This window comes from Thermobia domestica, chromosome 17, assembly GCF_964235325.1.
Source record: "Thermobia domestica chromosome 17, izTheDome1.hap1.1, whole genome shotgun sequence".
NCBI lineage: Eukaryota > Metazoa > Arthropoda > Insecta > Zygentoma > Lepismatidae > Thermobia > Thermobia domestica.
In genome coordinates this window covers 12827279-12971457 of record NC_137470.1, presented here as the reverse complement: position 1 = coordinate 12971457, position 144179 = coordinate 12827279, and the positions used below count along the sequence as shown (strand labels likewise).

At 37.5% G+C, this 144179-nt stretch overlaps 1 protein-coding gene across 1 annotated transcript; it reads right to left on the bottom strand.

The window, feature by feature from the left end:
- Positions 1-50201: 50201 nt before the first annotated feature.
- On the bottom strand, positions 50202-133003 carry sgl (UDP-glucose 6-dehydrogenase sgl). Its single transcript, XM_081744739.1, has 10 exons — positions 132856-133003; positions 121312-121475; positions 114318-114455; positions 107813-107977; positions 101941-102138; positions 100686-100833; positions 81091-81185; positions 78853-79056; positions 67402-67557; positions 50202-53927 (listed from the first exon to the last, which is right to left on the bottom strand). Exons 2-10 carry the CDS (start codon positions 121468-121470, stop codon positions 53751-53753), a joined length of 1440 nt encoding a protein of 479 aa, XP_081600865.1. The 5' UTR covers positions 121471-121475; positions 132856-133003; the 3' UTR covers positions 50202-53750.
- Between the last annotated feature and the right edge of the window lie 11176 nt (positions 133004-144179).

Below are 144179 nucleotides of genomic sequence, written 5' to 3'. Positions count from 1 at the left end.
TAATGAAATAATGTATAAAATAGACCGAAAAATGTGATGGACATATTGCAAGACGAAATTATGATCGATAGACGAAAACAATTTTAGATTGGATACCACGTAACAATCTAAATCAGGAACCACTTGGGAGTAACCTGAAAAAAAATAACCAAGATAGATAGTTGTAGAGAAAACTTGGGAAGACTTCATCCAACAGTGGATTGATAATGCTTGATTATGATGATGGTGATGATTTTATATCGAGATCTCAGAGGTAAACTAAACCAAGTCATAATTTCGTAATTTTACAGGAGAAGCGAAAAACCGGTTCCTTAACTAAGATCTATAATACTGTTTTTCAAACTATACTAAGTAGTTACAAAGTAGTAAGATGGCTTTAGACTTACATTATTACAGCACTAGAAAGAACATAGTCAATTAAAAAACGTATTCTAACTCAATTTGACCAAAAAGTGACTTAACATAGTCTACCACTAATGTTCAGATATATATATATATATATATATATATATATATATATATATATATATATATATATATATATATATATACTGTATAAATTTACTAGGTAAGTTAGGGTAAAATTGGATCCAAAATTTAACGAAAGTCATACAGCGAAAAAACATATTTTTGACTATTTAATACTTCATGTTGCTGCAAAACTACGAAAATGAATACAAAAGAAAACTAGAATATTAAGAATCACTTGTTTTGGCGAGAGAGAGAAAATAGATACAGCTAGCTCGAATTACCTATATACTTATATAATATGTATGTTCATGTTTCGCAAGTAATTTTCAATCAATATAAAATTTCAACGTAATGAACGCACGATTGGTTTTCTCGAATAAAGATCACATGCACCGCTAAGAGCTCCGGAATAAGCTTAATCTATGTTACGGTAGTGGATATACGTATGCGTATGTAATGCATTACAACTTTAGGAACTTGTATAAGAAACAGAATGTACTTAAATTTAGACGCGAACTATGCGAAACATCTGACTTTGAATCTAACTTGTTTCGTGATGCAACCCGAGGCCACACAAAGCAAAGATGAGTGCCGTAGCTCCCACCACAAAGTTCAGGAATTTCGTGTTATAAGGTGTCAATTAAACACGTAGATGTGAAACGGTAATAAAGCATTTGATCAATTTTAAAGAAAATATATTGTAGTAATAATTTACCCTATTTGTTCAGATAATGAACGTTATATTATGTTTTTAAAATGACAGTCAAAACAGAATGTATTGGATGAGAATGAGAAATTGTAAAATTTCAATTTCGGTACGATTAAATACATTCATGCTGCTATGTGTTGCGTTATCCGTTAGAATGTATTGAACAATTCTTATTCTAAGGAAGAAAATAAACTACTGTATAGTACTGAAGTTAATTTAATAGAGTTTAATTGTATAGGCAGTACTGAGGCCATACACTGAGAAAAATAATTGTAGGTGGCGTACTTAAAAAGATAGGTTACATACGTAATTCCTGTAGTTTTTGGACTTAACGTACAGCAGACGTATAACTGAAAACGCATGTTTTATAATACTTTCTGTATAAGTGTTCCATCTATACATATTTTCCGTATGAAACAATGTAGGCAGTCAGGATCTCACATACAAATGGACGTATATAACATATAGCTGACGAAGGTAACATAAGTATATGCATGTGATATACGGAAAACTGTTACATGTTATACATCCTGCAACGGCATGATGTAACATCTAAAGGCAGTGCCTATATAACATACGGATAACGTATGTTCCGTACTGATTTCTATAGTAAGCAAGAGGATACCGTATATTTGTACAATATATCGCTGTCCGGAGAACGGATTTTTCTCTGTGTATAAGAAAGTCTTTTGCTGAAAGTGAAATATGGGTTACTATTAGAATTTTATCCCAGATATGATATACCCATTGATGATTGAAACTAGAACACACGCATGGGAGGCATCAGCACTAGCAAATTAGCTCTGAAGAAGTACAACATACTATAACTCTAAGTCAAGAATAAGGCCAAAAATAAGAAGCAGAAACGACAGACTTTACAATAATAATACTTTTACAATTTTAATTTCACCTATTTATTTCGAGACTTTCGAGACGAGACCGAGACGAGACCGAGATTTGGCCCTCGAGACCGAGACCGAGATCGAGACAAGCATTTGTTGACCGAGACGAGACCGAGACCGAGACGGCGATTTTTGACTCGAGACGAGACCGAGACCGAGACAGCTATTTTTAAACCGAGACGAGACCGAGACTGTACAAAGTCTCGTCTTGTCTCGTCTCGATACCATCCCTAGAACTGGGCCGCCCGGATACCCGGAAATTTCCGGGTGGGCCTTGCCCTCTGCAAAATCACTGAAGATATTGCGCGATTAGTTATAACTAATTCAAAGCTCCGTTCTCATTCATAGTAACCAGTGGCGTAACTAACGGGCCCACAGTGCTAGCGAAGGGGGGAAGTAGGGAAAGGGGGCCCTATCTAACTTGTTGAAAAATCAATAAGTCAATTTTAAAAGTCTCAAAAATGCATGTAAGTTATTAACTCGAAAATGTAATTTCATCCATAATTTATGTATTAAGAATGTGATGCGCAATCGATAGCATAAAAAGAGCATATGGAACTGATTCTTCTACGGTAAGGAAACCATGTTAGACATGGAGTTGTTGGACGCGAGTGGTGGCGACAAATAATGGTCCTCTGAGCACAGCGGCGATGTGAGAAAACGGGACCCGAAGTTACGAGATGGGGTCCCTTCTATCTACCAATTAAATGTGTGGTTCTTGGAGGTGAGAGATGGGAATGGAAAGGTCGTGGTCACTGAGCAAAGCGGTGATGTCACAAATTGAGCCCAGGGCCTGATGCAGGCCCGTATCCAGGGGGTCTAGCCCCCCCCCTAAAATTTTCATGGCAGGCTTGCAAATGAACTATAATATGGTGATGAACTATAATAAGGTTGGACCGGCCCCCCTAACTTCAGACCCCCCCCCTACATTTTTGGATTGGCTACCAGCCTGGCTTGATGTCACCAGACATCGGACATAGAAAGCAGCGAGCCCCTTCTACTCACCAATGAAGCATGGAGTTTTTGGATGTCGGTTGTTGCATTGGAAAGCGTTGGTTTCCCCTGTGCACACCGATGTCGTAAATCTGGCCCGGGGCTCGAAGCCCAAGATAGAGCCCCAAAGGATGTTCATGCCATATTCTCCATGCTTTTGCTCACAAAAGAAAGTTTTCTTATTATCCTACCTGAATGTTATTCACTACAAGACTACAAGACAATACTGTGATGCTGCATATCAGTGAGGAACAGCGCAATATATCTGATATCGAATAGAAGGGACCTGAGCCCAAATCTGTGGGGCCAGGTTCTTTCCAACGCCACAACTGACGTTTCCAACTTCATGTCTAACATGGTTTCCTTACGGTAGGAGGATTTCCATGGAATATTCTCCATGTTTTTATCCAAGAGTAACAAAGACATTACAAAGCTGTGGGAATTAACAAGGCATTACATTGGGACAATTTTTTTTATCGTATATATAAAATACATGGGAAATACTGAACCCCAATAGAAACGCATCACTCCTTTCTTGCAATTTTTTATTTTTAAATTATGATTTCTCTTTATTTTTTTACTTGTTTTCAAAACTCGGATAGGTCTCCATTCCTGAAGCAAACTTTTTTTTTTTTTTTTTTTTTTTTTTTTTTACAATCGAGTCGTTAAAGAGGAAGAGGGATAGCAAGATGGGGTTTCTAATTCAGTATACCTAACAATAGTGCACTGACGGGGGTCCATTTGCGAATATAGGGAAAAAGGAAACTTTATAGGCATTCATGGCATTTTTGACCCAAGCCCGTCTCAAGACCCAGGGATGACGTCCCCGACGCACGCCTCCAAGCAAAGGGATTGGGAAGGAAGCGCCCAGGGCCTTATTCAAGGTGTCATCCCGGCATTCGTCTGGTGTGACTGAGGAAAATACTGGAAAACCTCAGTCAGGATGGCCGGCAGCAGGGTTCGAACCCGCTCGGCTCCCTAATTGCTGCTCCAAGAGCAGACGTAGGACGCTGTGTGAACACCGAAAAGTTGCACCCCCACCGAAGATCGAACCCGGGATAGGGTAAACAGAAGCCTGACGTTTTAGCTACTAGACGAAACCGGGGCTCTCTGTATAATTTGTCTTTCTTTGAGTCAAAATTGAAAAAAAAAAATGCAGTAGGAGTATCCTCACGACATCGTGTTGGTTCTATGGCCTTCTGTTTCTGATCTTCTGTTTCATGATTCAATTTAACTTTCGGAAACAATTTTAAAAAGCTTTATTGTAATCATAGTCGGATCCATGGCGGGAAGTGGGGGAGGTGAAGGGTCATCAACCCTTCCGAGCGGAATTTCTCCTAGTATTTGCATTGGCATATCCAGGTAGGGGCGGCAAAGGGAGCTCTTATGAAGCCCCCTTCATCAAGGCCATTAAGCATCATTCTCAGGGTGGGCCCCTGTACTCCCAGTCCGCCTCTGGCTAATGAAAACGTACAAACATACCGAATTGCAAGTTTTGATTCCAATTCTAAGTACCTGAAACATGAGATAATAACTAACTAAACTAACTCTATGGCCTATGGAACCCGGAGGTTCAATGCCGCGTTCACAAAAGCTCTCCAATGATTTATATCCTTAGCTAATTGGATCCAGTTTCTACTTTGTATTCCTATCTCTGCGAGATCCATCTTAATATTGTCCTCCCATCTGTGCCTAGGTCTTCCTAATGGTCGTTTTTCGATTGGTCTTCCAGTCAAGACTTTGAAAGCGTTTCTACTTTCTTCAATTCTAGCTACATGACCTGCCCACCTCAGCCTCCTAGACTTGACGACCCTAACAATGTTGGGTAAACCGTATAAATTATGTAGTTCCTCGTTATGAACTTTCCGCCATTCCCCATTCCCATTCATCTTGGTTCCGATTATTCGTCTCAGGATCTTGTTCTCAAATGCTTTCAGTCTATGTTCTTCCCTCAGAGTAAGCGACCATGTTTCGCAACCATACAGAACAACAGGCATGATTAACGTTTTATATATTTTAAGCTTCAAATTCCTCGACAGAATTCGCGACAACAAGAGATTTTGAACCGAATAGTAACACGAATTCCCTGCTTTTAGTCGACATTTAATTTCTTCGTGAATATGATTTTCGTCTGCTAATATTGATCCTAAATACTTGAAAGTATCCACTTTATCAAAAGTATTATTTAATATTTTAACGCATCCATAATTTGCCGTATTACGGTCCCGACGCACTTCCATGTATTTAGTTTCTTCTGCATTTACTTCTAAACCTATGTCCCTGCAAGCGTTTAATAAGATCTCTGGATTTCTTTCTATTTTTCTCCTATCATCCCATGAGATAATAGGTCCAAAAAAAGGGCATTTAAATAATATGAGGAATTTCTTCATACCAACTTTAGACCCCTAGGACTTATAAATATTCACTTTTGGCAATTTTCTTGTGGGTTAGTTCCGGAAAGCTACAATCATGCCAAATTTCAACTTTCTACGTCAACCGAAAATACTCCTTTAATTTGTGTCAGTTCATGTAGTTTTATATATAGTTAAGATTTAAATGTATTAATATGTTAGAATAACATACAATGAAAAAAGAAAGATCCAATCATAAGAAAACATTACCCCTGACAAAACCGGCGCCGGTGATATCGCTGTGAATGTCAGGGGCTTCTCCGTCTGTATTGCCGTTTCCTGCGGTTCCGCCGCCAATGCCGGTGTGTGTGAAGTTCAGATTTGATTAACCCTTATCCGGGCAACCGGGGCCTCCCAGGCCCAGTAGCTTCATATTTATTTTCGAATTTCTCAATAACCATACATATTTCGATGACATAAAATTCTGAATTCTTCTATCTTTAGTCGAAGTTAAAGTCATGAACATATCGAGTTGGTAAGGCTAATAGAGTTGGTAAGGCCTCAGTTGCCGTCTACGTTACAAAAATAGCTTGCCCGGATAAGGGTTAAATTGAAACCAAGACCGTCGCCGACATTGCCGGTATCGTCACCGGCGTGTGCAAATGCACTTAAATCTTAAAGTTCGACGAAAAAATTGGTTATGTTTTGAGAGAAACTATAAGAATTGCACCACTTTTTGGGCATCTACATCCTTTAACTGTCAGTTGTAACTTGACGTTAGGCTTTACCCGCTGCGACTCACATATATTGGGATTCGTGATACTAACTCTGTCTCGTGTGTAAAAGGTACAATATTTTTTAGACTCCGTGGGCTTTATCCAGAGTCGAACTGACGCGTGATTAGTGACATACTAAAGAGTTTGACTAGGCCAAACATGTTTCCTGCAGTAGTCAGGCTTTTAGTATGACGCTAGTCATACGTCAAAACGTCTCTGCATAAGGCCTCCTGATATTAACCTTAGTATTAATCTTTATTTTGTTTTTTGTATCTATAAATGACACATCCAGTTCAGATGTAATGCAACAATGTACAAAATTATGAAAATAAACAAAATAGTGAACGTATTGTTTCCGCCTGAAATATTCTGTTTTTGACATTAACCCTCTTTTCCCTTTATTATGTATATTTTAATCAAAGTCACATGATAAGGAGATTTTAAACTGCATTAAAAAATTCTTGTTAACCTGTTCAGCTGTTCGGTCGGCCGCTATGCAATCACAATAATAATCATAATGCATTCATATTACATAGTACAAAAGTTAATCATAGATGGCATCATTGTAGTAGTTGTTCATGTCAGGAAGAAACATGATACAAACAGTTATTTGAAAGTTAATCTTTCTGTCGGATTATAGCCCAAATTACATATTTTCCTAGAAGTTGTTAAGATATATATATCTATAGTTAAAAATAACTATGTATGATGAAACGAAATCATACATGTTCCGGTAATTTCTACAAAAGGAAAACACTATAAATTTAAAATCCGTCTCATTTTAACGATGATTGTAAAATTTCTGCACAGATAATAGATACTTTTTAGAGAAGCAAATGGGTAATTTAAATCCTCGCTTCAGATTAGGCCTATATTATACAGGGTATTCCAAAACACGTATGCTAGGAATTTTTTTTTCTGCGACAAGATAAAAGAAGAAATATAGACCAATCCTGGTAAGCAAATGCTTCCTTTCGGAGCTATAGACTGCCGAAAACATGGAAAAAACTCCGAAGCTATGGAGCCTACGACGGTAGTCGGGTCAAGACTTCACTTAGGAACTAGAATGTGCCCTATCCAAATGTCCATGTTTCAAAATCTTGTGGTACTTCCGCAACAATTTTTATAGAGGGAGTTGTGAGTACTTCAAATTATATGCCCGTAGCCAGATTCCCTCTACAAAAATTGTTGAGTGAGTACCTTAGGATTCTGAAACATAAATTTTTGGGTAAGGCGTATACAGGGTGGCCCAAAAGTAGGTATACATCCCTGATTGATCAAGTATAACGTTCTAGCTTATGGATTTATTTACTTCGGCTGTTCAGGGCTTAAGATATAAATAAAAAGACATTTAGAACAAATAATAAAGAAGCCTGTTTGATCATCTACCTGTTTGATAACAATAAGAAATGATATGAAATACATTGAGCCTAATAGTACGGGAGTGTATACTTACTTTTGGGCCACCCTGTATCAGTTCCTAGGCGATGTCTTAACCGTAGTACGATAGGTTCCATAGTTTTGGTCTATGGACCTTTAAAGTTCATTTTTTTCATGTTTTGGACAGCCTATAATTCTGAAATGAAGCATTTGTGCACCCATGTTGGTCTATACTTTTTTGTCTTATCTTCAGTGGCGAAGGGTGGTAAGAGGCCCGGCCTACCCATTTCCTTTCAGAAATTTTAATTTATAATTAATTCATTCTTCTTGCACAGAATGTGTGATAATTTCCTAAGTTGAAAAAGTATTTTATTGTTCGATAAAGAAAGCATGGTTAGCACCACTGCTGGGAGGCTCACCGAGCAGTGTCTCAGGCGGCAGTAGAACTACCGCCAAGCTACTTAGAAAATCCCGCAAGAGAACGCGTTGGTAATAACCTTCGAAAGAGACCGGCCTCAGTGCTTATCGAGTTTCGTTTCTACATAAAGCGTTTCTTTCAAGACGTTCGATTTCGATTGGATAAGGCTAGTTTTAGACGAAAGCATTTATCGTAGCAAATATCTTGCATAATATTCTATGGCATCAAATGTATATTGTGCTTTTACATGGTAGCATTGTGATGAGCATTTTGTCGTGACGTAGCAAACAAATCACTGGAGAAGAGCGCAATTATGACTCCAAAACTAAAAACAGATATTTCAGTCACTATTTCTTCTAAAGCCCTTTTTCGCATGTGCTTATTATGATACAAAGGACTTTTAACGGTGCAGTTATACTATACAGAGCCATAGCTTTTAAAATTTACAGAAGACATTTCTAATATTTTAATAGAATAGTGTATAAGTAATGGAAATATGGTGTGCACTTACATATGAAATGCGTATTACGTGGAAATATAGAAATTAAAGTCGAACCCAACCAATCCCTTCGGGGCTTCTAACCCGTTCCCACTACTGCTACTACTACTACTACTACTACTACTACTACCACTACTACTCCTACTCCTATTCCAACTACTACTATTACCCGTTCCTACTCCTATTCCTACTACTACTACTACTACTGCTACTACTACTACTACTACTCCTACTGCTACTGTTACTATTTACTTCTACTCTTACTACTACTTACTCCTCCTCCTACTACTACTACTTACTTCTACTACTATTACTCTTACTACTACTTCTACTACTATAACTCTTACTACTACTACTACTATTACTACTACTACTACTACTTCTACTACTACTTCTCCTCCTCCTTCTACTACTACTACTACTTATACTATGGATCCGTATAGTAAAACTACACGTTGCCACCTAGTGAACCTGAAGTGAGAATGCAAGAGCACACCTCAGAAATGATTGCTGAAGGTACAATAAATGAACGAGAAAGTTTTTTTTAATGAATTTCTGTGTGGATCCGTATAGTGAAACTGCACGCTTTTAACTTTGAACAAACAAGGATGTTCCTCATATTTTTTAGTCAACATAGTAATAGTATCTCTACTCTAATTCATTTGTCTTTACTACAATTCAATTTCCCACACAAAACAAAGAGCATGGATATTTGACATAAAATCTTTCGCTTCCTTTTAACACACCACGGCGCTGCAATCGGACCAGAAATGCTGGGGAAAATGCTACGAAATAGAACATGTTCTATCGACAAGAAATGCCACAGGATATGCCATGGCATGGGAAATGCTATGGCATTTGCTACTTTACACGGTAGGATATCGATGATACGATTTTTGCTACGAGAAATGCTACGATAAATGCTTCCGTCTAAAACTAGCCTAAGCCAAACAAAGAGCAAGAGAACATGGGCCACATTCCGGGCCATCTTTGTTTAATTTTGCAGACTCTAACGCAACGCAAAAGCTAGAACAAGCAATTCAAAATGTGCTACTCCTATTAGGGCATTTCTAGACAAATGTCAACCTGTTTGGGAAAAAGTGAAACTGGTGGCATGCACATGCGCAATACTCATTTGAAAGCTAATTAAATGTAGAATCCAGATGAAAGCAGATTAAATACAAGTTGTATTTCACTGTGAAATAATGCTAACTAAATAATAGATTATCTAAGTAATTAAAACAGGTAAATTGTATGTAGAGTTATAAACTGATATACAGAGGGATCGACAGCAAGATTTTGACCATTTTTTTTCACTGACGCACTGTCATCAGTGTTTCATAAATCAAGTAGTAAAATGAATATAGTGAATGTAAATATAATTATCTTACATATTAAATAAGCACTATTTACATTCGTGTCAGCCCGGAACATTTTCCATGTTGAACTTTATGTAGGTTGCCTATATGTTTGTGAATTTGAAAAATATTTCTTATTTTCTGTCTCCTTTAAACAGCCTTTCAAATGAGCCATAGGATTTCACTGTAGCTTCTCCTATAACCGCGTAAACTGTGTTCCGGACTGACATTAAACTGTGTCCCGGACTGACCAAGTGCGTGTTCTGGACTGACAGATGTATTTTTTCCTGTCTGAGGCAGGGGCGGATCCACGGGGAGGGGGCGATTGCCCCCTCTGGAAGGGGAAACTTTCTTATTTTATATATAAATAAAACCCATCCGAGAGTTCTTAAAAGTAGCTCTAAGTAGCAGTATTACGACCTACCGCCCCCCCCCCAGAAGTCTATCCTGGATTCGCCCCTGGTCTAAAGTTGTTTTTCCTCTCTAGTCTCATCAGCAATTCTACCGAGTAAACATCCACTTGTATTTCAGAGCTTCTTATTTATATTTTGAGTTTTGTTTCATTATTATTATTTGCTATTATTAGTGTTTTAATGTTATGGGCTTCCTTTGTATACTTTCAGGCCTATCACTATCGAACCATGCCAAATCCAACAAATGCTGAAAGGAAAAGAAGAGGGAAAGGTTAAAGAAGAGTAGCAAGTATGGCGAATATCTTGAAGAGGATAGACTAAGAAAAGTGAAGGAAAGATCAAAAGTTTCTAAAACTGTTATACGTGAACACAATCGGCGGTATAAAGCAGAACAAAGTAAACGTGATCATATGCGTAAAAATGCTGAAGCTAATAATGAAGATCAAACCATCAACACCCTCTACTAGTACAGAAAACAAGACACCAGTGTTAACCACACTTTCCAACAGCAGTGTGAAGCCCTATTCACCTAGCAGAGTTTTCTCAAGCTGTCAATCACTAGGTAAGGCGAAGAAAAAGGCATTTGAGGCCCTTCCAAAGAACCCTTTAAAAAGAAAAGCCCTGCTATCAATTTTTGCACGAAAAGAGGAGATAATGAAATCATCAGACATTCATTCTCATGTGCATAAGCAGTTATCTCCCGAAGTCAAAAGAAATGTGAAGTTCTTCAATGTAGTTTTCGTTACCTGGCAATCTCCAAATTTTAGAGATTGTGTCACCGTCATTGACGAAACTAGTACAAAAACCAGTGTCAAAAAGGTTCTTACTTATGACCTTGTTAGAAACGTATGCACTGTTCAAGGAAAAGTTTATGTCAGATGTCATATCTGCTTCAAAATTCATCGAACTTAGGCCAAAACATGTGTTTCTTCAAAGGGACATTCCTCATAACGTTTATGTTTGTCGTATCCATGAGAACATTCGCCTACATGTTCTTGCAAGAGAAAAAACGATTCCATCGTCTCACTTTGGTGAATTCATTGACAGCATTGCATGCTCCGAGAACAGTGAAACATGTATGCTTGGAAACTGTCCAGATTGTCCTAAAAACCTCTCTGAACTTGTCGAAGAAGGTAGTGATGAAGCAGGGCAGCTTTGTGAGTAGGATCTGTGGAAAAAGCACCAGCAACAATGAAGGAAAGGGGCAATGGTACAATTCAAGACCTGTTGGATGAACTGACTGGTAATGTTCCTGAGTTGTTGAGTCATACTTTCATAAAACGTCAACAAGCAACATATTTTGCCAACAGCAAAGCTGACATTCCTTGTGGAACCATTGTTTTACAGATGGATTTTGCTTAAAATTTCACCTGTAAAGAGCAGAATGAAATTGAGTCAGCTCATTGGGTTAACAAAAAAATGTCAGTCTTTACAGCTGTGTCGTGGTTCCTGGATGATGATGGTCATAACTGCAAATTAATTATGCTTTTGTTTCGGATTCTTTGGAACACGAAAAATATGCAGCGCATGTTTACCTAAAAAAAATATATATATCTCTGCTCTTGAGAATCTGGATGTATTCCGTGAAAGAGTGGCATCAACTTTGAAAATCTTCTCTGACGGCGCATCTAGCCAGTTTAAACAGAAGTTCATGTTAGCAGATATAACAAGACTGGCTGAAACATTTGATGTCGTGGAATGGAACTTTTTTGCAAACTCCCACGGAAAAGGAACTGTAGATGGTATAGGAGGTAATGTAAAGGGGATTGCAAAAAGAGCCATGTTAAGTGGAAACACTATTAGAAATGCACATGATTTTGTGAAACAAGTTGAAAACAGGGTGAAGCATATTAATGTTTTTGAAGTGCTAGCGGATGAAATTGATGCTGAGAAAGATGATCTTGATGAATTTTGGAAAGATGTGGTGGCCATTCCAAGACTGCGTGAGAACCACTCCTTCAAGGTAATAGGATATTGCCAGTTGAATACGCCAGGTATCATGCATGAGTAAAGTGGAAGAGACACAAGTTTTTACGACACATGCCGCCACAAGACACTTCAGCAACATCTGAGTAAGTATCCCTTCAAGAAATCTTTATTACGCCATGTCTTACGATCAGAAGTTCTTCGTTGGCAGAGTTCTCCATTGCAGTAAAGATGGCAGTGCTGTTATAATTAAATTCTTGAAGCAGATAGGACAGAATTTTCGTTGGCCAAAAAAAAAAAAAAAGAAAAAGAAAAGAAAAGAAAAAGTTGAAACTGTAGCTCGGCAGTTTGTGTTTTGAGGTCCATTACAATTATCTGGTCCTGACCCATTTAAAGTGGAAGAACTAGAAACAGTACAGAAGTACAACCTGTTGAAAAAAGTATTGTAAGAATTACAATATTATACATTTGTGGTCAATATAGTCCTAAAGTGTAAATTTTGTTTAAAGCTTTTGTGGCTAGTTTTGTAAGATTAGTTTATGCACACAGGTTTTAAGTGTTGATATATGTTACTTTGTGCACAATACTATTGTTCATTACACTCGTATCCCCAGTGTCCTAGTTTTATTTCATAAGAGTCAGTCCGAAACATAGAAACGTCAGTCCGGAACATGGCTTTTAAATTTAATATTTCTATTATTATAAATTACCTTTATACAAGAAAATTATGGTGTAATACTGTACTTGTCTACTGTAATTTGTAATATAAGACACTGTCTGATTACACACGCCGACAGTTTTAAACTTTTGAAAAGTTACAGAAACAAAACTCACTGATTCTGACTAATTTTAGGTCCCTGAATATGAATATGATATCCATTTTACTACACTAGCTTGCATTTTTGTGTAACGCATAGTTGCCACATTTACCATAATAGGGAAAATGAGCTATCATGAAGTGTACCGGCCAATGAGCTGTTTGCGTGCCGAAAGGGAATCAACTTCATTTCGACAGTTGGTTAAGAACGACGTTCAGTTTTAAAAATTCTTAAAATTAATTTATTGAATCAAACCAGTTCAAAAACTATATATTCTGTTTGTGTACTAGCACTAAAAACTATATATATTCTGTTAGTGTAGGCCTATTAGCATTTACATACACAGAGTAATTTATAAAGTCTAATGTTTAGAGCTGCAAATAACACCATCTACTTTACTTTTTTAATTTTATGAAATGTTGGGTCCTCTTTCTTCACCGACCAGCAATAGTACCCAATTATTGCAGGGTCCCAACTTCCTTGATATCGAGTTTCCATCGTTCTTATATCCTGGTGAAACAGTTCTCCTATTTCGTCGCTTACATCTGCAAGGTTTTCTGGAAAGAAGTTGAGGTGGGAGTGCAGAAAGTGGATTTTCGAATACATTCGACATCCCAAAGCTTCATATGCGACCAGAAGTTTCTGCACCAGAGCCTCGTAATTTTGAGCTTTAGTTTTGCCCAAAAACCTTTTACAACTTGAACAAAAGCACACCAAGCATTTAACTCTTTGTCGTTTAAACTCTGTTCAAATAATTCGTTATGGATAAGTTTGCGAATATCAGGCCCTGTGAAAACTCCTTCTTTTAATTTACCATCACTTAGTTTTGGAAAACACTGTCTAAGATACTTAAATCCTTCACCTTCTTTGTCCATAGCTTTTACGAAATTCTTCATGAGGCCCAACTTAATATGAAGAGGTGGAAGCAGCACCCTGGCTGGATCGATCAGAGGCTCATACTTGACACTGTTGGTACTGGGCTTAAATGTCTCTCGGGGGGGAAAGGGCACTCTTTTTGTGAATTTTTTTTTCCTGTGGCTCTTGAGTCAGAAAGACAAAAAAAAATAACAGTACTTTGTAAATTCATCTTGGAGACCAAGTAATAGTGCAATAACTTTCAAATCTCCGCAAATTTGCCAACCATATTCTTTGTAGTTAATACGATTTAAAAGGAGTGCGAGATTCTCGTAAGTCTCTTTCATCGAAACAGAATGTGCCACAGGAAAAGACGGTAACTTATTTCCATTATGAAGTAAAACTGCTTTCAGACTGTACTTAAACGAATCTATGAAAATACGCCAATCGGATGGACCATGTTGAATTTCTAATTCATTCATCAGACCATTGATGTCGGTGCATACGCAAATCTTTGCATACGCTTCCATTCTGTAGTATTCTGAAAAGGGCTCGTTCCTTTTCCTGTAGTGAGTGTAAGTAGTTCCAGGAGCCAGTAAATTCCACTCTTTGAGTCTAGTACCCAAAAGTTGAGCTTTCTCTTTCGAAAGTTGTAACTCTCTCACTAAATCATTCAACTCATGTTATAGGATGAAGTGAGGTTCATCTTTTACGTGGAAGGAACTGTCTCTCGGATCTTCATCTACAGATATTGAGTTGGTGTCCTCATCGCTTCCTGTAGGCGCTATAATATCGATAGTTTCCCAATCTTTCGAAGGAGTTGGTACAGGTAATTTTTTTCCATGGGGCACTGGTCTGATCGCGGATTGCAAGTTTGGATATTCGATGGCACACTGTTTCTTCTTGTTGCTTCCTGCTGTATTCCTCATACAGAAATAGCAATCATCATAATGATTCCGGGGTTCTCTCCATATCATCGGAACAGCAAAAGGCATCCTTCGTTTAGTTCCTTTAAGCCAGGGAGTCAGAGTCGCATAACACATCAAACAACACACAAAAGGGGCCCAGCTTTTATCTTCATCACCGATCTTCCAGCCAAAATAAAAATAATATGCTTTCCTAACCTCATCATTTATCGATCTAATCTGCGACTTAATCATAAATACGCCATAGATATAACAAAATCTGTCCGGTGAGTTTTTACATCCTCTGTGGGAAGAACTTGACATTTTGCACAGGAAAGCGAAACTTAGAGTAACAGCACAACCACTTATTCCATAAAATAACTAAAAGATACTGAAAACACAGGCAAACAGTTCTAAAAATTCGGTGAAATAAAACTGAAGTTACTGACGTAAAAATTCCAAGTCAATTCTCCCGACAAAATACTTATACACTTGAGAGATTACTTATTGCAATGCATATGAGCAAGGCTGAGCCACGCAATAAAGGCGCAGTCGGCGATTTTTTCGCCCGCGTCATCGTGCCGCTCATTGTTGCCACATAGACCCTATTTTTTTAAACCGGTTTCAGTGGTCTAAAAACAAACAAACAAAGGAGGGGGAGGAACACAAGGGTCAAGTATTTTAATCATCCCCGTTCTCCCGGTATTCGTTGTTTTATATATATATATATATATATATATATATATATATATATATATATATATATATATATATATATATATATATATATATATATGCCAACAACAAGGGGGTTCCTATCTGTAGCAAACTGAGTGAAATCTAATTTATTTCTTACTCAAATAGCATTGTCAGACCGGTTACTTCGATGCCAACTGAAGCCGTCCCAACAAAATGGTAAAATTGGCAACAATGCATAACGCCAAAATACGAGCTAATGTAGTAAAACAGCTATCAATTTCGAATTCATCCTGAAATTAGTCACAATCAAAGGTTTTCCTTTCTGTAACTAAACTGACGTCGGCCACTGTTATTAGTACTTTCAAAGAATTAAAATGATGAGTTGTTTCAGATTGAAACTAGGGTTGCAAAACTGTCAGTCCGGAACTGTAACTTTAATACTTAATTTCTATTTAAGTACTGTCGTAGTAGTACTCTTATTCTAGTCAAAATGCAGGTCTTGAAATACCTGATAGACAAACAAAGTTACAGCAGCCTGAAGCTTTTATTTCAGCGAAGATATTAATTAGAAGTGCAAAATGTGTTCCGAACTGTCAGTCCGGAACACCTGGAAATGTCCATTATCGGAATCTAATTCCCTTTTATTCCGTTCCGTTGACGCAAACATGTACGAAATCATACTCATTGTGTTCACTAGAATTGACTAGAGAGTGCGTGTTTTTGAGATGTTGTGAGTGACATTTTTTCTTACATTTGCAAAAGTGAATGAGAGAAAATGCCAGTAAGTGGAGGATATGAACACAATATAATACCTGTTAAGGAATCCTCTATGTCAGTGGTCTTTTGAAAATTAATATGTTATTACGAAACAAAGACCAACGCCTGTGTTGAAAACAGAACAAACAGAGAGCAAGAGAGTTCTGAATGCATTGGTACAAAAATTATTTGGAGTTGTTGACAAAGAGCAGCGTATGAAAAATATATTTAAGTCTGATTCTGTTTTTAAAGGGGAATCAATTGACATACAAAATAACTTGATTGAATGCTTGTCATGTGTTTTAAACAATATAATTGAAGACGAAATTTTACAAGCAGAGTTTGTTTCAGTACAAGTAGACAAAACAGCATATGTTTCTTGTGAAGCGCAGATAATGTGATAGTCCACCTTCTCCACCCAATCACACCAATCGAACAATCAAATTGAATTACGACCAATTAAGATTAACTATGAGTCACATACGTGAATTTCATTATGAAAATTGAGATCCGGGTCGAATAAGTGCTGTCAATGGTCTACAATTAGAGGAAGTGGGGGCATAGTAACACCCCGGAGCAAGATGGTCTCTCCGGTATATAGCGGTGTTTCTCTGGTGACAGAGAATTGGTACTACTGCACAAGCCGTAGTTAGTGTGGCACGAAGTGTTTAAAAAGGGAGACGTCGCTACCTTCAATAGCGCGTGAAATAAGCGGAGAAAACCATTTTCGTGGTAGGTCGATTATGAAAATTGAGATCCGGTGTGTAGTGAATATTCTACCTGTTGCTGAAAAAAAGTAGTTACTTGAATAAAACGTGGGTACACACATTGATAGTAAAAAAGGTTTGACCATCAAACAATCATGCATGATTTCGTTGTGGAAGATGGTGGATAGCAGATAAAGGGTTTTTGAAAGTTATGTCGGGATTGGGGCAAAATGGCCCCTTAAAATTGTACAGGGGACCAAAGTATCCCGTGTCGAATTGAGCAGGGTAATACATTACCCTGTGAATAGTATGAAGCCAGTGCTCCCTGTGATCGAGCGTGTTAGAGACCTAGTCTCGAAATTTTTTGATAGCCCCTCTATTCCACTTCGTATTTTCTTTTTCATTTAGTTTTATTTTAGTTCTTTTCGTTTTTATAGTTTTCCGCTCATTGTTTTATAATTGTACAACTAATTGTTTCATTAACATTTTCAATGAATAAGGAAACTAGCATTTTCTTATCGAAACAAAACATAATTTTGGCTAATATGTATATGTCCCTAGGAGGGTCCATTTTACCCAGGGGGTTGGGATAAAACGGTCATTCACAATAGGTCCATTTATTTTAAGAAAGAAAATATACTTCCGATTTATCACGCTTAGCTACACAGGAGTCATGAAATATTGACTGCGTTCAGAATAAACTGTGCATGATTTGTTAAAATATTAGTTCGTTGCAGTTGGGTGATAAGGAAAACCAAAGCTCAAAAGCCACTCTCTACGAAATTTTGGATATATTTGAAGTTCAGATGGAAACGAGTTTTCATTATTTATTCTTTTCGGAATTTTTAGAACTACTTGCTTGTTCCAGGATTACAATAGTGATTTTCTTAGAAAGAAACCAGAAAATCTTCTTAAACTGTATCTCACTTTCAACTTTAATCAGCTGCAGAATGAACTCAGAATTATATTTTACGATGAAAATCAGCATCGTAGACATCTTATCAAACGCTCTGCAAGAAGTGTACCTAGAAAGTCTTCGCTTGTTACATATGTGCCTAAGTATTCCAGTTACTACAACACTATGTGAAACAAGCGTATGGGTACCCTGAAGAAAATTAAAACATTCCGGAGGAATATAATGAGTAACAACAGACTTAGTGTGTTAGCTTCAATCACTACAGAAATGAACTTCGAAGGATATTAGCCAAGGATAAAGCTTTCAAGAAGAAACTAATAGATATATTTGATAAGAAAATCTGGCACTTGGAATTAATTTACAAGATGATATAAGTAATGGAGGTATTATTTTTATTATTATTACATTGGGCCTACCCTCTTGAAACTATCAACCTTCGCCACTGCTTACCTTGGTGTCAGGAATCACCTCCCAAACGTTGTCGGTGTTGTTTTGAAACACCCTGTATATATGCCTATGGAGAAAAATGATAATGCACATGGTCTGTGCTTTGTTGCATAAAAATGGCGAATACCGAAAATGAGGAATACTAAAAACCGAAGGTGGAAAAGTGAGCATTTGCCTTGTTATTGCATAATCTAAACTAATGGCGAAAACAAAAATGGACAGTAGAAACACATAATGACGTGTGTGACAACGCTTATGTATTGCAACACACGAGGATACAAAATATCAATAATCTGAGCGTTGTATTCAACAAAATCCGGAAATTGCACTGTCCTAAGCCTTGTTTAAAACTCCAAATCTGATACGTCCAATTCAGATTCAGAATCCGGGAGCACAGATTAAGAAAATAAGAATCAGCACGTTCTTGTAAAACTGTTGCTTGGCAAAAGTAACAAATCGTAGCAGAGTTTCCACACCCTTCTTTGAATTCTTGATTTCCAGTTTGGTTGGTTTCTTGAGGAAGAACAGAATGGTGTCCAGTGGTGGTGTCTGCACAGAATAAGCTTGCTCTCCTACACCACTATACGTTTACGAAACTGACACAGTTTCATGTGGAGGTTTTCAACCCTTCCCCTTGCCCGATTTACAAGTAAATATGAAAACCGGATTCAGATTAGACATCCGAACTACAAATCATGAATTTTGATTTTCAAATAAAACATCCGAAATCCGGATTTAAATCTGAATCCGGATATCCGGAATTCGAATTTTTCATAATCCGAATATTCCAATATCCAGACTTTTGAGAGCACTGTTTGAATTTTCATATTAATATCAAGGAAAGAGACAAATTACTGCATTTCGCCCTGATTTTGTTATATATATCTTTGCCAGAGTTCATGATCTATCTTTCTCTTTCATCCCTTCCGCTTCTGTCATTCTGATTCGACAGCTTCAATTTTGTCCATTTCGAAACAAAATAGTCAAGAGTGTCTCCGTACCAGTGCTTTCACTTGAACGGACCCTTAAGGAGAAAGTTACAGACATGTCGCGTCACCTCCTCGCATCTACCAGTGTTTGCTTTACTAGCCCCGGACATCGGCGCCGTCTATTATCCGCACCGGGAAACGGCGACTCCATGCAGATTGTTTTTTTTTTTTCTCACAACAGATGCATTTTAGTGCCATTTTAGTGGCTGAAAATTCGAAAAACCAACCAACACCTATGCCTAAAATGACAATCCTAATGAATCAGAGATAGTGAGTCCACGCAATGTCATTAAAAACAATGTGATAAGAGAGCTAATGAGGAGTGTACGAGTAATTAAATGTTGACCATATTTACATTTTCTGTTTGTTTCCGAACGAACCTATAAGCTTCTGTGCTTGCGAAAACATCTCTTCGCCAGTTCTGTTGAGATTTTGAATATTTGAGGGATGTATCAAGCACTTGGTACTTAAGTAGTTCTTTGCATATTGGTAGCCGTATCATTTTATAATTATGGCTGCTTGAATTACGTCTTTAACTAAATAAAGCTCAAGAAATGTGTTTTTGTTTTTGTACATAATGTGTAGAAACGTTTAGTAACTGATGTAGGGAGATGGCGTCTACATTTCTATTTTGTTTTGATTTACATATTATAAAGAGTTAATAGTGAGAAAACTAGCTGCCAAGATCTGCTTATGAATTTTACATTAATTTTTGCAGCGAATATGGCGATCAAACGTCGTCGGGAGCTATTTCAACTATAGGGAATTTCACACCCGCAAAATGTCCCGTGAACACACTTAAAGGGACCTGCTGCATATATTGTTATATTTTTCGGATCCCGTAATTTCTTCAATGTCACAAACTACTGTTGTCTATCGCAATCATACAGAGCCTCTTTCATCAGATTAAAAAATATTGTTAGATCCTTTTCTATCAGCCTGATGCAGTAACTCAGGATTGAAACTCCGAGAGGGAATAGGTACGAGTGGTAATAAGTACTATCTATACGTATGTAATGCATAGATACGTATGACATGGCTGTAACATATTGGATAAAATTCTTGTGTATATAAAGGTGTAGTTCGTGTTAAGTGTCAGTCTATCTACATGCCACACTACATGTTTATTCGTTAATTTCATAAAAGGATTCATACTACTAGAAAAACTACATACACATATCACACTGTTACGTTACTTCCTTCTATGAACAAAGTGGCTATGCATGGATTGCAAAAGTAACGTTTTCCTCGTTAACTTTATGCAAGGTTTATTATACTACAAAAGCCAAACAGTCTGTTTTCTGTTTTTCTGAAGTAAATGGCTATACATATATAAAAAATCTTCGTTAATTTCATAAAAAGGTCCATACTACTATAAGAGAATATGTATACCAAATTACTATGTTACGTCCTTCTCTAAAACAACTTGAATATGCGTGTATGATAACAACATCTGTGATTTCTTCGTAAAATTCATTAAAGGTTCACACTACTACCTTACGTTTGTCTAAGTATATGTGCTTCCTTTTGTCTCTAGCATACGTGGATATACGAGCAGGTGTTTTATTTAGTAGTTTCATAACAAATGTTCATGCTACTACAAAGAGGTACATCCGTATACACAACTATATTAACTCTTTCTATGAAAGAAACAGATATACACGTAATAATTTGTTTTCTTCGTTAATTTCATATCATGTTCATATTACTACTTTATATGTGTATCATCACCTTTTGTTAATTTTTGCTGTACAGAAAGCGGGCAACGTCTTTGGCGGAAAACGTAGGTGGGGACCGACCGACCAACTTCCGGGATAAGGAGTCAGCTTCTACCAAGAGCCAACGGCCTTCTCGGAGGACGGATGAGCGGGTGGAGGCCACGGCACCTTCTTGTCCACAGGAGGGGAGATTGTCCTAAAAGGCGGATGAACCACTAGATGGTCAACGACATGGAGATGTGGAAAGGAAATGGGAATGCTACCACATTATCTTTTTCCTAGAAGGGACGAAGGAGGAGAATAAATAAATATGATGATTCTTCCTGAGGTAAAAAAATTCCGGAGGTAAAATAGTCCCCCGTTTGGATCTTCGGATGGGGACTGCTCCGGGAAGAACCATCAGAGGAGAAACTAATAATAACTTTAATTTCACCATAGGAACCTGGAACGTACGGACTCTACAACGTGAGGGAAAACTTGAAAATTTAAAAGTGGAAATGGACAAATGTAAAGTGGACATAGTGGCCTTGAGTGAAGCGAGATGGCCAGGGAAAGATGAGATAATGTCGGGAAATTACAGAATACACTATTCGGGTGGCGATAAGGGCGAGAATGGTGTCACGATAGCAATGAAGAACGAAGTAGCAAGAAGTGTAACCAAAATGGAATGCTGCAATGAACGCTTGATGTTTGTGAAACTAAGTGCAAAACCAGTGGATAGTGTGATAACACAAGTGTATATGCCAACAACGGGCCATGATGATAATGAAATAGAAGTAATGTATGATCAGATTAGTGACATATTGCATCAGGAAGGAAGAGGTAAAGTCAACGCCGTAGTAATGGGAGACTTCAACAGCGTAGTAGGAGAAGGAGCTGAGAATAAGGTTTGGACTAGGTAGAAGAAACGAACGAGGTCAAATGCTTATCGATTTCTGTAGGCAACATGATCTGGTGGTCATGAACACGTGGTTTAAGAAAAGAAAAACCAAGCTGTACACGTGTAAAAGTCTAGGAGATACGAAACGCTACCAAATCGATTAAATTCTTGTGAAGCAACATTTCAGGAATAATGTACGAGACGTGAAGACACTGCCAGGAGCGGACATTGATTCGGATCACAATCTTCTGGTGGCGGAAGTGCAAACCTGGTTAAAGTCGATCAAGAAAAATGGAAAGAGAAATCGAAAATGGAATTTGGAGCGACTAAGAAATATTGACGATGATGTGGAAGAAGAAATTGAAGAAATATTCTGTGCAATGGGCGATGTGGTTGACAATATAGAGAATAGTTGGGTAAAAGCTAAACAGATTCTACTTGACACACTCCACAATAACATTAGCAGGATGGAAAGATCACCGAGAAAACCATGGATAACAGAAGCAATGCTTAAGAAGATGGGAGAACGCAGAAGGGCGAAAAACACGGACATCAAGGAATACAGAAGGCTGAATAATGAATTGAGATGAGAGACAGACAAAGCCAAAGAAAAGTATATGGAACAGATATGTAAAGAAATAATGGAACTTCAACGGCGCGGCAGATATGATCTGATGTATCAGAAACCACAAGAATTAGGAGGGAAAGCTAATAAAAGCATACGAACGTTCGGCATCGAAGATCAAGAAGGTAATGTAACCACTGACCATCAAAGAATCCTTAGAATTTGGGAGGAATACATAAAAGATCTGTATGATCAGAAGAATCACCCCAAAGATATTGCGTTCGAAGAAGAGGAAGAGGTGGATGATGATGAAAAAGGACACAGTATATTGTAAAGTGAAGTAGTACAAGCAATCAAAGACATGTGAAGGTGAAATGCCACTGGAGAAGACGACATACCAGTAGATTTGCTCAAGGGATTAGGAGACAATGCAATGAAAGTAGTGACTTCACTTATTAACAATATCTACCTGAGTGGAGAATGGCCAAAGAATTTTCTTGATGTTTCAATGATTGCAAGATAAACCAAGCAAGAGAATGCCAAAGAGAAACCAAGCAAAGAAGTGCAGCGATCACAGAACCATTAGCCTGATTTCCCGTACTGGAAAGATCATTGCACACATACTGAATAGGCGCCTGGAAAGTAAGATAGATGAGAGGTTAGAAGCAGATCAATTTGGATTCTGGAAAGGAAAAGGCACCAGAGATGCTACTGGATTGATGAGAATGATGGTTTGTCGCACCAAGTATGCAATATTTACAGTGAATGTTTAATGAAGGTAGCATTAATGGGAATTGGAGATTTCAAGATTGGAAGGCAGACCATTAACAAGATTAGGTATGGAGATGATACAGTTCTACAGAATAGCTAAAACCGAAGGAGGACTACAGGAGATGATTTACAATAGTTGACACTGGAAAACTGTATGGAATGGAAATTAACATCGAAAAGTCGAAAGTCATGAGAATACCCCTTGGAAGCACGCCCTTACGGATCAGAGTAAAACAAAGAAAACTTGAAGAGGTCGATAATTTCGAGTATCTGGGAAGTATTTTGACGAGAGACGCTTACTACACCAAAGAGATCAGGTCAAGAATTGCCATAGCTAAAGAAGCATTCAACAAGAAAAGATCACTCTTAACTAGCTGGCTTAATATTGGACTTAAGAACATGTTGGTCTAGTGCTATATATGGAGTATTGGACTGTATGGGTCAGAGACTTGGACATTACGGAAGTTAGAGAAGAAATATTTGGAGGGCGTCGAAATGTGGTGTTGGAGAAAGATGGAGAAGATAAAATGGACAGAGAGAGCAACAAACGAAGATGTTTTAAAACGGATAGAAGAAAAGAGGACACTTCTAACCACCATCCTTCGTAGAAAGGCCAGTTGGATTGGACACATCTTTGCGAAGAAATTGTCTTCTTCACATCACCATAGAAGGAAAGATGGAAGGGAAGCGAGGAAAAGAAAGAAGAAGAACACAGCTGATCGATAATCTGAAAGATAGGAGAAAATATTGGAAGTTCAAAGAGGAAGCTGAAGATCGGCAAAAGTGGAAGAAACATTTTCAGGCCAAATTTCAAATTTAAAAAATCCTCATTAATCCCAGAGTGTGCCAAACGGCAGAAAACTTAAAAATAATATTCAGTGGATGTACACGCAAGGGCGCCAATTTCTCTGTGAATTTGGAGGGGGCATTCAGATGCAAAATCATATATGAGGATTTTAAGACATTGCATTTAAATTATGCCAAATATTGTAAATTTACAAATACAATGAGGGGGTCCACATGAGCTTTGGGGGGCCCGAGCCCCTTGGGCATCCCAGGATCGGCGCTTTTGTATACACATAATAGCATTGGGTTTCTTCGTTACAAGTTTCATACTACTCCAAAAACGTAAATAAGTATTCTTGCAAATTTGCTACTAGCCTATTTCTCTCAAATAAATGTACGTACTGGTAACAATATGAGTGTTTTATTATTTAATTCGCTAACAACATCTTGTAGCAATACAAAAGTGCAAAAAATATATATAAACATGCTTAGCTACAGTGCAACGAATTTTTCGCTGCTAGAATTACAATTTTTCCCATTATGAGACCCTTCGAATGTGCACTAGAGGTGACGGGAAAGGAAAATAAGTCCACATGTCTTCTTTATCTATGTTTTATCAGGAATCGAGGTAACTCGACTTACCTTGTTATTGCAGAGAGCGCTTCAATTTCTTGTCACGAAATGCAATCTCGCGTATCATCCTTGCCATGTGACACTGACAGCGTTGCATTGGGGAGACTGGGTGCCTTTGGAGCTAGTAAGCCTTACTGTAAATTTGAAGTTTCAATGTTGTTGTTCTATTCCCATCGTTGCTTTTTGCGTCCTGCGTTCAAGCTAGGGCTTGAAATCTTTACTTTTTCTCTTTTCACTAACTTCAGTTTTCGAGAAAACACTTTAATGAATTAGGACTATACTCTATCAGATATTCAGGTATACGAGAAGTTTTATTTGTTATTAGCTGTTATGCCTGCACTTCGCACGAGTCAGATAAAATATCTATGTATACAATATCTATGGAAACAAACTGAATAACGAAAGAAAAATCTTATTTTACTAATGGATTTGACACTAATATCGGTCATTTTGAATTATTCTTACATGACTCTGTATTCCCCATTCGGTGACCTTCGGCCCGCAGCCAAATGGGGTGAATGTAGAAGTTAATGCGATCGGAGGTTCACCATTGATCTCAGCGACCGCAAAAACTATGAATTTGACACTAATGCCGGTCATTTTCTACTATTTTTACATGTCCCGGTAAACGCCCTCCAGGCCCCCTGGTTCGAGTTTAAAAAAACCTTTCGTCTTGGTCTGGGGTGTGACAGTTGCTCTACCGACCCAATTAGTTACTAGATTATTTATTAGTATATTCTTTAGTGCGCACACACACACACACACACACACACACACACACATATATATATATATATATATATATATATATATATATATATATATATATATATATATATATATATATTACGGTGTCCCTTTTGGGTAATTTCGTGTTGCTATACGCACACACCCCAGATGTATTCTATGTGGCCATAAACACGCATTAGTGAAATAGCAACTCTCTACGAGTACGTTAACCCGTGCCGACTTGACGACAAAGTTATGAAATGACGTTTCCACATTATAATATAATTTAGAATTTCCAACCGTGATAACGGAGAAACTAAAAGAGGCAGAGAAACGAAACTTTGCACGAAGCAATTAGAAAAAGGGCGACATCTGTTCATGTATTGACAAACAGCCCCGGTTGAACAGTGTTGCCAACCCAAGATAAAGTTTTGTTTTTGTAAATGGAAGGACTTAAGTGAATATCATCATTAGAATCAGCAATGAAAATAAAGACAAAAGAGATTGTAAAGGCAAATCAGTATTGCAAACTTTTCGAGCAATAACGTGTAATATGTGTTGGCGCAAACAGGGAGTGAGGTACTAACGTTTTGTACACCTTAAATCAGATATTGACAAGAATTGTTGGCGTTGACTCTAAGTCTAGGAGCATCAGCTGAACAATGTTGCCATCAACAGAAGGGAGAAATTGAGTTTGGAACTTTTGATTTGCTATCTTACACTTCGGCATGTGCCTCTGGATTCCACATCCTTACAAGAGCGATATGAAAGAACCGCTACAAAATAGCATTCCTGAAGAAATTAAATCTTCAAATGTCGTTCAGATATGGGAATGCAAATGGGATCATTGGGTGAAGACTGATAAGACTTTGCAGGAGTTTATTCAAACTGAATGTAGGGATCTTGTTGACCACCTAATACCTAACAATAGCCTTCATGGCGAACGTACCGAATGTTTTAATGATTTGTACGAATGTACCAGCGAGGAGACCGTGGCATGTTATGATGTAACATCGTTATACCCTTGGGTGATGGCACGTAGACCAATGCCTGTAGGTAAGCCAAAATATGGAACGGGCCGAACTTTTCAGAAGTGGAAAGTATCAATGGGTTAGTAAAATTCACTGTCTTGCCTCCAAATGACTCATATTTTCCGGTCTTACCATATAAGTGCAATGGCTGGGTTTTGTTTGGGTTGTGCCGTACGTGTATGGGGGAAAAATATTGACAATTGCACGCATTGCGATTTCGAGTGTACCTTAACGGACACGTACTGTACCGCTGAACTGCATACAGCTTTACAACACGGATACAAAATTCTACAAGTAATTGAGATCTGAGAATTCGAACTCATGGATTCAGAAGAAGGGAATTCAGATGGTCTGTTTAAAGACACTGTGAATTCTTTTCTTCAAATGAAGCAGGAATCTTCGGGATTTTCTGCTTCTTGCAAAAGCGAAAAAGACAAAAAGAAATATATTGCAGATTATTATGTCCATGAAGGCATACAGTTAAAAGAAAAAACATTGAATTGAAGCCGGGATTAAGGTATATTTCGAAAATATTACTCAATTCATTGTATGGTAAATGGGGACAGCGAACGGATTTATCACAATCGGTAATTGTCGATACTCCGGAAAAAAATTGACTTATCTATGGGCACCGCAATACGAGGTGAAAACTGTATTACCTATTGGAGAGCGGCATCTCATTGTAACGTTTAAAAACATCGAGAACAAAAACAAAACATGTAAGTTCTCGAATGTTGTCCTTCCCGCGTTCATCACCTCGTGGGTACGTCTAACATTTTATAAACTATTGACAACAGTGGGGCCTGACCGCGTGTTGTACTGAGACACTAATAGTATTATGATTGTACAACCGTGTAATGAGAAACCTCCGCCTTCTTTGGGTTCCTACCTGGGTGAACTAACTAACGAGGTTCCAGATGGGTGGGAAATTAATGCATTTATAGGATTAGGGCCGAAAAATTACGCGTACCGTTTAAAAGAGGTTGGAACGGGAAAGGTAGATTATGTGTTCAAAATTGGTGGAATAACTTTAAATCATCGTACGCGCAAGGAAATTATTTTTTTCATTTTTATAATCTAGTTCGCGATAAAGTTCACAAGAAACAGTTAAACAATCCAGAAAGCCTGAGTTTGTCATTGTGTCCAAGCTCAAAACTAAGACACACCCAAAGGTTGACAATAAAAGACGACGACTTGATCCTGACAATTTGACTGACTTTAGGATATTGCCATATGGCTATCAAAGTATTAGGCATGGCCAATGATTGGCATTAGTTCTATGAGTGTATTGTAAATATTTGTATATATCGTACGTAAATAACAAATGTGTGAATGTGGAAGGAAACAACGTGTCCTCGTGATCCTAACATACTGACATAGTCATGATATTCTCGGATACGCTACAATGGCAAATTTCATAAATATCTTCACGACACCCGTCAATTGGCACTTCCCTAGGTGTATAATGCAAATAATGCAAATATTATAAATATGTAAATAGTATGTTCTAAATATTGTTATTGTAAATATTGTAAATAATGTAACTATGTAAATATGTAAATATTCCAAGCATAGTAAATATGAAATACGTAAATACGTTTGAAACATCAATATTGTAAATTTACGAATATAGCAATCACTGAAAAATAATGTAGATATGCGCTTGAAGATATCAAAATGTAAAAATATATCATTGAAAACTACAATTATTCAACATTTTTATTTAAATAATGTATTAATTATTTTAAAGAACACAATAAATAATATCAATTTTAATAATGTGTTTTATTCCTATACATCTAATAATTGGTATCATGTCAATAAGTATGTGTATTGTGTATAAGATAAAGGAAGAATACATATACTGCGTCATTTCAAGTATTCACAGATCATACAATTAAATTTATTTACGTCTTTTAATAATTATTTGTATGACGCTCTTACATTTTAAATTGAGTATTATGCATATACGTATATTTATTAAGCATCAGATTATATCAAATAACTATGTGTATTCTATATAAGATAAAAGAGGAATACGCATGCTTCATATAAGGTTATGTATACGTATTTATAATATTTTATGTTACGCAGTTCCTACGATGAATCAACATTAGTTGTAAATCATAATGAAATCAATGACGTCATAATGTCTTGTACAGGAGCGCACAAATAAATTATTTACAAAGATTAGAGTTCAATTAATATATATATATATATATATATATATATATATAAATCAAATGAATAATACTACATTGTTATCATATGATCTTAAAATACAACTGGAACATGTCTAACAACAACTTACATACATAAAAGTCACAATATGTGTCCCAACATTGCATTCAAGACGTGGTTAAAACACCTACATACGTAAAAGTTACAATATATAAGCCAACATTACAAATAAAAAGTTAAGCTTATGCAACCTAACATTACAACCAAGAAAGACGTTCTGGAACTCAACAATACAATCAACGCCTAATTAAAATACTTACATACGTAAAGAGTCACAATATATAAGCTTACAATACAAACCAAGGCAGGTTATGCGTGCTCGCGTTACAACGAAAAGACGTTATGCACCCCAACAATCCAATCAAGGATAGTTGAAACACAAACGTAAAGAGGCACAATATATAAGCTTGCAATATAAACGAAAATGTGCGGTTATGCAACCCCAATATTACAACCACAACAAAAGGTTATGCAACCCAACATTACATTCAAGGCATGATTAATCCCATACATAGAGTCACAATATATATCTACAATGCAAATCAAAAGGTAGGGTTATGCAACCCAATATTACAAGCATAACAAAGGTTATGCAACTCAACATTACATACAAGGCATGATTAAAACTCTTACACGCATTAAGTCATATAAAACTTCAATACAAAAAAATGTATAAGTTGTGCAACCCAATATTGCATTCAAGGCATGATTAAACACTTACATGCATAAGGAGTCACAATATATAAGCTTACAATACAAACCAAAAGGTACGGTTGTGCAACCCAACATTATATTCAAGGCATGGTTAAACACTTACATGTATAACAGTCACAATATGTAACCCTACAATACATTCAATGCATTGTAAAGCACCTACATGTATAAAGAGTCACAATATATAAGCTTACAATACAAACCAAAAGGTATGGTTATGCAACTCAACAATACATTCAAGGCATAATTAAAACACTTACATGCATAAAGAGTCACAATATACGAGGAAGACCCAAAAAACGGGAAATTCGTCATAACTTCTTTATTTCTTAATAGTTTTACACCAAATTTTCATCACCTTCAAATTATTGTCCATGGCCCGCAACGCATTTCAGCAAACGATCCTTCCATTTTTCAAAACAGTTTTGAAAATCACTTATCGGGATCTTCTTTATGACCTCCAGCGATTTTTGTTTTACTTCCTCCATAGTGCCAAAACGTTCCTTTCGTGTCACGTTGGAGTCTGGGGAACAAAAGAAATCACAGGGGGCTAGATCCGGTGAGTAGGGTGGTGCACAATCGGTTTCATGCCGTTTTTGGTCAAAAACTGCTTTACGGAGAGGGCGGTGTGGACCGGCGCGTTGTCATGATGGAAGAACCATTCGCCTGTGCGCCAAAGATCTACCCTTTTCTTCCGGATATTCTCCCTCAAGCTTTTCAAAACCTCCAAGTAGAACCCCTTGTTAACAGTTTGACCCGGGGGAATGAACTCCGCGTACACAACACCTCTGCAATCGAAGAAACAAGTGAGCATTGTCCTGATGTGTGACTTTACTTGTCGACCTTTCTTGGGACGAGGAGAGCCACTTGTCTTCCACTGGCTTGATTGCCGCTTTGATTCGGGGTCGTAGCCATAGCACCACGATTCATCACCAGTAATCACCTTGGCAAAAAAGTCAGGGTCCTCTTTGAGCTGATTTTGAAGTTCAACACATGCCTTAAGTCGACGCTCCTTTTGCTCGTCTGTGAGAAGGCAAGGGACAAATTTGGCTGTAACCCTTCTCATGTGCAAATCTTCTGATAAAATCCTCTGAATAGAACTCCACGATATTTCAGACATCTCACAGAGTTGATCAATGGTTCGGCGACGGTCTTCACGAACGAGGGCATTGATTTTTTCAACGTTTTCGTCAGTTCTTGCCGTTGAGGGGCTTCCTGAACGGGGTTGGTCTTCAATTGACATTTCTCCATTTTTAAAACGTGCAAACCACTCGTATACTCTGGTTTTACTTAGGGCAGGATCCCCATAAACAGTCTTCAGCATTACAGTAGTTTCCGCGGCCGATTTCCCCAACAGGAAACAAAATTTCACAGCCGCCCGTTGCTCTTGATAATCTGCCATCAAGTTTTCGCCGAACTGGAAAATGTTGTTTTACTAAACAAACTCTCAAGAACCGATGCACTCACAGCGACACAACTTCGCACACTGACGCAGGTGGCGTGATCGTAACGGACAACTGGTACAACAATGGGTTCCCCACTCTCCCTCCCCACTGCAGCACAATTCCCTTTTTGGGTCCCCTCTCGTATAAGTCTACAATACAAACCAAAAGGCGGAAGTTATACAACCCAATATTACAACCATAACAAGAAGTTATGCAACCCAACATTACACTCAAGGTGATAATATGCATCACACAAAGCATACAGAACATGATATGCATGCAACATGGTACATATATTCTTGTCCACATATCAAAAGAGCATGAATACATACTCGCATTGAGAAAATATACTCATATACACATCCAATTCGTCATTCAACTGAGTTTTGTACACGATTGTACCCAAACATCAATGAAAAGATGATAGACTGTGCTAAAATCCCATATCAGCCACTGAAAACACCATATAAATGCATAAGATACTTTTCTTAGAGTTGCGTCTGTTTCCTCCCACAATATGTGTTATATGTATGTACAATATATACTATTATATAGTGCACATATCATGATATACCACTAAAATAAACGTTAAACACGAAAAAATAATTCTTTCTAACCCTTTCTTTACCAATTAATCAATATTCATGAATAATTAATTCGTTAACCTAATTATTAAAAATTACACTAATTATGCAAAAATATGTTAAAGAAATCTTGTTTGAAGCCAACCTGTGAAAGGAAAAAGGAAGACTCACCTCAGGTAAAAACTTTATTGCACACCCCAATAAACCCAAAGTCAGGTAAAGAAGGGTCGATCTTCCCTAACCTCGGGTGGCAGAGTCATAAAACAAGCTGGTTGACAGGGGACATGCCAATTAAAAAGGGTTCTTTTAGCCAAGAAGGACCTCTTTCAAGCAATGGAAATCAAATTATCATTCGTTCCTCGTTCTTACATAATCCCTCCTCTATCCTTTATTATTGGTTCCTACAAGTTTCTGAGCGAAATAGAATTTGTAAGTCCATTCTGCGTCTCTCGTTTTTTATTTGATGGAATCTTTGTATACAAGTTAACTAACTCCACCTCCTGTTTCGAAGCTCAACTACCTCTTACAGCGGTATATTCTCCTATCTCCTAAAAACCAAAAAGTGCTTATAATTCATGGAAATTTAAACATAGATGAATACAAATTAACATAATTAATTAGATTTTCTTCTTCTGTTCTATCAATACGTTCTCTAGGCTTAATATGCATATTGTATCTACCTATCAATAAAATATCAATAACCAATACTACAACACAACAAGGACACGTTACTCTTTCAACTAGCAGTTAGGTGTAAACCCAACTCACTCCATACAATTGCATTGCCTACAATTATTTAAACATTTCAAATTCTTTCTTCAAACAACAACGACAAAACACAAACACAGTAACTTCTCGAGCACAAAAACATAAAATTCAATATAGTAATCATCATCTGTGTATCCAAACTACTTTTTCTCATCCGCCCTATTCTAAAAAATTCCTGGAATTTTTCGATATGTCCTCTCATTCCACCTATTTTCTTCAATATAATCAAAACATTCAACCCCTACGTATGTGCATCCACTCACGTAATCATTCCAACAACTTTCCTGTTAGCAAAGGCCAGAAAAGAGCCGTCTTTTTTGTTAGAAATTCCAAACGTACATATGTGTAGTCAAGACAGAAGCTAATGTCCAAAATCTTAAATACAAAATCTATTGTAAACAAAGCCCTCCTTCGGCAGCTGTGCCTTGCGGCACAGGAAACGACAATAAGTGAGAAAAGTAAGCATGTCCCTTTAGAAATGTAAATAGTCTTTCTGTTCTTCAGCGGTCAAGTCTACCTGCTGTAACACAGCTTTAAAGTCATAAATTAACTTCTAAGAACACCGCTCCGCATGAAACCCTCTAAAGGTCTCCCTATTTCCGCACACGTGTTACCCGATGCTTTGAATCCTTTAGCAAAAGAAAAGAACTGAATCAAACTATTAAATATTTCACATATAATATCATAAGAGATAATATCCCGTTCAATTAAAATCATTAAGGGATTAATATCAAAGTATATCAACAAAAATGTTTCCTAACAATTTCCTTTATGTAGCGACACTGAAAATCATTATAAATGTGGAAGAAACACTATTAATTAGCATAAAATGCCCGAGAAACAATATTAATTAGCATAAAATAATATAAAATCGTGATAAAAGGGTATAAAATGCTCCCTAAATACCGTAAAAGAGTATAAAATATCCGACAAAATAGGATAAATCCCTAAAAACAGATAATTAGATCATAGGGGTTGGCTACACTTTTGGTGACGTTAGGCCACTTACCTACTACTATTATGATCGCGGCGAATTTCCATGTCGGTATATTTAGTTTTCTTTGCATTTACTTCTAAACCCATGTCCCTGCAAACGTTTAATAAGATTTCTGCAGTCCTTTGTATCGTTCGCCTATCATCTTCTGGTATATTTAGGCCTACACTATACACTATAACACTATACACTATAACCTGATGAATACCATCCAGCTCTAAGCCCTGGTTGCCATCTTTGATTTTACTTATAGCGTCCTCGAGAACGAAGTTGAATAATAATGGCGAGAACGTATCTCCTTGTTTCAAGCCATTTTCGACATGAAAGTTCGTGGACAGATTTTCCTACTTGGACTTTACTTTGAGATTCATTCGAACACATTTTTCTTAATCTAACTAGATTTTTCGGTACATTTTCGAAATTCTGTAGGTGCATCGTACAATGTTTCCCCCCAACTAAGTCGTAGGTCTTTCTAAAATCATTAATTGATGTAGCAGGTACATTATTCCATTTCATTTCGAGTGTTTCTCGTTACCATCTAGCTGAATTACCATCTTATTAAAAACAAGTCTTTTTAAGAAAATTATATTTTGTCCTCTCGCCTGTAAATCTACGAAAATGGAGTTACGTTCTCTAGTTCTCGACGATATATGAGGTAACAAGTAAGTTCTCAAAACCGGAACCGAAAGATCAAATCATTGAATCGAAGAATCGAAAAAAATGAATGAAATGGCCGAAGTAAAGACTCACCATTATAAAAGTCACTTTTATCACTTTTCGTGTGAATTGGAACAATGATTGATTCTTTGCACGCTTGCGTCAATTCCTTCTTGTTCTAGATAATTAAAAAGGGTTTGTGTACCTTGCTATATTTATTACACATTACATAAATTACTGTACAAGTATTTATCACTATATAATATATATAGTACTAATATCCAACGTTTTTCTCTTTTGCCGACACAAATTGAAGCAAACTGGACAAGAGAACAGCATTCTAAATAAACAACATACGTATTGTTTACGAAATATTAATAACATGATATTAAATAAATAAATATTTCGGCATGTCTCATAGACACCTATATGTACTAAACAATATGCATTGCATACTCTAATTAAAAAAAGAACACTAACATTAAAAATATTGTAGTAATACAAGTACTGGCTTACGTTTCTAATAGAACGAAGTGTTGAAATATAGTACTGAGAACTTGTTATCGACTAATTTAATGCTAGTGTTGTGAGAGGACATCAAAATGTTCAATATTTTGACCAATCAATTCTTCTGGATTTAATTCTTAAAAATAAAACAGTTGAGAATGCTCCAAGACCATTGCCAGAACGAACTTTAAAAAGAATGGAGAGATGGAGTGGGAAGGATAACTGTCATTGTTCCTACATGTAAAAGTAAATCTTTTTATCCACACCTTCTTGTGTTCCTCGCAAAAATTCGCAAAATATCATCCCTCTATGACTTACAGTTCCCGAGATATGGTTCCTCAAATGTCCCGAATTTCGAACTTTCTTGGCCAATATCTGGGGAATGGTGGCTAGTTGGTAAGTAGTTAGTTGTCCAGTGGCCACCGATTACTATTTGGTACAAAAGTGTTCACCATCCTTTTAGATATTGATCAACACCAATATGATCGCTCTACGACTTGCGGTTCCCGAGATATGGCTCCTTAAATCTCCCGAAATTCCAACTTTTCTGGCCAATCTCTGCGGAACGTTGGCCAGTTAGCCAGTAGACAGTTGGCCTATGACCACCGGTTACTATTTGGTACGAAAATATTCCCTATCCTCTTAGGTATTGATCAACACCAACACCATCTCTGTATGACTTATGTTTCCCGAGATATTGATTCTCACATCTACCGAAATTGGCCATTTTTGGCCAATGTTTCGGGAACGGTAAGAGTGACGCGGAAAATTTCATCATTTTCTCAGATAGTTTTTGATGCTTATCGAATGGAGGTGTCAAAATTGAAAAAAAATAGCAAATAACAGACAGACATAGAGAATTCAGTAACGAACTTTTAAAGTTTGTTGAAAATATTTATCACATCCTCCACATCAACCCTTCTCTTTTTACGAATAGTTGTTAAGCAAGGTCATTTAATCCTTCTTCCAACATTGTACCACTCACGTATATTATTTCCAGTCATCGCAGCAGTTGAAACTGGTAAAGCAGAAAATAGTTGGAGATGAATTCTTGTATTAGGATAGAATTCGTTGCAGTGTTGTAATACATTTACCACAGTATCATGAATCTTCTCCTTTATTTCACCTAACAGTTAAAAATCTGGAAGTGAAAAAAAGAATAAAAGAAACGTGTAGTTCTTTTTTCATTGATCTTCGTCATCTACAGCTGAAAATAAAATGAACTTCATTTATCATATATTTTGTTACTCCTTCAACTTAATTTTGAAAACAAATAAAGTATGTCGCTTTCCTGAAAAGAAAATCTATATCAATATCTCTTTGAGACGGCTGAAACCTCACAAATAATTAGTGGGCTAGAAAGTCCTCCGTCACTTGTGGTACGGCTGAAACCTGAAGATTTATACTCAAAATTTTCGGTCATGTCGATTTCTGAAGAAAATCCTCAATTCCTTTACTATGGCTGAAACCTGAAGACTCGTGTTAAGAGACCTTCGGCCATATTGACTCCTAAAAGTCCTTCATTGTCGTACAAATTTTGTTAATAAATTTCAAATACACACCTTTACATGATAGTCTCAGTTTCCTTTTTTCTTTTTCTATGGTTACTCTTCCCATTTTGATAGTCAGTTATTGCCTTGTCTATTTCTAAAATTATTACTACTACATACAGATCTATTCTTAAGATTGTCACGCAAGTTACGATTCCAGTACTGTTTCTTACAACTCCGATTACGTGATCGTGATTTACGATTTCTCTTGTTTCTGTTATTGTCTTTTTGTGTGTGGTCTTGGTTTTGATTCCTTTTAAGCTTCGTGTTGTTTACACATTGATCTTGCTATCTTTGCTTATTGCTATAACTATTACCTCGTTTGCGCCTTTTCTCTCTGCGGTTTGTGGTAGTAGCAGTTTTAGTAAGCTTACGATTTCTGTCGTATACAGCCTTCACTTCGGAATTTTCACTATTACTACTACTACTAGTGGTGTAATTGGATTCTGAATACGCAGAATCATTATCGTATCTATTACAAGGTTTGTTAGGAATGCCTATTTGTATTTGGGATTCAGATTCCAGTGCTTCATTTTCACTAGAAGTATCTGTTTCTAATTGGGGTTCTGATTCCGGTATTCTGTTTTCAGCACTATCTATTTGCTAGTTATTTTCACGAAACTCCTCCCTATAGCGACCTAATTCACTCTTTAGCTCCACGAAATTATCTTCAAAATGAACAAAATTCTCTTCATTTTAGTTTACTTTTTGTTCTAATTTGGTAAAATTTTCTTCAAAAAGTAAATCTATCTTGCTAACCATATCTACTTCCTGATGTGCCATCTTGAACAAAATAAAATAAACTATCGTTGAAACATATGACTAAATTCACCTGAAAGAAAAAAATAATTACTGGTTCTAAGCTGGAAAAGAAATGGCATATTAAAGTACTAAAGTATTTGAGAACCAACGGTGTCGACTCGTAACACTAGTTCTGGCGGTATAAATCTTGTTTTAAGGCAACATTTATTCTATAATGACAAGCAACGATCTCTACTCGGATTGCTATTTTCGGGTGTCGTTACCCTGTAAGCGTATTTCATTTCTCTTCGAGTACCAACGGTTTCGATTTGAGTCGGTAATTCTGGTGTCATTAACTCTGTGACCGTATCACATATCTGTTCGAGCACCAACTTCTCGATTCGAGTCCCTGTTCGGGCGCCATTAATTCTATAACAGCCTTCCGGATCTGCCACCCTGCTGTCACACCAACGATATTTTCAGGAGATCTGAACTTATCTGGTTATGATATTAAAGGACATTTCCAAAAGGGATTACAGAACATTTCCCGGATCGCTTTCAGGTCTCAACAGTGAGATCAGCATCAAGCACCGAGAGGTTCGAATGTCTCGAATGTCTCCTCTCAAAATCCTCGCAGACATCCAGATGATCGCTCACCATGACACACAAAAATATATTTCCCACATGCAACGAGAACACATTAAATAGAATAATACTACGCTTATTTATTAAACGCACTATGTGTAATATATAAGAAAAACAATCACAACACTAACCACTGATATGGGTATAGACACTTGACGATTTCCACAAACAAAATTACACCTCACATTTCGCGAGATAATAGCCCTTTGTATGACGTATATAGATGTATGCAAGATTATATTTGTGGGTTCACCACAAACACTTTTCTCATCACTCACTAATGGATGTGGGAGTTAACATTAAAGTAACACTAAAGTTCCTGGCTGCTGCGAGAAGAATCCGTATCCAGCAGAACAGATACAAGTAGTCATAATATAGAATTAGAACATTGGAGGACCCGTTTACTACTTATCACACAGGGCCTGTGGACCCGGGACTTCACTAAACGGGGGCTAGCAGCAATACCAGTCCTTGAGCGGCCACTAGACGTGTACCCTTTACTTAATTGGATAGCGAATTCAACAAACGTGTAGGCTATCTTCACACACGGAGAAAAACTCCTAGAGTCGAGGTGTTCCAGGTGTGAGCTGGATTGACCAACTGGTCAATGTTGGCAGTTCATTTTAAAATAAAATTAGGTTAAGTCACCTGTATGGATATGCTAATTAAATGTTAAAAGAATCTGCGTTAATTCATAGTTCACTGGCCACAATGTAGGAAAACACGATAACTTGTCGTGGGAAAGTGGAGATAAAAAGTGACTGAACGATATGGTTGGCGCCGGTGAGTCGTTCGAGCGTGAGAACTTCTAGATAAAACTGGCTGAACGACGGTCTCACTAAGTTGCACCTGGTCTGCTCTCGCTTGCCGCAGGATTTCCATAAATAATTGAAGAAAGCACTTAATTTACTTCAAAATAACTATTGAACGTAGTCTTTGCATATTAATGAGTAAGGAAGAAACACTGAGGTTCCAAGTAATAAAAATACAATTATCATATATAGTTCAGATAATGAATGTGGTCTTTGATACTCACTAAAATTCTCTCATGGTGAAAAAGCGTATTAGAATCTATATGAGTGAACGATGAAAGACACTTTTGTTCTGGATTCGTGGGAAAGAAATTGAACTATTAGCAATTCCCTCCGAAGAAAAGAAATTATTTGCGTCGCAAAAATAAAGTATAGATTGAAGAATGATTTCTGTCTTTCCAAAATATACAGAGCGTCCACAGAAATTACTTATATAACCTGGTGCCTGTTATACTCCCATAGGCATTGGCTTTCAAATACATCTCCCATGCGAAAAATGGGTATATTCAGCTAATCTATTATAAAATCTGCGCTGAATGAAATGATCAAGAAAAGGAATAAATGTTGTCGTTTTGAAATGTTCCTCTGGGTTTCTTGAGATGCTGCCATCCGTTGATCTATCACTGGTCCTTAGAGCTTGAATGTCTTCCCTGATATCACCAACACTTTTACCCGCCGTATTAAATATCTACGAGAATGCAACATTCACACTTTCTCTCAGTTTTTCGAATACTTCCCTAACAGCACAATTACATAGCAGGCATATGCCTATCATGTTCCCTGAAGTACATGGGAATGTGTCCAGTATGTGCTTTATGTAGCTCTGAGAGAGAAATCACATGGTCACAGTCTATGTCCGCCCCTAGGCACATGCCTGATATGTACTTGGGGAACGTGCCTAGTATGTTTTCCATGTCGTAAGCGTCAATGAACCACAAAATTACTCCTCCAGAATATGTTAAATCACCTTTATGCGTAATGTGTTTACATTAAGGTGAGTCCGAAAAACGCTTTAAACAAGTATAAAAATGTACCCCAGGTGGGCAAGAACCACCAACCTTTGGATTGCTAGCGACGTGTTCTTCCGACTTGACCATGGAAAAGATGAAGAGAACGTCGCTTGTAGAGGGATAAATTGTTGAGGTCTTTTAAATTTGGCTAATCAGAGTGCTCCTTTAACCGCGTATATTCGACGATAACCGTTTGGGATAAGACAAAATCTGTTCGCCACGTAATTTTATAAGAAAATGACGAATGTCTATTTACTTTATTTCATGGTTCTCTCATATTCACTTTCAAATGATCGGCGACAGTTACCATCTAATAAAGTTGATGCGTTTGTTGCTTCTAGTACATAATCACTTAGAAAAAGAAGCAACAAATGCATCAAATATGGGAGATGAATTTAGAACACCTAAATAGCGCATGCCTAGCACATCTTGTGCCGTTAGGGTATCTGAAACAGTATGTACCTAAAGGACGTACCTAGATCATGACAGATATATGTCCCAAATGGCGACATATAAACAAATGACTGTTCGAGTGCGAAAATGATCCGGATATATAAATGCCATATTTGTGGTACATAGTTGCAAATATCAATTAGGTATAACAAATGCCTAAAACTGTAGGTAGCTGAAGTACATACTTAGCACATGGATATCATATGTGCCAAGCGTCGGGTACCTAAAAAGAGCTGGGACACCTAAATGGCACATGCCTAGCACATCTTGTGCTGTTAGGGTTGATGGACATATCTTACATTGGTAATTTCAGTCGACAGATCTAAATTTGGATTCTGCAGATCCTTACTTAGCGTGGCTGCGAAAGAAAAACAGTGACCTATAATTTCCAGTGGCAATAAAGTCGCCGTGTTTCACCGTGGCACAGTAGCTTGAAGCACTGCTGGATATATCATCATTGTACTCATTTTCTAACTATTTAAGTGTTGCTATCAGCGGCGTGCCGTCAAGGGGACTAGGGGACTAGGCTAGTCCCCTGGAATTTTAATTAAAGTATTTGTAATAAATATATACCAAAGAAAACGAAAACATTTCTCTATTTTTGTAAAATAACACTATTTCAATTGTTCTGACACACCTATAGTCAGCGCCCGTATGCTGGGTGCGACAGCGAAGTGGAGATCGGAAACGCTCGGGTTTTAATCGGCTTTTCTCGGGGAAGGGAACAGGATCCAGTCAGCTAGTCCTCATATTATGTTGTCTAAGCTCTAAGCATGGGCGTTCTGTCGTAAGCGAATTTAATGCTCGTTTGCTTTTTACAGTTAATAGTTTTAACGCTATTAAATTTACAGTATTAGTCTTGACACTTTAAGAAATCTAGTGAAGTGTGAACTTTTTAGATTATCAATATATTTTGAAAATGATTCAAAGAATAAAGTATGGAAGGGGACTCGTTTGAGAAACCGAGTCCCTTGCAGCAAAGCGATGGCGCAAGCAGTGGTATTACTTCAATTGGTATCGGGGACAGTAGGGGTGGGGATCGGCTGTTTCAGTCTTGTATTCTGGACCATTGGATTCCTTAATTTTCAAGAAATGCAACAAATAATAACCAGTGGTAGAACAACTCCAAGCATCTCCATTTAGATAAAAATGAAAGATTATATACATACCAATATGGATTATTTTGCTTCTTCAAAATAGCTAACTGCATGTAAGACAAGAAACAAACTGTATTGCTGGCCTTGTATTCTGTTCTACATAGAAAAGGACGTGTGGAATAATTATGGCTTTTGTGACATGAACAATTTTCACAAACCCACGTTCCACCAAGAAAAATGTTATTCACACCTGTCCACAATAACTGGGTTGAAAACTTTCAGGAAACCAGAATTGATTTTTAATTGAGCAAGCAATGCAGAAGTTGATTCAAACCGAGAACTAATGAACCGATTGATTTATTCCTCTTGTTTTATGGCTAAACAAGAGCTATCATTTAGAAGTCATGATAAACAGGAAGATTCTGTCAATTAGGGAAATTATATTGAAGTAATTCAGTTACTTTCTAAGTACGACACTAAATGGACTTGCAGGGGCGCCTGAAGAAAATTTTCTAGGGATGGGCCCATCTCCATGGTTGCTATGTTGCATCTGGTATTTCTGGTATTTAATATACGTGGTTTGCTATATTACGTATACATTTTCGTGAGCCAGAGGAAGGTCCGGGCCCCACCCTGCCCTCTCGTTCGGGCGCCCATGTTGACTTGTCATCTTCACAGCATTGGAGTGTTTAAAGGAACGTCAAACAGAATTCAGAATTATATTATTAAATGTGTTGGTGAGTAATTCTGGATAAAATTAAGTCAGAAATAAACAATACACTTCTTACAGCAATAATGTTGGACAAAACTACGGACATTGCAAAGATCTCTCAACATTCAATCGGTACGTGAAAGAGGCAATTCGTGAAAGACTTATTTGTTTTGCAGATGTTACTACTAAAAAAGCAGTGATTGCACTGCGACTGCTCTAAGTGAGCATGCTTTCCAAATTCTCTCTCATTTTAATTGTAAGCAAAAGCTTGTAGCACTAGGCTATGGATGGAGCTGCCACATTTTCTGGACATTTGAACGGTTTACAATCTTTTGTGAAAAGGTGTTTGAGTGCACTCACCATACACTGCTATCATCACAGACTCAATCTCGTTGTTCTACAGTCTGTTAATCACATCAAGGAATGTAAAATATATTTTAGAATAAGTGGCATTCCAAATTTCTTTTCATATTCATCGAAACGCTGTAACGCGCTTGCTGAATCAGAAGTAACTAAGCGATTTCCAACGGTTGCCACTATAAGATGGAATTACAATTCCAAAATTGTGAATGCAGTAAATGAAAATCAAATCGAACTCTTACGGTGTTCTGAGAACATTGTACAAGATTCAGATAATTGCGACACCGAAGCTTTCATGACTACAAAAAAGAAAAAAAAGAAAAAAATGTGAGAGTTATCATTGAAGGATTTCGATTTTGCATTTCTCCGCACGGATATACTATTCAACATTCTTTAAAGTAAAACCTTGGATGTGAAATATTGCATCCAAAAAGTACAAAAGATGGTATCTCAACTTAGAAATGCAAGAAACGATTTTGAAGACTTATAGAAAAGTAGAATTGGATGACAACGGGAACCTTCTAATAAAAGACGTAAAGTAGATGACTCAACAGATTCACAAATTAAATATGTGCGTATCTTCAATGACATTATTGATACTGTGATTTCAAGATCTCAGTGAGTTACAATTTCTTGAGCTGTTAGATTTAAAAAAAATTCAGTGCTTGAAATCTCGATTTCCTGATTGCTTGTTTTTGACTCTGAAATCAATTTACGGAAGGTTTTTTTTTTTTTTTTAATTTTAACAATTTGCGGAGTGAATTAATATAGGTTTACAGACTCTTAGATTTTTCAAATAAAACTGTGACTGAAATTATCCATTTCTTGAAAGAAAGAGACTTGGTAGAAGAAGCGTTTACAGAAACATATAAATTGTGTTATTTTTTTGTCAACAATACTACTCAGGACCTCCACTCTACAGCACACATTCTCTTCGAACCTAGTCCCCTGTGAGAAAAGTCACGGCACGCCACTGGTTGCTATAACATGAGAAAACAATTCTACGAATGTATTTACTGATTCATGTCTTTCTACCCAACGTATCACATAAAGTGCTTTCAGGTTTTTTTTTTTTTTTTTTTTTTTTTTTTTTTTTTAATACTAGAAATAGCAGACTCAGACTGACCGTTTTTAAGGCATTAGCACGTTTTGGCGATTCCGAAAGGAAACCTGTTATTCTACCAACGTTAGTCATCATATTTCTAATGCGATTACTTCGCATGGCTTACCTGCACATAGGCTTGAGAAGTGGCTGAAACAGTGTGTACCGGTATAAACTGCAAGTGGCTGTTTTAAAATAGAGCTTGAATAGTGTTTATTTTTCTGCCATTTTAAGACCACCATCATAATCCTGACCACGAAGGTGTACCACACTTAAACCTATCTCTCCAGTTCCTCAACGACAGCTTTCTTAACTACTTCACCTGTCATTCTAATAATCAGAGAAAATCTTTGATTATAAAATCAGTCAGATCAACATACCTCACATATAATCATTTGTGACTTTTTACTAACAGTTGTTTCTTCACAGATAAACGAATGCATTTTGGGTTTGTTTACATCTTTCATAATTCAAGAAAATATAGTGTCACGAACACACGATTTTACGATTTGCTTACAAGAGTACATTTTTTAAGGCTTTGTTTCTAATGCTCTTTCAGAATTTTGTCCTCGGCATCTAACCTGAACACTAACGAGCATCTGTATGTACCTTCTTCACCAACTAAACTATTGCCTTGTGTTTCTACATATAGAGTGGCCCAAAAGTAGGTATACAATACCATACTGATCAACTTGTTGCTTTTTATAACATTTCTTATTGTTATCCATCAGGTAGACTTAATTTTTTTATTATTTCCTCTTAATGTCTTTTTACTTATATCTTAAGCTCGAAACAGCCGAAGTAAATAAACCTATAAACTAGTATATTATACTTGATCAATGCAGGGGTGTATACCTACTTTTGGGCCACCCTTACAGTATATAAGAGGCCTATCATCTCTGTGTTCTCTAAATGATAAGTTGTTCTTAGCACAATATTGAATTCTCTTAATAACGGGTTTCAACCGAGCCTAATTGATGCTATTGTTTTTATCTTTTTCCTATCCAGAATAGCACTGACTGATTTGGTATAGTCTTTGAGATGGACTAGGAACAACCAGTAGTGATTCATGTCCTTTTCCTCCTTGTTGTTTGAAAATCATCCGACCCTTATGACTTTTCCGAAGTTGATAAAATTGATTGCGAACACAATACATAACAGTATTTTAATTTTTCTTCGTTCTTTCCTAGGCGACGAACGTCGAAGCAGAATGGGAAGATGGCAGCGATTCAAACAATACTAAAAGAACATTGCACCGAAATAAATTATATATATATATATATATATATATATATATATATATATATATATAATTAAAGTGGATATTTTCAAATATCTAGGATCAATATTAACAGGGGAAAATCATATTCACGAAGAAATTAAATGTCGACTAAATGCAGGGAATTCGTGTTACTATTCGGTTCAAAATATCTTGTAGTCGCGAATTCTGTCGAGGAATTTGAAGCTTAAAATATATAAAACGATAATCATGCCTGTTGTTCTGTATGGTTGTGAAACATGGTCGCTTACTCTGAGGGAAGAACATAGACTGAAAGTATTTGAGAACAAGATCCTGAGACGAATATTCGGACCCAAGAGGAAGGGGAATGGGGAATGGCGGAAACTTCATAACGAGGAACTACATAATTTATATGGTCTACCCAACATTGTTAGGGTCGTTAAGTCTAGGAGGCTTAGGTGGGCGGGTCATGTAGCTAGGATGGAAGAAAGTAGAAACGCTTTCAAAGTATTGACTGGAAGACCAATCGGAAAACGACCATTAGGTAGACCTAGGCGCAGATAGGAGGACAATATTAAGATGGATCTCGCAGAGATTGGAATACAAAGTAGAAACTGGATGCAGTTAGCTAAGGATAGAAGTCAGTGGAGAGCTTTGGTGAACGCGGCATTGAACCTCCGGGTTTCATAGGCCATAGAGTTATATATATATATATTAGTTTATTTTTAATACTGCAAAAGACATTGTTATGCATTCACGTTGACATTTTAATATGGTTTATGGAATCCGGAGGTTCAATGTCGCGTTCACAAAAGCTCTCCATTGACTTCTATCCTTAGCCAACTGAATCCAGTTTCTACTTTGTATTTCTTTTTCTGAGAGATCCATCTTAATATTATCCTCTCATCTGCACCTAGGTCTTCCTAATGGTTATTTTCCGATTGGATATCCAGTTAAAATTTTTAAACCGTTCCTATTTTCTTCTATTCTGGCTACATGTTGTGTCTACCTGAGCCTCCTAGATTTGATGGTCTAACAATGTTTGGTAAACGCTATAAATTATGGAGTTCCTCATTATAAAGTTTCCGCTATTTCCCATTTCCGTTCCTCTTGGCTCCGAAAAATCGTCTTCAGGATCTTGTTCTCAAACACTTCTAGTCTGCATTCGTACCTCGAAAGTAAGCGACCACGTTTCACAGCCATACGGAACAACAGCCATGATTATCGTTTTATATATTTTAAGCTTCAAATTGCTCGACAGAACTCGCGACGACAAAAGATTTCAAACTGAATAATAACAAGAATTCCCTGTTTTGAGTCGATACTTAATTTATTCGTGTAATCTCCCATATTACAATTTTATTTTGTGTATCAACAGAAAAACGACAATAACAACCTTACTGTAAAGTATTACGCAATAATTATATGTATAATAATATTTATTTATGTTCATTTCGGAAGATGGTGAGCTCGAGCCCCGACTGAAATACACGTTTATGATACTTCTATATTTTAAAAAAATCAAGGAGTGAAAAAGTGACTGACCGGACCGTTGGCCTCCTAGATTTGATGGTCTAACAATGTTTGGTAAACGCTATAAATTATGGAGTTCCTCATTATAAAGTTTCCGCTATTTCCCATTTCCGTTCCTCTTGGCTCCGAAAAATCGTCTTCAGGATCTTGTTCTCAAACACTTCTAGTCTGCATTCGTACCTCGAAAGTAAGCGACCACGTTTCACAGCCATACGGAACAACAGCCATGATTATCGTTTTATATATTTTAAGCTTCAAATTGCTCGACAGAACTCGCGACGACAAAAGATTTCAAACTGAATAATAACAAGAATTCCCTGTTTTGAGTCGATACTTAATTTATTCGTGTAATCTCCCATATTACAATTTTATTTTGTGTATCAACAGAAAAACGACAATAACAACCTTACTGTAAAGTATTACGCAATAATTATATGTATAATAATATTTATTTATGTTCATTTCGGAAGATGGTGAGCTCGAGCCCCGACTGAAATACACGTTTATGATACTTCTATATTTTAAAAAAATCAAGGAGTGAAAAAGTGACTGACCGGACCGTTGGCCTCCTAGATTTGATGGTCTAACAATGTTTGGTAAACGCTATAAATTATGGAGTTCCTCATTATAAAGTTTCCGCTATTTCCCATTTCCGTTCCTCTTGGCTCCGAAAAATCGTCTTCAGGATCTTGTTCTCAAACACTTCTAGTCTGCATTCGTACCTCGAAAGTAAGCGACCACGTTTCACAGCCATACGGAACAACAGCCATGATTATCGTTTTATATATTTTAAGCTTCAAATTGCTCGACAGAACTCGCGACGACAAAAGATTTCAAACTGAATAATAACAAGAATTCCCTGTTTTGAGTCGATACTTAATTTATTCGTGTAATCTCCCATATTACAATTTTATTTTGTGTATCAACAGAAAAACGACAATAACAACCTTACTGTAAAGTATTACGCAATAATTATATGTATAATAATATTTATTTATGTTCATTTCGGAAGATGGTGAGCTCGAGCCCCGACTGAAATACACGTTTATGATACTTCTATATTTTAAAAAAATCAAGGAGTGAAAAAGTGACTGACCGGACCGTTGGCCTCCTAGATTTGATGGTCTAACAATGTTTGGTAAACGCTATAAATTATGGAGTTCCTCATTATAAAGTTTCCGCTATTTCCCATTTCCGTTCCTCTTGGCTCCGAAAAATCGTCTTCAGGATCTTGTTCTCAAACACTTCTAGTCTGCATTCGTACCTCGAAAGTAAGCGACCACGTTTCACAGCCATACGGAACAACAGCCATGATTATCGTTTTATATATTTTAAGCTTCAAATTGCTCGACAGAACTCGCGACGACAAAAGATTTCAAACTGAATAATAACAAGAATTCCCTGTTTTGAGTCGATACTTAATTTATTCGTGTAATCTCCCATATTACAATTTTATTTTGTGTATCAACAGAAAAACGACAATAACAACCTTACTGTAAAGTATTACGCAATAATTATATGTATAATAATATTTATTTATGTTCATTTCGGAAGATGGTGAGCTCGAGCCCCGACTGAAATACACGTTTATGACACTTCTATATTTAAAAAAAAAATCAAGGAGTGAAAAAGTGACTGACCGGACCGTTGGCTTTGAACCGGGGACCTCCGATGCGTTAATCACTGCGCCACCCAGTCCACTTCCCAGAACAGGCACTCACTTTCTCTCAAGTTCACTTTTTTCTCTTTGTGTGTTGTAGAATTCGCGCTTATAGAGGATCTGGTGTGTGTAAAAAAAGACACAAGATTGTCCAATCACAACAGGGGACTGTGATACAACCTACGTGATCCGAGATAAGAGTACCGACCTCGAGAGTGAGGTAATGTGTGGCTGGTCTGGGAAGCGGATTGGGTGGTGTAGTGGCCCGACCGCTTGGCCGCCAAGATCACCCGACCTTACCCCCTGTGACTTCTGGCTTTGGGGTCATGTGAAAACGGAAGTTTATGCAAAGAAGCCAAGTGGTTTGGAGAACTTAAAGGACAAAATCAGGGCGTCTGTGACTGGCATTTCGGATCAAACACGGCGGAACGCTGTGAGTGGATTCCAGTGCCGCCTACGCGAATGTGTGGACGTAAATGGCGCCCAGTTGGAGGTGTGGCGGTGAATGAACTGAGCTGGTGCAGATTACAGGTAAAAATTTAATCCTTCCGCTACCGTTTGCACTTTATTTGATTTCAATATGAGCATTTTTATGTAAATTATAAGCGAATTAAACCCGTCCATACTTTATGAAAACCCTGTATTAACTTCAGTTGTGTTGTGAGTACTAGTTGTTATGGTAGATTACAAAACAAATATACAGCTTCTCCTTCACTAAAATATGAATACTGATTTATCTTCCAAATTTTTGGCACAAGCCCACATGCATAAAAATTAGTTGTGGAACCTAGTGTTTCTCACACATTTTAATCTTATCCGTATATTTGCAAAGTTTGATCGTGATCCTAGGCGGAATCTACAAAGCACCTTCTTTGCCACTCACTACATGCTAAAGAAACACAAAGGATGATAAAAAAAAAACTGAGCTCTTTATTGGATTCTATCTGTGTCAATCCAATGCATTGAAGATTGCTGTTCCTCATCTCCCTGAGATGTAGCGTCTTACCTTTCAGTCTATCCTGAGGTCTTTAAACTCAAGTGATATGGCGCCGCCTAGTATCAAAGCCTTGAACTAATTATCTTCACTAGATTCGGTGAGTAGTAAAAATTGTAATGTTTTGCGTTTCTCGATGTTTTGGTTTATTCGTCCATTTTAGCACCCAACTTCCTCACCAATATAGCAGAAAAGACAACATTTTACAAGGGTACCTACTGTATGCAGCTAAGTGATTTAATGGCCCATGGAGCCTACATTCACAAAAACTCTGCACCGACTTCTGTCCTTAACCAATTGAATTCAATTCCTACGTTGTATTCCTGTATCTGCGAGATCCATTTTGACATTGTCCTCTCATGTCTAGGGATGGCCACATTTTCCGGAAACCGGAAAATTTTCCGGGAAAACGGAAAATGTGATTTCCTTAAACCGCAAAACTTTTTCCGGAAATGGCCATCGCTACTCATGTCTAGACCACTGCGCCTAGGTCTTCTTAATGGCCCCTTTCCAACCGAGATTCCAGTTCTAGTGGTTCGAAGCTATTGTAAATAATGGAATCTACCCTCCCCGCTGGTCTAGTGGGTAGCGCATCGCCTTTGGTGCACGTGGTTCTGGGTTCGATTCCCAATGGAAGAGCAATCGGTACTGAAAATAGAACTCCGAACATCAACAAACAAGCCTCAGTGTTTCTATCTTTCTGTACGGGACACAGTAGTTCAAAACTAGAGCGCTTACATTTGGTGCGTGGGGCCCCTGGTTCCATCCCCGGCCAAGTAAGTTTGTGGTGGATAACATCGTGTCCTCATGCTTCACTTACCTTAAGAGCCTGACATAATACAAAAATTTACAATTTCTCTTGTGCTTGTTTATTATAAAATGAAAGGAGATAATTAAATGCAAATTACCACAATCATAGATAATGTTATTCTACAACAAAAAATATGAACCTGAAGAATTTTCAGTATTGCCATCCATAGAAATTACAGTGTTGCCAGAATAACATTTCGCCCAAAATGTAAGTTAAGGCAGCGACCAGAGGAACTAACTCGACTGCATTTGATTACATATCATTGTTTTGGTATCATGTGAACTACTTTTTAAATAACATTATTATTTAATAACTTTATGTGAAAACTATTACAAACTAAATACAACTATTATTTAAAAAGTAGTTCACAGGATACCAAAACAACATGATACGTAATTAAATACAGTTGAGTTCGTTCCTCTAGTCGCTGCCGTAACTTAGATTTTTGGGGAAGGGAAGTGTTATTTTGGCAACATTGTAGTTTCTATGGATGGCAACACTGAAAATTCTTCAGGTTCATATTTTCTGTTGTAGAATGACATTATCTATGATTGTGGTAAGTTGCATTTCATTATCTCCTTTCACTTATGAATAAAAAGAAAAGAAAAATGGTTAAGTTTGTATTATTTTTAATATATCCGGATCTTAATCATCGTCTTCCTTACCCTGAAGGGCATAATAGTGGGAAGTTAAACTGAAGTATTTCATTTCATTTCATTTTTTATCTTTCTGTTGCTTTCATAAACATAGTTTCTACTTTGTAACCACGGGTTTCGTCTTATCAACGTTAAAAAATCGCGAAAAAAAAAACTATTTCAGTTCAACAGTTGGAGGGGTAGTTCTTTGTCAGCAAACTGTACATTGTCCATATCAGCACTTTCATGAACATAACTCAGCTTCTAACGGTCGGAGTTATGGTGCCTCAGTGGCAGAACGTTCACCTCTGGTGCATGGGTTCCTTGGTTCAATCTCAGCTCTCATCAAGTGAGCTATGTGCTGGACAAACACTGTTTGTGTGGATTTTCTCGCGGTTCTCCCTTTCCTCCCACTTTCTTCATTCCACCATTTCATTCGTTTCTCATCATCACCGTCTCCTTTAGCTGGCACAATCATGAAACGTAAAACTTAGAGATTTCATTTCAACTCCTAATGGAAAAAAATCAAGACGAATGAAAAAATGTACAAGTTTTATTCTGTACTTAAATATCATACATTTTAATGAAATATATATAATTGGAACTGGTACAAAACTTTCTTAATATTACGGAATGGAAAAAAATACACGTAACATGGCGACAAAAAGCAAAGTGATAGAAAGAAAATGGCGGAGACATATGATATCAATAATTCACAAACTATATATATATTTTGGTACTCAATTCCCAACAACACATAATAACTTATTTCTTTCTTTACAAAAACAGTCTTCATCTGAAACCAGTATGTTATACTGTATCGTAAAATACTAAAATTAAATTATTTATACTAGGTATATGAAAAATAAATACATTTTTGGTATAAATGAAAAAGAAATTATGAAGTATATGAAGATTACTGTTTAATATAGATAAAATATTAAGTGTTATAAAATAATATTTTAATGCTGCTAAAAGTAATCTGTTATTCGTTTGAAGAGCTAAAGATACGAGGGTAAGTCAAAATTTATCTGCAAAGTAGCTATAACTTTTCTTACATTATTATTACTGACTTATGTCCTTGTTCATTTTATTGTTATGCTGTTGTGGTCATGCTATGAAAGTTTGATCCTAATTCCTCCATTTCTCTTAATTTTGTTTGAGATAGATCATGGCCGCTCCATTAGGAGTTTGCACCAAAGAGAAACAACGAGCAGTGATCCGGTTTTTGTGGTCGGAAGGTGTATCAGGAGCCTCAATCCATCAAAGACTTTAGGAACAATACGGGAACAGTGTCTTGTCGCAACGGAGTGTCTACGAATGGATTGAAAAAAATCAAAAATGGTCGCACAAGTGTTACGCACGAGGAAAGAGCCTAGATGGTCATCCGGATCCTTCCTTGGGCGTAACACTTGTGCGACCATTTTTGAACTTTTCATGGATTTTATGAATGGATTGTGGTCCCTGATACGAGTACACTTTCCGACCATAAAAACCGGATCACGGCTTGTTGTTCATTTTTGGTGGAAACTTCTAATGGAGCGGCCATGATCTATCTGCAACAAAAGGAAGAGAAATGGAGGAATTGGGATCAAATTTTCATAGCATGACCACAACATCATAACAATAAAATAAACAAGGACAGAAGTCAGTAATAATAATATAAGAAAAGTTATAGCTATATTGTGAATAATTATTGACTTACCCTCGTGCAATTAAAATTATAGCAATTTCTTATTTTTTTAAAAAAGACGTTTCAGCGCAGTGACATTTATTATTTTTTTTTTAAATGACTTATAAAACTGACAAAAGTTGTTCTTAAAAAAAAGAAAAAGTAGAAATCTTGCGAATTTTAAACTGAAAAACAAATACGGTTCCAAAATTTCACTATACAAAAAATCATATTACAGAACAGCATTAAAATAATACGCTCGTCAACAAAAATATGTAAATCTACCTTATTCATATAGTTTTGTCAAAATTTCGATACGAATTTACCGATGTAAATACTGTTTTGAGTAACTGACTATGTTCAAAATGGATCGTTTGTTCTAGTTATAAACACATACAAGGTAGTTGTACAGTTTTGTTGGCGATCATACCACAGTACATAAAATCATACAATCAAAACAAAGAGATTTGTTGTAAAGAAAGAAAAGAAAACAAATTTAGAACAGAAAGTAGAGTGGAGTAACAATTTTTAAGTCACAAAAATTAAATTTAGACACTGTCGATGCCTAATACCTGAAGATAAACGTCAATTCTAAAAATCTTTCTCACTAAAATTCTTTGTTAATGTACAACAAACACTCCTTCCTGAAACTTAGTCACTACTTGTAACCTAGATCAAAAAATGTGGAAGACATCAAAAAATTAAAATTATTATGCATATAAGGACCTAGTATACAAAAAATACAATATGTACTATTGTTCCCTTGTACATAAAACACTGTAAATTAAACTCTTTTTCTTAAAATTAAAAACCACAGAAGATGATACAGAGGGTGTTTGAAAACAACATCGACAACGTTTGGGAGGTGGTTTCTGACACCAAGACAAGACAAAAAGTATAGACCAACCTGGGTGCACAAATGCTTCCTTTCGGAGTTATAGGCTGCCGAAAATATGAAGAAGAAGAAGAAAATAAATTTTAAAGGTCCATAGCTCTAATATTATGGGACCTACCATAGTCGGATCAAGACTTCACTTAGGAACTAATATGTGCGCTATGCAAAAATACATGTTCCAGAATCCTGCGGTACGTCCGAAATAATTTTTATAGAGGGAGTTCGGCTACGGGTGTATAATTTGAAGTATTCACCTCTATAAAAATTGTGGAAGTACCGCAGGATACTTGGATATTTGTATAGGGCACATATTAGTTCCCAAGTAAAGTCTTAACCCGACTACGATAGGTTCCATAGTATTGGAGCTATGCACCTTTAAAGTTCATTTTTTTCATATTTTCGGCAGCCTATAACTCCGAAAGGAAGAATCTGTGCACACAGTTCGGTCTGTACTTTTTGTCTTATCTTGGTGTCAGAAACCACCTCCCAAACGTTGTCGGTGTTGTTTTGAAACATCCTGTATAAAATGCCTCAATTAGATTGCACTCTTTAATTGGGCACCATGATTATATTACACTGATGATAAATATTAAGGTAATACTGAACAACATAAAGTTTTATCAATAAACTCAAATACTTATTGAAATTACTATACTTGAGAATGTATAAAAACTGAAGCTACCTAAATATATGGTAAAGAAAACATAAAACGTACTATAACGTTACTTAAACGTTTGTGTAACACATATAATAGTCTTCCATAAGTTATATAAACTGATATAATATCCAAAGCTAAAATAACAACATATGTAATGTTCCCCGTACAAACTTAGCATTAGTACTTCCAACACGGAAGTATTCCCCACTTATCACCATAAATACCCTTCCAGTCCAGCCGAAACCCGCCATTACCAATACAAATACAGTGTCCATGAATATTATTTAACATAATACACAATGTCTTATCCCGACCAGTCTTTCAATTTGTACAAACGTACAAGAAACAACCTTCTTGTACACTCGTACACCAATATTAGCACCTTTTCAAATATTTTTTCCTGTACACAAGCGATCTTTTTTTTAACATTATTTTCACTACAGACGACGTTAGAAATTGAAGTGCTACAAAGTGTTGGAACATGATACCTAAATATCTTTCGCAAAATCACTTACACAGTCCAAGAAACAGTGCCCCAACTTTTTCTCTAACAGTATACCAATTACTTTGGTATTAAGGCAAGTTTATTGGCTCACTTATTCACTTAAGAAAACAAAATTGTCTCTGATTGGTCATTTAATTTCAAGTTACAGAAATAAAAGTGTCTCGTAAGAAATATTCAGTTAAAATAAAATAATAAAAAAAATAATAAAATAAAATAAATAGACGACTTTAATGTCCTTTAACATTTAATAACGGTATCGTCGGAAATAATATTAAAAAAAAATAACCACTTCAAACACTGTCTTAGTTTTAAGGAAGTATCAATTCTGAAATACTAAGCTAAATTTTTGATAAGTCACATCTGATGGAAGTTTCCCCAGATACGTGTAAGTCCTTGTCTTGTTAAGCGTTTTCCAATCGTTCGCACGTGAAAGCCCATTTCCATTAGCTTCTCATGGTCCAGAATTTTCCTCCCATCGAAAATGTATGCGGGCTTCATCATATTACTGTAAATCTTGTTGTAGTCCAACGTCTGCAACAGATACAAAACATTAATTGCATACAAGAAGACGAATACATATAATGCCATATATATATATATATATAAAAAATTAAAAAAAAAAAAATAGCGGTACATCACGTGAAGAAATTTGGTTTCTATGTAGCGATATGTTCTTAATTAAGCCGGATTAAGATTTCTATCACTTACGGTTTCAGTGGAGATTACAATGGACATGGAAGCTACTTTTGGCACGCTTAATTTACTACAGAAAACTTCTTCTCTCTATTAATAACCATATTTGCTGTATAGTAGTCAATGTTAAAACCAGAAGTGGATAATTTTACCACTCCAGTGGATAAAACTAGAGATTACATTAATGATGGAATATACGAGGGAAGTTAGATAAGTTTTTCTGGCCTAACGGAGTAAATGAACTCATGTTTAAAAATACTAATAGTAAGTTATGTAACTATATTTTAGAGGATGTTTTGCAAAAAATTGTAAATGCTTGTCTTGTGTTGCAGGTTTGAATTCACCATGGCGGAGCACATTGTGACTTTCCGCAAGTGTGAGAAGAGTACTAATAAAATACCTATTCTCAAATAACAAGGGAGCAAAGGAAATTTTTGATGAATTGACACATACAATGGCCGATAAGTGTCCTTCATATAGCAGAGTGAAATCGTGGGTAGCAGAGTTCAGAAGGGGCAGGAGGAGCACTGAATATGAGGAGAGGTGTGGAAGACTCAAAACAGTGGGGACCGTGGAAACTCTGGATCGTGTGTACGACATGATCCTTGCAGACGGGCGAACTGGACTGTCACGTATTACAGAGAACTTAGGGATCAGTGCGGAACGTATTCATTACATCGTGCATGAAGAACTTGGTATGAAAAAATTTTCGGCAAACTCCTCACAGCTGATCAAAAGTGAACAAGACGGGACTGTGTACAGAGCGTGTTGCGCCCCTTTTTCAGTGAATGCTTCCAAATTTATTAAACAAATTGTTATTGTTGATGAAACGCAATTATGTGTGTATGATCCCGAGACCAAAACTCAGTCTATGCAGTGGTGCCATAGTGAGCCACCAAGGCCGAAAAAAATGTCGCAGGGAAAAATTCGCTGGCAAAGTGATGGGTGTCATTTCTGGGGATTGTGAGGGGGTAATACTGAGCGAATATCTGAAAAAAGCACTACATTGAGTGCTGAAAGATATGTGAACCTGTTGAAAAAATTGCATACCGTATTGAAGGAAAAGAGGCGAGGAAAACTGCCCAATGCAAGATAATGCTCTCTGTCACAAAGCAGTCATCGTAATGCACAAACTGTGTGAACTGAAGTTCGGTATCATTGACCACTCACCTTATTCTCCAGATTTGGCCCCGTTAGACTATTATCTGTTTCCAAATTTTAAGACGCACCTAAAAGGAACTGAATTTAGACACACTAATGACGTCATAGCAGCTGCAGAGGCATGGTTTGCAGCAGAAGACAAACTATGTTATTATCTTGGGCTAGAATTGCTGCAGAATCGTTGTATTAAGTGTGTCAATGCACAAGGCAACTACGTTAAATAAAATGCTATAACTCTGTATCTGGCGTGATGTATTCACACCGAAGCTAAAAACTTATCTAACCCCTTTCGTATTCTTGGGACGTTTAATTGATAGCACAAAATAGCTTGTTTCTATTATTATTATTTCTCTATAGTGATCAACCTTAAAACCGGAAATGGTTGATTTCTACCTCTTTCGATTTCAGTCAGTGACGGATCGAAAACGTATCGTAAAGACTGAGGGGGAGAAGGGGGGGGCCGGCAGAACCTAGACTATGATAGGCCTGAAGGGATCTTATGCTGCTTCATGTTGACAACACTGACCGGAGATGAGTAAGGTGCTGCCAGCTGAGGAAACACAGTAGAACTAATTTGCTCCTTGCATCTGCTAAAAAAAAAAAAAAAAAAAAAAAAAAAAAAAAAAAAAAAAAAATCCAGAATTAATACGATCTTTAATAAAGGAGACTTTTTCACCATATTTTCATCACGTCACTGGTATTTTGTATCGAAGCATTTTACAACATCCACATGGATGAACGGGAACGCAAGGGGTTAATGTTATCCTAGAAGTGTCCAACAGGGTTGTTTTGTTTAAAACAAATTTTGTATAGGTTTTAAACATTTTGTTTTAAACACGTGTACTTTTTAAGACTTGTTTTAAACATATGTTTATTTTATTTTATTTTTGTAAAAGAATCTGTCAGAGGAAAAAAATTGTCAAAAGTGCTCCCCATCCAGAAGACAATTTTATTTCCATGTGAATGTTTTGATTTCTCGTGGCTACAGTAGGTCAATGTGGTGATCTACAATTTGTCTCTTTTTCCCCTTATTTTTAACGTTTATTGTATTGTTTAAATGCGAGAAAGTATCGTAGTCGAAGGTTGGACTACTTGTAGAACTGATATTTAAAAATAAATAAAATATTTATAATGGAAACAATTTTTTGTATTGTATTCAGAAAGCAAACAAAAGTTCATTTGCTAAATTGCGGTTCTGAAGTTAAAATATCGTAGGCATTCGTTGATACAATACATATCGGTTCTCGGTCTCCGTACAACTTGGAATCGTTTAACATGAATTTTACGGGAAGGAAAAAAGGACATCTTTTGGAGCAAATTTATTCAAGTATCCCAAACTCCATCAGATAATAAAACGACTATACGAGCTCGTTTGAAAACGTGTAAGAAAGAAATGGTTGGTTTAGTTCAAAGAATGAAGAATCATTATGAAAACTGCAATGCTGTGAAAAGACTGGAAAGCCAAACAAACGGTAAAAGCGTTGATCCGAAAATTGCTTCTGATGATTTTAACGTCAGTGATGTGGTTGAGGTGCAATTGGAAACTTCAGGTAAGAATTAATTTTTTATCAACTATATCATTTTCATTATATTATGAAAATTTTATTTCGCCCCTCTTCCCCATCTGAGTTCTAAATTTTCTTAAAAACTTTACAACTTGGCATAGTTTGTACGAAGGGACTACGGGAAAAAGCGCAAGGTATGGCAGTCGCCCGCGTTACTAACCATTAAAGCGTGATACTTATTGTAACATCAGTGCCGAACGTCAGTATCTGGGACAATTTCATCTCAATTTGTTCGTCTGTCTGTATGAATGCACTACGCTACAGGGCGCAATTTTCGGTCTCAGAATTAACATTAAATTTTCAGGGTAGAGGCACGAGACGTCGGAATTTGCTGTATAGATTTTGACTCCGATCCGACGTAAAATTTCAAAATTAGGGGTTCGGATCCCACTTTAAACAAAAAGCCCTGTCTCATACAGCCTTCCTACTGATGCAAGATTGTAATCAATCAAACTAAACAAACTAATTTTATGCGTTTCGAACAAACTTGGGTTGCAGGATAAATTTGACTCCAACTCAGTTTTTATAAAATAGTTTTAGATATGGGGCTTTCAGAGCACAAGGGATCCAAGTCCATTTTCAGAAAGATTCACTTTTGCTCAGCAAACGCACTATCTTCGTAGCCAAGGATACGAAATAAATTAAACAAAATCCACGTGAAAGGGTGTAGAGTTGAGTTTCATAGGACAACCGCTAGACAAGGGCATCGATGGAATGGGAGAGGAGGGGTAATTTCCCCCTACTTGCTCATACATTTAAGATATCAACATTATATTGTGTGCGCTGCAGCGTGGGAATGATTAACAAGTCAAGCTCTGAATGCCATAATCAGTGATGCAGAATTCAGTTAAACAAATGCAGGGTGTCTCTAAAAGAATACACCAACGGAAAACGTCATATTTTCACAAGCATGAATCCGAGATGAAAGAAAAAAAACTACATAGCAAGATACAATCTAGATTTTTATATAATTGCTGCTAGAGAGGGGCGTTAGTTTAAAGGTCATCCGCCCCTTACCCTGAATTTCAGATTTTGTGGGCAGTAATGCACATTTAGAAACCTTTTGCTGAGCAAAGACCAACATAAAAGATTTGAAGTCCTTACACCGAATAAATACGGATTTTGATCAGTTATAATCCATTTGCACTGGCCGTAAGGAGCTATAGGCTTATATCGCTCTGTTATATATTTTTTGGCCCAAGTATTCCAAATATGGCTCTATTTTCGAGTTTCGGGCCGGCTTAAAATTCTGGAAATTGAGCCTAAGCAACTTTCCAGTTTTAATCATCTGTATGTTCTCCGTATTTATTCGATGTAAGGACCTCAAGCTTATTCTGTTGGACTTTGCTTATCAAAGATTTCTAAAACTGCCTTACTGATCCCAAAATCTGAAATCCAGAGTGGAGATGGGGGCGATTGCCCTTCTGTCCCACTGACACCGCTGTCTAGCGGCTGTCCTATGAAACTATCCCACACTCTTTCGCATGGTTTTAGTTACATTTGTTTTGGACTCTTGACTGCTACGATATTACCTTTTGGAATAAAATTAATTTGCTGAGCAAAACTGAACTTTATTGAAAATGGATTTGGATCCATTGTGCTCTCAACGCCCCAAATATTACCTTTCTTCAATAAATTAATCACTCAAAAAACAACCAAATAAATAGGCTTACAGAAAATATTCTAAAGTTAGCACAACATGAAGTGTGCTTCGAACATTACTTTTTGAAAATTTATTATTTTAAAATAAATTTATTAACATCAGTAATCTTAAATAGTAATTAAATTTTGCAACAAAAATCTCACCCGCTTCCACGAAACGCGAGCCTAGCTCCTAAAGGCATAACTAGAAAACTTTCAGAAGCGGTAACTCCGAAATGACTTGCTTTAGGGCTAAAAGAACCGCACAACCTTATTTCTGGTGTAATTCTAGCCTTAAAACACGTAACACGACTCCCTTTGCATTTGAAATTTCGAATACCAATCAAAGATGTCCGCCATGATGCTTGATAGCACCATCTGATGTGTCAGACCACTTCCAAGTTTCATCATTCTCCATCAACCCGTTTTCAATACACAAGGACTTTTGTTTTGTCATGTGTATTGATAGATTGTGCGAAATCTCTATAGTAGGAACATTTTAAAATCTATCTAAAAACCTTATTACAACCAAGAAAGTATTTACGAGAGTCATTGGCAAGAGGGAAGAATAGGAGGAGGTCGTGATATGAAATACGTTCAGAATTACTAATCTAGACTGAAATATTCTGTACCCAACACGGTGCAGTCTTAACGAGAATAAAATAAATGAAAATATCGGATGAAAGAGCTAGAAAGTCTTCATAAATACGTTATTACATGATTTTAAACTGTTCAAAATGTTTAAAACGTATTTTTTCGCGTGTGTTTTAAAACAGGTTTAAAACATTTTGAACACCTTTTTCATGTTTTAAACACACGCTTTGTTCTTTTTTTCTTTCTTAAAAAAAAAAAAAAACTTTTTTTTCCAACCCTGGTGTCCAATAAAGAATAAAAGGCAAGGTTTACTATAAATTCTCAAAACCGTATAAATAATAGCTTAGCTTCTATTATTTTTGTCACTCAAAAAAAAAAAAAAAAAAAAAAGGAGGTTTGGACTTCGCCAGATCCGCCACTGGTTTTGATATCACCTTCATCAACAAACTTGAGCCCTATTTTCTGATCAAATTTGGTGGTGACCTTTCAATTAGTTCTAGATTTTTTTTTTAAATCTACTGAACGGATGGTCAAGGTAAATATATAAAGGAGCTTCAGTAAACCAAAACGTTTTTAAAAATTATCTCGTAAAGGCGGGGTAGGTCCCAAATTAGTAAAAATTAAATACTTAACTAAACGTATGCTCTAAGCTAATTGGAAACGGATGACTAATGAAAGAAAAATGAAATGAAATCTTTAAGTTTTACGTCCCACACTTATGCCGGCTAGGCTAAAGGAAACGGTGTTGATGAGAAATGAATGAAATAGTGGTAGGAAACGGGAGATCCCTGAGAAAACCCACGCACATGGTGTTTGTCCACCACAAAGCTCACTTGCCGACAGCTGGGATCGAACCAAGGACCCCACGCACCAGAAGTAAGCGCTCTACCGCTGAGCCACCGTGCCTCCGGTTAATGAAACACAATAATTATGAAAGAATCGGTGGAATATAGATGTAGGAGGAATCAGGAAAATCCCAAGAAAACCCACGGAAACGATGTTCATTTTTTTTTAAATTTACAATCCTTTGAAGACAGAACATGGCTCCAAACTCGACTAAAAATTCTAACATCAGGTACTAATTCACTCAACAAAGTTTGGAAATGACTGTTGTGTAAAGAAGAGAATTTATAGGAAGTAAAAAGAGACTGCAGGAATTGCGATAAATTTGCTCTATGGTTTTGAGGACGAAGTTGTACTTAAAAAGGCATATGACCATCATGGCAACCATTTTCAAGTCTGTGACCTTGAATCCAATTGAATGTTTGAAATAAAAACCGGGTCATAAAAAAATGTTGTTTGTAGTCAGAAAGTTAAAGAAAAAGAAACCAATATTGGTTTTTACTTAACTTTATACCTGTAAAAGTGATTCACATGTCAATATGACAAAAGTACATGCTGAATGTAGTCAGCAGCTTGCTTGATATATGTGGCAAGGTGTTTTCCAGTTCTCCTGCACTTTTCTGAGCGAGATTCACACTAGTACAGATGTGCGTTATGCGCTGCTGCAGTTCATGAACTGTTTATACTTACCTGCTACATAATGTGTTTTATCTGTTCCCACACGTAGAAGTCTAAGGTTGGGAAACCTGGGAACTACGGTGGCCACTTTACTGGCCAGCGTCTGCCGATTCAGTGAAGACGGAACTGTTGATCTGACAACCGTCAAACCTGCACCTCGTAATGCAGAGGCGAACTGTCGTGTTGAAAGAACATTAGAATTAGGAATTCTCGGAATCTGTGACCATTTGAGATCGTCACATACAAGGAATTACCCAGCCAACGATTGGATTTCCTGGCGAAAGAAGTTTGGAGTCTACAATGCACGTCACGCCTCCCGATCATCAGGGAAGCTCTTCTCTACTAAGAAGTCCCCTAGATGTTGGAGGCAATAGTAGTTGGTGGAAAGAGGCGAAAGTTTCGAACCTACATGGGTTTGGTCTTCGAGTTTTTGAAGGAGGGAAGGAAAAAAAAAAAAAAAAAAGAGAGAGATCAAAATCAAAACAGCAAGCACCTACCTTCAGTGTGAGCAATTTCTGAGAAGTAAATTCCTGGGAAAGCTAATCTTCAGATTCCCAAGGTACCTAAATGTTATTTGGCTTTAGATTTGATTTGAATTCAGTTTAGCGTTCCTTTCAGCAGCGAGGCTATATGAGACGTGGACCTACAGCTTAACGTGGGATCCGACCTACATAGGCTCCCGCCGGGAATCGAACCACAGTCTCCCATGCCAGAGGGGCGTACGCTAACCGCTTAGCCACGAGGAAGATCTATTTGGCTTTAGAGTTTCCAAGTTGAGAGTTAGTGTCGCGTTTTTTATATTCCGAAATCACATTCAGATTCGTGGTTCAGCCTTGATGCAGTTAGCCCCTGTCTAAACTTAATCCCAAGCTTTCTATCTGAATAAGGAAGAACTCCATATTTAATCTCTATGTACTATTGTATTATTAGACTGAAATGAAATGTTTGTGTCATTAATGTTATTTCATGTGAATTACTGTAGTTTACGTCTTGCTATAGTCCAGAAATTGACTTCTATTTTCCAGCGTCCCTGGTTGGATTCCCGGTCAAGTAAATTTGTGGTGGACAACATCGTGTCCGTGGGTTTTCTCGGTTTTTCCCGTTTCCTCCCACATTTTCATTCCACCAATTCTTCCACCATTATTCATTTACCTTAATCATCGCCTTCCTTAGCCTAAAGGGCATAATAGTAGGATGTTAAAGTAAAATATTTTCTATTTTGTAACATCCTTAACATGCTGATCGATATGTTTGTTTCTGTGGTCTTCATAATAGCGATACGGGGCCGCGGTGGCTCAGTGGTAGAACGTTCACCTCTGGTGCTTGGGGTCCCTGACTTGATCCCAGCTCGCGCCAAGTGAACCTTGCGGTGAACAAACACCGTGTGTGTGGGTTTTCCCGGGGTTCTCCCGTTTTATTCCACTTTCTTCATTCCACCATTTCATTCATTATTTCATCATCACCGTCTACTTTAGCCTAACTGGCATAACCGCGGGACGTGAAACTCAAAGATTTCATTTCATTTCATAATAGCGGTTTATAAAGCTCGATAAACCCTCTACTTTGTAAATTATACATAAAATAACTTTTATATTTTGTGAAGTGTTTCTAAACTTTTGCCTCCTTATATCAAAGTTTTCAACATCTCTTTTAGTTTATTGGTTGAAAGTTCGATAAATCAATCCATTTTTATTTTATTTATTTATTTATTGTCGTTCATAACCGTTTCTTTAACTAACTTTACAGAAAAATTAATTTTCTTCCCGATGTCAGAAAGACATTTAATCTCTTCAGTTTGCATTCCTTTCTCGGAGTACAACGAAATAACCATTGGATTTTTTTTTTTTTTTTTTTTTTTTAATGATCACTTTCATATTTGAGTGGTAAACCTAATATAAATTATATATACATAACCAGGTAATAGTTTTCTACAAATTTTGACGTGAAATTTGTTATCATTTCTGTATATTAATAAATCTAAAAATCTTAAAACAGGTGTCGTCGTCTTCTTTTTTTTAATGGTGTATGTTATTAAAGGAATATTTCACGTAAGCAAGCTGAAATTGATTTTTATAAAACAGACACCGATATAGATGTACTCAAAGGAAAATATCAAAACAGGAAGATTTGGAACTAAAATTAATGAACAACATTTACTGTTTGTGTGCCATCGACTTGCATTAGGATCAGAAATTATATCTCTGGGCACTATCGGCATCTATGGCCATGTGAGCCCGTCATGTATGAGAAATGACGTTCCTCGGCGATCACACTAAAGCCTTCCTATTGCAACTGTGCCTTCGGAAAATATGTGAAGCATGCTTCGACTCCACCCCGCCACTCTCTTGCGGAGGAGATCTTCCCTTTGTTTTGGCGGAAGAAGTGAATGACCTCGGCTGTGTTTCCAATTTGTCTTTCAGTTGTTTGATTTTGGCCAGTGAAGATCGTAGGCTACTTAGAATAGCTAACAAGACAGAGCACAGCGAAGCCTGTGAAATAATTCATTGTGGCAACGCTTCCTCATCTAACAACTGAAAGATCTCGGACGCAGCAACTTGTTCCTTCTCTTTCGAGGGACGTACGGGAAATCACATATCGACAGCAGCGCCGGCAAGGGCACAGTTCAAATAGAAAGGCACTACCAGGGGAAATAGGGAACAAAGAAAGCAATGGGAAAGGAGGAAAGCGGTCTGGGACCTTTATGTCAGGTACCACTCCGGCATTTTCCTGGTGTGAATGGGGGAAACCTCACTCAGGCTGGCTGACCTGAAAAAAGCGGTTACATCTTTTCGACCGAGTGTCCCTATCGGGAATCAAACCCTGGATCGCTCGCACCAAAGGCGAGAACATTAGCGACGACGCTATGCGCAGCCACTTGTTGGAATCTGAACATATTATTTCCTCTTATGGGCCAACCACACGCCTTGTTGCTGAGGTTGTTGTCGCAAACTGTAGTGAAAGCATTTCGTGCGATTTTTCGCTTAAATTTTTGTTTTATCAGTTTAATTTTTTTCAAACATAATTATTAATTCATGTTTTACCTTAAAATCCAGCATACAGGAAGGCCCAAAAGTAGGTATACAATGGCACCTAAATTTGAATGTTAATCACAGTTTTTAGTCGCGCAAATGTTCGAAATGACCTCCATCAACACTGTAACATTATTCGAACCTTCCCAGAAGGCTGCGGCACACATTACGACACAAACTTCAGGTTCAATTTACGCATTAAGCATTGTAACGACGTTCAACATATTGAAAGCTTCTTTTGAATTGTTTACAGATGTCAGTCTTAAGGTGTCCAGAGTTTCGTGTATTAACCATTGAACCTGTTTTATTAAATTTTGCACCTGATGCGATAAATTGTAAAACGTGCTGACGCAGGAACGTTAAATTCGTTTTGCCATGACGCATGAACATACTCAGCATTTTTATTTTTCTAATATGTTTTAAGAATCAGTTTTCTTCGATCTTCATTCAAGTTAACAGCTATCGTTCGAGGAATCAAGACAGCTTGAAAGAAAACGTGAATAGAAGTTATAAACAAGAAGTTATGGCAGTATTACGTATGTATACCTACTTTTGGGTCACTCTGTACTTATTGCTAAAATTAGAACGGATTAACCTAGCTTACACAGATTTAAAGGGAAAAAAATTGTCTTGAGACTGGAACGATTTGGTACTCGAACAGTAATTTGGAGCAGATTAAGTTCGGATTCAATGAATCAGCGTATATCCTATTTTCACGCCCAAAATAGTAACTGTATTAGCCCAAATGCGTATGACCTCGAACATAATATGATCCCAAGTTTAATGGAAAAGTGAAAATATTCAATAAGTGTGAAGTAGTTTCGATCTTGCTGGAAAGTGATATCGAATTGAAATTAGGGATCGGTAAAACAGCTTTTTTTAAAAAAATTGGAAACCGGTTTCGAGATAAACCGAAATCCGAAAAACCGACGTTTCGGTTTTCTCCAAAACCGGTTCGGTTTTATTAACCAAAAACCGGTTCGATTTTTGTTTCGGTGAAAAATTTTGGAAAACACAAAACACAACTATTTCTGTGGAAACGGAATCAGATTTCGGAGAACAACGGAACAGTATTCTGGTCAGAAATAGTACGAATTTTGGAAAGAAACAGGAACCGGTTTTCAAGAAAACTGAAACCGGATCCGACGTAAACCGAAACCAGTTTTGTGCCCACCACTAACTGAAATACACTTTGCGCTTTAAGAACGTTTTTTTTTTTACGGAATCACCATCAAATGGCCATTTTCCGATCTTTTAACGTTAAAATTTTTATCTACGTCTACGTAATATTTGTTTTAGGAATATTTATCACATTAATAAAACAAATACATGGAAATACATAATTCTATTTATGTAAGTTTCTCAACGTTACACTAAGCTCGCGCCGTGTGAACTTTGTGATGGACAAACACCGTGTGCGTGGGTTTTCTCGGGGTTCTCCCGTTTCCTCCCACTTTATTCATTCCACCATTTCACTCATCTCTCATCTTCACCGTCTCCTTTAGCCTAACCGGCATAACTGTGGGACGTAAAACTTAAAGATTTCATTTCATTTCAACATTACACTAAGGTAATCAATATGCGATCTCAATTCGTACTGAAACATGACTGTAACTTAGATGGAAACCCAGATCACATTGAATACGGGAAGTATACTTACGCAAATCGATTCGAATACCACGTGGAAGAGTAGTGAAAATACATTAATAATAAATTTTACGTGTCAATCAAATCGAACCATAACACGACACATTGACATTACTTATTTCCTATATACGTCTGACCTTGAGCCACGTAACGGTACGATACGGTCGGGCAAGAGTGACATAAATGATACATTCATGCATGTTAAGGAAATAAATTTTTCCAAGTATAAATTATTTGATTTCAGTTTAGTCTCTTTCAACAGCGAGGCTATATGAGATGTTGAACCATGGAACCCGAATCACATGAGCTCCATCCGGAATCAAACCCGGGTACGCTATGCACATACCCACGAAGGAATTCCATTATAGTACGAGTATGTGATTTACGACGCTGTTTACATACTAAAAGTACACTTTATACTTTACTTGGGAATATTTAAATAAAACGAAAAGCGGGTAAGGCATTTAACTTAGCTAGAAGATACTTTCCGAGATTCGAGGATTATAAATTAGATTTCTGGACTTTCGGCATCTATTTCCATGTTAGCCCGTCACACATACGAGGTGTGTTCAAAAATATCGAACCTTTGGTTGGCAAAAAATCCATTTATTGATTTGGAAATCCGAAATACTAATCTCCTTCAAAGTAGTCTCCTCGGTAATGGACACACTTTTCCCATTCTTGGAAACACTTCTGGAACGAAGTTTTTAGAATGGTGAGCAACCGCGCCGTTGCATTGCGTATAATGTCTTCTCTTGACTCAAATCGAGCCCCTTTTAGTGGCATTTTCAGCTTGGGAAATAAACAAAAGTCACACGGAGCCATGTCGGGTGAGTAGGGAGCCTGACAACACACAAGAATTGTGTTTGACGATGAAAGCCTGAATCAAATTTCGCGGACACTCTCTTATGTCCAAATTCTCTTTCAAGGTTGAATGTACCAATCCGATTGAATGGTTTTCGCTTGAGAATCGCCAAGCTTTTATAGCAAACTTTTGATGCAATATCGCTGCTCAAGTTCTTCTGTCATTTTACAAAAAAAACTAAAATCCGACGACAGCTCACTACACGTCTTCGCTCATTGGCCGATTGCCAGTGACTGACGCTGTCTCCGGGCGGGAAAAAATTCACGACTGCGCATGAGGGTCCACTCTACATCCACCCGCTGAAGAAAGCTTCCAGCGCTTCATTGATTTACGCGGGGAAAAATAAGGTTCAATAATTTCTGAACAGACCTCGTATGAGGGATGACGTCCCTCGGCGATCACACTGCCCAAGGAATTGGAGGGGAAGGAAGGAAACGACTTGCGACTATTATGTTAAGTACCATCCCGCTATTTGCCTGGTGTAAATTAGGAAAACCGAGGAGAAACCCCACTCAGGATGACTGGCCTGAAAAAGCTGTTACACCTTTACCACAGAAATTTAAAAAATATTTTTAAACAAGAATTTTAAGAATAATAATAAAAAAAATGGATCAAAAGATTGCGATCTTGGACAAGAATTTTAGGAATGATCCAAAAAATGCATCAAAAGATTGCGTTCTTGGCCAATAATTAGTTTTTGGATTAGGGGCCACAAAAGTTTGGAACGGTTCCTAAATCGGGTTTTCGTATTTTTTACTAAATAAGCACATCATACTGAGTTAAGTGATAGTTTGCATTTGGCTACACTATATGTAGTTCTCCAGATATAAGGCGTACAATAAAATGTTTCATTGAATGAAATATATTGAATATTTTGGATAAGGGGCCACAAAATTTTTGAAAGGCCCGTAAATCCAATTTTCATATTTTTTGCGGAATAAGTATACCATACTGAGTAAATTGTTAGTTTCGGTTACGTTACACTTTATATAGTTCTCAAAATATGGGGCGTACAAGAAAATGTTTGATTATATCAGATATATTACATTTTTTTGGATGAGGGTCCCCAAAATTTTTGAACGGTTCCTAAATCGAGTTTTGATAATTTTTTTTTTTTTTTTTTTTTTTTTTTTTATGGAATAAGCACATCATTCTGAGTAAATTGTTAGTTTTGTTTTGGCTACACTGTATGTAGTTCTCGATATATAGGGCCTACAAGAAAATTTTTGCCTGAAATATATTGGATCTTTTGATCCAAAAAGTAAAATGAACACCAAAGCTATACATACCACAAATTCATCCCATTCGGTGCATATAACTAATGCATGCGCTCCAGTGGTGGCTGAATATGGATCTGCATGAATGGTCACTGATTTCCGAACTTTGTCTGGTTCCTCTGTTAACTTTGGGTGGGTCAAATCTTCCATTATTTGTTCCGGTTCCACCTGGAATACAAGAACAAGATTTAGACACTGCTCTTTTAACGAAAGTGTGCATATATAGTGAAATAATCCAACTATTAACAAAACTAGTCACTGACTGTACGGTCTTTAAGCATTTCATTATATGATAATAACGAAAGATGGAAACAAGCGATTTGACTTACTTTTACACACCGAATCCTCTGTAGGTGCGAATTTAATAATAATATTAATAAACAGTGAAAAAGTACACGACTGAACCGAGATTCGAACCCAGGATCTTTGGGTTGAGTTGAGTTGACTTTGGGTTTAACGTCCCGTTCAGCAGCGAGGCTATATGTGATGTGGACCTACTGATTAAGGTGGAATCCGAACCACATGAGCTCCCGCCGCGAATCGAACTCAGGTCTCCCACGCTAAAGGCGCGTACGCTAACCTCTTAGCCACGGAGGAGCTCACCCAGGATCTTTGGGCGTTAATCACTACCCAGTCCGCTCCCAGAACAGCCACACTCTACCACTCTTCGGAGCTCCTTCACTCAGACCAACCAAAGATCTTAGGTTCGAGTCTCCGTCCAGTCATGCACTTTTACACTTTTTCTGCATTATTTTATTACATGGTTCGTCAGATATTCTTTTTAAAAAAAAAAATAAAAGAGAATTTCAGTTTTCTCTCAAGGTTAATACGAAACCACGGTTTTATTCTTATTCCATGGTACGTTTACCTGAAGTTTCGACATCTCACCTGTACTGTACAATAGGATAACTACTAAACCAACTCTACAATACATAACTTCTTTCTCAGTTTTTAAAATTTTACACTGAAAAATTATTCATTTCTTTCTCAAAAAACTAAATATTTCAAAGTGCATTAATTCTCGAATAATACAAAAAACAGCGACTCTACTTTGGAAGGATCAATTCTCCTTAGAATTAGTATTAGTATTAGAGTTAGTAGAAAGAGTTGAGAAAAAGGCTCGTAAGATGCTTCCTGTGGAGTATTGTGCTGTATGAAGCAGAAACATAGACATTACTTAAAAATGATGAAAAACGACTGGGAGCTTTCGAAATATGGGTGTGGGTAACGTTAACGAAAACCTACAAGAATACCGAATTTCAAGTTTGTATTCCAATTCCAAGTACCTAAAATAATATATTATAGGTCCGAAAAAAGACCCATTTAAATAACATGGGGAAATTCTTCATCACCCCTTTAGACCCCCTAAAAATTAAAAAAAAAAAAATCACTTTTGATAATTTTCCTCTAGGTTAGTCCCGGAAAGCTACAATCATGCTAAATTTCAACTTTCCACGTCAACCGGAAGTACCCCTTTATGTCAGTTCATGTAGTTAAGATATTTTATTAATATTCCTAGAATACTGCACAAATAACTTCCATGAGAATATCCATAAGGAGTAGTTTACTCTTGGGTAAATTTTTTCGAAGTTTTGTAAAATACTTAACTTCTGCGCTTTTGTCATTTTATATACAAATTAGCCTTTGGCTAGCTGGGGGCTCCGCACCCAGACCCCCGCGTTTGCTCGGCTTACGGCCTCGCATCTCTTAGGTATAAGCCTTTGTATCAAGATGAATTTTATGCATTTGCTCTTTACTTACATTTTCTGAATTTGGCACAGCTGGGGGCTTTGTCCACTGACCCTCACGTTTACTCAGCCTACGGCCTCACACCTCTTAAATCCACAATTCTACCAAATGTCAAGTTTTTTCCTACTTCAACTATCTACAAGATAAGCAGGGTTGGCAAAAACCATGGTTTTTATTGAAAAAACAAAAAAGAAAAAAAACTTTTTTTTTTTTTTGTTTAAACCAGGTTTTGTTTGGTTTAAATAATTTGCTCTATATATTCATATCATATATGGACAGAAATAACTTTCGCCTTGATGTTCTTATACAACAACCGGGTTATGCTGGAAGAAGCACATAAGCTTAAAGCGGAATCTAAACCGCTTCTCGGCTTACATCCAAGAGAAATTCTCCTCCATTTGAACTCGAAACCGGGACTATTTGGCCACAAATGCGATACGTCTGTCAACTCACTCACGAAGGACTCCTGATAAAAATATGTTGTAATGATCTTTACGTAGGTCTACTTGTTAATATAATTGTCAAGAGTCATTTCAGAAGGACAAAAAGATAAACAGTTGCACAAGTGAAACCATTATACAGAATTACATATGGACAATTTCAAAATACTGCAGAGTACAGACGAACTAATTTAGTCAAAGTTAGTTCACTACGACCTTTAGTCCAAGTTAAAGAAATACAACGACTTAATTTGCATATCAGTAAGAAAAGTGAATAAAGATATGAATTATTTGAGTCCACTTTGACTCTGACCCATTTATACATAAATAGATACCAAAGATACTTCTGATTTCAATAAATGCCTCTCGTGGGGTTTGTATGACCCTTCCCCCCAAAAAATAAGTACGACATTTCGATGTATTTTATCAATAGTTAACATTATTAAAACGAAACAATATTTAGAATTTTTCTTTGATTGCAAATGCATAACAATAATAACAAATTATAAAAAAAAAATCACAGAAGAAACATTCATAAACTTATAAAAAAGAAAAAGTTGCTCTTGTAATATAATATCTGAGTAATGAATGGGGAATTTAGGTCTGAATATAATACGAATAATATACGGGAGTGAAACGTGATAACCCACAAATGTGTGTTCATCAAGATTTTACGAACACTTACACTTTTACGAACAGTTTTCGTCTTTTGGTTTAAACAGTTTTTTTTAAAAAAAAAAAAAGAAAAAAAAAAGAAAATAGCTGGTTTAAACCTTGGTTTAAACCAGCCAACCCTGAAGATAAGATTTTGTATCTCAAGAAAACGCCTTTTTAAATAACATGGGAATTTCTTCACCCCCCCTTTAGACTCCTTAGAAACTAGAAATATTCACTTTTGGCAATTTTCCTGTAGGTTAATCCCGGAAGGTTACAATCATGCGAAATTACATCATTCTAGTCCTGCCGGAAGTGCCTAAATATTTGGGGGTGTAAAAGGTGTTCCGTACAAATAACATGGGAAAGATTTTCCAGTTCCCCATAAAACCACTCTAAAGTTGGAAATTTTTATTTTTACTTATTTACTTAGTTAACGCTAAAGAAAACGTAGAAGCATACCCAATTTCAAGTTTTTATTCTAATTCCAAATACCTAAAGCATGAGATTATAGGTCCAAAAAACACCCATTTAAATAACATGGAGAAATTCTTCATCCCTCCTTTACACCCCCTAAAAATTAAAAATATTCACTTTGGCAATTTTTCTGTCGGTTAGTCTCGGAAAGCTACAATCATGCCAAATTTCAACTTTGCACGTCAACCGGAAGTACCCCTTTAATTTATATCAGCTCATGTAGTTTCATATATAGTTAAGATATTTCATTAATAATCCTAACAAATGGCAAGGATCAATTTTGTTACGGAAATATCTACAAAGAGTAGTTAATATTGGAAGCTAACTTCTTTGGGCGAAAATTTCCGAAAACGGCCTTATAATTTTGTCCATTATTTCACGAGATGTGCTATTAATAACTGCAGCCCATGATTTAAGGAACTGGAGCGAAAGAGTTTTCTGCGCTGGCCTCTACCTTTTATTTTTTTAATTTTTCACTACGATTACTACCAGAATTTCCCCTTTCTCCTCTAGGACGAAACTGCAGGAATCTAGAATATTGCTAGCGTTCAGGGTACTATAAAGGTAACAAAGAAGGTTCTGCCGCTTTTGCACTCACCAGCTTAGAACAACGATATGTCATCTAAGACTTACCTAGAAGATCAAAAATAATCCCCATCAGCACTGACGACCTTCTGCCAACGTTCTGGATGGCCATGGATTCCATCGCGGTAGAAGTTGGTGGGCCGTGAACCGAAGAAGATATCAAGTGCATTTTGCACCTCTCCTAGGGATCTGAAGTGGTGTCCTGTAAGGTGATTGTTCAAGGAATGAAACAGGTGATAATCGGAAGGAGAAATGTCCGTGGAGTATGAAAGGTGCAATATTGTTTTCCATCCAAGGCGTAGAATGGTGTCCCGGGTCACCCTAGCCATGCATAGCTTAGCGTTGTCCTGTAACAGGAGGATTCCTTTGCGATTCAGAAGTGCTGGCTCCAGAGTTCTGACCTTTTCTTGAACACGGCTCAACTGCTGACACTACACACTTGCATTGATGCTCTGAGCAGGTGGTAGCAGTTCCGGATGCACGATGCCGCGAGCAGTCCACCAAACACACAGGAGGATTTTTTTGTGGTGCAGTGCAGGTTTTGGCTGTTCTGGAACCGGTTCATGGGATGCTAACCAATGACCACGGCGCCGTGGAGCTTCGTACAGGACCCACTTCTCATCACATGTCAACATCCTATCCAGAAATTACTCCTTCCTTATACGAGACAGCAAAGAAACACACGTGTCTGCTCGTGTTGCCTTCCTTGCCCGGAGTCAAATCATGTGGGATGTGGGACCCATCGACCCAACTAGTAATGCTTCCCAAGTTGATGGAGGTGCTTTCGAATTGTTTCTCCACTCACACTGAATTGTAGTCCCAGTTCCTCACATGTCTGGCCACTTTTCGCCTTAATTGCTGTCTGAAGATCCTCATTCTGTACGTGTTGGTCTTTCGGCACGTGGTGCGTCTTTGAGTGTTTAGTCATCGTCCTTAAACTTGTTAAACCACAGATGCACTGTCCGCGTTGTCACGAACCCTCACCAAAAGTCTGGCGTATCTTCCGACACGCTGGAGCGGCGTTTGACTCCAGTCTGAACTCATACAGCATACACGCCATTATAACGCTCTGTGGAGGTCTCATGTTCACTCTGTCCTTACGCAAATTCACAGTGTAACTGAACTGCCACAACCAGGTAGTATGATGGATATACCCACTCCAACAACTGACCTTCGCCTTATCTCCATTCGCATTCAACTTACGGTGTGAGGGCCAATTGAACACAGATCTCCAAAAAAAGCGACAGAACTTTCTTGGTTACCTTTATACATGCCATTGTATATAATCTAAAATGTGAACAAATATCCTGAATACGAAAACAAGCCTATCTCAAAAACATCATACATGACTTTCTGCCAATATTTTCAAACACGTCTGGAACTCTGTACCCAACAAATTCGAAGCGATTAATTACTGAACAATATCAATTGAAATTGTCTCTGAAGGGACTATGACTCGATGAACTCACGTCACTGGTAGAAAGGAGTATTTCTCTAGGTGCTAGTACAATCTTACCGCCTTAAAACTTTACTTAGAACTAGAGTGTACACTGGTGAACTCTCGTGTATTTTCTACTGTTGCCGCGAAACTGCAGCGTACGTATCGTATTGTTGCTCACTGTTAAACTTTCACATGTTTTAATGCAAATTTCAATCGAATCAAATGAAGACGAATCTTGATTACTTTTCTTCAAGAATACTATTAACCAGAGAGATGTATGAGCGGCTCGGGCGAACATAATAGTATACGCCACTTCCAGTGAAATTAAGTTATTAAGAGGATTGAGCCATAGAACGGTATATATGTAATTTAATTTGGGAAATATACCTGGTTTGGTATGCGTGATTGCTAGCGACATGATTTTGTGGTAAATAAGAATTCGTAATTTCATTATAAAAATATGCGTAAAGCGGGATAAAGTCGGGGAATAAAAATTTAATGTAAGAACACTATTTTCATTGACAATTATAATGAGTTACCTTTCATTTCACCTTAATTTCCATTCATAATCATCATGACATGAGCTCACGCATGACAATTTTAAACAATATTTGAGTTTTTAAAAAATAACACTAACTATTCTCACTGAATAAAAGTATCATTTAAAGAAAAAGAAAAACATACAGAGAGAACATTAACAGGAAAAAATAACTTTAGTGTTCACAGTATACTTATGCAAATAACACGTAAGCATTTTTCCATGTTTTCTGGTGTTAATTTTTTTTCTTCGGTACGTATGTCACTGTAAGAAGAGAGAGAGTCCTCTCCACATCAACATTCGAAACTGATATGTACACTCATGTCCAAAATTATTATCGCATGTCTATAAATATGCTTTTCTAGGAATATAATTTGATAACGAATTCGCCCGGTATTTTTTATAATGTTAGTATCTGTATATTCGGCAAAGACATGTATGTGGCAAATTTCATGTCAAAAGAGCAGTAAATAAGAACTATAAAACGAAAATGAAACTTTCTTGTCCATTTAGCAACATTTTGTTTTACTCATTCTAATTTTCGTATTTATAATTCTTTTCCTATGAAATTTACCACAAATATACATTTTCCGATTGTACACATAGTATCAGTATTAAATGTACTCTGCAAAATCATTATCAAATTATATTCTTATAAGAAGACAGTTTTAGATATGCGACAATCATTTTGGACATGAGTGTATATTAGTTGGAGACACTTTCCAGTGATTTCTAAATGCTCATCTCACATATCTCGCAGCACTCCTTCCACACTATTTCCCCAGTACATACAGTTTGGAGCTCATTTATATAAAATTTCAAAAATCCATGGTGGTCTATTTTCTCAAAAATGGGAATTTTCATCACATTGCTAGTAATTGCCAAATAATGTTAATGAATAAAACGTAGAAGCGTTGAAAAATTGTCACTTTTGCGTAAATTTCGTGGAATATCGAGACTTGTTGCAAATTTCACTAATTCGACAGAATTTCACGTTTAAATCGCGAGCGTTATATGGCCTAACAAATAGTAAAAAATATATATTCTAGGTACACTCATGTCCAAAATTATTGTCGCATATCTAAATATGTTGTTGTAGGAATATACTTTGATAACAAGTCCGCCCTGTATTTCTTATAATGTATGTGTATAATCGGCAAAGACATGTATGTGGCAAATTTCATATCAAAAAAGCACTAAATAAGAACAATAAAACGAAAATAAAACTTTCTTGTCCATTTAGCAATATTTTGTTTTATTAATTCTAATTCTTGTATTTATAATTATTTTCCTATGAAATTTACCACAAATATACATTTCCCGATTGGTTGTAATTGTTGACTTACATGACCAAGGTTTCATTTAACGCCATGAAATTTGAGCCTTAATGCAGGAAGACATGTGAATTGGTGCACTAAAGTGATATTTGTGAATCACTGAATATCTAAGGATCAATTTCGCGAAATCCACGTTTAAATCTGTTCAGGAGAAACGATTTTATTAATATCAAAAGTTCAGTTAAAATGTCGTCATACGTTCGTTATTTTTTCAAATATCTTTTGAAATTAAAATAACAATACCTATATTTAATTTATAAAATGGCCTATTTAATTGAAATGTATATAATTAAAACAAATTTACGTAATAAACTAAATTAATGGAATCTTCAAGTGATGGATGTGCTTCGCAAGCTGGAAAGATGCCAGCTTTTACAAATAGTGATTCAGTGCGAAGTGCTAGCAATGGTAACCGTTTCCCTGATGCTTCTAGAAGTGCTAATGCATTGCCCTCTCCTCATTGTGGTAAACATTACATAAGTGCTAGAGGCCTAGCTATACATATTGGTAAGAAACATCGGGTTGCGTGTAATGATGATGTTTGCTCTGATATCACGTTTAATGCCTGCCTTCAGAGTAAAACAGCAAATGTTACCGACACTAACAGAGTAACAACACAAAAGTTTTGACGATTTCTATCCTGGGCAAGATATTACTGTCACTAAGGTGCTCGACACATATATTAAGACGTGTTCCAAGAGGTGCTCGATCAACAGTGGCTGATGCACTCGTAGAGGTGTTAAATCGTATAACAACTTCAAATGATAAAAAACACTGGATCAACCTATGCCTATTTCCATTTGTTGCCTTAAGTGCTCCCAAACAATCAGATAAAGTTAAGAATCTGACTTTGTTTTTGAAGCAGCGAGTTCGCCTCTGGTGCAATATTGGCCATGACGCTTTAACCTGGCCTTCAACAAAGATGAACACATCTCGATTAAACCACAAATTTTCTAATTTGAAGGTTATAGAGAATAAACTTGCCGATGGGGACATACGTGGAACAGTGCGTCTTTTAATTTCTGATGATAAGGTTGCGGCTCCGGATACCTCTGTATTGGAGACCCTGTTGGAGAAACACCCTGCCCACTCTGGCAATTTCATTGCGACGGGTCTTCCTGATGATCAACACACTTTTCAAGGAGTTTCGACAATGGAGGTTCAAAAACAATTAACTCCTTTCTATCAGACAGCGTAGGAGGTCTAGATGGGCTTCGTCCTTCAATTCTTAAAGACCTTCTTTCTCGTCAAATACTGGAAACGAAGGAAAAACTCCTAAAATCCTTTTGTGATCTAGTTAATTTAATCATTTCTGAAAAAGTACCAATGGAAATTCGCCCGCTGTTTTTCGGTGCCAAACTTACAGCTCTGAAAAAAAAAAAAAAAAAAAAAAGTTGGTATTCGGCCCATAGCAGTTGGGAATGTTTGGCGCAGAATATCGTCAAAAATAATTTGCTTTAGAATACGTGAGCCAGATAAGAACTTTTATCCCCCCATCAGCTTGGTGTTTCTGTTCCTAATGGGGCCGAGGCAGCCGTTCACGCAACCCGAGTTTATTTCTCTTCTACTCTCAGTGCTACTAAGGCGGTTGCAAAGTTGGATTTTCGTAACGCATTTAATGAGCTTCGCCGGGATACTATGCTTGAATGATTTTTCCTTCAATTTATCCATATGTTTATCACTGTTATGCTCAACCAAGTGACCTGTTTTTCAACGGAAACACTATTTCTTCTCAGAGAGGTGTACAACAAGGCCAGCACTTTTCGCTATAACTATACACTCTTTAGTTAAATCACTGGATACCGAATTAGACATTTGGTACTTAGATGATGGAGTAACTGGTGGTGAACCCGAGGTGGTTCTTTCATCCTTAATAGAAATAAATAAGAAGGCATCACTTCTAGGCTTGCATCTTAACTTTTCTAAATGCGAGGTGGGTTGTCTTGGAACAGATGAAACCACATTCGACGACATCTTTAGAAGATTTAATGAGGCTGCACCAGGCATACGTCCTCTAACAATTCAGAATGCTTGTCTTCTAGGCGCTGCTCTCACGTCGGAAGCACTCACAAACGCTCTATTGAATAAAATATCTAATTTAGAATTATTCTTGTCTCGACTTTCCTCAATTTCAGCCCATTCAGCCTTTTTTCTTTTACGGGCATCTTTATCAATCCCTCGTTTAACCTATTTTTTACGATGCTTTCCATCTTGGCATGAGAGTTCTTTCCAGGAAAAATATAATACTGTCCTGAAAACTGGCCTTAAATCAATTCTGAACTACTCCTTAAATGACGACTCTTGGATGCAAGCATGTTTACCTGTTGGCTTGGGCGGTCTTGGTATTCGACGAGCTGTGGATATGGCGATTCCTACATTCTTAGCGTCATACCACGGATCTCGGCGTTTAATCGAAGCTCTCCTTCCACAGGGTTATTATTTGGACCCAGATGGTTCAGTTCAGGAAGGCTTTAATAAGTGGGCAAGCTTAGCAAATACAAAGCTCCCAGATATTAGCAAAAAGTATTATCAGTCATTTTGGTATACACCAATTGCATCTCAATTACATAATCATCTGTTACAATCTGTTGTGGTTCCGGAAGATAAAGCCAGGCTCCTTGCTGCCTCATCTCCCGAAGCGGGTGCATGGTTGATGGCGATACCTTCTCCGCCTTTAGGCCTTCATTTGTCAAATGAAAGCTTTCCAATTGCTGTTGCCTTACGTTTAGGTTTAGCTGTTTGTGAGCCTCATCGCTGTCCAACTTGTGGAGATGAGGTTAACCAACGTGGCCTGCATGGTCTTTCATGCATGAAGAGCGCTGGTAGATTCACCTGACACTCCTCTGTTAATGATGTAATACTACGAGCCCTTAACACAGCTGGAATTCCTTCAATACGAGAACCTTCTGGTTGCTGTCGTTCTGATGGAAAGAGACCGGATGGGATGACACTGGTTCCATGGATGAGAGGTAAATGTTTATTGTGAGACTTCACATGCGCTGATACATACGCTCATTCAAGTCTTCCTCTGTCAGTAATGAACGCTGGAGCTGTTGCTAATCGCAGAGAAGCTGAAAAGCAAAGAAAATACAACAACTTTCTCGAAAGTTTTGTTTGCACTCCAATCGCTATTGAAAGCAGTGGTGCTTGGGGTACAAGAAGTCTTGAATTCATAAGGGAGGTAGGAAGACGCATTTCTTGTGTTTCCGACGAAGTTCGCTCCACATCTTATCTAATACAGCACATATCTGTTTCTATCCAACGTGCTAACGTCTTGTCGGTCCTTGGCACTTTACCTCCTGGAAAGGAACTGGATGAGGTGTTTATACTCTGATAAGAATAATTTTATATATATTAATTCATAGACAATTTTTTTCTTTGACCTTATAATTATATATTTAAATTGTAATTTATATGAATGCAGTGTAATTATGCCATTTCGGTTAATAATCTTATTATTGTAAGTTTTATTGAGACATTGTAATAGCTTGCTACTATAGAATATTTGATAAATAAATTTCCCGATTATACACATAGTATCAGTATTAAAAGTACCCTGCAAAATCATTATCAAGTTATATTCTTACAAAGAGACAGTTATAGATATATGACAATCATTTTGGACATGAGTGTACACAACACTTTCATACAAAACTGATACATTTCACGTTTTCGAGTGTCATCAAAAAACTGTGTTTCTAGTCATTGCATTGAATTCCATGGAACTGGTAAACCTTTCCCACTCTACTCGAAAGTTTGAAAACTGTATCATAAAGTACGTACTAGAGAGTATGGTGGCAGGAAAGAAAGGGAAAGGGCGAAGGAGACTACAATTAATGGACGATATAAAAACAGAAAAATCGTACGTGAAGACGAAGAGGTCAGCGGAAGACCGTGGAGTATGAAAGCTTCTCAGTTGCGGTAAGTAACTTGCCAATAATGGAAGAATAACCTATCATGATGATGACGAGAAAAGTTTGAAAATGTCACTTACCATTGTTGCTGAAATAGTTCCAGGAAAGTAATCATCAGAATAAGAATCCCAGTACATACAAAAAGAATATTAGTGATTGTTAATAAAAAGCTGTATTATCTGATTGCCATAATTGGTAAATATTTCGAAACTTGACTTTAAACCATGCATAAAATAATCTAACAATATTAGACTTCAAATTAAAAAAAGAAGAATTACGAAACACATCTTAGGTCTCAGTACAGAACAAATCATTCAAAGTTGCTTACCTTTGGGTCGTAGATATTCAACTTGGCTCCTTCATCCAGCAGTTTGTTTGAAATGTAGATAGCAGGAGATTCCCGTGTATCGCCAGTATTCTTCTTGAACGCAAATCCCAATATGGCGATTCTTTTGTCCGTCACCGTATTGAAAAGCGATTCGACCACCTGCTCAGCAAAACGAGATTTCTGGTATTCGTTCATATCAATCACCTACAAAATCAAAGAGAACACTAGAAACCACTCTGATAACACAAATTGTGTCATGGACAAGTAAACAGGCACTTATTCCTGTTGTTTATGAAAATTGCAATACCCAGAAAGACTTATGCTAGAATAATGAAATTTATTCCAGAGATTGGGTACATGACAAGACACAGAGATTAGAATTAGAGAACTGTACATCGCCTATGACTCTGAAAAATCAGCATTGTCTGAATTTACCGGGTGCTGAGATCAGCGCCTCTATACGTCCTGACATGGAATCAAGAAGGTGCTGGATATCTTCCTGGGGAATAATCGGCCACGCGGTTTCTACGCGAGTCCACAAGGCATCCATATTTACCGGCGGTGGACCGTGACAAAGAAGTTTGCGCAAAACCATATCCCAGACATGCTCGATGGGCATGTCAGGGAACTGGGCAGAACAGAGAAGTAGTGATATCTGGCATTCTGCGAAGAAAACTTGCACATTCCTCACTACATGTAGCTTGGCATTGTTCTGCTGAATTATGGCGTCTGGAGTTGCTTGTAGGCAGGGCTTCACCTCGGGTTCTAAAACCTCATCAATATACCTGTTGCTGTCTAGACTGTTCTGGATACGGAAAAATTGCGATCGCATGTTGTAACCACATCATCACACTCGGCGTTTCTCTGTTATAATGCTCACCAATGCAAGCTGGCAGATTGTGATCACCACTGTAGCGTCGTATGCGTATGCGACCATCACTCTGGAACAAGTTGAAACGGGACTCGTCTGAAAACACCACATTTTACTATTCAAAACGCCAGTGACGGTGTTTGCGTGCCCATATCAGTCTGTTCAGTGTGTAGTTTCTGGTCAAGGGGAGCCGTTGCAACAGTATGATAGCCACCTGTCCAGGTTTCAGCAAACGATGTCGAACAATTAACGAAAACATGGCAGCACCCGTGACAGTGGTCCAGCATTGAACCAACATGGTGGATGTCGCTGTCCGATCCCTTATGGCCATACGGATAAGGGGCGCTATCCCGTGCTGTGGCCACATTTGTGGTCTAGTCCTTGATCGTCGCTTTGTACGACCCTCTTCTGTCTACTGCTTCCACACACGATCACTGTCGTCGCAGCATATCCTGTACGAGCAGCAATTTCGCAGTACGACAAATCCCGATTCTCGCTGACCAATCATTTTGCCTTGTTCGAACTCACTCAACTGCGTATACTGCGCTCTTTGACGTCGAGGAGGCATACTGGCACTTACCTACGTGTTTTCACTTTGATTGACACTATCCACTGCCTCCCTGCGACATGCACTGGCCTTGTGTGGTACCGATCACAGATGAGAGGGCACTGCCAGCCATACATGGACGCCATCCGTCTGAAATTTTAATCACTTTTTCACACAGCATCCTTACACATATTCGCAAGGTTTGGATTCATTGAGGCCATTCGTTCTGGATGTTGCAATTTTCATAAAAGGAAGTGTATTTAGCAAATCAAGCAGTATAAGGCTACAATTACAGAGTAGATGAAAAGTCACCATACACACAAAACTAAAAAAAATACCCGTTCTTTGCACGGGAAGAATATGATTTATACTCGTACGAAATATAATTTTCGTAATTTTAAGAGAAAAATCAAAAAAGAAGGACGAAGATACAATTATGGAAAGTTTTCTCCGTAAATAACTATACATGAATGGAAATTTATAAATATAAAAAAATAGACGAAATTGTAGCAAAAACATACACGACTGTTGCTAGTAACTGCACTATCGCCTGCAGAATTTAAATGAGATTAAATAATTCACTTTGAAGTCCCTAGATTATGCCTTTTAGCCTAGGGGAGACGGATAATTAAGGCAAATGATGGAAGAACTGGTGGAATGAGAAAGAGGGAGGAAACGGGAGTTTCCCGAGAAAATTCATGGACACGATGTTGTCCACCACAAACTTGGACGCGTTTCAAATCAGGGACCCCATACACCACAAGTAACGCTCTACCACTGACCCACCGTGCTCTCAAACCATTTCTCCAAACTTTCTTACCTGTTGCCAATAAGCTGCTACTTCTGGTAAGTTGAGACATTCGCATATGTATACCAAATTAAGTATATCTTTCTGGAAGCAGCTGCCACCAAAACCTGGAAAAACAAAATCTATATCAGCTTCTCGGTTCTCACAATTCTGACAATAAAGACTTGATTGTCACTTGCAGGAAAAGAATAATAATAACTCACATGAAATACTACATAGAAATTATCCCACACTTGCTATTTAAGGTGATCTACACGATGTCCCAAAATTCACTCGACTATCACACGCACTAAATAAAAATTCGCTCGACAGTTACTAAATAAAAATTCGCTCGACAGTTACTAAATAAAAATTCGCTCGACAGTTCCTAAATAAAAGTTCGTTGGACAGTTACTAAATAAAAATTCGCTCGACAGTTCCTAAATAAAAATTCGCTCGACAGTTCCTAAATAAAAATTTACTTATAACTTAACTCTACGCAAGTCATTGAAATGCATTATTCATATCGAACCATAAAGAGTGCCAGTGCCTGTAAATTATCTTTTTTAAAAAATCATGTACACCTGTATTTTAATAGAAAAAACTATAAAATGGGTGTCAACCTGGAAGAAACTTTTTTTTTTGTTTGTTTTCTTACAAATGAAGTACTTAGAGGATTACATTTCTTGAAACATTGCATTCTGGCAGTTCATGCACGTGTTATATGTTAGTAATGCTACGTACCATATCATTTAGCAAGTCCTCATCTGTGTGCGGCGATTTAGAAACGACGAAGCTGGTATGTTAACGGAGAAAGTTGTGAAAGTCAATTTTCCCGAAATGTGCAATTTGTTATACCATCTTTATCCTGTAACCGCTTCAAATGTACAACCACAGGGTGGCCCAAAAGCAGGTATACAATCCCGTACTGACCGGCTCATGGCATTTTATATAATTTGCTTATTGTTATCCATACAAGTAGTGACTTAGTTTCTTCTCTTTTCACTCCTACTTCAAGCTTGGAACAGAACTAATTATCTTAATAAACTAAAATGTCAAACTTGATCGATGCAGGACTGTATACTTACTTTTGGGTCACTCTGTATAGTCGAGACGTTGATGAACCGAACCCAATCACGTGGCACTAGCGTCTAAAGCAGAACACAGTGCGCTTGTCATTGGCTGCTGCTGATTTCATTTCTTTCAAAGCATTCAGCTGTTGCCATGTCACGCAAATAAGCAAAAGTCGTACATCCGTAACAGATTGGGAAAGTTCAGAGCAGTACGCTAAATTGCAATACAGCATAACTTTTCATGTGCTTCCAAAGTTAGCAAAAAAAAAAAAAAAAAAAAAAAAAAAAAAAAAAAAAAACGTGGGTGCAGCCAGACCGGGAGTAACAGCGGTTCAAGTATAGTTGTGGTAAAAAATATATATATCGGGTGTTCTAAAAGTGGCGCCCAAGGACTACAGACCACTATTCTACGAGTTAAAATAACGCGAAAATATATACATAATTGTATATGTTTCGGGTCCTTGTTTGGAGACGTGAATTGCACTATACGACTACGTCGCAGATAAAGAACCGCAGAGCAGATCTACCAATCAACCAAATATTTACATCGGTTCTTTCCAGATGGCAGTTAAAGTCAACAGACGTTGACACTAGCGCCATTTGTTAACGTAACAATCGATGTAATTGCTTGATGAATTCGTAGAGCAATGCTAATGGTTCTAAGTTAATCTACAACGTTACCACACAGTGAAACTTTTGATTCCCTATAGCGGCTGAAGAAGGTCCCGGAGGATATGCCATTATATTAACACTTTCGCTATATTTTGACCTGTACAATAGCGCTCTGTTGTCCGTGGGCACCATTTTTAGAACACTCAATACATCGAAGTTTCCTATTATTCCAGGCTGTTCCGCTCCTCATATTGTAAAATAGTGGCAATTCTTGTTTTATCGCAACCTGAAGAAGCATGTATGAGGTTATCATTTGTAAAAAATATGTTTAGATTTTTATGATGTAAAATACATAACATCCGTTATGTCAGGTTTTCATGGAATTTAATATGATCTTAAAATCAAGAATTTAGGTCTTAATGGTGTACAATATTCGTACGGAAGGCTGCTAAAATTCTTAAAAAAATTAAACTTTTTTCATTCAAGCAATAATAATAATACAGAAACATTTTGCATAAAGCACAAAGAATGAAAGAGTGGACCGAGACTCGAAGCCGGAATCTTTGGCACACCATGCCGATGAGTTAACCACTACGCTACTCAATCAGCTTCCCAGAACAACCACATATTCCCCCAGCGGTGAAGTCCGTGCCCTCCACTCAGAGCACACGGCTTGTACTACAGCCTAGCTGCTATGCAACGCTCACAATTGTAAAAAAGGTTTTCTCAGTACATGGACACTGGATTGTCCAAACACAGCAGCTAGGCTGAGGTATAAGCCATGTCTTCAGAGTGGAGAGCACCGGATACAGTAGTGAGAGAGAGTGTGGCTGTTCCAGGAAGCGAAGCGGATCGCATATTGGTTCAAGCATCGGCACGGTATGCTGGAGATCCTGGGTTCGAGTTTTGGTCCAGTCATTAGCTTTTTTACTCTTTGCGTGTTATTGAATTCGCACCTATAGAGGATCTGGTGTATAAAAAAAATGTTTTTTCTTGCTTTCATTAATATATCTTGCATAATAGTTTTGAACAACACGAATTTTCATTAGTATACATATTTACGAATTGCTACTAACTTTGCAAGATTATTACTATTTTAAATGATCAAATACTATGTCAGTTGAGCTGAGTATTGGCTTGTGATATGACGATGGGTGCGGCAGAACCGACTAAGCAGTTTGCCTTTGTTCAGTCGTTGACCCCATTTCAGTAGCTAATATGGTCTGGACCGGTGCACACCGTGGTTTTGCCGTTCGCGCTTATTATGAAAACAACAGATCTGTGATCGCTACACAACGATCTTTGAGAGGTGATGTCGAGTGGCCTGCGCGGTCACCAGAATTGTGCTTTTGTGACTACTTTCTTTGGGGATATCTGAAGGAAAAGGTTTTCAAAAGCCGCCCTCACACCCTACCAGAGTTAAAACAGCGGATTATTGACGAAGTGAATGCCATACCCCGCGATATGTGTGCAAGAGCTGCTCGAAACTTCAGGGATTGTCTACAACAATGTATTGATGCTAACGGCCGCCATCTTGAGGACATTATTTTCAAAACTAAATGAATGTAAAATGGTATATTGTACTAATTTAGAAAATGAAAACATTTTTTTCTCTATATATCCAGATTTACTTATTGCTTCTTAAAACTGCTTAGTTGGTTCTGCCGCACTCTGTATTTACAACTGACGAATGAAGAAACTGTGACTCAGTGGTTGACATTCATTTTTGGTGGAAGAAGTCCCTGATTTGATGCGAGACCACCGTTTTCGTGGGTTTCCTCGCAATTTCCCCGTTTCCTCCCACATTAGCAATTAATAATCCATCTTCTTTAGCCTAATGAACATAACATAAGGCACAAAATAAAGATTTCATTTGCTTTCATCCATCAAAACACGGATAGTTTAATCAAGTGTGGAAATCAAAGTATGGCGAATTTCTCAAAAATGACTTTAAACGATTTCCTATATCAAAACTTAATTAACAATGTCATGGTATATGCCATATTTCTGAGAAAGATGCAGAAGGCGTTCCTTAGTCTTGGGGTTAAGTTCCATCGAGAAATTTTCTTGAAAATGACTCAGGATTCTGATCATTTTCCGTAAATAAACATTTCACTAACAACCCTACGATATGCTATAAGAAATTTATCTTGAAAAATAAACATGAGGTAGTTTACTCCTTGTAGTTTATTATTATTATTACAGGCTTTCCAATGCTAATGGGAAAAAAATATAGGAAATCACGACGAAAAAATATAGGAGGTTTGGTGAAGCTGTGAAAAAGGAACATTTCAATTTACTGAAACATTTTGAAAGAACAAGGAACAAAGTAACTCATATAACAATATTTCTATCTATTGGAAGGAACATTTCAATTATCCAATAGGAAGAAATGAATATATCACATGGAAATTATACCAATTGTTATATGAACATAAATGGGTAATTATCTCGTTGCAAAATTTTATACGAATTTCTTAGTGTTTTCATACGTAGCTCACGAGTACTAAGCAACGACCATAAGGAAATTGTGAAAAGGACCTAAATCAGAAAATCAGTGTTTTCAAGTATACGCCTCCAGATCTTCATCATTTGCAAGATCCTATCATTTCTATGTTACTTTCTTTCTTTTTTTTTTTTTTTTCAAATAATATTCATAAGTTGCAAAAATCAATACAAAATTCATTAAAAAAACATGACACAAAGAGTTAGTTAAATATTTGAATACAGAATTGCACATAGAACTTAGTACATCTAAGGAAATATGTACAACAGCAAATGTATCAAGTGTAACTTTCATTTTTTAAAAATTTTTTTTAAGTGTCTGAATGTGCTTATTTGCCATCTTCTGTTTCTCTTTCTTCTGCTCGTCTTGACTTTTCTGTAGTTCATTCATCTTTAAAAATGAGGTCTAGATCATTGCCTGGACAACACTAACGTCAGCCGTGTCCTTTTTTGCTAGCGCAAAAGATAATCTTGTCTGAGCATCTTTCATCAGTCTAGTAGCTACTTCTATTTCCTTCTGTACTGTTTGGTCTATTTCATTTAATTTCTTCAGAGACGATTCACTCTTTGAAATTTCCTTTGATATAGCTTCTAGCTTCGCATTTCTTAAAGCACTTTTTTTCTCTGGAAATCTTTGCCACTGCTACCTCTTTGGACCTGCACTCTTCCAAGTAATCTTTATACTTTCTCCAGGCCTGCCGTGTCGTGACAAAACGCTGTAACTTTGGCGGAGCAGTTTTGCGAAAATGAGCCGTAAAGTTTTCATCCGAAAATGTGATGTGTATTGTGTAGAACCAGTGTATCTTGACTTTGGAAACACGTGGTTACATGTAATGTTACGTAAATGCATGTTGTGTGATTAAATTTGGTGAAAATTGATTGGTTGTCCATTATTGCCTAGTTACACTGGTTCTACACCATACAGATCACATTTTCGGATGAAAACTTACGGCTCTTTTTCGCAAAACTGCTGCGCCAAAGTTACAGCGTTTTGTCACGACACGGCAGAGGCGTTCTACATAGCATCTATTAACGCTGTTATGTTATTTGCTTATGTTATTTTCACAAGTTCAAATACCAATGCCACAAAAATATAGGAGATTTCGTTAAAATATAGAAATAGGGGTTTATAGAAAGAGACGCAAATATATAGGAAAAATAGGAAATATAGGAGCATTGGAAAGCCTGTTATTATTGTTACTGACATGATTTAAGAAGTGGGAGCGAGAAATGTACCGCACTGTCCTGTACCTTTATTTTACATGTAGAAGTCAGGTAACGTGTAAATTTGCTGCAAATTTCAAATTCAGTTCTTTCAGAATTATCATACTTTTTACTTTCAAGTGACAATAGGAGACAAGAAAGTATGGTGATCGTGAAAAAATCGAATCGATGTGAAAATTAACTTTGTTATTAGCTCCCAGTGTAAGCATATTGGGACATAGTTTCATTCCAGGTGTATGTGGGTATGGAAGTGGTACTTTATTTCTCGATAACTACTAGCCAAATCTGAACCAAAGAGTGTGGCCAAGTTTAGTCCCAATTTCGTCTCCCCATGAATTTGCCCGAACGTGATTGCAATCGATAGCTTCCGATGCGTAGAACACGCCTGTGAAGGAACCGGAGTGGTCAGATGCACCGTTCCTGAGATATTGCGTTCCAAAGGTGTGGGATGCCACGAGATCGCGCCAGCATCGATGTTAAGATCGACGAGGCACATTAGTTTATGAAACTCAATCAGAAACATCCTCATCATTAGAAGCATTTTCAATGCGAAGTGAAATGTTGGACAATCGAAGACAGGGCACAACAAACTCATTGTTGTGGCTGTAAGAGAAGTACCAAATAATGGTGACCATGTATGGACATCATCCTACAGAAAAACAACGAGCTTGATGAACGAGTTTAATATGATACGGAGTTGTGTCTGTGACCACAGTAACGTGTTAGCTTCACACTTTATACCAATACCCTCGGAGAGTAAAGAGGCGATCTCGCAGCCGCGCCTCGATACTGGCGCCATCTTGTGGTATCCCACATCTTTGGAACGCGATATCGCAGGAACGGTGCATCTGTCCACTCTGATTACTTCACAGGCGTGTTCTGCTCATCGGAAGCTATCGTTTGCACTTAAGTTCGGGCAAATTCATGCGGAGATGAAATTGGGGCTCCATGTTAATGCTTTTGTTTGCCACACTATTTAACGAGCAAATAGCGCATGGTCTAGGAAACAGAATATTTTGTGGCCGCGTTAGGCGCGGGTAAGCTCATTTTGTATGTGATACTTTATTTCTCGATTACTACTGACCGGATGTGAACGAAATTCGGTAGGCAGGTAGCCCATCACGTAGGAACTAAAGATCGCAATTTTGGCGGCCAGATTTGGTCAGTGAGAGCTCGGCTCGACAACAGGGACTGCATTCCACAGGTTTGCACGCCGAGAGCTTTTGAGTTCAATTCATTTCGGCTTCTTTAACTAGATTAAGATTGTAGCAATAACTATTTGTAAATTAAATTATGACGTTTTCACGCAGTATCATGAATACGGAATAATGTAAAATTCAAGAAAATCTACAACCTGAAACGGGACGAATCCAATCCTTGTCTTCCATGTATCAGTTTTTGATCAGTGAACAAGAGACTTTCCGACTAAACCTCTAATAACAGAAGGATTCTGATGAAAATTTCACCTAATCAACTAACTATTTTGTAGACATTTTAAACTAAATATATACACCCTCCATTCCAAAAGAAACCGAACTTTTGAAAAAAAATAGTACCACTAGTGCCATCTGCTGTAATATTTTACCGGTAGATGGCGTAGTCCCTCATTGACAACTGGTATAAATGTCATGACATTTGGATGCACGGCAACAAAGTTATTGCGTTTCAACTGTCAGTGTGTTGTGTACATCGGTCGGAAAATGAGTTTCAAACAACGAGCTGCAATTGAGTTTTGTGTTAAACTGGGTTAAACTTTTAGTGAAACGCACCAAATGCTACAAAATGCATATGGTGATGAGTGTCTATCCCGTACGCAAGTTTACGAGTGGTTCAGGCGATTCAAATCGGGTAGAGAGACGCTGGATGATGACGAAAGATCAGGCCGTCCCAGAACCGGATTATCGGAAGAAAACATCGAAAAAGTGCGTGAACTCATCAAACATAACAAAAAAGCGTCGGTGAAAGTTATTGAAATGGAATTAGGCATTCCTCAAACAACCGCATACCGCATTTTGACCGAAGTTTTGGGCCTTAAGAAGGTTAATTCGCGGTTTGTACCACACAAACTCACCGAAGACCAAAAAGTTGATCGAATTGCGCATTGCAAAGACATCGTTAAAAGTGCTCGGCAGGATCGAAACTTCTTGAAATCGATTGTAACTGGTGACGAGACGTGGTGTTTTGAATATGAGCCCGAAACAAAGCGGCAAAGTGCTGAATGGAGAGCGCCGGATGAAGGAACACCCAAAAAAAGTCGCTTTGTGAAGTCAAAAATTAAGGTGATGCTGATTTGTTTTCACGATTCAAAACGAATTATCCACAAAGAATTTGTTCAGCCCGGCCAGACAGTCACTGGAGAGTTTTACTTGGGCGTCATGAAGCGTTTGCTGGCAAGAATTCGTCGTATTCGGCCCGAATATCGCGAAATCGGCAGTTGGACTCTTTTGGACGATAATGCACCATCACATCGTTCGCGACTTGTAACTGAATTTTTGGTCAAAAATCACATTATTCGGTTGCATCATCCGCCCTATTCACCAGATCTCGCTCCGTGCGATTTCTATCTGTTCCCGAAACTGCATTGGGCGATGAAAGGAAAGTGGCACGCATCGATTGATGCCATTGAGAAGGCGACGACCGCCGTCCTAAAGACCATTCCAATAAAGGACATGGAGAAGTCGTTTGACAACTTGTTGGAGCGTGCAAATATGTGTATCGATGCAGAATGGGAATACATTGATTAATAAAAATGATTTGTTCCAAAATGTACATTGCTTTTTTGTTTTTTTTAAAACGTTCGGTTTCTTTTGGAATGGAGGGTGTATTTTAAAGTCTAAAGGAGGAATGAAAAAAGCAAAAAGTGATGTCTGAAGCACGTAAGTGATAAAGCAACCGTCTTCAAACGAGACACACACCTGGCTTCAATTCTCTGCCAATTGAACGTTTTTTTTTTGTTTTTTTTTTTAATAGATTTGTACTTCTAATGACCAACTAAACCACAATCGTTAGTTCTAAAGAAACAATTACGTATTTCCAAATATGAGTGATTGCCGAACTGTATGGTACGATGTATTTTGGTCATTTCTATTTCTAAACAAGAACAAGTTACTAAATACATGGTGAGCCAAAACAACCTTCACATTTAAAAGGCGAATAAAGCAAAAATTATTGCAGATTAGACAGTTTTTTTTTTTTATTTATTTAATAATTGAAAATAGTTGTAATTACTTAGTTTTGATTTGTTCTGTTCTTGCACTCTCCTTAGGAAGCCGAACAGCTGCAGCATACTTCTTTGTAGAACGTTCTGGAGACTTCAAAATAGACTGTCTCACAGATTCGATATTGCAACAGTGAACCTGTTTTTCGGAAGTTCTCGACCAACTGAAAGATACTTTTCTCATCAGGACCATCTTCACTACGTAGAACAGCAAATTTTAAGTGAAAAGCTCTTTGTACTGTAATCACAGAACTGCTACTGTTGAAAAACATTTCGACTGCGTACGTGCAATGAGCTCCTGGTCAAACCATAATGGCGACTGGAAACGACAGGAGAGGTGAGCGGAAGCGATGATTCCAATTATGTTGCCCCTCCACTAAAAGCGCTACACTCAATCAAAAAGTGAGTTTATTGGCTATTATTTACAACAATTATATTGTCAATTGTGTAATTTCAACACACAATAGAACAGAATAATTAAAAACTGTTTTTAATATAAAATGGTTTTGAATAAGTAAGTGTTTATCTCCATTTTTTTTTTTTTTCGTTTACCTTTAAAATGTGGAAGATTTTATTCGATCACCCTGTACTTTCTTAGAAATGATTATATTTTGATATCGAAATTTGATTCCACTTTATTATGAAAAACTTTTCTTTGAAGTTAAAACATGTTGTGTAGTTGCATCACTCGTGAAGAAAATATTGGTTACTAGTTAGTGGTGTTCAAATCGAGTTTTCGGAAAACTGAAAATCGCTTTTTAAAAAGTTGAAATTCCACAATATCGATTTTCAGTTTTCAAAATCGACGTTCGGTTTCGGTTTTCAAAACTAAAACTCGATTTTTGTTTTCTTTCTTCACTGCGGAAACGCTGTTTAAGGTGAATGTTGTAACCGGCCAATTATACACTTTTTATTTCTGTTGTACTTTGGATTCAAATTTAACTTTAATTGTCAAAGAAGGTAAACAAAACAAGGAAAAGATTCCTTCACATAATTTCAGGTCAAAAATCTAAACTATATATAAAACCACATGAGCTGACAAATTATTGAGCACTTCCTGCAGGGCTACAATGATTAAATTTGGCTTGATTACAGGTTTCTGGAACAAACCCATGTTTTAGGTACTTAGAATTGGAATAAAAACTTGAAATTCGTTATGCTTGTATGTTTTCGTTAGCATTACCTAAGTAAATCAGTAAAAATAAAAAAATCCAACTTTACAGTGGTTTTATGGACAACTGAAAAATCTTTCCCATGTTATTTATATGGGACGTCTTCTACACCCCAAAATGTTTAGGGACTTTCGACAGGATTAGAATGATGAAATTGGGCATGATTGTAGCCTTCCAGGACTAACCGATAGGAAAATTGCCAAAAGTGAATATTTTTAATTTTTAAGGGGTGTAAAGGGGGATGAAGAAATTCCCATGTTATTTAAATGGGCGCTTTCTTGGGATACAAAATCTTACCTTTTAGATTGTTGAAAAAGGAAAAGAAACGATAGAATTGAGGGTTGAAGGGGTGCAAGGCCGTAGGCTAGCAAAGACAGTGTTTGGGGGCGAAGCTAAAGGCTAGTCTATTATAAAATGTTAAGAATTATTATGTAATTTTGTCTGCGAATTCGTTTTATGTGCTGAAGATAGTTTGATTTACATAATGAACTTTCTCATTATGTAGATCTTGCGTTGACAGATTTCTTCGTCTGAACCAAATTCTGTGTTGTCCATGAACCCGATTTTCGGGGTCACTTTCTCGATAGCATAGTTCTACGTCATAAGCATGGGCACTTTGGGTAACAACCTCAACTAAAGTAATAGTATATAACCTCACGATATTTCCGGGGTAGTATGGTCTGCTACCAGACATTATATCGTTAGCTGTTTCGATGTAACTTGAAAATTGGAAACACATTTTTATCTTCAGACTCCGAATATCATACAGTATATTCCAATATCTGATCCCTGAAGAGATTCATTACGGTGATAAGTATGTTAAACAATACTCAAAATGGGTCGTATACTCCGGTATTGATATATTCTGACACTTCTTCTTTCCAATAATTTTCATACCAGTACCTTCCATAGTGAGATTGTACATGAAAACTTTTAATTGGACGGAAGACTTGAAAATTCATATAGAAAATATATAGGCTACCGGCGCTAGTGATGAATATTTCTCATTTCGAGCAGTGGATATATCGGGAATGCTTCGAAAACTAAGAAAATGGTAATCTTAAAGAAACGAATAACAATGGAATATCGTTCTTCATAATTCGATTGCATGTAAGTATTTTTGTAATGGACAAATGATCAAAATCGCCAATGGTTATTGGGTTTTGGAACCATTTTATAATTTCAAAACCGAAATTCAATTTCGACTTTTATAACATGTTTGATTTCAAAAACCGAAAATCAATTTCGGGTTTTCAAATATTCGATTCTAAAAAAGCGAAAATGTCATGAAATGTGAACAGCACTAGTTGTTACATGAAAGGGGTTTATTTATTTGTGAAGCATGACTAAAATCACCTGAGTCGTTTGTCAAAATCGTTGGTGAAAAACTCACCCCTAACAGTAAAAATAAACTACCTTCTGAATTACTTAACCCACTATGGGTTTGCTAATGAAATACTGATGCATGAAATATAAACAGAATCATTAGAGCAGTTACCAAGAAAACGGCGATTTCTTCATTTCACGCTTCAGTAAAGTGTTCTTAATTTTGAGGGTAGGAAGAAAATTCGAAAAATGCCCCAGCGAATCTTGTTTATAAAACCTTTAGTTTAAAACTCGGTGTGGATTGTAGGCGAGTGAACATTTTTACATCGGGATGAACGGACGAACATCGAGAAATCGGTTTATAGGGGCCACAAAACGTGTAAATCCGTTGAAATCTCGAATTCTATTTTTTCATGATCACAATATTTTCTTCTATTCTATCGTCGCTCAAAGAAAAAAAGGAAAAAAAAAGACTAAATAATGAATACTATACGCACTTTCGCCAAATGCTTCATGAGAGAGAGAGGAGAGAGAGAGAGAGAGAGAGAGAGAGAGAGAGAGAGAGAGAGAGAGAGGAGAGAGAGAGAGAGAGAGAGAGAGAGAGAGAGAGAGAGAGAGAGAGAGAGAGAGAGAGAGAGAGAGAGAGAGAGAGAGAGAGAGAGAGAGAGAGAGAGAGAGAGAGAGAGAGAGAGAGAGAGAGAGAGAGAGAGAGAGAGAGAGAGAGAGAGAGAGAGAGAGAGAGAGAGAGAGAGAGAGAGAGAGAGAGAGAGAGAGAGAGAGAGAGAGAGAGAGAGAGAGAGAGAGAGAGAGAGAGATATGACGATGTATGGAGAAAAGAAAAATCAGAGGACGGAAAAAGAAGTGAATTGTCCAGCTGGACACCATGCTGAAATGCGTGATCACGTGATACCGTCACAAGGATGTGAGTAGACGGGACTACAGCAGAGGAAGATAAAAGTAATGGGACGAGAGTGGTCGGTAAAAGTGCAAACGAGACAGTAAATAATAGAGAGAAACTTTTGTATGGAATAGGGAACATGAATGAACAATAAATTACAAAAAAAAAATAATAAAAACAACCCGAGGTGAACCGACCTCAAAAGCACGAAGCGTAAATAACTGTGGAACACAGCCTCTGTTGGCGTGTCGAGCCCAACCACAAAATATAGCAGTTTTCATTCCTTAGACTATGGGTTATTTACCCACTAAATATGGTTTAGAGCCGGCCAGTAGTTACCAAGAAATAAAATAAAACTAACAAACACATGCACCTACCTCATTTCTCTCCTGGAGTGAAACTACAAGTTCCCGTATTCTTACGCCTGGAGCTAATAATTTTCTATTGTATAAGAGTGAATGTGAATTTCTATCTGATGGTAAATTAAAAATGATTTATGTTTGGTGTGATTGTCACTCTCAGTTCTTCGAAGGATTTTATGGTGTTAAATTGATTATAATTCATATACTAAGGTGGGGTCATAATTTATGCGAAAAAAAATTGAGTAGTGGGATATAAAAATAATCAAAAACCGATATTAGTGTGCAATTAATAGTTTTCGGGCTCGATGAGATGAATAGTAGCACTTCCGTTGCCGTTTAAAGTCCAAAATCATTCCCAATTGGCATAGTGGGGTGAGGTGGGGGTAAAAAGGTGACATTATGGATTTTTATCATCACACTTTCTTTGCAATGTGTATCCTAAGTGGGGGAAAGGATTCAAATGTTTTCCATAAACATCTTCTTCCGGTTCGAAGAAACGGTGTTTCAGCTATTAATAAATGTAATAATATACATTCTGTACACCACTATTCCAGTCAAATTTCTTACTTACATCCCTAAGATCCTGTCTTTATACCTTTTTCGTATGTACACTTAAGAGCCTGCCTTATTAAAAAATAATGTAAAATTTACCATTTTTCTTTTGCTTGTTTATTCATAAGTGAAAGGAGATAATAAAATGCAACTTACCATAATTATAGATAATGTTGTACTGCAATAGAAAATATGAACCTGAAGAATTTTCAGTGTTGCCATCCATAGAAATTACAGTGTTGCCAGAATAACAATTTCCCTAAAATCTAAGTTAAGGCAGCGACTAGAGGAACGATCTCAACTGCACTTGGTTATGTATTGTGTTGTTTTGGTTTGCTGTGAACTACTTTTTAAATAACATTATTATTTAGTTTTAATAACGGTATGTTAAAACTATTTTGTTTATTACAAACTAAATACAACTATTATTTAAAAAGTAGTTCACAGGAAACCAAAACAACATGGTACGTAATCAAATGCAGTTGAGTTCGTTCCTCTAGTCACTGCCTTAACTTAGATTTTAGGGAAATTGTTATTCTGACAACACTGTAATTTATATAGATGGCAACACTGAAAATTCTTCAGGTTCATATTTTCTGTTGTAGTACAACATTATCTATGATTGTGGTAAGTTGCATTTTATTATGTTCTTTCACTTATGAAAAACAAGCAAAAGAAAAATTGTAAATTTTGTGTTATTTTTAGTAAGGCAGGCTCTTAAGTTTTCCTCCTTCCAAAACAGACTTCCAAATAAACACTCTAATTATACCTCTAGCATATCTCCGACCGAGAGACGTGCCTTGTTCATTTGAGACATCTCATCTTTTCATTCTTGGCCTATAGCTCTTGTCAAGTTTCTCATTGTTTAACTATCTCCATTCATCAACAATTTTAAACATGTAATTAATGTTAAAAGCCGAACTCTGTTTACCTGCGTGGTGCGTCGTGGAATCCGAAAAACCTTCATTGACTTTATTCTTAACAACATTGACAATGATGGGAGTCACGTTATATTCATAGTATAGTATTTCATAGTTAAGTTATCCCATTTCAGAAGCGAGCGAGCTTACAAAGCTATAAATTTTGACTTTTAGTACTGAAGATACATATATACAGGGTGGTCCATTTTAATCTTTCCACGGAAATGTCTCAAAAACGGTTGAACATAGATAAACCAAACAAAAACTCAAACAGGAAATGCCATGGCACAAATCGAATGGTATTGTCGCGGTGCCACCCTTCATGGAGGCCCAGGGCCCATTTTCGAAATTTTAAATGGAAACATGAAGCGAGCAGTACCTCGTTCGATAGATCTTCAGAAACTAAAAAGCGTTGTGGTAAAATATTTTTCATATCGCTTACCGTATTCAAAATGGCAGACAAGATACGTTGCTTGGATGATATAAAACGTCCAGTACCACTAATATGAAAACGGTTGGAGATAAATGAACAGAATAAAGCTCGTATACGAAGTCACAGAGGGTATTTATCCACTGCAAGAGAAAATGCAACGCAGAAAAAGATTATTAAACTATAAGTGACATATTGCAAAAGAGGAAATCTAATTCTTAGAAAATTATCTTTCCGATCTCCCTCCCTAAGTGGGTGAAGCAGGAATGAATGGTAAAATCTCAAATGAGAACCCCACGTTTACTAGCAATAGGTATGGTTTGTCTGAAATACTTGTATGTACAAGTGATTGGTACTGTAATAAAAATAAGGTGAAATTCGCTTTCAAGTTTAACACCATTTGTATTGCAAAGTGTGATTGGATGGGGAAAAAGAAGCAGCTGAAATGAGAATCAAAGGTTTAACAATACATTGTTGTAACTTGCAAATATTTTGCCCGCCCTTTCGTCCCTGATAATTTAACGCAACGCGTGCAAGATGTCTGGGAGGCATCTGCATCAGTATGAACCGTTTCGTCATTGAGGATCACAACTGAAATTACCGCTGAAAGTTATTCGGAATGTAACTGGACAACATCTCAGTGAAGCTAATTTCTATCACATGCAAAAAGACACAGAAGAAGAAGAATCGAATCAGTATCGTGCAGACGACTGTTGAACAAAACCAACTTTGTATACATTATTCTAAAATTGCATTGTTCGACAAATTTGTTTCGCATTTCAGTTGATTCATTTTTACATCAAATCATTGCCTGCAATCAAAAAGGAAAGATACCATTAAACAAGATACCATTTTACCTACTTTTCCCCATTACAGAGATATCGAACTAGGATTCTCATTTGCAATTTCCCCGTCTTCTCGCTTCTCACTTAGAAAGGAAGGTTGGAGCGATAATTTTCTAGGAATTAGATTTTCTCCTTTGTATTATGGCACTTTAACTCTAATCATCTTTTCCTCTGTTGCAACATTCTCGACACGTGCAATGATAAATACCCTCTGTGATTTCCTATTCGAATTTTTGTTCTGTTCATTTATCTTTAACCGTTTTCAAATTAATGGTACTGAACGTTTTATCTGACATGTCTTGGTGGTCATTTTGAAAACGGTGACCCATATAAACAATCTTTTGCAACAGCGCTCTTTAGTTTTTAAGAATATACCGAACGAAGTATCACTCACCCCATGTTTTAATTTACAAGTTTGAAGTAGGGCCCTGGACCCCCATAAAGGGGGCACCGCGACAATACCATTTGATGTGCCCCATGGCATTTTCTATTTGAGGTTTTTGTTCGGTTCGTTTATGTTAACTGTTTTCATATTAGTGGTACAGGATGTTTTATGTGATACAGGCAACCTGCCTTGGCGGCCATATTAAATACGGTGACCGATATAAAAATCTTTTGTTGCAACGCTTTTTAGCTTTTTAAAGAACTATCGAACAACGTATCACTTGACCCATGTTTCCTTTTAAAATTTTAAAGTTGGGCCCCGCGCTCCCATGAAAGGAGGCCCTGAGGGGCACTGCGACATCACTATTCGATTTGCCCCATGGTATTTCCCATTTGAGTTTTTGTTTGGTTCATCTACGTTCAACTGTTTCTGAGATATTTCCGTGAAAAAATTAAAATGGGCCACCCTGTATATTGCAAACCAGAAGAGAAACAAATATGGAATAAATTCTGCCAAAAACGGTGAAGAAGATCACGCGACTCGATGTTTGGGATATGGATAGTCACTCTTAAACTCACCGTTACCCTGATATTAACAGATTGACTTCATTAAATGACTTGGTAGTGAAAATTGAAGAAACAAAAGTGCATATCCTTTTGTTATAGGCAACCATCACCACTTTGTTACTGTGCAGATTGCATAGAAGCCAGAGAATGTTATAAATTTTAAATGGAATATGGATAGCCACCTTTAAAGTCACCGTTACCCGTAATAATGTTAACGGATTGACTTCACTAACGAACTCGGCCCAGATAACAACACAAGCAAAAGAACCTATCCTTCTATTATAGGCAACCAACATTTCTTTGCTACTGTACAGGTTGCAGAGAAGCCAGTAAATGTTATAAATTTTAAAGGGGATATGGATAACCACCTTTAAAGTCACCGTTACCCGTAATGATGTTAACAGATTGACTCTATTAAGAAATTCGGCCGAGATAACTGCAGAAAGGGATATATCGTTTATCATAGGCACCCAACATTTCTTTCTTATTGTGCAAGTTGCATAGGAGCTAGGAATTTTTCCATTTTAAATGGGATGTAGATAGCCACCATTAAAGTTGCCGTTACCCGTGAACATGTTAACGGACGTTACCCATGAAGATATTAAAGGATTGACTCGGCCGAAATAATTGCACGAACAAAGGTGTATATCCTTTCGTTATAGGCAACCATCATTTCTTTGTTATTGTACAGGTTGCATAGACGTCAGGGAAATGTTACAATTTTAAACGGGATATGGATAGCCATTGTTAAAGTCGCCGTTACCCATGAAGATGTTAACGGATTGACTCAATCGGCGGATACGACCGAGACAATCACTCTAGTTGTCTATTGAAAAAATGCTTTCGTTCAAGAATTGTCGTGTGGAGTGACGAACTTACTAACATTACTACCTAATAAGGCGAATTAGCGGGATCTTACTAAGTAGCAGTTCAAAAAATAATCCTAGAGTAATAACATGCTCGTCAATGTTGACACGAATAAAGTCAACGAAGTAGTGCACCATTTTCAAACGCCACGATACACCACTCAGGTAAACAAATTTTGATTTCTAATAGAAAATAGTGCGCTGAAATGCATACTTTAACATATTATGTATTTAACATTTTTCCATAATTACGTAAACTACCGTAATCATTCAAATAAAGAAACTGAAGTCAGTTGAGTATTGGTGCTCCACTGTAGTGTACCAAACACTCAATATCTGTCTCAATACACAAAGCTTGAGTGCCAAAACATCTCGATTCACTCAAGCAATAATAATAATTATCATTAATACCTCATTAGGCTGTTGTTGTATACTGAATTAACAAACGAAAGGCATGCACAAAAGGAAGAAATTCTTACAAGTACGAAAGAGAAACCAATAAGTGCAGTACAATATACGACAATATCACCCAAGTACAGTGCAGTAAAGACTTGTTAACTACGCCTCATCTTTATGAAACTTGCAAAAAAAAAAAAAAAAAAAAAAAAAAAAAAAAAAAAAAAAAACTTTAAGTTTTACGTTCCATGGTTATACCGCTAGGCTGATGATGAGAAATGAATGAAATGGTGGAATGAAGAAAAAAGTGGGAGGAAACGGAAGAACCCGAGAAAACCGACACACATGTGTTTGTCCACCACAAAGCTCACATGGCGCGAGCTACGATCAAACCAGGGACCCCACGCACCAGAGGTGAACGCTCTACCACTGAGCCACCGCAGCCCCTATGGAACCTGCAGTCTCCGATGTAACATACCTCACATATTACACCACAAATGAGCCACCTGCACATCTTGTTAATACTTGCCTTACAATATAATACAGAGAAAATATATATTTCTGATTTTAATGAATTGATTTCACACGAGGTTACCTTACTGAAAATTAAAAACACTTCGGGATGTAAAGCGTATCAACTACTATACTTTTACAGAATATATACAAAAAATAATTGAACATGTATTTTTTTAAGTAAAGAGCAGTTGTATCGGGGATTTTGTTCTTGAATTGGTTCTATTATTCCCTAACTTTTCACGGTTCGTCTTCCATGTTCTTTAGGACTTAGGAGTACTACAGTAACTTGCGGCTGACTCCAGTAACTGTTCACTTAAGAATGATAAATTTAAAAGCTAACTAGCTCTATGGCCTATGGAACCAGGAGGTTCAACGCTGCGTTCACAAAACTCTCCACTGACTTCTATCCTTAACCAACTGGATCCAGTTTTTACTTTGTATTCTATTTCTTCCAGATCCATCTTAATACTGTCCTCTCATCTGCGCCTAGGTTTTCCCAATGGTCGTTTTCCGACTGAATTTCCAGTCAAATCATTGAAAACGTTCCTACTTTCTTCCATCCTGGCTACATGACTTGCCCACCTCAGCCTCCTAGATTTGATGACCCTAACAATGTTTCGCAAACGGTATAAATTATGTAGTTCGTCGTTATGAAGTTTTCAGCATTCCTAATTCCCGTTCCCCTTGGATCCGAATATTCGTCTCAGGATCTTTTCTCAAACAATTTCAGTCTACGTTTTTACCTCAGAGTAAGCGACCATGTTTCGCATGGTAAGTTTAGGAGTGAAAATTTACAATAATTTCACCAAACAATTGCTAAATAACAATAAGTCCAGACCAGAGATCAGTGGATGTGCCAAGGAAATCAATACTAAAATGGGTACACATTTCCTGTCATTTTGAAAAAATGTACTCTAAATCTCTGATATATAATTCAGGGCTAAAATTTACCTCCAAAGCTCCAATTTATCTACAATAATTTAGCGTGCAAGTTTAGCATATTGTGGTTTTAAGGGCTTATCTGGTTGCAATGGTGTGAACGAACTTTGAGGAGTTGGCTGAAATTCGGCTTAAATGTGGAAAGGACTATGTAGATTCTATATTTCAAAAGCAAATTGCCCTAAAATGGATGGAATACAGTCATAAAGCACGGTCCTAAAATGGATGGAATATAGTCATAAAGCACGGTCCTAAAATGGATGGAATATAGTCATAAAGCACGAAACATGCACATGAAAGTCAATGAAAAACTGAAGTCGTACACATATCTCAAAAACTATAATCAAGGAGATGCTTTGCAATAATTGAAAGCTTATTGCAAAGACATAATGAAGAGCTTAAGAACAATGTATATCATGTAAGGTAAATATGGATAGAATATTGTCAAAAGTGAAGTTGAGTAAAAAAAAAAATAATAATGATAAAGTATATTCATCTTTTCAAATTACCCAGTGCGCCCCAGGCGAAAGTTACGTGCTTGAAATACGCATCTTCGATTTGGAATCTCCAAACTCGATTTAGCAGGCAACGTGACTTTTGATCTGATCATGTGACACAGTGTGTTTCTTATGGCAAACCGCATAGGCCCTTTATAAAAACAGAAAAAAAATACATGTTATCTTGTTGTTTTACTAAAGAGGATACGAAGAATGCTAGAGGAGATAAATATATGTTAAAATCCTTATTAATGGCAATGCATTACATGGGAGTTTGAAACTATATGAACAGTGTGGGAAAAAGAGACTATCTCAACTTGTTCTTACCAACTGAAGCTTGTAGAAACTTGGGTCCTATCCTCGAGTCCAAACCAATTGCTTGTGCAACTTCAGAAACATCAGCCCCTGTTGCTTCGCACACTGCTGATAGGGAATTGATACTCGAAATCCTCTGTGCTAAAAATGCGTTCGCTGCCTGTGAAACATTAAGAGTAAAACAATGTGTATGAGAAATCAGAACAACACAAATTTAGCTATAATCATATACTCCATATGCAGGATTATTCTAAATTAATTTTGAAGCTATATTTCGTATAGAGTTTAAAGAAGTAGCCATTGATCATACGAAAAAAATAGGCTCCTAGATTTTGTATAGTATGCAAGAGAGCGCTTTAAATGATTTGCTTCTTCTCCTCAACGCTCAGTTGCTTGTTTATGCTCGGAATGACAACGCGTGAAGAAAAGGTGCTTCCTCGAAAAATGAAAATGAAATCTATAAGTTTTACGTCCCACGGTTATGCCGGCTAGGCTAAAGGAGACGGTGATGATCAGAAATGAATGAAATGGTGGAATGAAGAAAGTGGGAGGAAACGGGAGAACCCTGAGGAAACCCATACACACGAGTTTGTCCACCACAAAGTTCACTTGGCGCGTATATATATAACTTAAATTTTCATTCTGTATTAAAGTATGGGTTGATGTTTTGGAGAAGTAACCCCAAAAGTCTTGTTATCTTTAGACTACAAAAGAAAGTGGTAAGGATACTAGCAGGAGTAAAATGGAACTCCCCATGCAGAAATATTTTTAAAGAACTTGAAATAGTGATTCTTCCTTCCATGTGTTTGTTTGAAATATTAACATATTTTTGAAAAAATAGTACCGAATTTACTGTCACCAAAGATACCCAGTGTTACAACACAGGAAGTAAAGAAGATATTCACTTGCATACACACAGAACAAACATATATAATAAATCAATCGCACATAAACACACACTATTATATAATCTGCTTCTACCATTTATAAAGAATCAGGCTTCTGTTAATAACTTTAAAATCAAACTTAAAAGTTGTTTGGTAGAACAATGATTTTACTCTATTGAAGAATATATTCAAAATAATTTGCATATGTAAAAATAAAATGTATAATAGGGTATATTAGTGAATTTACAGTCCTTCAAATGTCATAGTTATATATATATATATATATATATATATTATATTTCAAATCAACATGTCCAATTTCGTTGTATGACGAGTAACGGATGCAATAAATGAATGAATAAATGACTACTACTAATTACCAATTTGGAAAGTTCTGAGGACCAGGTATTCATTGTGATGATGCGATCGCTAGGGAGCCAGTGTTCGTACACCCAACGAAGTTCCTCGATAGCAGCCTGTCCCTCAGTGGTGTCTTCACCACCAATCAGAACACGATCGGCGTTCAACAGATCCTCTATGGCGGTGCCTTCAGCAAGGAACTCAGGATTTGACAATATCTGTTGCATAGAAATAAAAATAAATGGTAACTAAATTTTGCATTAAAATTCTGGAAATAACATAATTTCAAACAAAATGATATATTACTCCTACAACTACATGAGGTAGTGGTTGAAAGTTACGTTGTGTTCGATAGCTACCATAAGAAAAGACGTACACGAATTTTGAAATCAAATTACAGGCTTTCAAATGCTAATGAATATATATATATATATATATATATATATATATATATATGTGTGTGTGTGTGTAGGAAATCACGACGAAAAAATACAGGAGCTTTCGTGAAGCTGCGAAAAAGGAACATTTCAATTATCCAATAGGTGGAAATAAAAAAAAATCACTTGGAAAGCACACCAAATGTTATATGAACATCTGAAATATAAAATACAATCTAAAATGTAAACATTTTGCACCTGGTGACTTTAAGGTAACTCGACTATGTGTAACATACTCTACAATTATTTGCCTACAGTTAGTGCAAAAACTATTGATACATCTAAATAAATTATTTATAAGTCTTTAAAATCAATATTCCATACAACTTTTTAATGAATATGACGAAACTAGTTTATTTTTTGGTCCATTTTGTAGGTGTATGAATACTTTTTGCGCTAACTGTATATTGTTTGGTGTAATTATCTTTAGACAATAAGCAGGAAAGGACGAAGCACAGAAGAGTCTCCATTCAACCACCCTACTGTGGAGACAAAAGGCACTCCAACCACCCACAATTTATTTCCTTATGTTATTTTCACAAGTGGAAGTACAATGCCAGAAAATATAGCAAGTTTCGTTAAAATGTAGGAAACGTAGGAGCATTGGAAAGCCTGAAATTATGTGTAACATATTTTTTTTAAGTACATATTTTGCTATAAGCAGTGTTCGAAGTGGAAAAGAAAAAAGCAGAGGCAGTATGTTTTATTATGATTTTGACTCGACACACTATCTACATGCTGAAATACAATGAGCGTATGTTGCCTAAAAGATTGCATTTCTATTTACATAATGACTCAAAATCATTGAAGAACTTTTCGTAGTTAGGGGTGGGGCATGAAGAAGCTTTGCCCACGTCCCCAACGTTCTGCGAATAATAATAACAAAATATCCCTTTATATTGTGTTATATTGAATTGTACACAAAGATGCTCTAAAACCGATTTTATTAATTACAATTTTTAAACAATTTCCCACAGGTAAACTCCGGGACTTTCCACTCGACTGAGGTATTCCAGTCCCCCAGAAGGTAGAGCTCCTTCGTGGCTAAGCGATTAGCGTACGCGCCTTTGGCGTGGGAGACCCGGGTTCCATTCCCAGCGGGAGCTCATGTGGTTCGGATTCCACGTTAATCAGTAGGACCAGTCTCACATAGCCTCGCTGCTGAACGGGACGTTAAACTCAAAATCGACTTAACTCCTCCGGGAGGTTGTTATTTAATTATTAGAAAGACGCAAAAATACGTTTTAATGAAAGTATATAAGCTCCATCAATTTAATGTTCTTGACACACCACACAATAACCGAATACTTAAGCAAAGTAACACACTTTTTTTATTGCATAAACTATATATATATATATACAGATGGTGATCAGAAAAATGAAAACAACTGTAGTTGGCAACACGTCAGATGTATGGGTTGGTAGTGGTGTCGTGACGGCCGCAGCGCCGTACCGCTGGTGGTGGTGTGTTAGGTCGGTCTCCATACTACGTCAGGCGCAGTGGAACAGCAGTATCCAGTGGCTGCAGCAGACGAAGGTAGTGTAAAATGGGAGACCTCTCAGATTTTCAAAGAGGGCAAATTGTTGGTGCGCGGTTATGTGGAGTGAGTGTGACGGCAGTGGCTACTGTGTTAGGTGTGTCGCGTGGGATAGTGTCGAAGGTGATGACGGCTACACAACACACGGGAAATCCACATCGGGGAAGCGGAACAGTGGGCGGAAGAAAATCATGAGTGACAGGTCACGCCGGGTATTAAAGCACATTGTCACGCAGAACCGTCGTGCCACTGCGGAGCAAGTGACGGAGGAACTCAATTAGCACCTCCCCCACCCTGTTTCGACAATCACAGTCCGCCGCGAATTACATGACATGAACTTACGGGGTCGTGTTGCACGGGCCAAACCGCTCGTCAGGGACCATAACGCTTTTGCACGCCGCAAATGGTGCCGCGACCATGCAACTTGGACCGCTGAGGACTGGAAACGTGTGATATGGTCGGATGAGTCATCCTTCACCCTATTCCCAACCACGGGCCGTGTTTATGTGTGGAGAACGCCCAAAGAAGCTTATGATCTGCAGTGTCTTCGCCCAACTGTGAAACATGGCGGCGGCTCGATGATGCTGTGGGCCGCCATATCATGGTTTTCATTAGGTCCTGTGGTCACACTTAGCGGACGAATCACTGCCAACGATTATGTCGCAATTTTAGGACACCACTTGCATCCTATGGTCCGGATGTTGTTCCCGGACAACGACGCCATCTTCCAGGATGATAATGCACCCATCCACACAGCTGGGGTTGTTGCAGCGTGGTTTGAGGAACATCGGGATGAAGTTCGACACCTCTCCTGGCCCGCCCAATCTCCAGATCTCAACATAATTGAACATCTGTGGTCCGTCTTGGAAACACGACTCTGGCGAAGATTTCCACCTCCATCCTCTCTCACAGAACTGGCCGATACCCTGCACGAGGAATGGTGTAAAATTCCACTTGCTACCATTCACGACCTCTGTGCCTCCATCCCTCGTCGCATCAAGGCTGTTCTGAAGGCGAAAGGTGGCCCGACACCATATTAATCTGGTAAGTTGCAATTTCGTTCAGGTGTTTCCATTTTTCTGGTCACCATCTGTACATAAATACCGGAATCAGGCAGACACAAAAGAAGTCCCGACAAACTCTCAATATTTTGGATTTCAGTTTAAACGAGTCGCCTTAATATACTGCCTTTTGTTTGGATTGTGCCCATGACTTTTGTTGTTGTTGTTGTTGTGTGACCCTTAACTGCAACCGATACAACCAACACGAGTTCTTGCGTAGGAGCAAGGGATGAACTTCTTTGTAGACACCTTATTTTAAAAGCAAAAGGTAGGAAAACTATAACAATATGTTGATATTACCAACTTAAAAATTATTTTTATACAAGAAGTAAAATCTTTGACGTGCAAAGCAATTCGTCAATTACTGTCTATAAAAATGGATTTATTAAAGGTATACTACCATCCACTTTCCAGTGACGGTATGTCTTGATCACTGAAAAAGAAGAGGTGGTATGGCATACTACCGCACGCCTTCACACTTCGACCAGAATTGATAGATTGAAATAACTGGCATGGCGGATGTAGAGTATTGTTTATAAAAACCTGCAGGCACTTTACACTTTGTGAAGTCCTATGCTATTATTCACAGATAGGTTTTAAACAAAACAAATGCTTTTGATGATAAGATGATTTTAATAGTCTCTGCTACTTTCTTCAAGTGCTACGCCAGACTTATTGTGTATCTTCTCATCCTCTGACTGTCTGGGAGTAAAATAACATTACTTAGAAAACGTAGAAAAAAAGCAATTTACGAACAGTGATGTGGCATGGTGGGGAGGGGGGAAGGGGCGACGCAGTAAAGGGGTTCAACATTCGGGAGGAAAAAAGAAAAGAAAAGGAAAAGTAACAAAAAGTACTAAAAATCAAGGAAAAGCAGGGTTTATTTTTGAAATTTTTCTTACGTTTCGCGCAAACCATAGTGCTGCTTCTCTGCTAGTCTGTCGACCTTACTCATATGCGTGTGTGTATGTGGGGGGTGGGGAGGTCGTCGTCGTACACTCTCGTCTCCGGGGCGCTGATTTTCTACGGCACGACACTGTTTACGAATGACACTGATAATAAGAAACAATTGTACAAATGTTCTATAAAAAATTGAAATAACGATTTCATAAGTTAGTAGTAGGTACGTCACGTAAACACAGACAGACACTGAACACTAGGCAGAAAGAAAGAAAAGGATGAGAAAATACATTTTGAGTCTAGCGTAGAAGTTCAAGATGTTACTGAAGAAAGTAGCAGAGACTATTGAAACCATCTAACAAATAATTTGTTTTTTGACGGATACAAAGTCAGTATTCAAATTTATAAATATGTATCTTATAGCGTCCATCAGTACAAATATGTTATCTTCTTTGCTCAATTGAGATATTTACTTTGAGACTGTTCTATAATTTTCTACCTTAGTTGCAACAATATGACCCTTTAAAGAACGATGGATGGCTAAGTTTTTTGGAACAAGATTGTACCAACGTACTATTGTATGACATAGAAATAGTGAACAATTGCACGACTGGACGAAGAACCGAACCGGGGCCTCTGGTTTATCGTATCGATATGGTAATTACTACGCTACCCAGTTTGGTCCCTGAAGCCATATTTTTGAAATTGGTGTTCAGCTTCTCAGTCCACAATGACTAAACAATTCGTATGGAGCTTGGACAGCCCAGTGTACATTACACAACCGGTCTGACGGTTGAATTAAATTTATATGTAATAAATGAAGAAATCATCATCATCATAAAGGTATTCTGCCATTATTGACAGATCACTTGCTGAAACTGAGAAGCTTCCATGCTCTACGGTCTTCAGCTACCCTTTTCGTCTCCACGTACGATGTTTCTATTTTGATATCGTCCACTAATTGTAGTCTCCTTCGCCCCTTCCCTCCGTTTCCTGCCACCATACCCCGTAGCACGTTTCTCATGATGAAGTTCCTTCTTATCTAATCTCTCAACCAGTTTCTCTTCCTCTTCTTAATGAATCTATGGCTCAATCTTCCCCACCATTTCTAACATCCTCTCATTCGTTTTTCAATTGACCTAGCTGATTCTCTCCATTCTTCTCCACACCCACAGTTCGAAATGTGGAAATAACCGATTTTATATCACATCAATTCCTTTATAGGTGTGAATTTCATTATACACAAAGAATGAAAAAAAAAACAACTGGACCGAGTGTCGAACCCGGGTCTCAGGTTTATCATGTCGATGAGAACCACTACGCTACCCAGTGCGTTCCCTTGCGTACATTGATTTTTCAGGTATAGGGAAATTGTAAGATATAAAATCGGTTATTTCTCCTTCATTTAATGGGCTAATTGGGGCGAAAGAGTGTCCATAAAAATCGCCAATGCACTAAAGCAGGAATTGTTTTACGAACAATACAATAGGCATGCTTCATAAAGCTGAACGAAAGAATATGGACGAGTTTAAATTCTCATGTGTAGTTTTCGATAAAATTTACTCTTTTATGGACATAAAAATTATGCTGTACTATAACTACGCCACCAACAAAGAAAAAACAGATATTGAAGTATAACCATTAAGCTTTTCATTGTAACGTTAGCTCCCTTCTGCTATATGTTTAGTGTAAGCGCCTTTGGCACGGAAAACCTGAGTCGATTCCTGGCGAGATCTCATACGGTTCGGATCACAGAAAAAACTGTCCACAAATCACCCCAATGACGTGAGTGCCGCAAGTCAGCTGAAAACCCCTGACCCCTCCCCCCCAAAGGTTATTGCGTCAGAATTTTAATTTAATTTAGTTTTAAACTCAAAAGTCTGACCTCTACTCAACTCACCAGAGCATTCTAGATAAAATTTCAGTATCGAATATTTAACTGGTAGGTACACCCACCTGATACTGTACGCCTGGTTTATTATTTGACCTGAGAACGTGCAGTATGCTTTCCGCTGCGCGAACAGGAACCGTACTCTTCTCAACCACAATTTTGTTACCGGTGGCCACTTCAGCGATCATCCTGGCAGCACCTTCCACATATTTTAAGTCAGCCGCACGGCCCTGGAAAAAATTCATAGAGTGTAAATTTTTTCATACGACTTCTTCACAGTGCTAATAATAATAATACTAATAAAAGTAACATAAAGTTTAATAACCAGTAATAATAGGAACAACGTAAGGTTATTTAAAAATTTAGGTCTAGTGCCAATAAAGAACACTTAGTTTAGGAAGGTGGGAAGCTCGTGTTTCTACTACGTGAGAACATGTTATCATCGCAAGTGGTATTGTAGTGGAGGGGTGAAGGGGAGCATGATCGTTCAGTGGTAGAGCGTTTACCTCTGGTGCGTGGGGTTTCTGATTCGATACCCAGCTAAGTAAGCTAGTGTTGGACAATATCGTGTTTATGAGTTTTCTCGGATACTCCCATTTGCTAACACCTTCTCATTCCACCAATTCTTGCATCATAATTCATTTGCCTTAATCACCTGTCTCCCTTAGCCTAAAGGGTATAATACTGGGACGTTAAAGTCAAAGATTTCACTGGGGCTACGGTAGATCAGTGGTAGAGTGTTCCCGTCTAGTGTATGGGATCACTGATTCGATTCCAGTTCGCGCCAAATGAACTTTGTGGTGGACAATCATCGTGTGTGATGGTTTTCTAGACGTTCTCCAGTTTCCTCCCACTTGATTCATTCCATCGTTACACTCATTTTTCATTATCACCGTCTCCTTTAGCCTAGCCAGCATATTCGTAGGACGTAAAACTGAAATATTTCATTTCATTTTCATTTTCAGGGATTTTGCAAGTGATATTAAAGAAATTAACCTGCTTGAGGAATACAAAAATTCTTTGCCGTATGAATAAAACATCTAGTCCATATCAATCCAATCAGTCATGGATTGTTTGTTTATGGTTCACACTGAAATTCTGATATTAATTTTCCTCACTTTTCATGGTTAAGTAAGTACATTTTCCCTGACGCACGGGGGACACTATCTATTATGGTCAGGTTTAGGAAAAAAAAGGCCTCTACTAACCCTATAGCAGTCCAACGCTCTCATTTTAAATGTTTAGTACAGCATAAGTGTACTTTCTTACTGTAAATATTTATTATGTCTAACATTAAATGTATTTGGAATACAATAAAACATTAGTGTCAAACAACAATTAAACACTAACGTAATATCTCGGTATTGTCAATACATTTATAAACACAAACAATTAAACATACAGTCAGTGTCAAACGTCTGAGCACATTACTCATTTTTCAGAATTTTTCAGACACAATACACTGTATTCATAAAAAAAACCCTCTTTGTTGGACCTGTTTTGTAAAATAAATATCATTGTTCACATAAAGAAACGAAAATACACTGTTGTGTTTCCATTGAGACAAATTTGCTGAAGAAGCTTGCGTTTATGGAAGTTCCGATCCTTAGCTTTGATAAGAGCTTTACAAATCACAAGCATCTGGTTGATACGTTTATCAAACTCTTGTAAATCCAGCAGGTTTGACGAGCTTTCCCGAGATATTCAAAAATGAAATAAAATTTTTAAGTTTTACGTCCCACGCTTATGCTGGCTAGGCCAAAGGAGACGGTGATGATGAGAAATGAATGAAATGGTGGAATGAAGAAAGTGGGAGGAAACGGGAGTACCCCGAGAAAACCCACCAACACGGTATTAGTCCACCACAGAGCTCACTTGGCACGAGTTGGGATCGAACCAAGGACCCCATGAACCAGAGGTGAATGCTCTACTGAGCCACCGTGGCCCAAACTGAGATATTCAGTATTCGTTGGTATATGTCCACCGATTGCCACATGCAACTCACCCCACAAGAGCTCGATGGATGACTAACCGTGAGAATTTGGCGGCTACTCCATATTTGTGATGCGAGTCTGTTGCTTGGCAGATAATTACTGCATAACTTGGGAGAATGTTTGGGATTGTTATCCTGTTGTAGTACAAAGTTACGGCCCCAAATCCACGTTCCTAATGAAAATAATGCCTCACTCAAATTTTGTGATATATGTATTTTGTCAGTTATTCTGTTGATTTAATTTCAATCATCAAGTTGATTGCCTGTAAAACAATCTCACACAATGTCACTATCTTTTCCGTGTTTTACTGCCGGTGTTACACAGTTGGGATGAAAGCGCTTTTCAGAAGGGCGACGCACAAACATCTTGCATTGGGAACTGAAAAGCTGAAATTTAGATTCGTCGGTTCAGAGTACCATCTTCCATCGTTCATCGGTCTAGTTTTTGCCCAAGAGTACCTTTTTGCATGTTTTCTTCTTGAAGAAGTGGTTAAGACCACCGTCTCATCTGATATTGATTGGGAACGGCTCTTTCGTAATTCTCTTGCTATTTCGGAGCGATTAAAGGTCTTTTCCGTTTGCTTGTGGTTCTAATGAACTTATGCTTTCGTTTCTGTTTCGCATTTTATAGTACTTTCTAGTTCTTTATACTAATTTAGTAATTCATGCGAGTGAAAACAGCACGATCGCAGGGCACACATTCGCACCCAACTTAACCCATACACGGCACGACTGAATAACTGTTATTACGTTTTCTATTAAACCAACAACGTTTTCTATTAAAAAAAAAATTAAAAATAGTAAATAAACAGGGCTTTGTACAGACACAATGTTTTTTTAATTCGAAAATATTGAAAAGGCAGTAGTGTGGTCACACTTTTGAGGATGACTGTATATCATAATTTTGTGTATCTCTTTAATTACATACAACCAATAAACTTATATTATTTTCTTCTTTTATAGCATCTAAATTTTTTATTTAGTTTGTTCTTTCAAAGTCGTGAATTTACGTCCTTGTCAAATGTCTTTATTTCTAAAGATAACTATATTTTTTACAGCCTTTCTACCATCATCTCTTTAATCAGCATTGATTCTTTGAGGTATTTTCTGTCATCAGCTATAATGCTTGTTAACATCGCTTGAGTAGTAAGAATACTCTGAACACTTTCATGAAATCTGATTGCATTTTTCCTGACTCTTCTCTAAAATACATAAAATTTCTCTGATTTTTGGCACATTTTGAAGCATTTCCTTGACTAAATTTATTTTCCGTGACATTTCATGATCTTCCTTGATTTTCAAGTTCAGTGAAACCTTGTTTCTACCTACTTGCTTATGATCCTGCTTTTTTATTACCCCAACCTTTTCTCTACTCAACTCGAGCATGTCTTTTCCTTTGATTTCCAGACAAGGTATCCCACACACACTCCCCAAGCCAGATGCCTATCTCAATATTTAGATCGTGGGGCCACCGTGACTCAGTGGTAGAGTGTTCACCTCTGGTTCATGGGGTCCTCGGTTCGATCCCAGCTCGCGCCAAGTGAGCTTTGTGTTGGATAAACACCGCGTGCGTACGTTTTCTCAGGGTTCTCTCGTTTTCTTCTACTTCCTTCATTTCACCATTTCATTCATCTCTCGTCATCACAGTCTCCTTTAGCCTAGCAGGCATAACTGTGGGACGCAGAACTTAGAGATTTTTAAAATCCTTTTTTCCGGTTTCTACACTCTAAACGTCAGGAATCCCACAACTTCCCCCAGTAATCCCGCTATTGTTGGCATCATTTCTGGAAGGTCCCTCAAAACAAAATAGAACTTGGCTGTCGCATTTCACGCCAAAAAAAAGTCTTGTAACATGAGTCAGGTTTCCTTCCACAACCTCTTCAGCTTAGGCGGAAAAAAAAGTTAGGAGCCATGTAAATGTAGTAGAGAGCTTCACGAAAGAGAGAAATGTTGTATTTGACCAAGCAAAGTGTAAACCAGGTGCTAAGAATTGGTCCATGTGTTGTCATCGATGTGGGTGCCATTTTTTTGTTTCCTATGTACAGTCTTGTCATTTGTGCCACACAACAGTACAAAGTGCTCCCTCGTAATATTTAGACCTTATGAGCTGTACTTAGAATACATCATCTCACGCAAGAAATTAAAAAAAAAACTTCTTTTTTGCTCTTAGGAAGGATAGAATCTTTGCTAAAAATTACAGACTCTTGAATGGTTTCCACTTGGATATTACAAAGCTTTCTGCAACATTTTATGTAATATTAGCACTCTATTTGCTGTCATTTTCTGGTAAATTGAAATCTGTAGGTACTACTCTACACTCATACGTTTTCTGGCACTTAACGACCCTTCATATCCCGAGAAAAATAAACGTTTACGCATGAAAGTATCCCAGATTCCTTCACCACATCATGACATCTTTTGTACTTCAATTGTTGAAGCAGCAGAAAAATAAATTATTATCATTATTATTAATAACTAGCATCAATTACCCGCTTTTTTGGGTTAAATTAAGAAAAAATAGTAATATGTTTCGTTAGTCAGTCACGTTTTACTATTCCTAAAACGTTCCTTGATATTTGTCATTTTCGATAATTTTATATATCCCCCTCTCCTCCCCATGTTGTGGGCCACTGCATTGGAAGTGTCATTGTTAATCTTAGCGGCCCCGAAAACTATGAATTCGACTCTGATATTGGTCATTTCGATTATATATATATATCCATTTCACAATTTGCGGGGCTGAATTTGATCTTAAATGGCATCAGAAGTGTCACTGTTCATCTCAGCGACCTCAAAAACTATGGATTCGACACTAATATCGGTCATTTTCGATAATTTGTAAATGTCTTTCTCCCTCCTTTAAGTTACATCGTAAAAGTGATATTACAAAAAACATTTCATGTTCGAACTTCATCTAGGTTTTAAAGATTTGATCGAGATCGGTCCGGTAGTTCAAGAGTTATTAAGTTTTATTTTATATATCCCCCTCCTATCCCCTTTTCTAAGTTCTACCGTCAAAATGAAATGATAGAAAACATCTCAGGCCCGAACCTCATATACGTTAAAAATTTGATCGAGATTGATCGTTTGGTTAGAGAGTTATTAAGTTTTACTTACTTTTCAACTCCTTCCTCCCCCTCCCCTAAGTTCTGTTGTCAAAGTGAATAGATAAATACAATCCCAAGCCCGAACCTCATCTATGTTGAAAATTTGATCGAGATCGGTTGGGTGGTTCAAGAGTTCAGTTTTATTTATTTATATATATATATAAATTTCCCCTTCTCCTTCCCCCCCTAGGTTCCACCGTCAAACTGAAAATATATTTAAAAATATCCAGGCCTGAACCTCATCTACGTTGAAAATTTGATCTAAATCGGTCGGGTAGTTCAAGAGTTGTTTTATTCATTTTTATAGATTTTTATTAATAGCGATTTACTTAGTTAACGCTAACGAAAACGTACAAGCATATCGGATTTCAAGTTTTTATCGTAATTCCAAATACCTAAAACATGAGATTATAGGTATTAAAAAAAAAAAAAAAGAAAAAGAAAAAAAAGAAATTCTTCATCCCTCCTTTAGACCCCCTAAATATTAAAAATATTCACTTTTGGCAAATTTTCCTGCCGGTTAGTCGCGGAAAGCTACAATCATGCCAAATTTCAACTTTCCATGTCAACTGGAAGTAGCCCTTTAATTTATGTCAGCTCGAGTAGTTTTATATATAGTTAAGATATTATGGCTATATTAATAATTTATATACAGGGTGGCCACAAAGTCCAATTACCCCTTGATAACTGCTAATGCAAGTTTTCCCGTTACCCCTTGATAAATGCTAATGCAAGTTTTCCCGTTACCCCTTGATAAATGCTAATGCAAGTTTTCCCGTTACCCCTTGATAAATGCTAATGCAAGTTTTCCCGTTACCCCTTGATAACTGCTAATGCAAGTTTTCCCGTTCCCCTTGATAAATAATAATGCAAGATTTCCCGTTACCTCTTTATAAATGTTAATGTAATATTTTCTATTGTTTCAGATTGTGTGAACGATGGCTGATACTTCCAGTTACAATATTGAAGAACGTGTTATTGCAAGTTGTTTGATGCATGAGAGAAACCACGATGCCCAGAATTTACCACCTGTGATAATGTGCTATGGGGGTTCATAAAGGGCATCGTTCCACAAAACCGTTACGATACCACTGCCGAATTGACAGAAGCTGTGAAACAAGCTTTCACCTAAGTTACTCCTACAATGCTCCGCAAAATGTTGTACAGAACCTCGCGGCGTATTATCCTTTGTCATGAGAATGACTGTCGACAGACTGATCCTTTGGATACTTAATGTTTCCTATCTCAATAAAACTTCTCGAAAGCATTGTTGTTCATGTCAACGTCTAGTGGTTTATGTTACTTATTTTCAGGAGGAACGGGACTTTCTGGCCACCCTGTACACGGAGACAGAAGTTATTAAGAGTCACTGATAAAAGTAGAAATAGCTTAAAGCTATCTTCTTAATCAAACCAGTCGCATACATTTGTGAATAAACGCTAACAAACAAAATAATATCCCTAGACTCACCTTCCCCATTCCGAATGTCTTTGTCGGTGTGTTGACCGAGATGAAGATTAGGTCCGCTTGAGTAATTCCAGTTTCTATATCTGTTGAGAAAAATAAGTTCCGTCCTCGGCACTGGCGAACCACATCGTCTAATCCTGGCTGAAAGTAGAAAGAAAAGTGTAAGTAATTTCAAAACGCCGTGGTTGTCATTCTAGGGTTATTAATTAAGGCAGAAATATGATGTTAGTAACTGTAAAATAATACATACTACATTATCGAAGGCATTAGTATCTCACAGAACTTATGAAATGAAATGAAATCTTTGAGTTTTACGTCCCGCGATTATGCCGGTTAGGCTAAAGGAGACGGTGATGATGAATAATGAATGAAAAAGGTGGAATGAAGAAAGTGGGAGGAAACGGGAGTACCCCGAGAAAACCCACGCACACGGTGTTTGTCCACTACAAAGTTTACTTGGCGGGGCTGGAATCGAACCCGGGACCCCAAGCACCAGAGGTGAACGCTCTACCACTGAGCCACCGCGGCCCTCTCACAGAACTTAGTATAATCATAAAGGGTGTGTCTCATGCATGATTATATTTCACAACATGTAGCAAATCATTGGTTACTCTAGCCTGATATTGCAGTGAATGAATATAGAGAGTTAACTCTCTAATATATGATTAGTTACAGACAGGGCCGGCTCTACCATGTGTGCAAAACGTGCATTTGCACTAAGCGGAAAAATCTGTCATAACTATATCATTTAAAATAAAATTTTTTATGATGATGGTAGTTAAATTTACTAAGCTGACCTTCTAGTTGAAAATTTAATAAAATGAAAACTTTGAGCTTTACGTCCCACGGTTATCCCGGTTAGGTGAAACGAAAGTGTGATTATGAGAAATGAATGAAATGGTGGAATGAAGAAAGTGGGAGAACCTCGAGAAAAACAAATGCAAACGGTGTTTGTCCACCAGAAAGTTCACTTGGCGCGAGCTGGGATTGAACCGTGGGCCCATTGCACTAGAGGTGAACGCTCTACCACTGAGCCACCGCGGCTTCGACGTTCTATTTGAATACTATTTGGTCTAGGAATTAATTCGTGCGGTTGGTACGCACACATTGAAGCTGTAGTACAAACACAAAATACATAAATACCTTAAGAAAAATATTGTCCATCGCTAGCCACCACTTTCGCCCATCTGTCAGGCAATGTACGGATTCCGTGGCGAAAGAAGTCCTCATCCTTGGAAGCGATCCAGTCAGAGACCCATGTTTCGATATCTTCTGAAGTAGTAAACCGCTGTCCAATCAAATCGTTGTTCATGCAATCGAACAAGTAGTAGTCCGAAGGAGCAACGTCTGGTGAATACGGCGGGTGGGGTAAAACTTCCCATCCGACATTTTCTAAATAGGTTTTGACCGGTTTTGCGACATGTGGGCGAGCGTTATCATGTTGAACAATAAGTTTATCATGTCTGTTCTCCCATTCTGGTCGTGTTCTGGCCAGAGCTTGCTTCAAACGCATTAATTGTCGTCGATAACGTTCTCCATTCATAGTTTCACCCGGTTGCAGCAGCTCATAGTACACCAAACCTTTCATATCCCACCATATGCACAGCATAACCTTTGCACAGTGAATATCTCGTTTTGGTTGTGATGGACCTGGTTCACCTGGTTTCACCCAGGCCTTTTTTCGTTTAGGGTTCTCGTAATGGATCCACTTCTCATCACCCGTAATAATTCGATGCAGAAACCCCTTTCTGCTCTGTCGTTGAAGCAGCAATTCGCAAATGGTTTTTCGTCTTTCAACGTCTCTGTCTTTCAATTCATGTGGAACCCAATGTGACATCTTTTGAATCATTCCCATGGCTTTCAAGCGTTTGGAGACTGTTGTTTGATCAACGCCTAATGCTGCTGCAAGTTGTTCCTGCGTTTGACACGAATCCTGCTCGAGCAATGCTGTCAATTCTTCGTCTTGAAATTTTTTTGGCTGTCCAGCTCGCTCTTGGTCTGCCAAGCCGAAATCACCACTTCTAAACCGTGCAAACCACTTCTGACACGTTCGCTCAGCTAGAGCATGGTCACCATACACTTCCACCAAAATACGATGACTCTCAGTCGCACTTTTCTGCATGTTAAAGTAATGCAGCAGGACACCCCGCAAAAACACTTTATCAGCCACAAATTGCGCCATGTTCACTTAACTACAAACTGGTGTTGTTGACGCTTTAATTCACTGCCCTATACTACGAACGATACGCGATGACAGGGGTTTGCAACACATGTGTGGATACACGGAACTGTGGGACGCTCCGTTCGTTGCGCCATCTCTTGTCCACCCGCACGAATTAATTCCTAGACCAAATACATTCATCACGTTTAGGTCGCATTAGATTAAGGTCATAAGGGCAGTGCCAAAGCAAATGGTCAAACAAATCCCAGCATGAATTGCTTGATTGTTGTCAAATACAAGAACTCAATTCTCGAACGGTAGCGAATACCTGTTCCATTTAGTTAGTTATCACAGTTTTCATATGAAAATTAGTCTTGTCTTTGTCACAAACAAGTTCCTTACCATTCCAAGTGGAAACAAGCTTCTTTTTAATTATCAGATGTAGAAGGAAAATCAAGAAATAAAGATAAAAGAGCAAGCTGCACTAAAATTGCAAACTGATATATTGAAATCGAAGCCGGATATTGAATTGTATAAAAATGATTACCATCCTTCCTCTGCAGGTGAATTTGCTTTATGTTTCATTAATATAATATTGTTATTTAAATAAAGAAAGAAAAAAAATAGACACAACGAGATTGTATTTGTAGTGTTTAAGTCTTTCTAAGTGCACGTGATCTTTCCCTCCCCTTTGTTGTCCATGATGGGGTAACATACTTAAAATCGTGGACTTTCAAGATCTATTTTTTCTGGAGAAAGGGGACAGCAAATGGTGCCATTGCGCAGGGCGGCAAATATCCTAGGGGTGGCCCTGGTTACATAACGTAGGAAGCATTTATGTGAACATTGAACCTGTAACACACAAAGTGTGAAATGTATATGATTGGACCGGAACTCGAACCGAGGACCTTCGACGTACAGTGCAGATGCGTTAACCCTACGCTACCCAGTCCACTCCCAGAACAGCCATACATTCTTCGGTGTTCTTCCACTCAGACCACGTGGTTTGTACCACAACCTAGCTGTAAAAAAAATTAGTTGTTTCCTCCTTTCTTAATATACATGAAATTACAACCGTCAAAAAATGTTCTCAATATACTGACTCTGGATTGTCCAAGCACAGCAGATAGGCTGTTGTACAAACCATGTGGTCTGAGTCAGGGGTAAAAGTGGATCCGAAAAGGTAGGGACACGCATGACGTCAAGCAGTCCCCCGTGCCCATTTTTGCCCATTGATTTTTTTTTTGGAAAGCGGGAGGACGCCACAGATATTTTCTGGAAGTGGGGGGACGACGTCCCCCCGCGCCCCCCTCACTTTTACCCCTGGTCTGAGTAGATATCACCGACTTCGAGAGTGGAAGGAAGCAGATTTCGTACCTACAGAGGATCTAGTGTATAAAAAATTCAGTTTATTTCCTCCTTTCATTAATTATATTCCTAATATGTGTTGTAGTTACTTTATTATAGACAGCATCTAAAATTAAAAACAAAAGAGAAACACTTCATTTACATGTGAATACTTATAATGATTAAGCTTTAGTGGAAAAAAAAAAAATAGTCAAGAATGTAAAAATACTTCAAAGCTGAACTAACGAGATATAGAGGATTGTGATTGGAGTCGATCACGATATAACAGAATCAACGGTTGATTTCGTTTCTGTGGTAATGGTCTTCCGAGTTCCACAAGCGTAATCAGCACAATTCCCGTAAACTTTTTAAAGATAGTTATTTACCTTCGGGTGATAACGTTAAGCCTAACATATTTTCTATTACTCAACAATCAGAAGTTACCGCTACATATTAAAAAAAAAAAAAAAATCAACAAAATACATGTTAACAGTAACGCAAGAAATAACACAACAACAATATTTATGATTTGATTTGAGTTTAGTGTCCCTTTTTTCAGCAGCGTGGCTATATGAAACGTGCACCTACAGCTTAACTTGGAATTCGAACCACTTGAGCTCCCGCCGGGAATTGAATTCGGGTGTTCCACGCTAAAAGTGCGTATACAAAACGTTTAGGCACAAGGAAGGTCAGAAAATATCAAGCCAAGATTAACAAATACATTATTTACAACTTAATTTTATACAATGCAGTTCGGATTTTTTTTTTCCAGAAGCTAAGATATCTATTGTATGTGGAAGTCTATTGAAATCAGTACGAAGCCTGTACATGGGCTACCATTGGAGTATTGCAAGTCTGGGTTTTGGAAAATAGAATATATTCGTACTCCATGCAGTGGGAATGAATGGGTACTCTAAAATTAAGTGTGGGAATAGAAAATGACATTTTAGTTTCCCACTTGCTATTTTTGCTGTTTTATATCATCATTTTTGCGACGAGTATTCGATGCTATATTGAGTGGTCTCATGGTAGTTGCATCACTTAACCTATGTATCTCTAGAACTCTGTGGTGAAAAATTGCCGAAAAGAAGTTGAGGACAGTGTCTAGCTTGGAAAACTGGATGGAACAAGCTGGAGTTGAGTTGATTTTGAGTTAAACGTCCCGTTCAGCAGCGAGGCTATATGAGACGTGACCTACTGATTAACGTGGAATCCGAACCACATGAGCTCCTGCCGGGAATCGAACCCGGGTCTCCCACGCCAAAGACGCGTACGCTAACCGCTTAGCCACGAAGGAGCTCTGGAACAAGCTGGATTCCCACTCTCTTTCCCCCAAAAATTTCCAGAACGTTTCAAGGACAAATCACCAATCTTCCAGGATTTCGACATAGAACGGATAAAAGGATTGCAACATTCAAAACTCACAACAGTTAAATGAAAAGTACAGTAGCTTATGCAGTGAATATTAATACAAGTACAATATTAATACACAATGATTAAATGCACAAAGCGGAGTTTAATGTTTTATTTATTTATTTATTTTTGGTGGCCTCCCAACTCCCCTTATAGTCACCCGATCCACCCACATCCAGCACAAGTATTTTCATTCTTTCTACACGACATTTTAATTGTGCACCGAACAAATTTACAAACAACAAAAATCTATGGCATCTTCAATATGTGACAGTGTGACAGATATAATTAGGGCAAAAAAGGGAATTATGTTACAAGTTTTTGCAACTGAGTATGGAGTTGTGATTTCCTCATCTATAGACATAATCTCATATGAAATTTTTACTGAAGAGTATGTACAGTTGCGAAAATAGACTGATTATGAAGGATTGATACTGGTACAAAGCACAGTTTCTGGAGGATAGTGTTAGTGAAGGCAGCACCCAAGAATGGCTTGACAAACTAGTGGATGAAAGAAAAAGAGAGAAGTTCTCCCAGAAAACCACCCTGTTGGGAGAAACAATGCCCACCAACCACCCACACATGTACGATTATGACACATTATTATTCAGCACAAAAACTGGAATAGTAATCAATTAAAATCTTCATTATAATTATGAAAAATCTGACATTCAGTATTTCTGTACATTTCAAGGACAGAATTGCATTTTTAAGGACAATTTCAGGTTTTCCAGGGTTTCCAGAACGAGTGGAAACCCTGAACAAGTCATAGTCCAAATAGGTGATCTTTATTGCAGTACAAGAGAAAACAATGTCGAATTTTGAATTTCCGTAAATCTACAATATTCCTAACATTCGCATAGACTTTTTTCTCTCGTAACAGTAGCAATATGTTTACTGAAAGACCGCTTAGAGTTTCCTCGTGGCTAAGCGGTTATCATACACGCCTTAGACCCGGGAAGACCTGGGTTCGATTCCAGGCGGAAGCTTATCCGGTTCGGATCCCCCGTTAATCTGTAGACTAGGTCTCATATAGCCTCGTTGTTGAAGGGAGCGCTAAACTGAAAGTCAAATCAAATAAAAAAATGGAAAGAGTTTTCAGAAACGTTGCCATATACGATAAGCTATTATGCAAAAATTATAAGAAGCACTACAAAAATATATAAAACATACAATAAAATGCATCATTCATTGTAGGAACACAGGCCACAAGACAAAACGCATAGGAAACGCGATAGTAAAAGAGTTCTTCACTCTCTTGACACAAGCTACTATCACAGCCGGAAGTGTGGGTACTTATCGTATCAAGCACTACGATAACAGATTTCGCGGAATGAAAAGCGCAGAGAACAAACATAATGAAACGATTCTTTTAATCTTCACGTTTTTATGTATAAGGATACAGCATACGAGAACCACAACACATTAATAATTGTCTTTTTTCAACACAATTTTTACACTTTCAAGTCTTATAGAACATCTGTGTTCGTCAGTCCATCGACAAATATAAGATTTGATTTTGAATGTAGAGTGTAGCAGCAAGGCTACATTAGACGTGGAACTACAGCTTAACGTGGAACCCAAACCACGTGACCATCAGCCGGGGATTGAACTCAGGTGTTCCACAAATGCGGTATGTTAACCACTTGGCGTCTGTGCGGGTTTTCTCGGTGCCCTTTTTCCTTCCACTTTCATCGTTCCACCATTTGACTTATTACCATCACCATTTCCTTTAGCTTCTATGCATAACTGTGGGACGTCAAGCTTTAAAAAGATGGAAATGGGTCAAGGCAAAATGAACACAAACTTATGAAAAAATGACTACAAGAAAACACAGGGTGGCCGAAAAGTAGGTATACACCCCTGCATTGATCAAGTATAACATTCTAGTTTATGGGTTTATTTGCTCCGAGCTTAAGATATACGTAAAAACACATTAAGAACAAATAATAAAGAAACTAAGTATCTGATGGATAACAATAAAAAATGATATAAAATGCAATGAGCTGATCAGTACGGTACTGTATACCTACTTTTGGGCCACCCTGTATATTTAAAACTCGTGGCGTTCCTTACCTCGTATATGGGTAGCTTGTCAGAATTCCACTGTTCTATCCTTTCCTTGTTCTTATCGACGACCGTTACTTGAATGTCGGGACATTTCAGAGCCATCACACTGCATGTTGGCCCTCCTACATAGCCTGCACCAATGCAACAGATCTTCTTAATCACCATCTTTCCTACAAAAAGAGAATTAAAAATAACAAAATTAGCTTTACTAAGAAGACGGACGACCTAAAATATATTAAAACATTGCAACCATGATACTTGAAATTCTTGAATCCAACTAAAAAATGATATAACACATTTCTCTATGGGAACTGGTCACTTAAATCCGAAAGTCACTCAGGCAAGTTAGAGGAAAAGCAGTTGAGGATGCTCCAAGAGCATTGCCAGAACGAACTTAAAAAGAATGGAGAGATGGAGCGGGAAGGATAACTGTCATTGTTCCTAGATGTAAAAGTAAATCTTGTTATCCGCACCTTCTTCTCTTTCTCGCAAAAATTAGCAAAATATTATCTCTCTATGACTTACGGTTGCTTTAATATCCAGAAATTCGAACTTTTTTGGCCAATATCTGGAGAACGGTGGCCAGTTAGCCAGTTAATCAGTGGCCACCGGTTACTGTTTGGTACCAAAATGTTCACCATCCTCTTACCTGGTAGGTATTGATCAACACCAATGTCATCTCTGTACAACTTCTGGTTCCCGAGCAATTTCTCGTTAAATATCTAGAAATTGACCATTTTTTTTTTTTTGGCCAATATCACAAGAAAGGAAAAACGGTATGACATAAGAAAATAAAAGTTCCAAAGCATATCAATAGAGGATGTTGTAAGCGGCATGACAGTGGATTCAGCTACAAGTGACATTTTAAATCGAAATACGACGGCTTTGGCATGAGTTGCACATTAAACCAATTGTACTGTTCAATGTGCATGATTATTTCGGTTTTGTGACGAAAAAAAAAAAAAAAATGATTTTCAGGTCATTCAACAGCTGCGGCACTATTAGTGGAAAGTTCATCCACCACGGCGAGGTCGTACCACATTGGATAGGAAAAATCGGTTTCTAATTATCCTTCGGCCAAAATCCGTATATAGAGACCGCTTACAGCGCCATCTATTGACACAATTTGGAACGTGCTTTTTCTTACGCCCATACCGTTTCTTCCTTCTTCAAGTATATTCAGTTCAAATTTGAAGTCATTCGGACCAGTGCTTTTATATATGTACAGGGTGGTAGAACATAGGGGAGGGATTAGGGGGAGAAATCTACAAAAATAAATAAAACTTAATAACTCTTGAACCACCCTACGCATCTCGATCAAACTTTCAACATAGATGACGTTCGGGCTTGGGATAATTTGTATCATTTAACTTTGACGGTGCGACTAAGGAACGCGAGGGGGAGGCGGAGATATATACAGGGTGGTAGGTAACTCCACCGAAAAACTTTGGGAGGCGATTCCTTATATGAAATGAAAGAAAGAAGTTCTAATAAACATTGGCCGAAAAACGTCTTCTTTCAGAGTTATGATCCATTGAAAATTCGAAATATCACTTTTCAAAACTCCCTAACTTAGAAACTATAGGACCTATCCCGAGCGGTTTAAGGAATTACACAGGGACTAGTACGTGCTCTATCTAAATATCCATGTTTTACCATCCTCCGTTATCGGTGAAAGGAAATGTAAAAAGGAAGTTGAAGTATAGGGATACTCCTTTAAATACTAGTGGTGCGTTCGTTTCGCTGGTACCGGTAAATTCTGAGTATATATATCGTTTTGAAGTTGAGACTTTAATTATAATCACCTTGTATATAGCCATGAACGTATTCACTAATAGCTATGTCGTCACTATCCTTCTTTATACAAACCGAAATATAGTCTGGAAATCAATTCAAATGCATTTAGGTACGTAACTTACAATTTTAATTCAAAAGTCAAGCTTACAAGTAATAAGTGTATCACTGCAGATTGTCTACTAAACTTGACTTGAATACTTTCGGTGATTCCAATGTCCTGCTTGAAAAATATCCAGTACAATTCTCACAACAGCAAGATGGCTCTCAGTGGGTGGTATTCGGAACTGTCCAAACAGTTGTATCCTCTTACTATTGACATTGTTACTTAACGTGTGTCCAAAGACGTTATCATACTTTTGGTCCCCTTTTAGCTGTGAATAATGATTTACACATGTGGATTTGGGAGGACACTTTGCTTTTTCTCTTTTTTTTTTCCTTCGCCAACGAAAGGTAGATGCTCATAAATATAGGCACACTGACCAACTGCCTGCGTATGGTTCACTTCATCTCAACCGAAGAAGAAAGATTTTCTGCTGAACGTGTCAAAAAAGAAAACAATACAAATCATTCGAGTTTCCAGGCTACTTTTTTCTTCGCCAAAACATTTCAGACATTGCATTCCTTTCTCAAGTGACAGAGAAGATAAGCTTTCATCGAACCCCCTATTCTGGCCAAGAACTATCAAACAGTTCGAATTTCTTAGCAACACCGGATTTCGGAGAAAATACCTGTTTCACTCCCATGTAGTGGGGGGACAAGACTAATAGGTCAATTTTCTATACGACCCACTAACGCTTTTAAGCTTTTGCAAGAAGATTATATTACGGTGAACTAAAAGAAAAAAAAAGTCAGTGCCACATATCACGGTCGCCTCTGGATAAGATAACAGATAAACAAAAACCAGTTGGAATTGCATTGTTCTGTTTGCAATCTGTCGAACACTACAAATTTTTCCACTGTAAATACTTCGAATTATCGAAATAGGAGATTCAAAAGTTCGATTTATCCACGATTTTTTACCATTGTTTTTAACAGTTTTCAAGGGGAATAGACTTTAGTTCGAATTATCCAAGTTCGAATTAAAAAGAGTCCGCTGTATTTTGATACCAAATATTAACCAGTGCCACTGTCCAACTGGCCACTGGATGCCAGTGTCCAGTTGTATAGTGGCCATCAATTAATATCGGTACGAAAATGTTTACAACATTCTATCAGGGATTGATTAATACCAATATTAACTCTCTATGACTTACCGTTTCCGTTATATTGGCCAAAAGATAGTTCCGATTTCGGGATATTTAAGGAGCCACATCTCCGGAACCAGAAGTCACTCAGAAATCATATTGGTGTTGGTCAATACCTAAGAGGATGGTGAACATTTTGGTACCAAATAGTAACCGGTGGCTACTGATTAATTGTCTCTTGGCCAACTGGCCACCGTTGCCCAGATATTGGACAAAACATTTCGAATTTTTAGATATTTAAGCAGCCATATCTCGAGAACTGTAAGTCATAGAGAGATAATATTTTACTAATTTTTGCGAGAGAGAGGAGGTGTGGAAAAAAAGATCTACTTTTACATCTAGGAACAATGACAGTTATTCTTCCCGCTCCGTCTCTCCATTCTTTTTAAGTTCGTTTTGGCAATGCTCTTGGAGCATTCTCAACTGGTTTTATCTACGAACGCTTGCACAGAAAAATAATAATGATAATAAGTACGGTCTGCTACATAAGGACTACAAATATGCTATTGTTTTACATAGATCACCTCCTAATATCCCAAAATTTGTATCCTATAGCGACTTTACATTTTGTGTTTGCGCAGATAAAAAATGAGGGTACTATTATATACATACTGAATCTTTACTTAAGTTCTAAGCGACTTTGCGTTTCTTACTATGTATGCTTCCAGAAGTGTGAGAACTAGTGATACAGGCAAGCTGTACAGAGGTTAGTACGCCGAAATTAAAGGGCGGACGCCAAGATAAGACAAAAAAATATAGACCAACCTGGGTGCACAAAAGCTTCCTATCGGAGTTATCGGCTGCCGAAAACGTTAAAAAATGATATTTTAAAGGTCCATAGCTCCAAAACTATGGGGTCTACCTACCGTAGTCGAACTAATATGTGCTCTATCCAAAAATACATGCTTCAGAATCCTGCAGTACTTCCGCAACAATTTTTATAGAGGTAGTTAGTGAGTACTTCATATATGACCGTAATCAAACTGCATGTACAAAAATTGTTGCGTGAGTACCATTTTCATGTTTTTAATTTTCATTTTCAACTTCATTTTTTTATGTTTTCGGCAGCCTATAGCTCCGAAAGGAAGGTCTATATTTTTCGTCTTATTTTGGTGTCAGGAATCACCTCCAAACGTTGTTGGTGTTGTTTTAAAACAATCTATCTATCTATCTTTGTATATATATATATGTTATTTCAATCTTATTATTTAATTAGAAGTACCGCGCTTGTAAAAATAAATTCCTTACAACATTGTCCTTTTTAATAAAGTAATAGATTTTACCCGTTTATTTCTGAAATCTCAGGAATTCTTTTTAACTTGCACTCTCTTCCCAAGTCGGCATTAAAACATTAGCCAAGTCGACAGTTAATATACAGCAGAGCGTCGATTATCCGAAAGTCGGTCAACCGAACGACCGCTTAACCGAACTGTGTACTCGCTCGCACCTGTTACTCTCCCACCCTACCGTCCATCATCCCCCTCACTCCCAAACCAAGTTTCCCACAGTAGTCGCCGCACTGAGCCACCGCTGGCGGAACATTGCTTCTAATGGGGCCTTCATAAGGCGCTGCTGGCCGGCCAAGCCGCCAGTCGCTGTGTTTCAACAATCAGCACACTTCTGTCGGTTTGGCACTGGCTGTAGAAGTAGCGGCAGTATCAAAGCTGTTCACAGCAACAGCTGCGCCAGCTTAGAGTTGAGGCGTGCCGCTCCGCGCATGGCAAACAAACATGTACAGTGCGATTATCCGAACAAACCAGTTTTCCGAACACCCATGTCCCCCAATTACTTCGGATAATCGACGCTCTACTGTACTTTATTTCGCGCGCGGAGCACATTATGAAAATAAGAGAAAATTAAATCCTTTAGTTTAATGTCACATGATTTTGTCCCTTAGGCTAAGGGAGACTATGATTAAGGAAAGTGAATGATTATGGAAAAATTGGCGGAATAAGAATGTGGGAGGGAACGGGAATACCCCGAGAAAACCCACGGACATGATGATGCTGTCTACCACAAAATTACTCGGCCGGGAATCGAACCAGTGGTGCACGGACCAGAGGCAAGCGCTCTGCCACTGATTCAAAGATAATATATGAACTGTATGCCATAATTTGGAGAACTCTTCACTATTCTAGTAGAGGAGTTCTCAACCTATTTTACTGGCATACCACCGTAAGTCGTACGCACCACCTAGCCACAGTCAATGTACCTGCATAAATACGCGTATTGCAGATTAAGGAGCTATGTTTTTGTGAAGAAATGAAATGGAATGAAATCTTTAAGTTTTACATCCCACAGTTATGCCTGCTAGGCTGAAGATGAGAAATGAATGAAATGGCGGAATGAAGAAAGTGGGAGGAAACGGGAGAACCCCGAGGAAACCCACACATATGGTGTTTGTCCACCACAAAGCTTACTTGGCACAAGCTGGGATCGAACCAAAGAACCCATGCACCAGAGGTGAACGCTCTACCACTGAGCCACCGCGGCACTAGCTATGTTGTTATGTACTACATATATCTGTTAATGCAGAAGTATGTAAATAGCAAAAATAATATTTGAGAGCACTACAATGGGGAAAGGGGTGAAAAGAAAATCACTGAAAACTGCCACAATATGGGAACAGGCCGGAAACCTGGACAAAAACCTTCAAACTGGAACTGTCTCGGTAAAAACAGGATGAATGGTAACCCTATTTATGGCTAATAATAATAATAATAATAATAATAATAATAATAAAGATTTGATAAACGGTTACCGTCTCTTTCAGCAGCAAGTGTATATCAGACGTGGACCTACATCTTAATGTGGGTTTCAAATCCTTGAGCTCCCGTTGGGAATGGAACCCGAATCTTCCAAGCCGAAGGCGTGTACGCTAACCGCTTAGCCACAAGGAGCTTTTAGAGTCGATAGGAAGCTCTGCTCAAGTTGTTTTTGCAGTGCAGGAAGTTAACGATAATATGATTCTTCAAGCAACGTAAAAATTATTAAGGGCCACATGCATAGTTAATCCCGTAAGGGATCCATAGGCGAACCGAACCTATGGGATACCTCAACCTTTCTTTTGGTTGTCCGTTGCACATATCTTTCAACGTGTACGGTTAATTATGAATGCTCGTTCGTCTATCTACACTTCGCGCGAGGCTAAAATTTTGCTAAACAAAAGTTGAAGGTAAGACTGCAAAGCTCAGGTCTATTCTGATAAAGCATTGACATCACACGCAGCAATTGCAAAGATAAAATGCATCCCATATACAGAAAACGAAATGAATTTTCACGACGTTGTTGCAATACAAACATGTAGCGGAAAAGTAAACCCCATACATTAGGAATGCCGTACTTTTTTTTTTTTTTTTTTCCAATTTTCAGGTAAAATTGGTTAACTATCAGAGAGAATTAAGGAAGTTATACAGATAGCAAATCCGGAGGGTGTAGACTTACAATAGGGATTCTACCAGAAATAAATTACATATACGGTACCTTCTTGACGAAGTAGACTGTTAGTACTTTCAAAAATTGTATTTTATACACAACATTGCATTTTTGCAATGCACGTTAATTTTAGGAGGGCATGAAAGTTATAGCTATCAACACAGCATATTCTTAACAAAATTCCAAGCAAATAAAGTAAAAACGGTTATCTGCCTATTTATAGTGTGCTGTCAACTAATTTCGTACAATTTTATAATATATATATATACAATGAAAGTCAGACGTTTAAAACCACGCATCGAATTTTGCAAGTACAAGTCATCCTTGCATCTATTACAGTTTATGCCAAGCTGAAGCCGGAGGGCTATAGCCGGGGTGTGTCCGTATGGAACAGGATCTTTAGCGACGGTGGGTATGCATGTAAATGAAGATTAGTAAAAAAAAAATACGCAACAACCGGTTACTACAACTTAGTTTTCCTTTGCAATTGCATAATAATGAACCACACTCTTTAACGCTGTTTCTATGTTCACAGATTACGTGAGTAACGATTGTATCTAAACAATTACAGTGTAAAACAGGCGGAATGGTGCTTTGCACACTTGTCTTCCCTTATGCACACACCATCATCGTTAATACACCTGCTTTTGTGGACAAAATCCTGCGCGACCTTTCAAACTGTGCCCTGCTCTGAAGCGGAATAAATGCAAAGTTAACTTGTATTGGCCACCTCGCATCAGAGATTCGTATGTGCTTTCCGCACTTATTGCATTTACGAATTTGTAAGCATATTATAATATAAATGTGTACGCAGCGGGTACGCAGGTAAGAAACTAAGAATCCAAAAGACATTAGAGGATCACAAGTAAAAACTTTCTTTGCGCGCTCCTTAACTTTATCTGTGCTAAGTAGAAAATGTATGCATGCACCAGCAAGAAAAAGAATGTAAAAGGCATAAGGATAACCTTTTCACGATGAAATGTAAATAACTGTTATAACAATTTGTCTCCGTCAGTGATGATTTCAGATCTTCTCCGAGGGAAGGGAATTTTAATACACTGAGGGTGGAAGGTAGTATTGCCAAAATAATGGGAATCCACATTAAGCACGATAGGATGCATGGTTTCGTGGAGAATTCCGTGGCCTACTAGTACTGTAAAATCAAATAGCACTCAACTATTTTATTCAGGTAGAACTTATTAGTCCACATTTTGATCTTGTCCATATTCAATACTTGTACAGCGGAAGCAAAACATCCCACAATCGTCCTTCAAAAATTCGTATATATTTTTAATCTGCTTGCCATGAAAATATGTCTATTCATTATCGCTTAAGCTGTTCAATGAACTCATTAATATATTCAAATATTTAGTTCATACGGAACATACGAATTTCATATAACAACAAGAACTGGTACGGACTAGCAAAGGGTGTATCGAAGCACCCATAGCCATCCTCTTGAATTAAGTAGGGGGGGGAGGTCGGATTGAGCTTGTTTGACCCTGTGGGAGAACTCTGCAATGCGAATTACCAAGTGACCCGCACGCGGCCCCTAACTAGCCCGCAAAACAACTATGTATATGGCCCTAAAGGGTTCGTACTGATGAGAGCGAGAAATTGCTGTAAAGTCTAGAGACAAGATTATTATTTTTACCGTGAGGTAAGTACAAACTTTATTAATAGACTGCATTTTTAATTACCACATACTAGAATAAAGCCCTGAACAAGTCCTCTATTAAAAAATTGGAAAGTTCTGCGAAAACTGACCATTCAGTAGTCAAAATACAGACTTAAAAAGTGCGCCAATTACATGACAAAATATACCCCTCTCCGTCGGTCTACTGGCAAATGCGTGTGACTGTTATTAATGTGGCTTCGGGTCTGATCCACGGTGAGAGAGTATTAAAATTTGAACGCATTTGATTGTGATTCCATCTTAAACTGTCGGCTCACCTCTCATCTCGTCTCGCTGTTGGAAAAGGGCGCTAAACGCCAGCGAAGAAATAGATAAATCTGAGCAAATACAGTATTTGCAATAAGTATTAAGGCAAAAAATTTAACGAACATTGTCACTGAGCTACACATATAGTATTTTCAGCTAACGACCAACTTTAGATGTGTTCAAAATTCATATTTTCGTGGCGTCTATACAGCTTCCTACCAATTTTTACACACACTAAAAACAGATCGTCGTACATCATACTCTAACAACAATCTCACACTTTTCTCTAGATATGATATCCTAATGAGATTGATACCGCTACTTCGGAGCAATCGAATAGCGCAGAGGGTTAGGGCAACGAAGGTGCATGAGCGGACGCTATTATCAAAATGGGATAAGCATTATTTTTATATATAGCACTTTCCACAAGCTTACAAAGTATGTAGATGTTCGATTATGCCGGTATACATGCTATTTCTCCTTACATTATATGGTGTTTGATGATAATAGTCGTGTCTTTGTGTCTCCAACTCCAAGACGCTTGTAAAGATCTTACACACTCATTATTCACTGGAAGTGTTTCAATTTTACACATGAAACCCCACTTTTGTCCTCCGAATATTCACAAACTGCACCCGAAATGCATTTACGAATTCCTTGTCGAAATTCACGGCACTTATTCCGAAGTTGGTCGTCCGCTTGATTTTCGCCAAAAAGCATAACAACAGTCACAAAAATTTAAAAATCATTAATTTTCAGGACCAGTTTAAAAGGGTGTAATAATACAGCAGGGTAGGATAGAGTACAGGGAGGTAGGGATAAGTAGAGTACGGTCGGGTGAGCTTAGGGTTAGGAAAGTTTGGACCCATTTTGTTAAAATGAATAGAGTGTAAGTCGTTTCTGTGTAAGCATACCAACTGGAGTGTCCCTGTACACCTGCACATATGTTCAGAATACAAATACTCGTTACTTTCCCACAATCCAAACATGCGGTAACCTTACGCGAAGTAATTCCCTCCGCTTGCCTAATCGTTCCATGACAATATCCGCTTATAAAAAAACTAAACACAAGTGCTCTGCTGTCTTTGCATATTATAAAGTACACAAACGAGCAAATTATCCACTTCTTCCTGGTAAATTTTCAAAATTTTGCTAGAAACGGACAACCAATTTTGGAACTTAACCCAAATTCACTAGTTCTTACCGTCACGGAAGAATGCTTGTCCTCTGATTTTTATGGACAATATATATTTGATGTTTTCAATTTATTGGGTCTTTTATTATGAACGTACGAACTATATAATGCCAGTTAATATCGCAAAACATAGTTCAAACTTTGTATATTCTTAAAAAAAGAAAACTTCGTACGTAATCAACTAAAAAGGTGACCTTTTTCATTACCCACTAAAAAAAAAAAAAATTAAAAAAAAAATCGTATACCCTGTAACACAGTAGGAATTAGTGAATTTAGACCAAGACTTAGATATACAATGGGGCCGCGGTGGTTCACCGGTAGACCGTCCATCTCTGGTGCGTGTGGTACCTGGTTCGGTCTCAGCTCGTACCAAGTGAGCTTTAAGGTGGATAAACACCAAGTGCGTGCGTTTTCTCGAGGTTCTCCCATTTCTTCCCACTTTTTTCATTCCACCATTTCATTTATTTTTCATCATCACAGTGCCCTTTAGCCTAACCGGCATAACCATGAGACGTACAATTCAAATATATCATTTAATTTTTTCCTAGCTCTACATACAATATTACTGTTCAACGAAAAAAAAAAATAAATAAATTAAATAAATAAATAAATAAAATAAAATAAAATACAAGAATGGGACATGTATCAATCAGCAGATCTCATTATGTTGAACAATACGATAGGTGTGATTATAAGAAGTACATACGTAGTTTTCGAGTTTTCTCCCTTTTTTTTTCTAAACCTAAATATTGATGCTGTACCTTGTCAATAATAACGAAACTTTCTTAATATTCAAGTATACACTAACGAAGCTTTTAATTATGACGACATACAATACGGTCAACGACATCTAACCCAAAATCATGGTTAACTAACAACTCTAAATTTTTAACTATAATATCGGTTAAAAATGAAACATGCATCAATCGGTAAATCAGATTGAGATAAATAAAATGACATATTTAAGGGGTAAATTCGGGTATTATCTTGTTTCTCCCTCAAATCACTTCGTAGGGACTCTGGCTCAAGCCCCGACCGGCTCCGGAGCCGTCGATCGAGTCTGAACTTGTAATCCTCCGTGCAGATTCACTTTACAAGGACTTCAGAGTATGTACGCGATGACAACTAGGCTTATCGTGCAAAAGACAGAAACCAACTTGTGCTAAGAGGCCACAAGAAGCACAAATATTACCCAAGCGAGTCACGGCAGAAACGCAGGCTCGTCAGCGATGGTGTGCATACACATAAATGAGGATAGCGCAAAACATAGTATATGGCATAAAACACTTTCCTTATGTCTAGAATTGGGGGAGATACTAAATGTCATCCGTAAATTCTAGTGAGTAGATTCCAAGAAAAACTGTTTTATAATGTAAAGAGTATGTCATTCGCAGCTAATATCTGATGGTTTTAATTTTGGTACAATGAATGTATGAAAATATATACGGTTGACCTTGTATCCACTGTTTGATTTCTCCTAACGCTAACGCACATAATACCTGTAAATATATTTCGTGTAGATATTTCGCTTAAAGCACCATCTTTCTGTCAAAACCGTTTTATCTATTGTTTACACCAAAACAATATTTGCAACTGTACCCTGTTGATCTTTGGAAATCTATTTCAACTCCAACATCCTACACAATAGGTAAAAATTCCAATTTAACAAAAATCGGATTACTAACGGCAACATTCTTGTCATTATTTTAAATTAACCTACAAATTTCGACAAAATGTTCGTAACTATGTTCTACTCGTCTATTCACTAATTTGTAAATATAAAGGCCGGACACGTCAAGTATTTTGTGACAATTAAATAACTCTAATGCTTTTAAAATTTTAAGTAACTTCGATTTATTTTTAAATCAGAACATTTTTTTCTATATGTAAGCACTCTAAATAGTCAAACTCGAAGAAATAATTTTAAAAATAATTACCAGAGGCCAACAAAACACCTCGACACAAACCACACCAAACAACCAACACCAGCACGGTCAACAGACGACTGACAAGTGACGACAGAAGGGGAGTGAACAGAAGCGAGTTTCTCTGTTCATTTGTTTTCAGTGTTTCCAGGATTGCAGTATTTTTTCGCTCCATTAATTACTCCCACATTCCACTTTCTACTGCCATGCTTCCTTTTTTTAAAGATTAAAATTAAAATATCAACTATTTCTACAGAATTAAAACTAATATGTTTGTTATAATTCATTACAATAAGAAAATCTTATTACATCTCGTAAAAGTATTTTCAATTGCAACCTTGTTTCGATAACGTGGATGTGATGATGTCATTGACTTTTAACTGGAAGTTTGCTAATCCAATATTTGTTTCCAACGCGTCGTTGGCATTCCAGCAGGATGTTCCATCAGAAAAAAACAATAAATTAAAAAAAAAAAGGAACAAAAAGTAGTTTGGCCTTCACAAGGTTGTTTTGGTAATGAACATTTTGAAGCCTCCAGTCATATATGACCGCAGATGAGTCAAAGAAATAAAGCTTAAAATAATACCCTCGTTAACTGCAGGAAGACTGGAAATCTATTACGCAGTTATGAACAGCAAAATACATTCTGTAAAGTTCTTAGGTATTTCGTGGAACGTTAGCTCCGCGGAAAGTTGTAACAAAGGAACTCAAACTCTCCAACTTCTTCAAGAGTAAAGTAATTATTTATTTCAACGACCTGTTGAGTGAATGGTTCTGAAAACCTTTCTTTGGTGTGTCAGCTTTCAAAGGACTTCTATTTCGGTAATGTGTGATTAAAACCTCAGCTTCTATCTCCATTAGTTCTGGCTTTCTAGGTAAAAGTTCCATACCTCATAATTAGAGACCGGATTTCCATGCACAAAGAAACCCCGAAATATGCATGCAAATATCCACGAAAAATATAACAAATACGCATTAAAAAATCAACATATATACTGAAATAAACGCTAACAAAATAAAATGTCAATATTTTACAAAAATATCTTAATGACTTCTGTTGCAATGAACTATGAACGTCTTCCTTAGGTTTTCTTCTGTAAACCCTCCGTGTTTATGAGTGAGGAACGTTTTGTAGACCGAAAAGTTCCTTTCTACAGTTCCTTTCCTTAGCAGAAGTCAATGGCGCATTTGAAAAACAACAAGTGTTTCTGTGTTAGGTCCTCTTCCTTTTCCATGTTTTCACCATTAAGTACATTTGCAATGACATACACTGTTTTGTACCTGGGATTTTTGCCTAATAGTTGGCAAAGTGTATCTGACAATATTTTTGCAACCGTGACTTCCACTGGAGTTTCAGTGGAAAAATTCTACGATAATTCGCCCAAAAAGGAGAATGAATGCTGCAAAGCATTGTTACGAGATTTCAACTGCCTGATTTCAGGTATTCTCAAGAAGTGGTTGTGTATGTACTTAATTTTGTTCCCAATGCCACTTGAAGAGTAAAATTTTTGTGACACATAAATAGCGGCTGCATCATGGGGTTTTAGTGAGTCTACAACTGTGTTCTTTATGTAAGTTATCTGCATAATGCGACAGAACTTCTAGCCACAAGCTCCATCGGGTTAAAACTGGTTGCAAAGGTACCGGAACATTTTTCGTAACTTCACGAAAGATACGTACGCGCGATGGAGCTTTCACAAATACAGTGAAACCTCTCTAAAGCGGACAGCCGTGGGGAATCAAAAATTGTCCGCTATAGAGAGGTGTCCGCCTTAGAGATGTTTCAATATTTTCTTACGTAAATTAATAAACAAGGTAATAATGCAATTAGAAAAAAATATTTTTGTACCTGCATTATCTTGCGACATCCAATTCGCGGCACTACATGGGAATAAGATGTTCTAGTTCTCTGCACTTTACAGTTGTCGCTACTTACTACCTTTTCGGTATGTTGCTTTAATTCGTGAGTTAATTGCAGTTCAGTAATGACTTTAAAAAAAAGACAACATGCGTACCCGTGGTCAAAAATACCAAACTTGTCTTCTTTTGGTTAGAGATTCCACCCAGCGGGACAGTAGAATGATGTGTTATTCCAAACAGTGGGCAACTGTCAATCACTTTTGTTTCTGAAGCAGGTTGGGTGGGAGTGGAATGCAAGCAAAGGATATAAAGGTGTTGTGAAACAGAGACCCTTCCTCTGGGTTGCTGAACAGACAGTTGAGGAGGGAAAATGTTGTCACACCCACACTTTCTTCCTTGGTGACATACGTATGATTTACTAAAAGTGTATTTTTACTGCACGTGTCCGTAATACGGAGGTAAATAATACCTATAAAAGACAAGAAAGACTGTCCGTGTCCGTACTAGAGAGTGTCCGCTTTAGAGAGGTTTGCCAATATGTTTTTTCCTATTACAGTGTTTGGGAATTACAAAATATGTCCGTTATGGGAGGTGTCCGCTTTATAGAGGTGTCCGTTAGTAGAGGTTTCACTGTACTTTCTTTACATTTGGTACAAGCGCATCTACTGCCGGATATTGACATCTGATTGTTTCTGCTACGCAATGAAGACCGTGTGCAAGACAAGTCAGGTGGACTAATTTAGGATACAACACTTTTTTTCTGTTATTATATACATTTTATTCTACATCCGCATTTATAAAGTGATTTAGTCAGCGCCGTAACTTAGATTTTTTCTGGGGGGAAAGTATTAATACGCGTATTTGGGCCCCCAGAAAAGTTGTTTTTCTAATTCTTGGACCCCCTCTTTCCATCTTTCTCTTACCCTTTATGAGCCCTCCCGCACGGCAAGGTCTGCGGGGCCATAAGTACGCCCCTGGGCCCGTTCCATACATGACAAATTAATTTAGGGAACAATATTGACAAATCTCAAAGCCATAAGAATAATTATTATTCCTAGGATACCTAATACTGAAATGGGCCCACGACTCGCCTTTGTTTTATATATTTTTTGTGTGGTGTTTTGTTTACGTAATGTACTGAACTTCTTTGATGCTTCATTTATAATTTCATGGTTCATATCGTATATGGAATAAGAAAATTTTGTCTTAAAAGTGGGCCCCCCGTACAGCGGAGAGCTTCCCTGGGAGAGAAGTTGCCCCTCCTGCCCCCCACAAGTTACGGCCCTGGATTCAGTTCACTTTAAATATAGCCTACTTTCTTGTCATATACTGTGTGAAATATGCTAGTATGCAGCAATAAAATTGGGAAATATGCAGTATCCTGTAAAGTTTGCGAAATATGCATGCACATCGAAATTCACTCAAAATATGCAGTTATATGCGTAATCATATGTGTCTCAAACGAATCCTTACAGGTTCGTCGGAAAGGATAAAAAAAAAAAAAAACATTTTCCATATGTTTCTGCATGTTACTATAAACATGCATTTTGCATAGAAATCAGGGCTCTACTCATAATTGTCTATAGATGCCAATTACATGCATTCTGCAAAGCTCAAGCACCCATTGGAGATTTTTAATGGGTGCTTAAGCACCTATTTAATTTTTATGTTGGAATTTACTTGAAAATTATGAATTCATAATATGAAAAATAGAACTGCACGTTTCCTCACGTTCGATTTTAGGGCGGGATGCATATGTCTAATTAATCAAATTGCTGTATGCATGGAAGTCATATTGGGCTGCAGGAGGGGCAAATACCTCATGAGTTTGACATTTGCATACTTTCCAATTAATAGGATAATAATATACCAATGAGAAACCTAAAAATCTATTAACAACTAGAGTTTTGATTCCCCCCCCCCCCCCAGAAAAACCTGAAATGACGTTGTTGGTTGTAACCAGACATTGTTTGCCGGGTTTAATTTCAGAATCTGGATAATAAGATAGAAATAAGAAGGTCCTTAAAGCGAAGTCCCCACAATAATTCCATTGTCCAGGTACTTTCTTTTTTTTTTATGTAAACTCGCGTAACGAATATGTAAAGTTGTTAGGCAAGTCATTTCAAAACAACCAGGGATGTCCATAAATATTGAGCAACTGCCAATCCCTCCCGAGCCAAAACTAAACAAAACGGCTTCATATGCGATTAGATATGATGAAGATCTATCCGTGTACAAGACTTACGTGATTCCTTCTATGATAAAGGCTGATAACGTGCGATGGCTCAATGGTAGATCGTACATGTCTGGTGAGTGAGATCCCTGGTTCGATCCCAGCTTGTGCCAGGTGGAATTTGTGATGGACAAACACCGTTTGCGCGAGTTTTCTCGGGGTTCTGTAGTTTCCTCCCAATTTCTTCACTCCACCATTTTCGTCATTTTTTATCATCACCGTTTCCTTTAGCCCACACGACATAATCGTGCGATTTAAAACTTAAGGACTTCATTTCATTTGTTGTTGTTGTTTTTTTTTAAAGAAATAAATTGTTGCGAAATGAATATTTTTTTCATGTCGGGATGAATATCAGCCATATACGCACCCAGCCATTACACGTACACGTACACACACACACCTATGTATATATAGGGTACTTTAGATATGTATTACCCCGTCCGTATCACTTAGCCCTACGATATTGCTGCTGTAAGGGTCACCAAAATTTGAATGTTTGTGATATTGTAGTGTCCTTAGTTAGCAATACTTGATATCAAATCTAGTATTGTAAGTTTTCGTTTAACACGTAGATTTGAAGTGTGTAATAATATGACACACTGCCGTTTAAAAAAATAGTTATACTTTATGTTAGGTTGGCAATACTGTTAACCAAGAGTATGCCAAATAATGCCCCCTGCTATTTCTATGGTCAAAATTTCATAGTTTTTTATTAGTTTAATGGTTGCAAGATAAACGGTCCACCCTGTATATATATCGGATGTTTTAAAAATGGCACCCAAGAACTACAGAGTACTATGCTACAGGCAATATATATTCAAAAAATGTACCTTTCGGGTCCTCGTCTCGAGACGCGAACTGCATAATGTGACAACGTACCAGATAAACAACCTCAGAGAAGATCTACCAATCCATCAAATAGTTACATCGATTCTTTCCAGATGGCAGTTGAAGTCTATAGTTATTGACACTAGCACCATCTATTAGCGCAACAATAGATGTAACTGCTTGGTGGACTTGTAGAAAAATCATTTAGAGCACAGGGGCGCTTAATATATAAATACAGGCATGAAATATATATATCTAGTGTTCTAAAAATGGCACCCATGGACCACAGAGCATTATTCTACAAATCAAAATAAAGCAATATATATATTTGTATACCTTTCGAATCCTCGACTTAAGACACAAATTGCATTATGTGGCAGCATCGCAAATAAAGAACCGTGGATTAGATCTACCAATCTATCAAATAGTTATATCTATTCTTTCCAGATGGCAGATAAAGTCGATATTGATTGGCACTAGCATCACTTATTAGTGTAGCAATCGATTCAAGTGTTTGTTGTATTCGTAGAGTAATGCTACTGGCTCCAAGTTAATCTGCGACGTTGTTACCTGACGAGGATATTAGTACAGTTTTTCGCGGAGGGCGCTGCTCTTGTGTTCACATCAGTTTTTTGGTTAGCGCGGCGAGACAGGGGAGCGGTGATCGTCACTCTGTAGTGTATCCAACGATTTTCAAAAGTTGCAGTTTACATGTTACTAGCATATAGTACCCGCTTCGCTGGGTTGAAATGAAAATTTAAATGCACAACTACGTTTCTCATGTGTTCAGTACCCGTGAAATATGCTGTTTTCGTTTTTAATGTCATCAATTTAAACGGCATCGAAAAGATCATTGATCATCTCGACGACCTAAAAAACCATGAATTTGACACTAATATTGGCCATTTTCGATCATTTTCTTATCTCCACCTCTCCGAAGTTGCGGGGCTGAATTTGGTTTTAAACGGGATCGGAAGTGTCACTCTTCATCTCAGCGATCCTAGAAACTACGGATCAGATATAAATATCGGCCTTTTTTCATCATTTTATATATCTCCTCCTTCTCCTCTTCAATGTTGCGGGACACGGCATTGGAAGTGTCACCGTGAATCTCGGCGACCACCAAAAATGTGAATTCAGCACTAATATCGGTCATTTTCGATCATTTTTAAATATCTCGTCCCCCCAAGTGTCGGGACTGATTTTGAATTTAAACTGGATCGGAAATGTCACTGTTCATCTGAATGATCCCGAAAACTATGGATTAGACACTAATATTGGTCATTTTCGATTATTATTATTATATATAGCTCCCCTTCCCCCATGTTGCGGCAGAGGGCATTAGAATTGTCACTGTTAATCTCAGCTACTCCTAAAACTATGGATTCGACACTAATATTAGTCATTTTCAATAATTTTTAAATGTTTATCACCCTCCCCTACGTTGTACCCTCCCCTTCCCCAACTATCAGGGCTGAACTTGGATTAAAACAGCATCAGAAGGGTCAGTGTTTCTATCATTGACCCCGAAAACTATGGATTCAACATTAATAGCGGTCATTTTTGATCATTTTTTAATTTCTCTCCCCTAAGTTGCATCGTCAAAGTGAACAGCCTAAAGTAATCCCTGTTCCTAAATTCATGTACGCTGAAAATTTGATCGAGATTGGTTACGTGGTTCAAAAGTTATTAGGTTTTATTAGTGTTTTTATACGTCCTTCTCCCCTCCCCTCCCCATAGGACCTACCGTTAAAGTGAATTTACAAAAGTTTTTCCAGATCCGAACCTCGTGTATCTTGAAAATTTGATTGAGATCGGTCGGATAGTTCAAGATTTATTAAGTTACAAATATAGTCACTTTCAGTCTTATATAAATTGATTTTTATATATCTCCCCGACTTTCTCCTCCCCTACGTTGCTCCGTCAAATTTAAATCACAAAAACGATCTCAGGCCCAAACCTCATCTATGTGGAAATTTTGATCAGGATCGATTGAGTGGTTCAGGAGTTGTTAAGTTTTTTTATACCCCTCCCCCATACCTCAGCTCTATCATCAAAGTGAATAGCCTAAAACCAGCCTAGCTTCGTACCTCATCCATGTTACAAATTTGGTCGAGATCGGTCGGGCAGTTCAGGAGATTTAGAGTCACAAACATAGTGATTTTCACTTTTAAATTAGCCTAATCTGTTTCGCTTAATAAAGAACGCCATAAATTATATAGTCGTTATTGAATGCAAGAATGGTTGTTCCTGCAGTAATGCAGATGTATTGTGCATAATGAAATGAAATGAAATTTTTCAGTTTTACGTCCCACGATTATGCCGGTTAGGCTAAATGAGACGGTGATGATGATAAATGAATGAAATGGTGGAATGAAGAAAGTGGAAAGAAACGGGAGAACCCCGAGAAACCCACGAGCAAGGTGTTTGTCCACCACAAAGTCCACACGGCGCGAGCTGGGATCGAACCAGGGATCCCAAGCACCGGAGGTGAACGCTCTACCACTGAGCCACCGCGCCCCCTGTGCATAATGACATATGCATGGAAATTAACAATTTAAGAACAACATAGCATACGCAAATGAGTTTCTACCATATATTAAACAGATTGTATAAAAAATGATTACATTTTATTCGATTTCATTATGAAACAGGAGCAACCTGTAAAACGGAAGAATGAGATGCCAATGACTAAAAGATTAAGGGTTGATAGCTTAAAGAATTAAGCAATATCTTGTAACTGTAGTTTTAAATCAACTTAAGGCTCGCGATGCTTGTTTGTTTTAAATGTACGTATATTTATCAGTTGGCAAATAAATTATTTTTACGAGTTTTAGCCAAGGAAGAATTCCGATGCGTTTCCACTCGAGAACTGTGGAAGTCCTCTTCGTTGGTCTATTGGCTAGCGCATGTGCCTTTGTTGTACGTGGTTCTGGGTTGAAATCTCAGTGAGAGCTCAAAAGTTAATTTTACAATCTTTCACTTACCTTAATCATCTGTCTCCTCTAGCATAAAGAGCATAATCATGTGACGTTAAACTAAAGAAATTTCATTTCATTTTTTTGATGAATGTGAACCCTTTGAGGAAATGGAGGTAAATAGAAAATTTTCCTTCATACTTTTTTAAGCGGCTATAGCTTGCCTTTCGGGATTAACTTGTAAAATCTGATTACAGTGCATCTTTCTTCTAGGATTATTAATCGTAATCCAGCATTGTGGTAAATGTGAAATAAAAGTATTGATAGAACATGAGCGTATGGGTAATGTAAGCATAAGTATCATTACTTCAATACATCATAAATTCACAACTTTTATTCATGAGTACAGAAATTCCCCTTGAACTCCCTCTGGATTTATTCCAGACTCTAGGCCTCAGGTGACAAAGAATTAATTCTACTATTTGGTTTCATACACAATATAATTTTGAAACTTGGGAGTCTAGTGTTATCTTTGTGTCTGTAATACATAATCATTTGTCGATTGACTTCAGAGCACTGAGTTTAGCCCATAAGCACAAGTTGCATATAGTTCAAGCATATCAGATGTACGGTGTTGTTTAATAAATCCTGCTTCTTCCCCTCCTCTATTTGAAAAGTCCTGTATTTTGTCCACATATGAAATTCAAAGACAAAGGCAATCGTCTTTAAAGAGCTGTATTTTTATTTCAAGTCTAAACATTAAAATGTGCTACGTATGGTTGCAAGAGGTAGTTTTATTTATTTATTTATTTATTTATTTTTTGTTAATACTGAACTTAGGTACCTAACACTGGCACTCATCTTCTTCATAAATCGATGTAAGAAGCGGCCGAGTGGTTTCTGGCCACTTGTTTCACCACCGGTATCTTTGAGGAATGACATAACAGTGGAAGACAAACTTCGTTCTTCTCAAACTTGATAGTTTGAAAAACTTATGCAAGTGGTTTTGTTATTCAAATACATATCTATTCTCTCTAATCAGCTTCAGAAGTAGTATTAACTTTATAATAACATAACCTGTAATAGTTACCCTGAAAATGTATTTTGTATTTCTTTATGTAATACGTAATTCATCTTTTTTCTGAATTTCACTGAAGTTATAAGGAACCTTCAATTGTCAGGCACTTTAATTGCTCCCCTACCGCCCCCAATGAGCATTGGGTACATTTTTAAAAAGAAAGTTTTCAAAATATGGCAGAAATATTGGATTTTTAAAAAATACCAAACCATGTTAAATAATGACAGGTTAGACATCAGACAAAATTATCTTTATCTACCATCTCAATCAGGGACGGATCCAAGTCCCCTTCGGAGGCCGTTAGGAGTGTGGCGGTGAAGGACTATCAGTTTCTCTCTGACTGGATTTTTGCAGAACATCCGAAAATGATCTCAATGAAAAAGAATTTTGTCGCTCAAGACACTGCTTAGACAATCGATCGGAGATCACATGGTCCAACTTGGTCCATGGTCCAACATGGTCCAATTTCGAAGACATCTTATCTCAAAACTACACAATAGAACTTGCTTTAAACAATGAAAGCACAGTTACCAAAGTATAACTTTGATTCACAAAGGTAACTACGAGGTTTTGTTAATAGGAGAAGTAGGAATTCCTTACACTCGACTGCTACGAAGTTCTTAGTATTTCTTTGTACAACACTGAGGTTAGTTTATTCGCAAGTTATTGCCAAATTAATATAGAGGGAGTATGCACTTTTTTGCAGTCCCTTAAAATGTTCTGCAAATAACTTCCATAACTTTTGAAACTGTGTTTGTCTTAACTCCGTGTAACGTGGGTTTCTGTCACCACGGCATGGCGCGTCCTCAGGTTGCGGATCGAGGAGAAGGCCTCTAGATATAGAGGTTAGCTGCGAATATACTGAATAAGCAGTCGCGGACAGACGACTAGGAGTGGTCCTCCAGCTTGGGGGTTTGGGTAAGGCTAACACCCTCATCCTGTAAAAAAAGGTACCTGTTCAGAAACATTCACAAAAGCCTCGGACAAGGACTGATAACTTGGCACGACATCAGCAAAAGAAAATGGACATGAGATTTGGAACATGGAATATTAGAAGTCTTTATAGGGCAGGCGCGTTAAAATCTGTAACGAGTGAGTTAGAGAAATACAGGATGGACTTAGTAGGAGTTCAGGAAGTTAGGTGGGAAGGAAATGGATCTGAGAATTCCGGAAATTTTACGTTCTTTTACGGGGAAGGAAATAAAAATCACCAGTTAGGAACAGGGTTTTTCGTTCACAAACGAATATTACCAGCAATTAAACGGGTTGAATTTGTTACTGACAGACTTTCTTTTATTACTCTTAAGGGACGGTGGTGTGATATTATTGTTTTAAATGTACATGCTCCAACTGAAGATAAGGGTGACGATATAAAAGATAGTTTTTACGAAGAAGTGGAACGGATATTTGACCAACTCCCGCGATACCATATGAAGATTCTATTAGGGGATTTCAATGCGAAGGTAGGACGAGAGGCTATTTTCAAACCGATTATAGGGAACGAAAGTTTGCATAAGGAAAGTAATGACAACGGTGTTAGACTCGTGAACTTTGCAACATCCAAAAACCTAATCGTGAAGAGTACAAAATTCCCACATCGCGACGTTCATAAATACACTTGGACATCACCAGACGGAAAAACACATAATCAAATTGATCACGTTTTAGTAGATAGAAGAAGACAATCTAGCATAATTGACGTCCGGTTGTTTAGAGGGGCTGATTGTGACACTGATCACTACCTGGTAGTAGCGATAATACGGGAGAGATTATCGTTGAATAAAGGTAATATTCAATGTCCGAAAACGGAGAGATTTAATTTAAAGAAATTAGAAGAGAGCCAGGTAAGAGAGGAATACCAGATTGAAGTTTCGAATAGATTCGCGGTTTTAGAAGACTCGGAGTGCACTAGTGTTGAGAATACTTGGATTGAAATTAGAGATAGCATTAAAAGTTCAGCAATAGAAAAATTGGGACACGCGGAAACACGTAGGAACAAACCATGGTTCGACCAAGAATGCATTAAACTAGTAGAGAAGAGAAAACAGGCAAAATTACGGTGGCTACAAAATCCGAATGAAATAACTACACAAAATTTCGCAGATATCAGACGGGAAACTTCCAAAACTTTTAGAACAAAGAAACGGGATTTTTTGAAAGCTAAAATTAAGAAACTTGAAGATAATAGTAAAAATAAAAATATTCGGGACATGTATAAGGGGATCAGCGAATTTCAGAAAGGCTATCAACCTCGTGCTTATATATTAAAGAAATCTGACGGAACAGTTCTCACTGATACGGATAGCCTCTTAAATAGATGGAAAGATTTCTTTGACGATTTGCTGAACCCGCAGCCAAAAACTAATGTGCGTGGAGTAAAGGAAATACACACCGCAGAACCGTATATTCCAGAACCCAA

Bases quoted from the DNA above. Each gene is read 5' to 3' on its own strand.
- sgl (XM_081744739.1), bottom strand. From the start codon at position 121,470: ATGGTGATTAAGAAGATCTGTTGCATTGGTGCAGGCTATGTAGGAGGG. The intron at 81,186-100,685 runs GTAAGAACAAGT...TTGTTTTTCCAG, and splicing joins GTTTCTACAAGCTTCAGTTG to GTTTTGGTGGCAGCTGCTTC. The intron at 53,928-67,401 runs GTATGTATAGCT...TATCTGTTGCAG, and splicing joins CCGAATGGGATGAATTTGTG to ACGTTGGACTACAACAAGAT.